Here is a 108,239-nt window from a genome sequence, read left to right on the forward strand (position 1 = left end):
CCTTTTCAGTACTAGGCATAGGTGGAATCCCTGCTTTCCAAAGTCCAGAACCAGTGACCTCCTGCCAGCCAGTCTAGCAAGGAAGCCTGAGAAGACAGGGGAGGGTGCCTGGCACTGGAGCCCAACGTGGGCTTTTGACTTGGAACTTGGGGGTTCTGTGCTATTTAGAACATGAGCTAGGCTGCAGACCTAATCTCCTTTCTTCAGCTCTCCATAGCTGAGGTGGTATGTGGGGATTATGCCCACATGTGTTGGGGGTGAGGTGGGAAAGTTTGTGTATTTATTCTTATTGTACCTTTAAAGTAAGTATTCCTTTGTAAAAGTTGTTCCCACCATTAAGTGGTTAAATGGAACTGAGGCACAGAGGAGTGAACACCATCTGTGGGGACTGAAGCAAATGGCAGAGGGATTTAGACCCTTCCCAAAACGCCTTTAGGGATATTATAGAACCCTGGGGAAAGCGGGTGAAATGTAATGCAATAGTCCTTCTGGCAATGAGTGAGAGCCAATTTAGTCACTGTTATATGTGCAACCCCTGGGCTTAGTACAGTGCCTGGCATACAGTGGGTGCATAATTAATCCTTTTTGTCTCACTGTCTTGATTATGCTTATTTGTTAGATCTCTCTCTTTCTCTCTGTCTGTCTCTTTCTCACCTTGGGGAGGTAATGGAAGTTAACCATAGTGATTCCTCCCCCAAATGTAGGCTACTGAACAGAAAAAGTTCAGAAGGAAGCCCAGACAAGCTAGATAGTTTGAAAGTGAAACCAGAATTTATTACAAGCTTTTGAAAAAAGTCATCATTGTGAAATAACGATTAAAGGGATCATTTTGCTCTGTATACAGAAATGCTCTGGGTTTAGAATTTTCAAAAAATGCAAAAAAAGGAAGGGAGAGAGAGATAGACAGAGAAAGACAGAGACAGAATGATGGGATGATGGGGGGAGGGGGAGGGGAGGGAGAGAGAGACAGAGAGAGAGAGACAGACACAGGCAGACAGAGAGAGAGAGAGAGAAGGAGGAGCCATCTCCATTGGAGGACCTCCAAAGCCATGGAGACGAGGCCTCTCTAGGGCCAGCTTCGCTCATTCCCAAGGCAACCCCCTGGCTTCCGTGTGAGGGCGGGCTCTACGTCACTTCCGGCGCGCCGGGCCTCGTTTTGAGTTGGCTGCCGCTTCCTGTGGCGGACTCCTCACTCGGACCCCCTTGGTCGCTGCTCGGGGTGAGGGGGCAGCTCGGGAGGCACCGGCGGCGGTGACAGCACAGCGAGGACCCTCCGAGGCCCGCCTCGGGTCCAAGAGAGGTGAGGGCGGAGCATGGCTGGCGTGGGGCAGGGACGGGGCGGCCCCGAGCACAGCCTGGGGGAGGCGCCTCCGTTCGGCCGGAGGGCTCTGGGTCTGGAGGCCGCCGGGCCCGAGGAAACTGAGGCCGGGGAGGGGAAGGGTCGCCCTGGGAGTTGAGCGTCAGAGCTGGGATTCGAACTCTGTCTACAGGACTCCGGGTCCTGGGTCCTTCCTTATCAGAACATCAGAGATGGGAGGGAGCCTAGAACGGGGGATGTCCGAGCTGGGAGGGACCTTGGGACCTGGAATGGGCAGCTGAGATCTAGTGAGGGCCGAAGAGTCAGCACTGCTGCCGGGGCGATCCGTCATCAGGCTGGAATAATTTCTGAAAGTAGAGACGCACCGCCCGGATGTCAGAGCTGGAAAGAAGACAGGCACTTGTACGGTGGAAAGGGCACTGGGTTTGGAGCCATTCTTATAGTTTTAGAGCTGAAAGAAACCTTAGAACACTTGTTTTTGTTGTTGAGGCCATTGGGGTCAAGTGACTTGCCCAAGGTCTCACAGCTAGTAAGTGTCTGAGGTTGGATTTGAATTCAGGTCTTCTCGAATCCAGCTGGCGCTCTGTGCACTGTGGCGCCCCCTAGCTGCCCTAGAACACTCTTTTTAAAACACATCCAGCGCTCTTACTTTACAGAGGAAGAAACTGAGACCAGAAAGGTTAAGTTACCTATGCACAGTCATATATTTGGTAAATGTCAGAGTGGGAAGACTCCCAGCTTTATTTAGATCCTCTGTTATACATACATGAAAATGGGGGTAATAGCAGAATTTTCTAAACTGCTTAGTAGTGTTTCGTTAGGGGCTTTCTTTGAATTGCATGGACTTAAAAGCTGGAATGAGCTACCCCAAGCCAAACAAATGAAAACCATTGAAGATTCCTCAAAAGTGTTCTTTTTACCTTTATTCCTCGTTGGCCTCAGGGAAGTCTCTTCCTCCTCGAAGCCTCAATGTCTTCCTTTGCAGAATAAGTGATGAACTTGTAGTGTCTTCTAAGATTTTTTTTTCACTCCTAAATTCAGTGCTTTCCCCACTACACCACACTTCCCTCTTTTAGATGTTTCTCTTACCTTCCCCAGTTCCTTCAACTGATCCTTGTTATTCATTGTGGTTTCACAAGTGCCTCCTGTTTTATTTGTTGCCAATGATAGTAGCTTTTCAAAACGGTAAGCTAACTAATGTGGCTCCAATTTATTGAGGTCCTAAAGTCGTGTAAGACTGACATATTTGATTATCTGGGTGGAAAGGCAGCATGATTGGTATCTAAAAATATTTTAAATTCTCTTGCAGGGAAAGAGAGATCAGACTTAACTTTTTTTGGTCCTTGAGGGCAGGAACTATTTCCAATGAGTGGAAGTTACTAGAAGGCAGATTTCAGCTTGACATAAGGAAGAACTTCCTACTGATTAGAACTGTTTGACAGTAGTGTTAGTTGTTATGGGCGGTCAGTAGTTTTTTTATCAGGATATTTCTTAACAGGCAGCCAGATGGTCATTTGTTGTAGACTCTGTAGACAGGATTCAAGCTTAAGGTTTGTCACAAGATCTTGCCCTTTTCATCCCTTTCCCCCTCTCTCCACCAGGGCTGCCACCATGTCGCTGTCTCATCTCTACCGAGAGGGTGAAGGAGCCATTGATGAGGAAGAAGATGAGATGGAGAACTTTGAGATCACGGACTGGGACCTCCAGAACGAATTCAATCCGAACCGTCAGCGTCATTGGCAGACCAAGGAGGAGGCCACATATGGAGTGTGGGCTGAGCGCGACCTTGAAGATGAGCGGCCCAGCTTTGGAGGCAAACGGTACTGGGATTTACCGTACAGGGATGGCTGCTTCTGGGTGCAGCCATGAGGGAATTAGATGTAGCCAAGTGTACTTCTCTTACCTCTGGGCATTCAGTTTTTCCTTCAGGAGAGAATGTGCTGCACCAATTGAGGTCAGCCTTTCAGCTCTGGGAAGGTCATCATTCTCTAATCTATAGATTATTGTCATTGGCCGGTGAGCCCTGCTGATTAGAGTGTTTTGATATTGAAGTAATGACTTGGTATGTACTCCGTCCTGCAGCCATAGATTATGAATCTATGAGTTGGTATATAGATCATTCAAACTAAAAAGGTCCTCAGGGACCCAGACTAAGTACCATCATCTCACAGATCCTGATCAGCATTCATTGATGCATTCATTTATCTTCTATTCAAGGAATTGTGCGAGGTGCTGGAGATGCCAAGAGAAGTGGCAGGGGAGAAAGGAGGAGGGGGAGGCTGTTATGCTCCCCCCACTCCCAGCCCTGGAGCCATCTCCACTGGAGGACCTCCAAAGCCATAGAGACGAGGCCTCTCTAGGGCCATTCTAGAGCCTCCTTCCACTAGGGAACATGTGTTCTATGGGGGGATGCAATGTGTACATACAGATCAGGAAGTATAATTTGAGGAAGATGAGAGGGTATTAACTAGCTTTCTCACTGATGTGTGTGGTTAGTTATAAAAGGCAAAAAGGGGAGGGTTTGGAGAATCAATTCGAGAGGGCTAAGGGTTCTCCTGGCAGTGAGTCAGAAATGATGTTTTCATACGTGAGAGGTGCCATATGCTGTGGGTATGGTGACATAGACTTTTATATTAGTTGATTGATTCACGTCCCATTCTATTGTGTCACGGGACTTTTAGTTCTTTTCATTTTTGTGGTTTTCCTAGGTTCTCTTGACCACCCAAAGCAATTGTATTTACTCAGTAAGGAACTGAGATTAAATGACACTTGCTAAAGTGTTCCTGAAATAGGCTGTTTTGAAATCACTATCATTTTTATGGCATTAATTTCTTATGCTCTTGAATTTTCATGTTATTAATTTCATGGATCTGCAGTTTTCTAGCATTTTGTTTCACCAAGTGGTTAAACACATAATATATTATTAGCATAATCATTTCCCCATATGACTTGTTAGGTGTGGTTCTGCTTTCTTTGTCGGTGGTTTTGTTCTAGAAGGTTCTTTTCATTCGGCTACTCTTGCTGCCGTGGTCGTTTAGACAGGTGCTTTTCTGGGGTTTTTTGAGTAGAACAGTAGCCAGTGGAATGACTAGGTAAAGTGGAATGTTTAGTAAAGAAGATTAAATGAACACAGATCCTTTGGATCTTTGATTCTTTTCATTAAAATTATCATTTGCGAGACTTACATTTGGATCTGGGGCAGAGACGTAGACTTTTTTGAACTAAGCTGTGCTCATTGTGCCTCAAATGTCTATTTTCCTAGACTACAGCTGTCTGAGTCACATTTGATATTCCTTGGATTTAAATTGGTTAATCATCTTTTAAAATGAATCCCTTGAAAGCTAACATGTAGCATTATGTTGGTCATTTCCTGCACAGCCTTTCCTCATCTGTGATCGCAGTGCCACCTGTCAGCTAAAGAGGCTTCTCTGAGAGCTGTCTTTACAGTCTCTTCTTTTGTGGTGTGTTTACAGCTCCCGAGACTTTTCTGCTCCTGTGAATTTCATTAGTGCTGGACTGAAGAAAGCTGCCGAGGAAGCTGATGAGGAGGATTCAGATGAGGAGGAGAAGCCTGTTAAACAGGAGGACTTTCCTAAAGATTTTGGACCAAAGAAGTTAAAAACAGTAAGGATTGCCAGAGAATTGGGAAGGTGCTCACACCCTCAGAGGGTGCAGGTTTCCAGGTTACCCATCGTCATCAAGCCTGGAGGGAAGAGAAGGTTGGGATAAAGATGCACCATGTTTTATTTCTATGTGGTCCCTTTCAGTTTGTGAGTTTTAAAGAATTCAACTACATTTCCCCCTAATTCTCCATTATAGATCGCAAATTTTTGGTTCAAGCAGAACTTTTCAGAATGTTCAGTTGTTGCTAGACCTTCCTTCATTTTTATTATGTTCTTTATTCTCTCATCAGGGAGGCAATTTTAAACCTAGCCAGAAAGGATTCGTAGGTGGAGCCAAATCTTTCACCGACTTTGGCAGCTGGGAGAGGCACACCAAAGGCATAGGACAGAAGCTTTTGCAGAAGATGGGTTATGTCCCAGGAAAAGGCCTTGGGAAGAATGCACAAGGTATGAAATAAGTCAAATGGGATGTGTTTGGAAATCAGTAGCTTTTTCCTTTCCATTTTTAATTTTTACTGGAATGTGGCATTGAAACGTGCTTGAAAATGGAGACTAGAAAGAGAACTAGGTGAATGTATTTATAGACTATATTATGATGTTGTCGATTTAGAATAAGGCCAGGAAAGAAATCTTTTGTATGAGGGAAATCCCAGGTTGCAGATTTTTAAAAAAGACACTTTGATTACTTCCAAGTATTGGTTGTATAAAAAACTAGATTGTTATTGCATTGTTGTGGTTCAGTCATTTTCCAGTTGTATCCTATTCTCTGTGACCCCATTTGGGGTTTTCGTGACAGAGATACTGGAGTGGTTTGCCATTTCCTTCTCTAACTCATTTGACAGATGAGGAAACTGAGGCAAACAGGGTGAAGTGACTTGCCTAGGGTCACACAGCTAGTAAATGTCTGGGGTCACATTTGAATTCAGACTCCAGGCCTGGTGCTCTATGCACTGCACCACCCAGCTCCCTCCATTACTGGGTACTCGTGAGTAAAACAAAGTCAATGAAAAATTTTCTTCATTGTAATTGCAATGAACTCTGGTAAACATCTTTTTTGACTGGGTCTTGATTTGTGATTTCTTCAGTGTGGGGATCTCCAAGAGGGAAATGCCCTCCACAGGTGCATATTCATGACTTACCTATATCGTACAATTGCCTCGAGCACTGAGAGGTGCAGCAGCTTGCCCACAGTCCCCCAGCCAGCATGTGTCCAAGGCAGGACAAGAACCCAGGGCTTGCAAACCCCAAGGCCAGCCTTTAGGCCACTGCTCTGAGCTGCTGGGATTATTTTACATGAACAATTAAATGGGGCATTATCAACATGAAAGTTCACTGGCTGGGCCATAGGTTTTGTTTTAATCTGGTATATATTCTGTCTGAATTATTGCAAATTCTGAATTAGGTCACATGAGGGAAGTTTTTGAATTGACTGTAACAGAAGTTGCTGTAGTAGCTAATATTTTCCCACTGTTAATTCATATAGAAATTCCTATCTTTATAGAGATTTCTTAGCAATTCAGTAGACATTCATTAAACACCTGCTCTTACCAGTGTACTGTACTGTGTGCTGGGGATACAGAGGCTAGAGACGCCAAAGCGCCTGCCCTCAGGGAGTTTACCATCTACTTAGAGGAGAAGCTTAAATACAAGTTAGGCTGTGATTGGTGAAACAGAGAGAGATGAGACCTTGGGGAGGGGAGAGAATGCTTCCAGGTGAGGGCTTTGTTATCTCATAGGGATCTTCTTACTGTGTCTGAACTTGAAAAAACTATTTTTGTCCAATGTTGCTGTGGTAAAATTGTTCTATTTTTTTTTTTTTTGGACTGGACTGTTCTATCATTGGTGTAAGAGCCCTGGGTAGGAACTTCGTCTCCAGGCAGCAAGGAGGCACAGTCAGGAAGACCTGAGTTCAAATCCTGCCTCAGACACTTAATAATGTTGTGAGCCCTGGGCAAATCACTTAACCTTTGTCTCAGCCTTACTTTCCTCAGCTATAAAATGGGGATAATCATACTTACTTCACAAGGGTGTTGTGAGGAGAAAATGGGAAAAAAACCACATGTAAAGCCTTCTGCAAACCTTGAGCACTATACAGCTGGCTATTGTTATTCTTAATGCAGGTTGGCAGCTCCTCTAAAAGTCACAGAGAGCTGCTTGGAGGCGTGAGAGGGTGAGTGAGCTGTTACTTGAACCCAGGTTTTCTGTCCCCACTGGTACATTGCTTCCTTCTTACTCTGACCCTGGGAATATAAACTACATTGAGCTGGGAGCCAGGAAACCCAGGTTCTGTTACTGACTCTGCTGTTCTCCAGCTGGACAAGGCACTTTCTCTTGCTGGGCTTCAGTTTCCTTTTTAAAATTAGATGGTGTCTGGTACCTCTTGGGCCCATGCTCCTGTGATCGGGTGGCCCATAAGGTCCCTTCCAACTCCACCATTCTGAGGAGGCTGAATCACTTCTGTTGCCCTGCCACCTTGGAGCAACTTGTTGAGTTGTGTAGATGTGGACTGCTATTGTGTTTCTCTTCCTCCTTCTCCTCCCCTTTCTCCCTCTCCCCCTCCTCCTTCCCTCCCTCCTCCTTATTTTCCTTCCTCCTCTTCTTCTTTGCTATTGGGGTTAAGTGTCAGAGGCTGGATTTGAACTCAGGTCCTCCTGACTCCAGGGCCAGGGCTCTATGCACTGAGTCTCCTAGCTGCCCCTGTTTCTTCCTTAAAGGGCTCCAGGATTTGGTATTCATCAGTAAGTAGGGCCCTCTGCCGAGCCATGTCACTAAGCTGCCATTTTGTGTGCATTTTGGCAGGTATCATTAATCCAATTGAAGCCAAACAGAGAAAAGGAAAGGGTGCTGTCGGTGCCTATGGTTCAGAACGGACCACTCAGTCAGTGCAGGATTTCCCCGTGGTTGACTCTGAAGAAGAGGCTGAGGAGGTAACTTGGGAGTGCTGGCCTGCCCTGGGGCGGGAGGTAGGTGGCTGGCCCTTCTGTGGAGCTGGCAACGGCTTGTTAGGAGCCCTGAGTATCTTTGCTTTATCTGCTGTGCCACCAGGGAAGGGAACCCTGTATTTCCCTGATTCTGTGGGGTCAGTCACTAGGGAGTAAACCCTTTGGCTCCTCCTGCTGAACAGGGAGCAAGACTTGATTGTCAACAAAATCTTGGATTGCCAGGATTTGTCTGCAAACTGTCTTTGTCTCTGTTTCCTTTCTAAAAAAGCTGTCAGCATAATATACTGTTCGTGATTCTCGTTGGATTTGATGGCATGTGATACAAGCTGCCATGTGAGGAAGATTTCTGCTACTCTGGGGCCTACGCTGCCAGCATTTCATGGTTTGTTTTTTTAGGATATAGTAGGCCAGGCAGTGTTACTAATGGAGGCTGAATCTCTTCTAGCAGACTCTGACAATAAATATCACATTATGAATCAGTCTTTTCCTTTTCCGGATTGACCTAATCACTTTTCTCAGGAGTTCCAGAAGGAGCTCAGCCAGTGGAGGAAAGATCCCAGCGGGGGCAAGAAGAAACCCAAATACTCCTATAAGACAGTTGAAGAATTGAAGGCAAAAGGCAGAGTTGGCAAGAAACTCTCTGCCCCCCAGAAGGAGCTTTCCCAGGTTAAGGTATAGTGAATTTGGAAACTTGACACCATCCTGAGATTGTTTAGAATTAACTCTGTCTCATTGTGGGGTTTAGCCTAGAGAACAGCAGATTGGGGGGAAGGGCATGAGACCTGCCTTCAAGAGTGTGCCCCTTGGAAGCAGAATGAGCCTTATTCTTCTGGCAGCACCAGGAGATTGAGTGGAGCTGTCCAGTAGTCAGGTGGGTAGGTAGGAGGGTGGGGGACCGGATTGCCCTATCCTCTGTTAGTGATGTGGTTAGGATTCCAGGTGGTCTCCAGGGACCTTTCTCACCCTGAAATTCTGTGATTCAGCGATCTATAGATTTGTGTACATAGCAGTGACAATTCACCACAGATTCCAGCTTGAAATTGGAGATTTTTATTTAACAGAGAAAACAGGTAACATGTCCTGTTTTTAAAATGGAAAACTGGCTATTTCTCTGAGGAGGAGTCTTAGATTTGGAGTGTTTGTTGCTTCTGGAGAAGGACAAGATAGTGGAAAAATTTCCTGGCATGTCCAACTCCAGGCCTGGCCCCAACAGGCTCTGTCTGCCCAGCCTTGGGGATGTCTGAGGGCCAGGGGGCTATGGCTGAGGAATCCTCCAGGACTTCACAGAGCTCATGTGGGTGTCAGCAGGACATGTATTCCCAGAGGGTCCTGCTAGTCAAGCTGTGTAGTTGAGAAGCTTTGGCCGGTGCCCGTGTTCTTGGCTGGGATCTGTGCTAGACTTCACACCAGAAGCCAGACCTCGTGTCTGGGACAGTGCCTGGTATGTCTCCAGCCCATCACCGCACAGGACACGTCCCTTCTCCACAGCTGGTGCCTCATGTGTCCATTGAGGGCTTGGCCCAGTTCCCCTCCAGTCCTAAGTCTGAGACATGATGACTCATGTTTATATAGCGTTTGTCTCACAATATACTACAGGACAGATGATCCAAATGGGGTCACTGAGGATTGGCCCCAGTCATAGGTATGAAATGACTGAGCCAGCCAGGATTGGCGCCCAGGTCTCCTGCTTTATGGTCCAAAGGTTTTGCTAGCGTACTCCCCTCTCCCAATTTGTAGCTGTATTCTCTGTGCCTCAAAAGGTGTTTGGGAGACAAGCACCTGGGGCAGCAGGGGAATGGAACCTTCATCCTACCCAGAGGGGCTTCAACACTAATCCTGTCCCTTCTTCCTGGGCCTGCCAGGTGATTGACATGACTGGCCGGGAGCAGAAGGTCTATTACAGCTACAGCCAGATCAGCCACAAGCACAACATCCCTGAGGATGGTGTCCAGCAGCAGCAGCTGCCACTGCCCGGCAAAGATGCCAAGCCACAGGCCTTCGCCCTGCCCGAGCTGGAGCACAACCTCCAGCTCCTCATCGATATCACGGAGCAGGAGATCATCCAGAACGACCGGCAGCTGCAGTACGAGAGAGACATGGTTGTCAACCTGACCCACGAGCTGGAGAAAATGTCTGAGGTGCTGTCCCATGAGGAGACGGTGATCACTAACCTCAGCAAGGTCCTGGAGATGGTGGAGGAGTGTGAGCGGAGGATGCAGGCCGACTGCAGCGATCCGCTCACACTGGATGAGTGCGCCCAGATATTTGAGACTCTCCAGGATAAGTACTATGAGGAGTACCGCATGTCTGACCGCGTGGACCTGGCCGTGGCCATCGTCTACCCGCTCATGAAGGACTACTTCAAGGACTGGGATCCCCTGAAGGTCAGTGCTGCCCGAGGTGGAGGGTTTGGAGGCTTCAGCAGCTTTGGGGGGGCCCTCGCTGGGGAAGAGGTTTGATTTGATCCAGAAGGGGTTGTGGGGGAGCAGATGTCCTGAGTTCTCAGAAGTGACCGTGTGTGTTTTTGTGTTCAGGACTGCACCTACGGCACTGGCATCATCTCCAAGTGGAAGAGCCTTCTGGAGAATGATCAGATCCTGTCCCATGGGGGCCAAGACCTCGCAGCAGATGCTTTCCACAGGTGTTGCCGCCATGCGCTGCTTCCCTGGAGCCTCCTGGGAGTGCTCGGGATGCTGAGCTCTGCATCCCAGTCCTGCTGTCCTGTGACAGGGCACTGGCTTCCTTTGCCACTGTGCTTTTAGAGATCAGAATTGGGCTGGGCATGGTGGTCTTGTTGCTTCCCAGAATGCTTGTATCATAGAAAGGAGCCTCCGCTTGTAGCCAGAAGACTGTCTGTAGTCCTGGCTCTGCCAAACCCTGGAGAAGCTGCCTGCATTTACTGCCTTCACCTTCTCCCCTCATCCACACTCCGCAGCCCTTAGCTACTTTGCTTTGGATGCCATCACTCACCTGAAAGTGCTCTCCAGAGTTACCAGTGATGTCCTGATGGCCAGACCTGTCTGTTTTGTCTCTTGCTCATCCTTTTCGCCTGTGTTGATCACTCTTTGTTCCTGGATCCTCTCTCCTCTCTGGGCCTCTGCTGGTTTGCCTCCTTCCTGTCCTCTGATGGCCCTTTCTCATCCTGCTTCGCTGGGTCACCATCTGTCTCACGCTCCCCAACTCCAGCTGTTCCCTGAGGATCGGTCCCACTACACTGGGGCTTCTTGCCGTCCAGTGTCCCGTGACCCCTTTCGCCATCTGGTAAAACCCATGTCCTATTCCTAAGTCAACACAAGAAGTATTCTCAGGATATTTTTTGAATTTCTTAAAACCACCAAATAAAATACATCGGATTGAGAAGGAAAACAATTATAATCAAATGGTATCACCCCCTTTTTTAAAAAAATCCACAGCCCCTTAAAACTGTCCATGGACCCAGGTTAAGAATCCTCGATCTGTACTCTCCCAAGAACCTCATCATCTGTCATGGGATTAACTGTTATCCCTAGTCTCCCCCAGAACTTCAGTCCCATGTCACCATTGGCTCATTTTACATTCTAAACTGGAATTTGCTGTGTCCAGAACTCAACCCATTATCTTTCCATTTAATCCAGGAGTGGGGAACCTGTAGCCTCGAGGCCACATGTAGCCCTCTAGGTCCTCAAGTGTGGCCCTTTACTGACTCCAAACTTCACAGAACAGGTCCCAAAGGGATTTCAGTCAGAGGGCTGCACTTGAGGACCTAGAGGGCCACGTGTGGCCTTGAGGCCTCACGTTCCCCACCCTGATCTCAACCTTCCTCTCTTTCAGACTTCCCTGTCTCTGTTGAAGGGCATACCATTCTTCTAGACCCCTTGGTTCTTAGCCTCAGCCTTATCCTGGACTTCTCACTCTTATCACCCCGCACCTTTGCCAAATCTCGCTGTTTCTACGTCTCTTACCTCGTGTTCCCCTTCATTCCCTGAACTCTTGCTTTAGTTCACATAGTCCTTATCACCTACTGCAGTGGCCTCTCGTTGATCTCCCTGCTGTCAAGTTTCTCCCTGTGCTGGTCCACCTATACGTGGCTGCCAATGTAATCTTCCCTAAATGCAGACCTGGCCATGTGAGCCCCCCTCATTCACCTCCAGTGGCTTCCTGTTGTCTCTAAATCAATTCAGAAGGAGCTCCTCTGTTTAGCTTCCAAAGCCCTGCCCAACCTGGCCCCAGGCTCGCTTTCCAGCCTCATTGGGTGTGACTCCACTGGCCTCCTGCCAAGCAGCCTTCTCTGTGTTCTTCACAAGTGACCCTCCACCTCCTGTCTCTTGTTCTGGCCATCCCCTGTGCCTGCAGTGCCCTTCCCCTCTCTTCCAGTAAATGGAGCTTGAGTCCATCTGCATAAATCCTCTTCTGATTCCCCCAAAGGCTAGTGCCCTCTCTCCCATATCACCTTGCATTAAAGTACTTTATATCCTTTGTATTTATTAACTTTATATTTATACTGTGTATCATCTTGTGGGTGCTTGACTTCCCTTTAGAAGGTCAGATGCTGGTGAGCAGGGACTATTCCATTCTTTGTATTTGCCTTCCTGGCCCAGTGCCTAGCACTTAGTGCCAGGAGTAGAATGAGCATAAATCTATTGCCCTCCCAGTGCCCCATTTCATGAACTACCATATGCGTGTGCTTTGTGGGTATGAGCTGTTGATATTCCCCAAAGATGAAAGGTTGCTGCTATTAATGGCCATCTGTTTTCAGAGAGGTGGCCATGGGCTTTATTCTAATTCCATGTAATTTACTCCCCCTTCTGACTCTAGGCTCATCTGGGAAATGTGGATGCCTTTTGTTCGAAATATTGTAACTCAGTGGCAGCCCAGGAACTGTGACCCGATGGTGGACTTTCTGGATAGCTGGGTCCATATTATTCCCGTGTGGATCCTGGATAACATACTGGACCAGCTCATCTTCCCCAAACTGCAGAAGGAGGTACAGTGATGGGCCATCTGCAGGGGCTTTCAGGAGAGGCTTGTGGCTCCTCTCCCAGCAGCACTGAGAACAAGCCGAACGTGGCTGGGGATCTCTCATGCAGGATCATTCGCCTCCTCACTGCTCACTGCCCCTACCTATTGCATGCCCTTAATATTGCTTGTTTAGCTTGTTAGGATAACCTCCTAATTGGCTTCCCCTCAGGCACTCCCCCTTTTCACTCATCTCACACACCCCACAAGATTCAGCTTTCTAAAGCACAGTGATTCTGTCACTATTCATGGAGAGATTTTCTGTTATTTCCACACTCCCCAACAATCACAGTTCAGACCTCAGCCCTGCATTCCAGGCCTTCCTAGCCTGCCTCCAGCCCCTGGGCCAACCTTCTGAGTGACCTTCTGCCCCTGTCCTACACTCTTGTACCCCCTTATTGTCTCCTTGTGCTGGTCCCAGGCCTCAAATGCCCTTTCCTCATCTCCCTCCCTCTTCCCGAGCAGGCCATGGTGACCTTTCCCTCCTCTGGACTCTTAGAGTGTGCCTGGTTAGCACTTCTCTTGTGATCTGAGAGCTCCCTGAGACCACAGCTTACCTTATGTGCCCCTTCTAGGTCAGATTGCTCCAGGGGGCTGAGGAGGCTGGGCAGGCAATAGGGGCCGTGGTCTCATTATCTAGAACCAAGAAGAGGCAACAGAGGCTGTGTCTTATTCATCTTTGTCTCCTCTGGCACTTGGGGCAGGGCCTCATCCTTGGCTGGAATGAGGTGGGGCATGGAAGGGCTTGTCGAAATGCCCACACTTGCCCTTTCATTATGATCTGTCCTGTAGAATTGGCAGTGTGCTTTTTGCTATGATTGTGAGGATTACTGAGAGTACAGGGTGGAACTTTAGGCAGAGACCTTCTTAGATGGAGGTTCAAGGTGGCTCCCAGATTGCCCTCAGTCTCCCATGTGACAAGAGTGCCTGGCCTTTCCTTCCTGAGGTGAAGGAGAAATGGCTCTAAAATACAGGGGCAGTTAACCCCTCCAGTTTATCTGTTTTGTCTCACCGCTTTTCTAGGTTGAAAACTGGAACCCTCTGACAGACACAGTTCCCATCCACTCGTGGATACATCCCTGGCTTCCACTCATGCAGTCACGCCTGGAGCCTTTGTATTCCCCAATCCGGAACAAGTTATCCAGTGCTCTGCAGAAATGGCATCCCAGTGATTCCTCGGCCAAGCTTATCCTGCAGCCCTGGAAGGATGTGTTTACCCCTGGCTCCTGGGAGGCTTTCATGGTCAAAAATATCGTGCCCAAATTAGGTGAGGTGATCTGAAGGATGGCGCCTGGGTTGGACAGCCTCTGTTCAGGTGCTCTGGAGGGCCAACCTGAAGTCTCCCGACCCACATTTCTGCTGCTTATGATAGAATCGATATCCTTGTCATCTATTATAATTGTTTTAAGGGCATTGTATTGATGTCTTTTGTTTTGACACAAAAGACACTTCCCAGCATTTCCCTGTATATTTAGTAACTGTCACTCAGCTGGCCTTTAGTAAACACCTACTGTGTGCCAGACCCAGGCCTTGGTACACTCCCCAAATTAGTTGATCAGTTGCTAGACAGGAGTTTGGGTCCTTTGGTATTTATAACCAATGACTGTTATTGATGGTTGTCTTGGGCCTGAGATTGGCTGCCTCAGCATGCTGATGTTTATGTTGTAATCACTGTGTATGTTGGTTTGGGGGTCTGGTTTCTTCCTTGTCACTGTACAAGTCTTACTAGGTTTCTCTGTTTTTTTAATATTCTTTATTCTCCCTTATGGAATAGTTATAATCAAATGTTACATTCATATGCTTGTTTAGCCATTCCCCCAAAATTGGGCATATGTTTTGTTTGCAGCTTTTTGTATAACAGAATCTTATCATCTCCCCCCAAGATCAGAGGCAGCTAGGAGGCCCAGGAGATACGGAGCTGGGCCTGGAATCAGGAAGACCTGAATTCAAATTCTGCCACTGATACTCACTAGCTGTGTGACATTGGGCAAGTCATTTAACCTGTTTGCCTCAGTTTCCTCAATTGTAAAATAGAGATTATAGTAGCACCTCCCCCCCAGGGCTGTGAGGATCAAATGAGATATTTACGGAGTGCTTAGCACAGGGCTTGGTACACAGTAAGCATTATATAAGTGCCAGCTATTGTAATTATTTTCATCGGATGTTGTCTTATTCATAGGACTGTAGATTTAGAACCAGAAGGGAATTTAATGCTTCGTCTAATTTAACAACCTCATTTTATAACTCAGGAAACTCAGGCTCCTAATGCTCAAGTGACTTGTTAAAGGTCACAGAGCTTCAGTAGTAGAGAAGGGACCTGACCCCAGGTGGACTCCACAGCTAGGGCTTCTTCCACAGTGATGAGACTGCCCATAAATCAGTCACAAAGGTCTGCTTCTAACTGGGAGTACGGAAGCTTCCTGAGGGGCACGTCATGCCTTTCCCTGCCCAATGAAAAAATGATCTCTGTTAAGTATGGAAGGCAGCAGTATCTGAAATCAGAGCCGAAGGCCCCGCCCCAAATTGCAGCTCACTCCAACAAGCATTTATGAACCACCTAGTCTGTGCTGCAATCATAATGGCACCTGCTTTGCCTTTTTCACAAATTCTCTTTGAACCTTCTTAGGGTGGGACCCCCATCACAGTTCTTAAACTTTGTGGCTTTTCCCAGCTTACTTTTAAAAAATCTTGAAATAGGTTATTCCTAGATTGAAAAAAAATTGGTTTAAACTCTGATGCATCTAGAGCTTACAGCTGATCTTTAAAGCAGACTTCTAACAGAAGTGGACTTTGGAAGCCTTTTAAAATCCTAATTCGTTTTCTTGGAGAGCCCCACAGCTAAGGTCAGATTGGAGCCTTCATTAATGTCATCCCACCATTTTTCTTTGCTCTCTCTTCCAGGGATGTGTCTTAACGAATTAATCATTAACCCTCACCAGCAGCACATGGATGCTTTTTATTGGGTGATTGACTGGGAAGGGATGATCTCTGTCTCCAGTCTAGTAGGACTCCTTGAGAAACATTTCTTTCCTAAATGGCTTCAGGTATGTTTATAGCACACTAAAGACCTAATTTTCTGCAAAAAGAGAGTATCAGAAAAGGGTGTTAAGAGCCTGATCACAGGACTGGGAATCAAGTGTCTTGGAGTCAGTAAATGCCAAATGACATTTTAATTGAAAAATTAAAAATACCCTAGAGGCTGGGGACCAGAATAGATGCAACCCTTAACTGTGCAAAATGAAATTCAGTTAGTGACACGTAGTAGATGTTGAAGTCACTCAGTTGATGTTTGGTTGTACAGCAGTAATTGGAGATGAAATGTACTGTCTCAAAGTTCTGCCTGTGTCTGTGGCCATCCTGGTGATATTTTTGGTTTCTTGCTAGGTTCTCTGCTCCTGGCTCAGTAATAGTCCAAATTATGAGGAGATCACCAAATGGTACCTGGGCTGGAAGTCCATGTTCTCAGACCAGGTTTTGGCGCATCCATCCATCAAGGACAAATTCAATGAAGCACTGGACATCATGAACAGGGCTGTGTCTTCCAATGTTGGTGAGTGGATCAGCCCCCTCTTCTCCAAGGCTGGGGAGGAGGAGAGTTAAGGAACACTTCTAGCATGGTGTGAAGGTCCCCAGGCTGAAACCGCCTTGTTCTTCAGTGCCTCCACAGGGGAAGTATGGCAGAGACCAGCCGGGGGGCTCTTCTTTCACTGCCCCCCCAGACAGGGACCTTCCCTGCTTGATGGCTTGTGATAGGCCTATGCTCTGCTGTCCTGGCTCCCACCTTGGGCCAGGTTGGATGTGTGGTTCAGAATCTTGTCTCTTGTCACTGGCTGTGTGACCTTGGAGATGATAATACATGTATGGTGTGGTGAGGATCAGAGCTGATAAGAAATGGCTGTCACTGAGACAGTGCTTGGATTGCAAAACACTTACAGACATCATCTCACAACCACCCTGGGAAGGAAGTGCTTCTATTATCTCCATTTTACAGGTCAGGAAACTGAGGCAGGGAGCAGCTGAGGCGTTTGCTTCCTGCTCCCACAGCTCGTGCTCGAGGCTGGATTCAGCCTGGCATGCTTGCTAGTGTGCCACCTTACTTTGTAAACCTTTAGAAAGTGCTGCTTAAAGCAGGTGTCTGTTATGGGTGGGTCCTGGTTGGAGCTGCCTGCAGAGATCTCTGAAGTGAAGGATTCTAAGTCGGAATGCCCACTGAGGCTTTTACCCACCTGCTGCTTTTAAAATATATATATTGAGATAGATAGATATACACACGCATACACATATATGCATATATATTTGTATTGACATATTTGATTGAACCAGATTCCTTGCTCTGTTATTAAATAGCTTAATATTAAAGCTATTTTTGTGCCACATAAAGCCCCCTAAAGCTAATACTGTGGTTGAACAAAACCACACAGATTTACCTTCTTTGTAATATTAGTAAATGGCATTTAGCATGTTGAATTGCAAAGTGCAGTGCTGAAGAGTCACAGTGAAACCTGCAGTCCTTGTTTTATAGCTGAAGAAATGGGCTCTGGGGGACTTGCTTTGGTCACCCAGCCAAGGAAGGTCAGAGGTAGCATTTGAACGTGGGTCTTTTCCACTTTGTAGTGCTGCCTGATAGTGCTAACAGTTTCATTTCCGATTAGGCCACTCAGGATGTACACTCGGTCATCAGCAGTTAAGTGCTGACTCTCGGCTTGGCCTTCCTAATGCAATTGTCCCATAGGCATGTGGACTTTGTTTTGAATTGGGCATGAACCTGCCAGGCTATTTGTTTAGATTTCTTCCAAAGGTACAGGGCTGCATTTTATTTTAGGACTTTGGTTTGGAGCTGAACTATGAACAGCTGACAGATGGGGTTTATTAGGTTGTTACCCCAGGCTTTGGTTAAAACATCACTTTCTGTGTTTGCTCCTCCTCTGAAGCACTCCCTTGTCTCATATCTACTTTTTCTGTGCTGTGCATCCACAGGGGCCTACATGCAGCCTGGGGCTCGGGAAAACATTGCCTATCTGACTCACACAGAGCGGAGGAAGGACTTCCAGTATGAGGCCATGCAGGAGCGCCGAGAGGCAGAAAACATGGCCCAGAGAGGCATAGGGGTGGCAGCCAGCGCAGTGCCCATGAACTTCAAAGACCTCATTCAAACAAAGGCTGAGGAACATAACATTGTGTTCATGCCTGTTATTGGAAAAAGGCACGAAGGGAAACAATTATACACTTTTGGGCGGATTGTAGTCTACATTGACCGGGGTGTTGTGTTTGTGCAAGGGGAGAAGACTTGGGTGCCGACTTCCCTCCAGAGTCTGATTGATATGGCGAAATAGGGTGTGGCTCCTAAGCAGGATAGTTGTAAAAAGGACGTATTAAAGACTTTTAAAAACGAACTTGTTGGGATCCTACTGAATCCACAGTAGGCCGGGAGACTCTGATCACATCCACACCAGGTCTTAGGGGAACAGATGTCTCCTTCCTTTTCTATAATTCTTTTTATCTAGTTAAGTGATCAGGAGAATTGGCTAAGCTTCCTGATCTAAACCAGAACCCATCTGAGGGTGGGCATGGCCTGAGGGTCTCATCATCACCAGACTACAGCCCAGATGAATCCAGCCTCCTGCCCTCCTCCTAAGAGTTTGCCTACCCAGAATCTTCCCCATCCATGGTGTGGGGGAAAATAAAATCTCGCCTCTTCTACCCACCTACCTACAACACTTCCGCCATGGAATTTAATCACAGGCCTTCCTTCCCAATTGTCAGTTGTCCTCACAGACCAACAGCTACTTTCTATCATGAAGACATCGCAGTTAAAGGAAATGCTAAGCATTTATTGCCAAGAGCAGTTTATAAAAAATCAAAAATACCTTCCCAATTGGGAAGACTTGGTATGTCATATGGTTCCTCTTTCTAAATTCTCCCAGCCTGGGTCCATCTAGGGAAGAGAAACAAGGAATTCTTTGAAATTATCCAAGACGTCAGCTGCTTTTTAGCTTTCCGGTGACACAGATGTTCTGCTGTAGTCTGCCCAGTTTGGCCTTGGTTGTGGAGAATGTGGCCCCTGGAGCTTGTGGATGCTGCTTGGGGAACTGAGAGGTTATGACTTGGCCAGCATCTCTCAGTGTGAGTCCGACGCCAGCCTTGAGCCCAGGTCTTCATGGCTCTTTGCTTCTGTCCGCTGTGCAATAATGGTGAATTAATGTTGTCCAAGGAAGGGCTGAGGCAACTTCCTTTGGTTCCTGATGATTTCCAACTCCTCACCCTCTGGATAGTCTGGCTCTTCTTGGAATGTCCAGATTTCACTGGGGAGCTCTTTCAGTTTTTGTAAAGGAAACCAATGGATGGAGGTATCGTTAAATATGTCCATGTAGTGCAATGTCTGAGGAAATTCAATTTCTTCTGTTCCTTTTAAAATCTAGAAAGAATCCAAAGGTAAAATCCAATTAGCCCCTCAAACTTTATTCCCTTTCTTCTGGGCGAATGCTAGATTTAGTCTGTTAGTGTTAATCATTTATTCTAACTTAAACAAGGGACATTGCCTTCCCATTTAAAAAAAAAAAAAGCTTTGGTACTCCTGCCCAGAGTCCAAAGAACAGTAGAAATGTTTGACCATAATTTTAATGAGTGGAGTAAAAATTAGAAACAATTTGACAGATATTAAGAAGCAATCTAAGAGTTGTCTCAGTGGATTGAAATAGACCTATTATTGTAATCAAACTTAATGAATCACTTCCTAAGAAAATATCTATATATTCACTTAATTCTTGTTTCAATTATAGGCTAATATATTTTCTCTTACACAATTTGAATTTAATTTTCTTTTTAACACTGAGGAAGAGTTACAAAGATTACATTGCTCCCCCAGCCTCACCACATAGCATACGTACCTTTGCCACATAGGAATAATCTTTCTGCAGAATCCTTATTAATAACCTAGAAATAAAACCATGATTAGGAAGTAAGACACAATAAAAGGATGAGAAGTATCTAAACTGAAGGCAGAACTTTCTAAAACGACTAGAAGGGAACACCTTCAAACCTGTCTGAGAGGGAGGGAGGCCAGAAGATCTCAAAGCCAACAGAATCTCAGACCTGAAGGGATACCAGAAGCCAAGTGGGCCAACCTAGACCTGAGAGGATTCCTTCTACAACATCCCCAAATAGTGGCTGTTCCTCCAGCCCCTACCTGAAGACTTCTAGGGAGGTAGGGGAAGCTCACCACCTTCCTAGGCAGCCCAGTCTACTCTGGGACGTCTCTTTATTGGTTTTCCTTTTGTTGAGCCTCAATTTGCCTCTTTGCAGCTTCCACCCTTCCTGTTCTAATGCTTCAGGATTTTATGGCATAGCAAGAAGTCATCATGAGCCAATGCTGAACCCCAGGTGGATAATTGTACCCGGAAGGTAGTGATCCAATGTATGTGGCTGTAACCTCAGAGTCTGACCGCAACTGTTTTTTTTTTTGTTTTTTGTTTTTTTTTTTTTTACAAATTTTACAAATTAACTAAGCAGAAGCACTCATTGTAACAAGGGTCATTTTACTTGGTGTGGATTCTCTAATTTCCTCATGTTTTATCTCATCTTAAGGAAACCTCTGGGGCCCGTTTTCTAGGTTTCCCTTTTTAACGCAAATTCTAGAAGAGAAGTAACAGAAAGCCAGGGGTAGGAAGGTGGAAATGCTTTAAATCAATCCAGGGTGATCTGAAAATGTTCAAAGTAAACTTTACCTTAAACCTTACATGCATTATTTCAGGCACTTACTTTTCTTCAATTCCTTTGAAACTATTTCCAATGATCATCATCTTGGAAAGGGCGTCGACTGACCAGTTACTCCATAACAGATTGTTATACAGAGCTGTTCCACAGTGGATCATGTAAAAGATGGTAGCTTCACCATAAATACTTCGTTTTCCTTCCTATGAACAAATTTGGCAATGATATAACTGGCAGAATACAGATTGCTAGGCTCCAGAGAAACCATTCCAATCAAATTCAACAAAAGGAACTCGACCTGAGCCCATCACTAATGTCATTAGTTCAGTGGGGTCAAACTCAAATCGAAACTCAGGTGCCTAATCCCCTGGTGGGGGCACTGGGAAGTCAGCCACATGCTTAACACCTTTGCATGAAAACATACAAAGTGCCTCAAAGACAGAAGTATCTCCACCCTCCACAGGTCCTCTGAATTCTCTTGGTGGTACAGTGGGAACCTTGAGTTTGTGAAGACCGTGCTCACCAGCAGAACCTGACATCCTACCAGTCCAATGGGACTGTGAAAGACTCTATCTGGGAGTGAGCCTGAGTGTGCAGAGCTCCATCAGAGTGTCTGAAAGTCATCCTTTCAGAGTTTAGAATATCTACGCTAAGCTTCCCCTGGCGCATTCTGACTCTTAAAATCTTACCTCATTCTCACTGAGAACAGTCAGACCGAGGGTGTTAAGAACGGAAATTTCAAGTTCATTAAAGAGAGGATCAAATATATAGCAGTGATTTCTAGGAATCTGCACAAGAAAGAAAAATGTGATGCTTCAGAGCCAGCCAGACCATTCCATTTTGATTGTCTTTGCCAGTATCCCTTACTGTCCTTACCTGTAACTTTTCCAGAAAGAGAAGTAAAAATGCTAGTTGGTTGCAGGCTATGACACACGAAGCAAACTTCCCGATTCCATAGCAAACACATTTAAGACGGCTCGTCGTCTTCACCGAGTCTTCCCTAAAGTTGGAATTCGGTGCTTCGGCTGGGTGCTGTGATGGTTCAAGGTGGAGATGTTGGAGGGCTTCAGAAATGGGGGCCATGACTCCCTGTAGTTGATCCAGAGGTTTAGCAAGACACTTCTGGATGATTTCTGAATGTCAAGAGACAAAATTGCAACAGAAGAGGTTGTCTGATATCATAAGTCAAATTATCAAGGGTTTGAAAGGAAGAAAGGTATTAAAACTGATTTCTGCTGAAAAAGTTTTCCTGGATAACCATCACAAAGTCCATCCCCCCCAAGCTCACAGATCGTATAAGCAACTAACGAGCTGTTACAGTGAATGAGTATGGCTCTGTACTGAAATAGGCAAACACCCTGTCCTCCTTCTGTTGGGGATCTTCTGAAAGAATGCAATTCAGTTAAAGCAACATTTAGTGCCTACACTTTGTGTAAGGATACCGTGATGAGAAGAGAGACATGAAAATACCAATACTTGTGCCTAACTATTCTACGTGAGTTTTATGTCAGTGTTCTTTAGCCTGGGAAACAGATGGATCACTTCTGTAAGTGGAGTGGGTAGTCAGCTCTGAGGGAGCCACTCTTCAGGGCAGGCAGCAGGAGTGTGGAAGAGGCTGGGAACAGGATCTTTGAAAACAGTCCACCCCTGAAGAAAAAGGTGCCCCCAGGTCTCCAAAATGAACTTCCAACCACATCTCTTGATTTATGGAAAAGGAACAAATGTGAAGCTTGTCATTCTCTTATTTTTACTTTTAACAAATGATTGTGCTTTTTTTCTACATTAAATATTTTGTGAATTTGCGTGTCATCTCTGTTCACTGGCCATGCCCATCTTCTGGGGACTGTTAGAGCTTTAGTACAATGTGACACTGCAGGATGCACTCATTTTCACTTCAGAGGCTCTGAGGAGTCCATGATTTATTGTGTGGACACTCCCTCTATTGGTGCAGATCTCGGCTTCTGTGCTAAGTGCACTGTTGCCCCTGGAGTCAGAACACCTAGCTTCAAAGCACACCTCTGACCCCTGCCGCCTTTCCCTGCCAGAGAGAGGAAGAACAGAGTCTTCCTCTGTTCAATATGGGAGCTGGACTGGATGGCTTCTCAGGTTTCTTCCAGCTCTAGATCCTATCATCTGCCATGCTTTCTTCTGTGATTCTTGCCCATAGTTTTCTTTTTAAAAATTTTAATTGTTTTATTTTGAGATTTTCTCCCTTCTCTTCCCTCTCCCCTCGCCTACCCCCTGAGAAGGCAAGAACAACAAAACCCATTACAAATAGGTATATAGATGCTAAACAAATTGTTGTATTACCCATATTTTTTATAGAGCAAGAAAAAGAGAAGAAAATATGTTTCAAGTCTGTTAGCTCACTATGTGGAAGTAGCTAGCATGTTTCATCATGAGTACTTTGGAACTGTGGTTGGTCACTGCATTCATAAGAGTTAGTAGCTCTTTTCATAACTATCTTTACAACATTGTTATTGTAGAAACTGCTCTGATTCTGTATCAGTTCATACAAGTCTTCCCAGGCTCCTCTGAAACCATCCCCTTCATCATTTCTTATGGTACAATAGTACACCACCCCCTTTACATACCATACCATAACTTGTTCAGCCACTCCCCTACTGATGGGCATCCTCTCAGTTTCCAATCTTTTGTTACCACGGAAAGAGCTGTTATAAATATTTTTGTACACATGGACCCTTTTCCTCTTTTCTTTGATCTCACTGAGGCATAGGATCTATCACTGAGTCAAGGGGAATATACAGTTTAATAGTTTTCTGCTGCCTCCATCTTTCTATACATCTTCCATCGAGGAGTCACCTTTCTCCTATTCTTTCATATTTCTTGAATACAATGCAGGCCACCCATCTATTATCCTTTGACCTCATGACGTGGCTATCTCCTGTCCCTCTCTGATCACACGTTTCTTGTGCGTACGTAATTGCTAGACGTATAACACAATCTACACCCACCCACCATGTATCTTTTTGGTGCAGCTTGTATTCTTCCAAGAGAATGTTCTTAACACCAATTTAGCACCATTGGGGGAATGGTATTAAAAAAAAAAAAGGATGTATAAGGATGTATAATTTCCTGATTGTTGATCTGGCTAGATCTATTCAATTATGAACTATGCTGCACCGATCCAAGACGTATGCACCAATGGACAAAATCATTTGGCTGGCCAAGGCATCTGAGAAATAAATGATTTCCTACACTTTCTTTTTCCATTGTGGATAGCTAGGCTGACCTTTGAGTGACCATGGCTCATTTTTATCTGTACTAAGTTCATCAAATACGTTATTTTTTTAACGATAAGGGGACAAAGAGAAGCCTTAGTAAATAAGTTTCATCAGGGCCCACTGGTGCCTTGGCACGCTTTTCTTCCGTATTCAGGGATGAATGGCATATTACTCACCCTCCGTCAAATGCCAGAGATCAGAGATTAGCAGGTCCTCCCTGTTAAAGATAAATACAGAGTCATTATCATTCCTTCCTTTTCAGCACTGCTTGAATCCCTCATCTTATTTGGCCAAAGACCAGACAAATGCCAGCAGGCATTTAACTAAGGCTTGTCGAATGGAGCTGGAAATGGAGCTTTGTGTTTCCTTTCCACCAGACCCAGGGCTGTTTCTTATGACCAAAGTCCCCCCACCTGGAAGGTCCCCCTGAGCCCCCGTGGTTTCCCCTCTTCATTCAGCAGAACCCTAGGATAGGGGAGGGACTTGTTTAGGGTCCTGGCCCCCGTTTGTGTCTGGACCACGGTCTGGGTTCCCTTCCAGTTTTGGGGGGGTGGGTAGTGGTCAGGGCTCTCTGCACCAGGACGGGCCGGCTTCCTGCCATGCCCGCGCTTTGGGGCGGCCTATGTCAATCATGCGCCCCGTGCAACGTCCCAGGGAAGGGAAGCTCGAGTTCAGAGCCCGGGGAAGACCCCAGAGCAGAGGGGCACGTGGCCTCAGGTCCGTGTGGATGGACAGTCAGCGCTGGGAAGGCCCTCCGAGCCGACTCCTTAACCAGGAAGATTGACTTGGAATTTTAAAAGCACCGACTTCATTGGCTGTATTTGACATAATGGGCTTCCTTTGCTGCCCACGTGCTTTATTTTATGCGCTGACACGGGGATCTATGGCACAGAAGAGGTAGGGCTGGGAGGGGCTTCACAGCGACCAACTCGAGAGGCGGTGAGAGGAATTAGCACTGATGAAGCGCCTACTATGTGCCAGGAACTGTGCACTTTACAAATATCATCTATCTGAGCCTCACAGCAACCCTGGGAGGTAAACACGGTTATTATTCCCATTTTAGAGAGGGGGAAACTGAGGCAAAGAAGTGTGCCCCACGCTGATGTCTGAGGCCGCATTGGAACTCAGGCCCGGGCTCTCACGCAGCGTTAGGGAGGGCTGGGGGCTTAAGGGTCATCCCTCATTTCCCATTTGGGAAAACCGAAGCCCCAGAGAAGGCAGGTTGGGCAGGCGCGGGCTCCGGGTTCAAATCCTGCCTGTGCACCTGCTTGGGGTGGGGGTGGGGGGCCCTTCGGACGCGTCCCTGCCCCGGGTCCCCAGGACCTCGCTTTACGGTTCCTTTCGCGCTCACCGGGCCTCGCAGACACGCCTCCGCACGGCGCCGCCGTCCCCGCCCACTTCCGGGGCCTCGGGGACCGCGCCCTCCCGGGCCGGCCTCGGGCGCCTCCCGCGCCGCTTCGGTACGACCCTCCACTCGCCCGCTGCGGCCGCCGCCATGGCGCCGACACTAACGTCATCACCACGCGCTGACGCCGGCCCCCTCGCCCGGCGCTCCCGGCGTCCCCCGCGACCGAGCTGGGGCGGGGCCAGGGAGGGGGAGGTGAGGGGGCGGGGCGGGCCCTGCACGTGACCAGGAGGGCTGCCGCTCGCGCCGCGCTCAGGTAGTCTGGGAGGGTTCGGGAGGAGGGAGGATGGTGGGCTGGGGAGGAGGACCCCCCCTCCCGTTCCTCCCCCCCGCCACTGGCCCTCGGGCGCAAACCCCTCGGCCTCATGGGGTCGGAGGTAGGGGCCGCGGGCAGCGGCTGAAGTCCCGACCCCCTCCCTTGGGCTGACTGCGCACGCGCAGACCCGGGAGGCCGCGAGCCAGGAGGGAACCCGGAGCCGGCGCGGCTGCTCCAGTGACCACTGGGGGAAACTGAGGCCCAAAGGCGTCCAGCGGCCTGCGAATGAGCGACGGGGCCGGGGTTTGGGTGCCCAAAGGGGAAGGAGCCTCAGTGCACTTTAGTCAGCCAGCGTTTATTAAGCTCCTGCCAGGTACCTGGCGCTGTGCTAAGTCCTGGGGATACAGATGCATGTTAAGTGCTAAGAGCTGGGGCAAAAAACCCAGCGAGCATTTATTAAGCTTCTACTAGGTACCAGGCACCGTGCCAATCGCTGGAAATACAAATCAGTGAGCCTTGAGTGCCTACTGCGTTCTAAGCTCTGGGGCTCCAACGGCAGAGCACTTGGAAGAGAAGAGGCTGGAGGGGAATCTTAGAACACTGGCGCCTTAGCACCTAGCATGATCTTAGATTGGAACCTTAGTACACAGAACGTCAGGCTTGTAGGAACGGACAACACTTAGGACCTAGACCAATTCCTTTTTTACAGAGGAGGAAAGTGAGGCCGGGAGGTCATGCACCACGTCAGTGTCAGCTGAGATTTGGGACCCGGGCCTCCTGACTTCCAGCCTGCGGCTCTCCCTTCCACACCCCTTCTCTTCTCCCCCGGTCTTCTCCGGGTTCATTTCCATTCAGTAAGCCTTATCTAGTCATTATGCCCAGGGCCAGATGGACACAGAGGTGAAAAGGACTGTATAGACTCTAGTTGTCTCCCCTTCATCAGAATTGCTTGTCATCCCAGGGGCTGAGCCTTCTCTGCACACTTTGACCTGCTTTGACCTCTGGGAGAAGGGCTGCACTCATTCCCCATTGTAGGCTCTGTGTTCTTAGAGGGCAGATGCTCTAGGTGGACATTGGGGTGGGGCCTTATGTCCACCAGGTACATAATATTTAGTAGCTGAGTATTCAAAAGCCCAACTGGCAAGTTCTGGTTTTGTTGTTTCAGAACCTGCCCACCTCTGGGGAATTCACATCCTTTTACTTTATTTCAGTTTCAGGCTGCCAAGGGCGTAGTTCCTTAATTTCTGTTTTGTTAGTGCCACGCATGGCTACCTGAATGTTCCCAGAGAGATTTGCCACCCCCATTACTGGATAGTAACTCCAGTGAGAAGAGACAAGGAGGAGGAGAGAAAACCTGGATTCAGATTTTGCTCCCTGGCTTATCTACTGTGTGACTTTTGAGGCCTCTACACCTTAGTTTTCTCATGGATAAAGTGGGGATAGTTCTCTTACAAGGCTGTTGTAGGGCAAATGCGATAAAGAATCACATAAGTCTGGGATAATAGTACCCATTTATGTGATACTTGATGGTTTCGGGACTTTCTGCGATGATCTGTCACTCATTGACATTTCTTTTCTTAATTGTAGTATTTAAACCTCAAAGAAAACTCTTTGGAAATATTTGCATCTGCTGATGCCTGTGAGGTCACATGATGGGAGCATGGATTTTGAAATAATTTATTCATTATGTTCATCCTAGGGTTAAAATGCTAGTTGGAACTGGAAGCACCAGGCTGCAAATAGAAGTATACGGACACCTTTGAACTGGAGGAGAGGGGGTGACTGCACCCCTCCAACAGGATGTGGCTGGGGAAAAGTGCCTTGGAGATTTCGTAGCATAGTCGGTGAAGGAATGCTTCAGGGCAGGGGCCTGTAGGGGCTGTCTGGTCTGCTTGGATTTCTTGGTAGAAGCTTTGTTTCGTTGAACATCTCATTTCTGTGATAAGGAAATTTAAAGCTGTTACCTCCTCTGCTTAAGACGTTCTAGAGACCCCTAGGCCTGTGAAGAAGAAAGCATCCGGCGCACCTTTCCTCAAGCTCAGCATGACTATTGTGAACAGCTAAAAGAAAGGCTGCCAAGCCTCTTCCCATTGGATTGGTGAAGTCAAGGGAGGGAAAGCCTGCCATTGCTACTGGAAAGGGAGATGGCTGAACAGGTTTTAGTGGAGATGAAAACTCATATGAGGACTATGAGGCAGATTTAAGGCAAGCCAAAGTAAATGGCCACCTCTGCCTTAGCAGGAGCCAAGGCAGTCTCTTGGTGAGTAGCCCATCAGCCCTATGACTTATGTGAAGTCTGCTGTGGAACAGCTCTGCTGCATATTTATTGATTTTATGTTATTATTATTTTGCTTATTTATTTTTAAAAATGCATTTTATGAAGGTGCTGATTCAGTATAGAGCTTCAGTCCAACAGATGTATTAAACCTTGCATGTACTAGGTACTTTGCGGTTTCCCAAGTGTTTCCATGAAGTCACAGAATCTCAGTGTTGGAGGGACCCAGGGAGGTCATCTAGTCTGAGCCATCTGTGAACAGCATCACTGACATGTGCTCGTTCACTGCTTGAACACATCCAGAAAGGGAACCCCACTTGGGATGGCTCTGATCATCAGGAAGTCTTTCCCTAGGTCAAGCCTCAACCTCCCTCTGCCCTTAGCCCTTGGTTCTGCCCTTGGGGGTCCAGTCAGAACAGAGCCCACCCCTTTTCCAGCTGCTGGGCTGTTGGGTATTTGAAGATAGCTATAGCATCCCTTTTAAGTCATACCCCTTGCCATTCTCACTGCCCTCCAGATTATTGGCCTCCTTCCTAAACTGTGGTATCCAGCACCAAACCCAGGCCTCTAGAGACATCACCACCTTCTTCCTGGCCTCTCTGTGTTGATGTACCACAAGGGCCCGTTGTGTTTGGCTGAAGCCTACTGTTGATGTGGATTGAACCTTCAGCCTGGTCAGATCTTTTATTAGATGAGCTGCTGTCTAGCCCTGCCCTCCTGGCTGATACTTGGGAGGTTTTCCCATCTCTTATGTCATTTGTTCCTCATGATAATCCTGTCAGGTCATATTGTGGCTGTTTAATCAGTGAGGGGATGGTCTTGGGTGAAATGTCATGCCCAGAGTCACATTCCTTATGAGTGGCAGCATTAAACGCCAATCCAGGCCTTGTGAGTCCAGTTCCAGCCAGGCCTCTTAACCCTTGCATACTTCGGACTCTCTGTGAGCCCCTTCCCAAACAAGCGAATGCTTTTTAGAGCTGTCAACGTGGAAGATGTCACTGCACTCAGTCTTTTGGTGACAGTGTCACCATTAGTAGATTGCCTTAAGGACCAATCGGAGGCCTTACCTCATTCAGCCTCACAAGGCTTTTGTGGGGCTTGGATAGAATCATTCTTTTGGAAGTGTTCTGGCACAGTATAAATGTCAGCCTTTGTTATTTATAATTAAGTAATTTCCATCATTGTAGACAGATGTTTGGGGTGTGCTGAATTTTCCTATTCATGGAGGTCTGGCCAGGATGCCTCTTAATGAATCTTAACAAAGTTCCCTGATTCATTCCAAGATGTTTTAACTTAAAACAATCCAATTCAGTAATCAAGGTTGATTCATCAAACATTTAAATGCCTTCTTGGAGGCAGAAAGACTCACGTTCGAAACCTGCCTCAGATACTTAACTAACATGTAACTGTGGGCAAGTCACATGCCGTCTGCCTCAGTTTCCTCATCTGCAAAGTGGACTTATACCAGCACCTAGGTCCCAGGGTTGTTGTGAAGGTCAAATGAGCTAATATTTGTAAAGTGGTTTGCAAACTTTAAGGTTTGCTCCAGAAATGTTAGCTGCTATTATCATTACTACTACTACCGGCAAGGAACTGCACTCAAGTCTGGGAATAGAAGGATGAAAAGTGATACAGGCCCTGTCCTCAGGTAGCTTATAGTCTGTGGGGGAAGAGGTGGAGATAGACATTTGCCCATGTTATCCTCATAACAACACTGAGGAGTATTGCTATTCCCAGTTAGGAAAGGATGAAAAACAAAGCTCAGGGAATTTTCCTGTTAGGCAGACTTTGAGCGGGACAAGAAAATGAGGCAGAATGGGGATCGAGAGGGCCCTGGGCTAGGCCAGGGCCCCACGCTGACCAGCTCCTGAGGCTCACCAAGGAGCCTCCCAGCCACCTCTGTGACATTGGCCATGCCACGAGGCCCATCTGGTCCTCAGTTCTCTGAACAGTAGAGGTCAGAGCTTTTGGTAAAATGCAGAGCATTAAGAAGGGGAGGTCTGTGCCCCCCAGGCTTCTGGCTGTGGCAGCAGCCCCGAGGACCCCTGGGTACCCAAGATGAAGGATCCTTAACAGCTGCTCCCATGCCCAGAGCATTTGAAGGTGTAAAGAGCGCTTTCCTCTAAGCAGTCCTCAGGTAGGCAGTGCTGGGTGTTATCTTTATTTTTAATAAGGAGGGTTCTGACACTCAGAGAGCTTGAAGTGACTTTCTTGCAGTTATGCACCAAGTCATCTTCAGAAGGGGAATTTTAAAGAAGTCTGGCCTTGTAGTGAGATAATCTGGGTTCACATCCTGCCTCTTGTCACTTCTTCCATGTGTAACCCTCAGCACTGTGGGCCCCAGCCTCCACATCTGTAAAAGGAGGACTCTGAAGGCCCTTCCAGCTGCAGGTCCATGAGCCTGGGATCCCAGGGCTCTTCCAACTCCCTTTGATGCCCTTTGTACTTTCCCAACTTCCACTGTGCCGACATCGTCGGCTGCCCCCAACTTCCTCTTAATGGGACAGGAACTTAGTTATCAAAAGAAAGCGGTGAATGGTGTGGTTGAAAAGTGAAGGCTCATTGTTTCAAACACAACTTGTCATCGTGGGCGCCTCATTCCTCCTTTCTCTTATCCTCATTCTTTTCTGGACGGATGGTCTCGAATGCATAGAGACGATTTCTGGGTCTACGCTCCTGCCCTTGGGCGGTGGTCCTATCTGTTTGTAGTTCAGAGAGTCCAGAAGGATTGGCTGACATTGAATCATGAGCCTTTCAGGGACTAGATGGAGTTGGGAAGCTTGGTTAAAAATGGTGGCATCACAGGATGCTAAGAAACGTGCTGTCACCCTGCCTCTCTGTCTCCCCAGGTGGAATTATTTTTTTCTTTACGATGGCTCAAAGGTAAAGGAAGAAGGAGACCCAACAAGAGCCGGCATTTGCTATTTCTATCCTTCTCAGGTAAGCCGTGTGGTATTTTGCTCAGGAGTCCAGCACCTACTGCTCCTACGTGGAAGTTTTTAAAAATTGGGGCCCTCAGCTACGTGTGATCTGGGAACAAGGTTTTGTTTTATTTGGAACATGCATGGGTGTGTGCCTCCCCTGTGCCTGGTACCGTGCTATGTCCTGGGGAGGACACACAGTTCAGATGAAACCAACCCCTGTCCACATAAAGCTTACAGCTTATCCCCAGTTCTTTGTCATCAGATCACTGGTTCAGGTCTTGAAATCTCTGGATTATTTTGTTCTTCTGCATCACTGCTTCCCCCTATTACCTGAGCCTCCCCTTAGCAAAGTAGATATTGATGTCTGCCAGTGTGATGACTGTGACTTGGACAAAGGCCTCATCTTTGTCCTGGAAGTAAACCCCTCAATTTGTGCCACTCTGGCCTCTCGGTCCCTAGATGAGATTGCTTTAGCCGTGAAAGGCAAGGGCATTTGTGCGTGTGCCCATGCTCAGTGCCAGGCACACATTTGGTGCTGTATAAATACTTCATCCTTTTCCCCTTCCTTGGCACGAAATGATTTGTTCCAGCATCCACTCCCCCAGTCAATGTTCTCTTATCGTTCCACCATCTACATAGCGAGTGTCCCTTCTGTGTCCAGACAAGAGATGAAGGATTTCAGTTTCTTCTTTGGCATCCACTCCTTTCCCACAGACTGCGCTTGATCAGCAGGAGTTCCTCTGTGGACAGATTGCTGGAGTTGTCCGCTGTATTTCTGAAATTTCCGGGTCTCCTCCCAGTCTTGTTCGTCTAAGGAAATTAAAATTTGCCATAAAGGTTGATGGAGATTACCTTTGGGTAAGTTACAGATCTACACTGATTATGGGAGATATGAATAGGCAGTGGATTTCATTGGGGTAGGGAGCTTCCAGTGAGGAAAGTCCCTCTGCCGGTGCAGGTCAGCACCCGTCCTGAATGTGGAGTCTTTGGGAGATGCCCACAGTCCTCAGAGCTGAAGTGACTCGCTGAGTGCCCCATAGCCAGGCGTTGTCAGAGGCAGGACATGGATTCTGGTTCTCAGATGAGAGCTATTTAAAAACGATGTTTGTGGTTTGGTTTAGTGATGGGAATGGTGTAACCACATTTAGACAGTGTCACTTTTTTAGTCAGAAAGCCCAGGGTGTCATTCACTGCTGGTGAAGACAGTCACCCTCCGGCCTTCTCTGCAGCTTCTTTCTAACCAGAGAGCATTGGGGCTCATTTTCCTAGTGTCTGGGAACTCCATTTACTCTGATTTACAACTTGAGTTCCACCTTCATGGTTACCTTGTTTCGTCAGGAAGATGGGCTGGGAGACCTAGAAACCGTAATGCATTTAGGGGCATAACGCTTTGAGTTTTAGGGAACACAAGAAGATTGAAGCCATTTTCTTCTCCAATAAGCAGTCTGTGTGCATGCCTTCTGTAGCCAGTCTAATATGTATTCTAGAATCAAAGACTTTTCAAGCTGAAGGGAACCTTGGACAGCAGCTAGTTCAGTTGCCTCATGGCAAGGACGAAGATACTGAGGGGCCCTGAGGCCAAACAGCTGGGCCCAGTCACTCAGCCATCTGTTCTCATGTGTCTGTCATTTCAAAGGCAGCCTCTGTGTTAGAGCAGCGTGGCTCCTTGAAATTATTTCTGTAGAAGTGGGACAGGGCAGTTATTCAGTTCAACAAGTATTTATTGAATAGCTACCATGGAACCAGCATCAAGAGGCCTCATCTGTATGAAGCCCATGATCTAGTTGGGGACATGAGAAATTCATGCATGGAAAAATTAGAAATATTCTAGATAACTGTTATAATAAAGGGTTAAATAGAATATAATTGGGAGTCAAGCTGTAAGTCATCCAGTAAACATTTATTAAGCACCTACTGTGTGCCAGACACCATGCTAAGCCCAGGGATACAAAGAAAGGGAAAAACAGTCCCTGCCCTGACGGAGTGCAGTCTAATGGGATGTATGGTATCAGTTAGTGTGATGGGCTGTCAGCAAAGACAGAGAAGTGTGGGTGGAAGTGAAAGAGAGGCATTTGAACCTGGCCCTGGGGGATGAGGATTTGAACTGGGAGAGAAGAGGGCCAGGAAAGCCTATTGAGTGGGAGGTCAGCAGGAACTGATGAGGAGGGATGCTGAGGATGCCAGGCTGGAGTGGAAGCGTGTGCTGGGGAGTCTGGATGGCCAGTGAGACCAGACCCCAGAGACTTTTAATGCCCCAGTGGGGGGGGTGCTGCAACCTTAGGTATAGCTTTGTGGGGTCCCTCTGTGTCCAAAGGTCCTGGGCTGCACAGTAGAGCTCCCCGATGTCAGATGCAAGGAATTCCTGGATCAGCTGATTGGATTCTTTCGTTTTTATAATGGACCCGTTTCTCTGGCTTACAAGGTATGTAGATGCAGATTAGTCGGCCCCACTTCATCTACAGGGCCCCTTTTGGAAGGCGGAATGCCTCATAATGCTGAGGGCTGCTCTTTGATCACGTTTATAGGACTGTCCTCTTTCTCCTGGAGCTGTTAGCACCTGCCATGCTGCTGAGTAACTGCATCCTCCCATGTCCGTTGTCTCCCCCATCCCCTCATCCTGAGGGTTAGACAGCAGGTGTTCACATTTCAGCTCCTGGCTCCCTAGCCTATGCCACTGGAGGTAGCAGCTAGCTTCAGGGCTGTGGAGGGGAGTGTCCCCATTCTGCTTCTCCAGAGTCCCCTGCCTAGAGAGAGCGTACCACAGAGGACCCTTCCCTGCCTCCCCAGAGAGCAGTGTTGGCTTTGAATGACTCGGCCAGAGGGGCTTTCCTCAGGTCTGCAGGTGTCATGGATTTATCTGCGGTCATTCCTGTTTTAGACTCATCCTCAGGAAGAGCTGAACAGAGAGTGGGACAGTTTCGTCGACTATCTTCTGAAAAACACCAGTGAGCTGCACAAAATATTCAATTCCCTTTGGAATTTGGATAAAACTAAGGTAACCCGACCATGAGAATAATTGCTTCTCCAGCTTATTTTAAAAATGGAATGTCTGTGTCCATATATGTGTACATATACATGTATACATGCCCCCACATGTATGTGGTGTTCCACTAGGCACCATAGAGAAGCAACATGGCAAACTGGATGGCGTCCTGGTCTCTGAAGCAGGAAGGTCTGAGTTCGAATCTGTCCTTGACACCTGATCTCTGTGATTCGAGCCTCGGCAGCTCCCTCAGACTCTGCTTTCACAGGATTCTGGGTTTGGAAGTGGAAGGGACTTTAGAGACCATTCTGTCCAGCTCTTCTCTGTTTAGTAATAATACTGGCGAGCATTTATATGGTGCTGTAAGGTGGTCAGAGCATTTCACAGCTGTTACCTCGTCGGATCCTCATGACAGCTCTGCTGTTGGCATGCCCATTTTACAGATGAGGAAACTGAGGCAGGCTCATCCAGGGTCACACACAGGCTGGGTTTTATACCGTGCTACCCCCATATTCAGTGCCTTGACTCTACATCACATGGCCTGGTTTCAAATCTTGCCTCTGACAGTGACTACCTGTGTGTTGTTGGACTCTCAGTTTCCTTATCAGTAAAATAAGGGGGTTGTACAAGAGAGTCCCTGATATCTCTTCTAGTTACAGATTTGTAATTGATATGATATGATATTACATGACATGATATGACATGGCGTGATATGATATGACATGATAGGATATGATATGAAATAATCCTAATGACATGTGAGATGCAATAAGATGGTGGGAAGAGAGGTCTCATGAAACGTCAGGATCCCCTGCCAGCATTATCCACTTTTGTACTGCTTAGAGCTGACGATAAGTGTTTGGCCGTAGTCAGGAAGAGAGAAGGCAAGACTGCAGGGTGAGGTTGGGGAGAGAGGCTGCAAAGCCCCTGCTTTTGATTAGGAGATAGTCTCTGCCATGGGAGTGGGTGAGATGTGGGCTGGGCAGGCAGCTGGCCTGGACTCCCACACTCTCTGCTTCTCATCATCCTTGATGGTGGTGAACGTTATGTCCTTTGGAAAGGCACCCAAGGGAAACAAAGGGGTTTATTTTCCATTGAAAACTGAAGTTCCTGAAGGTTGCCAGAGGAGAGGATTGATGTCTCTGTGGCTCTGATATTGGCTTCCATGCTTCTCCAGGTTGAGGTGCCCACCCATGGCCTCCAACACTTAGTTCTGAGCCTGGCATGTAGGCGCTGAACAAACACTTCCTGATTGGTTTCATTTCAGTCGATTTCCAGCTCTGAGGGTGGGTTTGCACAGTGCCCACCTCACAGACCCACCTGCTTTTTTTAAACAAAATGTCCCCATGGGCTTGGGAGATGCTTCAGTCTGTAGCTGAGCAAAAAAGGAACCATATGGGGACCAAACCCAAGGTTTTAGTTTCATTTATATGTTGCTGACAGATTAATGACGTTTCTAGGACACTTACGAAAAAGGAAGGTGGCCAGCAGGCATCTTGTCAGGTGTTACAGGAGGGTTCTGATGGCTGTAGCATCCTCATCTAAGGGCAGGCAGGGTCATTCCTGGCCGGGTGGGGGCCTGGGGCTTTCTCTTCCTGTGTTTTTGCCTGGAGTCTTAAGGGGAAGAACTTAGGAAAGCCAGGCAGTGAGTGAGTGCAGCTGGAGGGAGGGAGGGAGGTGGTGGAGCAGGGTGGTGCTAATTGTACAGGAGGCCTTAGGCCCTTTTTATTCCCAGTGTTAGCATCAGAAACCACTTCCTGCCACTCCTGCTGAAGGGCAGCTCTGGCCCCCCTCCAGATGCCCTTGTTTACTCTGTGCTGGGGACAGTGTGGAGGGCCATGTCCTGTCATTCCTTCCACCTCCCAAGCTTGTTCTTGCTGCTGGGTTTTGTGACATCAGCCCTTTTGAGGATGGAAAGATAGGCCAAGCCAGGGTGTTGACTTGATCTCACCATGGAGCACGCTCAGCTTTTCTAGAGTTAGGCTTAGGACTTGTCCATGCCTTGCCAAAAACTCCCTGCCCTCCTTCACCCAGTCCTTGTTAAGCTGTTGTCTGCCTTCTCTTTTTTTCGACAGGTGGAGCCCCTCCTCTTACTAAAAGCTGCTCTCATTCTGCAAACCTGCCAGCGATATCCTCACATTCTGGCTGGCTGCATCCTCTATCAGGGACTGTGAGTAACTTAGCGCCCCATCTTGTTTATTGCAGGGGTCATGCTTCAGAGCTCAGCCTGGCACTGACCCCTTTGTTCATAGCCCCTTCCTGGCTGTGCTCTTGTTGTGAGAGTGAGCCAAGACTGGTACTCTGGGTGCTGGCGTGTGTTGCAAACAGAAGATGCCCTAGGTTTGATTTGGGGGCTATGTGGATCCTGTTCAGTAAAGCCAGAAGGGATTAGGGGAAGGGAGGGCTGGGATTTTTCATTGTTCAGTGGAGAGAGATGAATTTATTTTTAATGATAATTTTTTTTGACCAGTAAAAAAAAAAATTTTCCCTCCTATTCCAACTCCCTCCCTCTCTCCTCCCCCAATTGAGACTGAAAGAAAAACAAAATCTCTGTTGCAAACATGTAATATCAAGCCCAACAAATGTCTGCATTGGCCATGTGTATCAGCAAGGCAAAATCACAATATAGACAATAATTTTGAATATGCCTATGTGGTACTGTATCGCAAAATATGAGACTCTCTGTATAGAAGGCAGAAGCAAACCATTTATTCAGACATTAGAGAACCAGGTCCCCAAACCAATAAGTCCAACCCATCCAAGCAGCAAACAGATTCCAGAATCAGTAAGTCCACTTTATCATAACAGCAAAGAATCTAAAATACTATGTCACAGCAGGGAGCCAAGCCATCGCATAACCTTCTGCCCCCTGCTGGGGCCTGGCCACCAACAATCACTCACAGCACAGCACACATGTGCTCTCTCTCTCAGCTCTAACTACTTTCCCAGAATTTCTTATGACATACTTTCCTTTTCCTCTCAGCAAGCTCCTGCCACCATATGTGAGGCTTCCTGTGATGTAAGCAGGTCACATGGCCTGTTAATGGGAGGGAAAGACCTTTAAATCTAAATTGTTATTGCATCACGTCCAAAAAATGTCTTAGTCTGTCCTTTAAATGCTTCATCTCTTTATCTGGAGGCAAGCAGCATGTTTCATCATTAGTCCTCTGAAATAGTTGGTGGTTGCTACACTGATTAGAGTTCCTAATTCTTTCAGAGTTTGGTTGTCTTTTCCATATTGTGGTCATTGTATAAATTGTCCTCCTCGTTCTTCTCACTTCACTCTGCATTAGTTCATATAAATCTTCACAGACTACTCTGAAACTATCCCCTTAACATCATGTCTTACAGCACAATAGTATCCCATAACATTAATGTACTATAGCTTGTTCAGCCTTCCACAATTTTTAGGCATCCCCCTAGACTCTTATTTATGGAAGTCTTATTTCATTAAAGGTCCTTTTTTTTCCACCCTTGTGGCATCAGGCTCAGTTTTGTTAGGTGAATTATTCTTGGCTGTAAGCCTATACAAACTCTTTGCCTTCTGGAATATCGTATTTCAAACTCTTTGCTTCTTTATAGTGTTAGCAGCTTCTTGGTCCTTTAATTCTTTCTTTCTGGCTGTTTGACATATTTTTTCTTTAACCTGAAAGCTTTGGATTTGGGCTATAATGTTCCTGTGAATTTTCATTTTGGGGCTTCTTCCAGAAGGTGACCAGTGGATTCTTTCTGTTTCCACTTTGCCCTCCGGTTCTATGAGACCTGGGCAGTTTTCTTTAAAGATTTCTCGAAACAAGATGTCCAGGCTCTTTGGCCATGGCATTTAGGTGGTCCAGTGATTCTTAAATATTCTCCTCAGTCTATTTCCAGATCAGTCATTTTTGCCATGAGATACCTTACATTCAATTCTATTTTATTAATCTTTTGACTCGGTTTTTATCTTCTTATGGCCATAGGAAGTCATTGACTTTCGTTTGGTCCATTCTAATTTTCAGGGAGTTTGTTGCCAGAGTAAGGTTTTGTACCTTTCGCGCCATACTGTAAATTCCCTTTCCAACTCTTTCTTCCATGACTGTAATGTGTTTTCCAAATGTTTCCTCTAGTGGTCTCATGTCATTGATTAAAATATTTTAAATGCTTGCTTCATCTTTTCTAGGAATTCTAGTTGAATTTATGCCCAAACTGTGTTTTTCTTTGAGGCTTTGCTTTTGACATTTTGGAGTTATTCTTTCCTTCTGCGTTTGTGTCCCCAGGGTCTCTGTCACCATAATATCTTTGAATGGCTGGAGTCTCTTTTTGTTTTCTTATTCTTCCAAGCTACTTCCTATTTTTAGATTTGTTGTTAGGACTGGGCTTTGCCATGCTTCTGGAAGAAAGGTCTAGGCTGGTTCTATTGCTGCTTTCTTGGGAGTATTGAGTCTCCTGTTATTCAGGATCTCAAGGGCAGCTGGAGATCTGTGAGCTTTCGGTGTTCCCAGAGTGGTCTGATTGCTACCCCCCTGGTCTGAGCTCTAAGGGTTCCAGACCTGGATTTGGATCTGAACCACAGTAGACCACTGCTAGACTCAGCCCACCAACTGGGAAGTGCTGCTGATTCAGAGTAATAGCACTATAGGCTCTCCTTGGGACTAGAATTCTGGCCCTGGGTATTCCTCTGCAATCTTCAGGTTTGACTAAAGCTAGAACTGAAACCCTACTCTGTCTCTGGGGTCAAAGACACATCATGGTTGTGTGCTTCTGAATTTGGCTTCTACATAGCCTCGGGTTTACTGCTATTCCTTAGCTAGAACACCCACTTTGGACCCAGGTCCCCTCCTCAGTCTGTTCTGGACCTCTCATCTGGAATTGGGCAGTACGCAACAAAGCCATCAATTGGCACCCATTCCTACACTCTGCATGGGATACCTAGCATGGGTATGGGGCCTCTTCTTGCTTAGCACAGACTGTCCCTGGTTGCTAGATTGCTCTGCATGGCGGGCTCCTGGCTAGACCCCTACCCCAGTGTCAACACACCTCCCTCTTGATGCTGATCTGGGTTAGACAGGTGATTCACTGTCATTTTATCTTGGATTTTCCCATCTGGATTCTGTCTTCTGGATCTCTTTGGAAGAGTTTTAGTGGGGAGAGGAAACTTACTGAACTGCTTCCTCCTGCGTTGCCATCTTGGTTCCTGAGATAGATGAGTTTAAGAGGCCATTTTGTTACCAGGTGCAACTCAGCCCTAACTCCAAATGTTCATTTCAGAGCTTCTTCTGTCCTCCACTTTACTCTAGAAATTAAGGATTTAGTATTTGGACATGGTGCTGGGTGCTAGCACTACAAAGCCACTGTCCTCTCAAGGAGTGTACGTTCTCCTGGAGGGTAAAACATGTGCACAGCCAAGGAAATACAAGGTCATTTGAAAGAAAGAAACAGTACAGGCCCCAGGGTAATCAGAAAGGCTTCCTGTAGAAGCCACCCTAGGCATTGCATTGGAGCCCTGAAGGGAATGAAGAACTAAAAGAAGTAGAACTGAGAAGAGGTGTATGTTCTAGGTTCAGTTCTAGGTACAGCTTGTGTAAAAGCAGGGGCATGGTAGGGGTGTGTTTCAACAATCCAGCTAGCAGCTGTTGTGGGGGTGAAAGACCAACACAAGCCCAGCAACAAGAATGCTACCAGCATGCTGCAAAAGCACAGGTTCTTTTGATCTGCTTTAGTAAGGAAAGCAATGTTAAGGGGTTGACAAGCTTATTTTAATTCAGCATATAAATATTATTCACTTAGTTCAGGGGCAAAAACCAGCACCTTGAACTTCAGAGCGAAGTACAAACATTGACAGACAGACCTTGTCTGATTCAAATCCCAATACATAGTTACCAGAGTTTAACAAAGTCTCAGCATCTGGGTTACAAGCTGGAGGGCTCTTAGCTACAGCTGCCCAGAGTCTCTGTATCAGCACCACCGCGAGTGAGAGCCCTGCGCGAATGGCTCTGTCTTCTCTTCTTAAAGCATTTCAGACGTCATCAAACGTCATCTGAATGACCAGAACTTAGGCTCCTATGAGGGTGATGCCAGGTTTGGGGACCAGCTGCTAGGACAGTTTCACTGGACAAGGGAAGTGGTAGGAAATAACCCTGTGTATCAGTAAGGCAAGATTCATGACCTCGAAGATGACCATGAACATGCCTGTATTTTTTGGAATCGCAAAATATAAGAGATTCTCTAGGTGGAAGGCAGGGGAATTATAACATTTATTTAGACACCAGAGGATTAAATCCCAAAACCAGTAACTCCAACCCAACATAGCAACAGTTGTATCCCAAAGCCAGTAAGTCCACCTCAATGTAACAACAAAGAAATTATAACACAGTATTACAACAAAGAACCAAGTCATCTTGTAACCTTCCTCTCTGCTGGGTCCTTCTTGTAAACACTCACGAATCCTGGCTACTGTCTGCTTGCTTGTGTTCTCTTCTCTCTTAGTTCTCTGGTCTCCACAGGTCTCTGGTCTCCACTCTCTGCTCTGCGCTCTGTCTCATCTCTCTGTAGCATTTTCTTGTCTCTCTGTAGCTCTCTGAGTTCTGTACCTCACTGGTCTGCAGATTCTAGGCTCTGTTGTCTTGGAGTTCTTACTTCTTTTCCTTGGGCTGAATTCTGACCTTAATGGCTACCTTTTGGTTATATGCACTCTTCTTAGGGCCCCAGGGCCTCATGCCTAGTCAGCGAAAGGGTGTAGGCCTGGGGCTTAGCACTTAGTAAGTAAAGGGTGTAGGCCTGCCTCTAATCAAGCCTCCCTTAACTAGCCCCACCTGAGGCCTATTGAATGGGCAGGAAGGATCTTTAATCACTGATTGGCATCATGCCCTGGAAGGGGAGGTGGTGGGATAGAATTGACAAGATTTGGCTACTGATTTAATTAAGGGAGAGATGGGGCTAGGGAGATGGAAGGGAGAACAAAAGTGATTAGGAGATGGTAGTTCCCTCAATAGAAATTGAGACTACCAGAGGAAGGCTAGGCATGGGGGTGGGGAGCAGGTGGAAAGGATGAGGAGTTCCGTGTTGCTCATGTTGAATTTGAGATGCTGATGGGCTCCATGAGGAAAAGGGGGTGGTAAAGGACCAGAATTCTGCAGAGAGGAGAGATTAGGGTGAGACAGATGGATTGCTTTCTTGATTTGGGAGTCATTTGCATAGAAAACCCATTAGAGCACCTGAAATCACCGAGGGAGAGAGACTAGAGAGAGAAAAGGACCCAGAGCAGAGTCTTGGGAGAAACACACTCCATGGCATGGGATGGATGATTGTTTAGGAAAGGAGAAGGAGAAATCAGGTGGGAGGAGAACTAGGTCAGAAGCCAGAGGCCAGATGGTTGACAGCATCGGAACCTGCTGTAGAATGAAAAGTGTTGGATTTAGTAGTTAACAGATTATCGGTAACCTCAGAGGGAATCATTTCTGTTGTTGAGTGTTGGGGTCAGAAGCCAAATTGCAACAGGTTGAAGAATGTGTGAATGAGAAAGTGGAGGTAATTGGTCCAGGGCTGCTTTGTGACCCCTTCAGCACTTCTTAAACTGTGGGTTGTGACCCCAGCCCTGGTAGACAATATTTTCAATGCATTGGTCTATGAAGGGGAAAAGACATGGACTGATCTCACAGACGGGTGACAGTGATGAGTTCTTAAAGGATCAGGGCCACCTCAGTGTGCTTGGAGACAGCAGGGAAGCAGCCAGTCGAAATGGAGAGAAGGAAGATGAGAGAGAAGTGATGATCAAAGAGCCATCTTTGTAGAATGCAAGCATTACCAGGAGGGTATGGAACAAGGGCCCAGGAGAAGTCGCAGCCTGGTCAGGAAGAAGGGCACTTTCTTTGTCAGAGACCTGAAGTGAAGGAGGGGAGAAAGGGGAATGGTGGAGGAAGAGTGTGAATTGTAGAACTGGGATGAAGACGGGGCATGAAATGGTGGCTTTGGTTTTCTCCTTAAGTAAGATGTGAGGTCCTCTCCTCAAAGTAGGGGAGAGGGTGGTGTGAGAAGTTTGAGGAGAACAGAAAATGGAGCAGTAATTGCAGGTAACATGATAGCCAGGAAAGAAATAACAGGGTGGCTGTGCAGCCAGGCGGGTCACGTTCAAACTGGAGAATGTAAATTCGTCATAGTTGTATGACTCTCCCTAGTCTTTGTCCATCATCTCACCCACTGCTTACTTCATGAGCTCAAGATGAGGTAGATGTGGGTAGGCAGCAGTTCATCTGGAAGATCTGAGGGTTTTAGTGGACAGCCAGCTCACTATGAGACATTGGTGACCTGGCAGCTGAAGGAATGATGCTCTTTTAGGATGTCTGTAGGGAGGCAGGATCCAGGCTAAGGACGTAACAAGGCTGCTCTATTCTGCCTTGGTCCACCCACATCTGAGCAGCATGTTTTGGGAAAGACACTGACTGACAAGCTGTACAGTATCTGGAAGAAGGTACCAGAATGAAGAAGAGACCAGCGATCACAACATAGGAGGATCACTTCTAGGAACAGCTGTTTATCCTTGAGATGGGTGTGATTGTTGTCTTCAAGTATTTGATATGGAGCCACCCTATAGAAGAGGGGGGAGCCTCGTTCTATTTGGTCTCAAGGGCATGATCGGGAGTATGAAGGTCAGAGAGGCAGCCTGAGGCTCCTTGAAAAGAAAAACTTCCTAACAGCTTGAGCTCTCTCAAGGAGTTAGTTCAGACCTGCACAACGTACAGCCCATGAGCAGTAAGTCATGCAAGCCTGTTTTACATGTACATTTTTTGTGAAATGCTTTTGTGGGCCGAATGGCTTGAGTTAGTTCCTGTGACGGGATGATAAGGGCTAAGAGTAGGTTGAGCATGTGGGGAAGTGGGAAGATTGGAAGGATAGAAAATTGTGATTCAGAAGTAGAGTTCCAAAGTTGTGGACTTCAGAGGCGGCATATTTCTGAGAGATTCTGCGTTGCTGTCAGTATGTGTGCAGAGTGGGGTGGAGAAGGAAAGTAACTGAATTTACAAAGGTTGAGGAACTGAGGGCTCAGGTTGTTAGTGGGATGGACAGGGGCAGAGTAGCAAATATTAAACTTTCAGAAAAAGGCAGGAAAATCATATAGAGGTTGGTAGTTGAGAGTAACAAGAATAGGGAGAGGGTGACCAAAAGAGATTCAGTGGACCTTGCCAGGGGAAAGATCACTGAGGGCTGTGGGAAGAGGCTCTGGAAGTAGCAAATAGAGGGGAAGAAATGCAAGCAGTGTCAGATTTTCTATCCTTGGGCTTAAGGATCCCTGCAGATGGTGGCTGTAGCCATGAAATTAAAAGACTTGCTGCTTGGAAGGAAAGCTGTGGCAAATCTGGACAGCAGACTAAAAAGCAGAGCCATCACCTTGCCAACAAAGGTCTGTGTAGTCAAAGCTATGGTTTTCAATGTATGGCTGTGAGGGTCAGACTATAAGGAAAGCTGAACACCACAGAATCAATACTTTTGAATTGTGGTGCTGGAGAAGACTGGAGAGTCCTTTGGGCAGCAGAGAAGTCAAATCAGTCATTACTTAAAGAAATTATTTCAGGCTATGTACTGGAAGGTCAGATGCTGAAGTACTTTGGCCACATGATGGGAAGATGAGACTCATCAGAAAACACCTGACATCGGGAAAGATTAAAGGCAAAAGGAGAAGGGGACGACAGAGGATAAGATGGAGGGATAGTGTCATGGAAGCAATGAACATGAACTTGGACAGACTTCCAGAGATAGGGGAGGATAGAAAGGCCTGAAGTGCTCACAGAGCTGGTCACACCTGAACAACTGAACAGATTATAGGCAAATTTGGAGAGAAGAGTGAAAGGATACCAAAAAGCAGAGTAGAATGACTGATGTGATGGGTGAACTGGGTGGGAGTGGAATTGGGGCAGCCTGGGAGTGTTTGGTAGGATAGCAGAATTTGGAGGATGAGTGTTCATTTGGGAGGAGGTAGTAGAAGTATGCCTTTTGTGCTTTAGGCAGTGAGCCTGGGGGCTTGGGATGGCCATGATAAGTCCCTTTGGCCTTACTAAACTTACCAACTTCATCCTCCCCATAGTTGGAGAAAGGATTTTGGAGTGTACCATCTTGGAGACAGGGCTGTGCCTGAAGCCTCCGGGTTTCTAAGTACTTCAGTAGCTGGGGAGTTCTGCTGTCCATTCTTGACATTGTCCTGGTTGGGAGGGATTGTAAGTAACCCTGCCACAGCCCTGGTAGTTACTCATTATTGTCTCTGTGTGTTGCACCTCTTAGGATTGTTAGTACCCAGCTGCCACCTTCCCTCACTGCCAAGGTCCTTCTCCATCAAGCATCATCTCCTAACAAGGTACGGTAAGGCATGGTGTTCGGGCTGCCTGGGCCTTCTCTTTTCACCTTGAACTTGGCAGTTGCTAGAGTGATTAATGTTAAATGATATTTTCACCCACCTGCCATAGTTGGGGAATCGGCTTCATCCACTTGAGTTGGAGGGGAATCTAAAGGTTACTCCTTGTGACATTTCACACAGTACAGGCACCCACTCCTGCCCCATTCCCACACTCTGTCCACCTTGTGTTTCTCAGGATTAAAATCACTAGGGCAGCTAAAAGGCCATCATACTAACTCACAGTTCTGTAGGACTGGAAAGTTTATAAAATGTGCCAATAACCCGGCACCCTCATTTTACAGATGAAACATCTGAGGCTCCATTTTGCCTGAGGGTAGGCACCCAAGTGGTAATTGTTAGAGCTGGAATTTGAGCCGAATTGTATCGTCTCTCGAGTTGAATGATTTTTCCATGTCACCAAACCGGTGGCCTCGGCTAGTTAGTTCTTCACATCAAACAGGACTTAGGAGTTTGATTTCCCATGAGGATTGTTGTTTGTCCTTCATTCTCGAAGAGGACCACAACATCAGGGAGGTGAAGTCATGACTTACAAGTGAATTGGCTTTAAGGAGGGAGGGCTGTACAAAGTCCCCAGCCTCACTCTCTCCTCTGGAGCCATCTGGGCCCAGTGGCCAAACCTAGGTCAGGATGACTGGAGGTGGCCCTCTCCTGTGAGGGTGCACTTCTATAAAGGAAGAGTTAATCTTTAATAGAAGAGCTGCAGTTAGGAGGAAGACATGGATTGCTTGCACACTGTTTTGGTGTTTGGGTTGTTTGTAGTAGGAGAGGGTGGAGAGAGCTGAAGGGCAAATTCTGAAGATGAGCTCAGTTTATCTGTATTTCTTTTTCCTCTTGTTATAACTTACATCATGAAAATTAGCATGTAGGTAACAACAGGATGTATAATAGCCACTCAATGATGGCAGCGTGGCTATGCCATGTGTGGTGTGCGAATGGGGTGGAAGGTTGTGGCATCATAACTGGGAAACCCAGAGGAGTCTGGGTGAGAGGAGAAAGCAAAATCAGAGTCTGGCTGACCACCCTGCCTGTAACTTGTAAGAAATAACACAATTTGAAACACACACACACACACACATGTGCAAGAAGTACCCAGAAAGGGATGTGGAAGCAAGTAGGATGTTTTTATTAACTACCTTGTTAGAGTTAAGTACAGAAAGGTAAATAGTGGGGTTTGTGAAAAGAATCTGCATGTGAGAGAGACTTGCTCTTCACAAATGCAGTGCAAGGCAGTGTGACATGGTGGGCCAAGTGCCAGCCTGCTCTCGGGACACCTGATTGTCCGCCATTGGCTTGGCTGACATGTGGCCTTGGTTGGGTCTCTGTGGGCCTTGATTTTCCTACCTGCACAATGACAGGAGTAGGCTGAATGATTTCCAAGGTTCCTTTTAGCTCTGACATACTTTGGGTGTTTTTGTCCCAGTAAAGGGCATTTACTAGAGAGAACTGTTGTTAGGCTAGATCATCGGTTGCTCGGATGGGGAGGCTCTGCAAGCCTGGCTCCCTATGAGTCCTTCTTTGCTGTAATGCTTACCTGTGCCAGGCCTGGGGCCTGGGTCCAAGAGCAGAGTTTCTAGGTGAGGGGTTTTCATGGCGTAACGGAGAACATGGACTTCTGATAGCAGCCTGCAGAGTCTGGAGATCAGACACCCCAGTTCTTTGGGGCAGGACTTAGCTGTCCAAGAAGGCTGATGGTGGGTGCTGCTCCCTGGCCTGTGGTGGCTCTCCTTGCCCAGCACCTGCCATGCTGCTGGCTGAGCAGCTTGGCCAGGCTTCTGTCCCATCTGCTTTGCTCTTGGTTTCAACGAAGGATGGACTCTTTGTGCACAGTTGAATTTTGCGAGCAGATGGTGCAGTGAATTCCTGACGGTTAGGTCAGGCCCCAGCTTAGAGGGAAAGAGGAATGGCACCGAGAGCCAGCCGATATGTGTTTCTTTTCAGAGTCTATCTGCAGGAGGGGCTGCCCTTCAGGAATGCGGTAAGTGCTTTGATCCATTTCAGCATCTTGAAAATGGCAGGTTCTTCTGCTAGCCCCAAGAATCCTGTTCGGCTTTAAAGGCTGAGCTCCGTAAATGATTCTCTCTGCGTTCCCATATGCCCACTTCATCTGGTCACAAGGTGGGGAAGCAGATGAAGGAAGGCCTCCTAAAGAAAAGCTTTTCTCTAAATCCTGGTTTCGAAGCTCCATTTTCAAGCCAGGACTTTTAAATCTGTGTCTCATCCTCCTTAACTCAGTTGTTATGAAAGTGTCCAGGCAGCTTCCAGAGGGGTTCTGCTCCCATACTTTGGGGTGTGCCTGAGGGCAAGGGCCAGGCATGCTACTGGGAGGGGGCTGTCTGTCTCCAAGCTTGGGTTTCTAAGCCAGCTTAGGAACTAGAAGTGGTACAGCTTCCCCCCACACCTTTCCTTCAGTGAAGGGAGACTCCCACCTACCCATAACTTGTCTTTGATCAGCTGTCTCCTCCCAAGATGCTGCTTGTTGATTCCCTCCCTGCTCTTCTGCTTCCTGCTCCTGGACGTTACTGGACACAGTGCTTCTGGGGCTGTTGGCCTGTACTGTACATCATGGGCTGGGAGTTCATTCCAAGTTTGGCTCTTAGGGGTTTATTGTGTGGGTAGAATACAGAATACAGGTGTAGTAACTCTTTACTTTGCAATTCTAGGATCTGCACTGCCAGCAAATGTCCACATCACCCCAGTTTTCCTAACAGAAGATGAAGCTGTTAGCCTTCGTGATTTCCCAATAGAATGGATGGCCAGGTGAGAAGTTCAGAACAGTCTAGAAAATCTCCCCCTATTCTGATAAAGGTTCAGCCCCACGGGGGCTGCCTGGCCTCCCAGGTGGGGTGAGTGTTGGGTTGTGTAGCCAGATGTGCAGTGCTGACCTTCAAAGCCCTTCTGTTAATTTTTGATACTGTAGACAGAGGCCGTCCTGTAGTCACCACGATAAAGTAACAAAGCTCCTGTTTGCACGGTGGTTTTGAGGCTGGCCCAGTGCTTGCCTCAGTAGCCCTGTGAAGGTGAGGAAGGCGAGTGTTCATATTGTGCTCATTCTACAGGTGGGGATGACAAGGCAGAGGAACACTTGAGGCTTTAGCTCTTAAATCCCCTCATACTGCTTTCACTTTTCTTCTTTAAGTAGGTCTTCGTTAGAAGAGTAACCATATCCCTTCCTGTGGCGCCCCTCCTCACAGTGGGGCACTGTCCTGTTTTCACTCACATGGGTCAAATATCCTTGCTTCTCCATGTTTCCATTGCCTGTGGGCATCTGCCCAGGGCCTTAGTGCCTGGCCACCTTTTCATTAGTGACTTAGGACGATAATGACTTAGCTTTCTTAACTAGTGGCCTCTTCTCTGAAACTGGTAGATATCTGGTAATGTCCCTGACATTGGTCTGTTTGCCAGGTCTCCCACATCTTCGGCCAAATGCAAAGAGAAATATGAGCCACCTGCTGCAAGGTGCTGTAGCTCCCTGGGATCTGAAGACGTCTACCCTGTGAATGAGGATTACCTGGCCTGTAAACTGGCAGCAGCCCTGGGGAGTGACTCAGTTTGTCCAAATGGCCCCATAGAAGCATGTGAAGAGGCAGGACATTTGCTTGTCCATAGCTCAGAGAGTGTCAGACCACCAAGATTACAAAGCCCTGCTAAAAGCCCAGGACCGGGACTCAGCGCTAGGCCTGGCGAGGAGCCCACTCTGAGCTCCTCCTCTACACTCCCCATTCTGGGAGGTAATGAAACAGAGACATCTTCAACGCATTTCGACTTCCCACCTGTTTGTGCCTCTAATGGTGGGAATCCATGCCAGGAGAATGCTGGTAGTCTGGACTCAGCCCCAGCAGAACCCTGGTCCTTAGCTGGATCCCCCGGCAGTCTCACATGCTGTCCTCCTGAGGGGCTCCCACAAACCCCTGTGGAAGGACTCTGTGGAGCAGGTCACTTCCCCGACGGGCCAAGCGGACCATTGTCGTCGTCTCTCTCGGGCTCTGAGCACATAAGCCAGATCGTCTCCACCGAAGCACAGGGTTCTGGCCAGTCTTTGGTCGGGGGCGCCCCACATAAGTCAGCCCGTGGTCTGGAAGGCCATGCTGTCTCACTGGGGTCTGCAGATAGAACCAGCTTGAGCTTCCCTGGGACAGACTGTCAGTCCGTGCTCGTGAAGATGCACCTCTACACGCACAGTGTGAAGGGGCTGGTTCTGTCCCTGCTGGCTGAAGAGCCGCTGCTCCAAAATGGGGCAGTCATCGAGGACGTGGTGAGTGGGAGGAAGGGGAGAGGCATCAGCATTTATAGAGTGCCTACTGCATGCAAAGCCCTGTGCTAATCACGCCACAGATATTATCTGTTGGATGCTCACAGCATTGTGAGGTAGGTGCCATTACTGCTGCCATTTTACAGATGAGGGAACTGAGGCAAATAAAAGGTAAGCGACTTGGCCGGGATCAAATGCTAATAAACGTCTGAGGCTGGACTTGAACTCAGGTCTACATGCTACAGGCTCAAGGATCCCAGGTATCGCTGTTTCTCTTCAGGGGTTAGTCGTGGGAATCAGTGTTAGCCCAGGATCTTTGAAAGTTTCTCTTCCCGTGTTCTCATGTTACAGGAAGAAGGGATGGGTCCAAAGACTTGACCTGCCAAGCTGGGGGTCTGAAGATTCTCCTTCTAGGGTACCACCCCACCCGTGGCGCCTCATCTCCCCGGGGGCTGAGGGGCCTGCCCACGGCTGCTGCTGCCAGGCCCTGTGGGTGGTAGGAAGGCCCCTTTGCTTCTCAGGCAGCTTTAGGTCATCAGTCATTGGCTCCTCTAAAATGTTTGCCATGTGGAGCTGGCACCTCCCTTCCACTGCCCCAGCACTGGGTCTTGGCAGGTCCAGCAGCCTCTGACCTTGTAAATTGTGGGACAAGTGGTGATGATCTGCCCGTCTTGGTCTCGGCCTGGCCAGGCTGGTCACCGTTTGGCATTAACACTTCCTCCCCTCAGAAAGGGTTGTACAGCTCAGGTGATGCATTGACCGATGAGGCTCCTGCATCCTTGAGGCCTCTGGGGGGTAGGACTGTGTGGAAGATGTCAGTTGCCATGGTAACAGCCTCCTTTAACTGGTAGAGAGTGTGGTGGCATCAAGGAACTGCAAGTTGATATCACTGCAGGGTGAGTGGTGTCCTGGGGCCTGCCTTGTTTTTGTTCTTGAATCTATATTATTCTAAGCCTTGCTCATTAGCATGCAAAGCTTGTGACCCTCTGGAAACGGGCAAGTCGCCTTGTTGCATAAATGGGGGGAGGCTGCCGGGGCCCTTCTCTGCACAAACCGTGGAAGAGAGTTGGTTTCTTCCCTCCTGATGCTCTGCTCGCCTCCAGGCGCAAGCTAACACAGATGGAACTGACTCCTTTTCTCCTCGCTAGTTCCCTCTTTGTGGGTAGGAGTGACTCTGTGCGTGGATAACCCACTGAAGTCCAGACTACAGTTCTGTGAATCTTAGGGAAGAGCATTTGGCTTTTGGACTTGTGTGCCACTCGCTCGGGGACATCAGAAGTGTCTCTTAGGGCCTAATGTGTGGTTGGAACATGGACGATCTGCCCACAAAACATGGAATGGCAGTCATTCCTCTGGTTAGAGAGAACAGCTTCATGGAGCAGATTAAAGCCCTAGAATGATATAAATTAAATCCCTGAGGGTGATATCAATGTCAATGGAAGTTAAAGAAAGATAGCATAATTCTGTTTTGGATCTGAATTTTTAAGATCTGTCTGTGCCTTGTCATGGCAACCAGGGCCATAACTGCTATCAGAAAAAACTAAGACCTAGCATGTAAAGGGACACCCAGTTCTGGCTGCCACCTGGGGCAAGGGCCTTGTATTATTATGGTGTCGGATATTCCTTGGAATGTAGGAATTTGGTGACATGGGCTTGTAACCCTGGGCTGCTCAGTTGCTAAGAATGGTGGAGAACAGCCACCTTGATCAGCCCCCTGGTTGGGGAGGTGGTCACAGCCAGTGAGCTCAGTAGACTCTGAGCCTGTAATGGGAGGGTTCCTTTGATGCCTCCTGGGTTGGAGACCTGCATCTAAAGTGCTCCCCCACACTTGGTTGGGAGACCCCATTCTTAGGCAGAATGTTAAACAAGAAGTGGAGATGAGACTGGTCGTTCCCACCTGGAGAGTTTCTCACTAATTATTTTGCCTGCTACCGCGGAGCTCTGTTCGCAGTTAGCTGTTGAGGCTTTACGTGGCTTTGCACTCTCCTCTTTTGAGTGTGAAAATCTAACAAATGCTGGACGTGTCCAGGGGGTGGTTCAGAGAAAAGGATGCAATGCAGCAAGGATGGCACCAGGGGGCAGCATGGAGCTGCCCTGCCTGACTACAGCATAGGCCCCAAGCTCTTGGGGAAATCCTTCTTTTGACCCGCCGGATCAAGAATTTAAATGTGAGGTCCGAGTGTTTGAGGAAATGGAGCCTTTCTTGAAATTGGTATCTGTGGTTTTAAATGAGCGTGTATATAGTTCATACATGGTATGGGAAGGAGGCTGGATTTGGAACCCAGAGCCCTGCGTTCTGATGGTGCCATTCTGCTCCTCACGGGCTCCTGGGCAGATCACTGAGTCTCTTGGAGCCTCAGTTTCTTCATCTGTAAAACGGGGATAAAAATACTGCTTTTGCTGCCCCCAGTGGTGTAATGCAGCTGTTTTGTACATCTTAAAGCCCTCCCACGTAGAGGCATGCAGATGTTCTTCTGTGCTCTTCCATGTAGGAGCTGTCCTGAGACTCAGGAGGAGATTCTGTTACCATGTGGTTAAGAAGCTCCCAGTAAGGCGTTCACTGTGGGTTTAGTTTCTAATAGCAAGAACATGTCTCAAAATTGGTTCAAACAGCAGGCTATTTATTGGTCCCTCTTGGTGTTTAGGGCTGCAGTGTAGAAACTGTCTTCTTACGAGGTGGGCCTTGTCACTTAACCAGGGTTTATAGATGGAGTTTAGCATTTGATGCATTAATAAAAAAGCTTTGCACAAAAAAAGACTGTTGATAGCAAATCCTGAGCTGTTGATCTCCATGAGAGATGTTACCAGAGGGAAAAAATGGTGACCCCAAGACACTAAGAAAAATAAGCCTGAAGAATCTTCATATCTACTTCCATAATCGTTCTGCCCAAGTCACTGCACACTCTGCATTTAATTCTCTTACACAGCTGTTGGTAAAACAGTCAGGTGAACAATCAAGCTGCATAATCTCTGCACGCCCATTAGAGGCACACATATCATGCCGTTCATTCTCATTTCACCGACTCTACGGGAAGTGACTGTTTGCACAACCACACTGGCCATGCTACTGTGCCCAGCATTCATAGGGGCTCATTTGCTGAAGGAGCCACTTGGAGCATCTGTTTTCAGATAGAACTCACCCAAAGCTGCTGATGCCATCCTGTACACATCTGTCATGCTTGCTGTCAAACACTTAGGCCTAGTATTTATTCCAACACTCGTGGTCAAGGTTGTTAGAAGTCCACATTAGAATTCCTGCATTGTTAAGGAGCTATTAAGAGACTCCTTATGTAAACATCTGTAGGTAGTAATTGGCTCAGAAGGGGGGCTTTCAAGCTCACTCTACTTCTGAAAACCTCTTTGGAGTTATGTCTTAGCTCCCACGGAGAGATTCAGATATTTGCAGGCTGTGAACCAAATCAGTACTGTGTAAAAACAAAAAAAAACAAAACTTTTAAGTGACTATGCTCAGAATGAGGTTAACCACCCCATTCAAGCGATTCTTTCCATTGGCTTATCCCAGTATCACAGTAGCCTGGCATCATTGAATGGTCTGGAGGTTCATCTGAAGGAGACGCTGCCCGAGGAGGAGCCCGCCACAGCACGAGCTACATACAACTTTCTGCACTATGACAGTGTTCAGAATGTGCTCACTGGTAAGGCACTCTACTGGGTCATCCAGGGCCAGGGCCTGGGGGAGGCCAGAGCTATGGAGGTCATGTCTCTGGCAGCCTTTCCTCACCCTTGATGTGCTTGAAATGTGAATGAAGACTCACTTGGAGCCTGGCAACCACTGAGTTTGAGAAAGCTTCCCTTGTTGGTCTCATGGGGGTTGCCTTCTCAATAGCCAGAGATCACAGATATTTTGAAATGAGAGGGTGATCACAGATATTTTGAAATGAGAGAGTGATAGTTGAAAGTTCACTCTCCCTTTCCCTTTCCCTTTCAGGAAAGCAGACGAGTCTGGGACTGGGCTGTCACTTAGGAGTTGTCAGTCAGTTTACTTGATCTCTGACTTTGATTAAGGCATGTAGATCTCTTCCCCAAAGAGTCGCTTTTGTGCCATAGTCTCTCCCAGGAGTAGAGAATTGGAGGAGGATGGGGGGGAGAGATGGTTTTGATATTTACAGATTCTCTTTTAATTCTCAAAAGCCAACCTGCCACAAGCACCCACTTCCCAGGACCGACACCTTCTCCGAGCGGTCCGTCTGATTCATTCGGACTTCATCCAGATGCCAACTTTGTATGAGATGACTGTCAGGTAAGATTTCTGCCAAGGAGATGCGCTCTGCTCAGTTATTCATTCCCATCCCTTCTTACCATGAACCGTTCCCCCTCCACCCCGCCCCCAACCCTGTCCTCCTGAACTGTTAGTGCTCTCTCCTTTTCAAAAGTCAAGGTAACATGTTTTTGATGGTTGTATTCCTCCAGGAGAATGTTAACTCCCAGAGAGCAGGATTGCCTTATTGTTCAGTCTTTTCAGTCGTGTCCAAGCCTTTGTGACCCCATTTGGGGTTTTCTTGGCAAACATACTGGAGTAATTTGCCATTTCCTTCTCCAGCTCATTTAACAGATGAAGAAACTGAGGCAAACAGGGTGAAGTGACTTACCCAGGGTCACCCAGCTAGTGTCTGAGGCCAGATTTGAACTCAGGTCTTCCTGAATCGAGGCCCGGAGCTCTGTGCACTATGGTGCCACCAGCTGCCCGGACTATCTTATACATATTCTTTATTTCTATCTTCCAGGGCCTAGTGCAGTACCTTGTGTATAGTAGTTGTTGAATAAGCACTTGTTGGATGGCATGTTAGGGAAGGAAGGAAGGAGAGAGAAAGAAAAAGAAAAGAAAGGGAAAAGAAAGAGGAAGGGAGGAGAGAGGGAAGAAGGGAGGAAGAAAGAGGAAGGGAGAAAGGAAGAAAGAAAAAGAAAAGGAAAAGAGGAAGGAGGGAGGAAGGAAGGAGAGAGAAAGAAAAGGAAGGAAAAGAGAGAAAGAAAAGGAAGGAAAAAAGAGAAAGAAAAGGAAAAGTAAGAGGAAGGGAAGGAGGAGGGGAGAGAGCCATGGCCTCCTGGCCTCTCATTCCATGTCTCCGAGGTTCATTTCCTCACCTTCATGGTGATGATCCCAGCCTTCCCCCCTGCCTCCCCCCCCCCCCCCCCGCCATGTTCGAGTGTGCCATGAACTCTTAACCTTCTAGTCTCCTCTTTGCATCGTTCAGATGAAGAAACTGAGATCCAGAGGAGCAGGTGTTTTTGTGTTCCGTGGTGAGGGCACTGTCAGTGCTGTTTATTAAAAAGGAATGAGAACCGTTTAGTCCATTTTAATGCTTCCCCTCCCCCCAGGCCTCCCTCTGCTCCCTTTGCAGTGAAGTACTGTGTTACCTCGTTAGAAACAGGGCCTTTCTCTGTTGGAGCCACTGGAGCAGCTGCAGATCAGTGGAGAGAAAAGTCAAGCTCTCACAATGAGTGTCTAGGCCCGTGCCAGGGTATTTGCCGCCTCCCAGGACCAGACGGTTTATCCAGTATTTAAATAGAACTTACCATAATAAATGTGTCTTCTTGGGCCCTTATTCAAGGTTCCCCAAAGCTGGCAACAGAAATTGTTTTGCTGGGTCAGAATCTGGTTGTGTGTGTGTGTGTGTGTGCGCGTGTGCGTGTGTGTGCACTGCGTGTGTGTGCTTGGGTATATGGGTCTATCACATGTATGCATGTGTGTGTATATGCACCTTGGCAGGTTGGACATAGAAATGAAGCAATGGCACCTTATATGCTAAACCCAGAAGGTCATTATTTGCCTCTCTGGGCTCTTCACTGTTTGAGCTCCCTGGGGTAGAACATTGAGTGAAGAGGCTAGCAGCCTCTGGTATTTGGCATCCAAGGTGATGCTGGGTAGCACTTACACTGTTAATCCAATTAACAGCCCAGGAAAGTGTAGACACCTCCCCCAGAGCTCTGGTGGGAGCCACAGCTGCACCCTCTGCAGGAGCTGCACCTCCAGGCTGGAGGGGAGAGGAGCGACCAGCGGCTTTGTGGGTCAGGGTTTGGCAGGAGGGAGGTACAGGGGGCGTCCCTTCTTTTCAGGAGTCCTACCCTGGAAGGCTGCTCCCCTAGGCTGAGCTGGCTTGTCACAGTGCCTTCATTGCTTCAGCTCTTTGGGCATGGAAAGAACAGCAGCTCAGGAGTAAGACCAGGAAGGGAGCCCTCATTGACGTTGGGAAGCTGGGGCCTAGAAATAAGGCCTTTCATCTGACTGTTTCCTTACCCCCAAACACTACTTACTTACAAGGTTGGCAGAAGGAAAGCTCATGATGGCCTGGAGAGCACTCCCTAATTGAATGTGGGCTGCTGTCCCAGGAGGCAGCATGGTGGGCTGGGCAGTGCATCGAGTTTGGAGCGAGACCTGGCTTGGAATGTGCCCCTAGATGCTTGTTGTCTGCATGACCTTGGGCCAGTCATTCATGGTGTGGAGCCTCAGCTTTCTCATCAGTCCCATGAGGATGATGCTGGTGGTAATCTGGCTTAGGACTATTGTATGAAAATACGTGACAAACCTCAAACTGCCCTGTACATGTGAGTTATCATTTGAAACCCACAGGTTCTTTCATACCTCCATAGGCCCCATGCCCTCCCACCCTCCCCAGACCCTCCTGGGTCAGTAGAGAGTCCCCAGCCACTCTCCTTTTCTTCTGTAGGTGTTAGTGAGCAGCTTATTGAGAGGGCTAGCCATCTGTCCCTAGGCCACCTTGACAGTACCCAAGGCAGCAGGGCTTTCCCTGGCACCCAGACCTTAAATAACCGTCATCATTTCTGAACATAGTACACCCCCTGCAGTAGAACATAAGGTTCCTGAGGAAAGGGGCTCTTTTATTTTGTCCTTCTGTCTTCATCACCTCACAGTGCCTTGTGCAGAGTAGGCCTACAACAAACTTGCTAAATTCCTGAAAGCCCAAATCATGGCAGTCTGTATGTTACTGTAGGAGAGGCAGCCTGCTGTGGTATCTGGGCTTGGGTTTCAAGCTTAGCCCTGTGCCTTATCAGACTTTTAAATGACTTCTTTCTGGGACTGTGTCCAGCAAGGAGGGGGTGGGCTAGAGGCCCTGGGGCCCCCTCAGCCCTATAGTTCTGCAGTTTGTCTGTCTGTGAACACTCACTTGTTTGTTGCTCTGTTGTGATCACCAGGGATTTTCACATGTGACTAGGCAAGTCATTTCCCCCTCACTGGGCCCATTCCCCCTCTGTAAAATAGGAGCCGTGGTCTAGATGACCCCCAAGTTCTCTTCTAGCCCTGAGACTTACCCTCCAATCTAACAGTGACCATCGCTCAAATTCTCTGTAGTGACTGGGGATTTCCACTTTGAGGCAGGGACGTGTTGTGACTGTCCTTGTCTCTCTTTCTCCACTAGGAATGCCTCCACAGCAGTGTACGCCTGTTGCAACCCTGTCCAAGAAACCTATTTCCAGCAGACAGCCTCCTCCGCTCGGAGCTCTGGTTTCCCCAGCCCCCAGGATGGCGCCTTCACCCTTCCAGGAAAGGCCAAGCAGAAGCTGCTGAAGCATGGGGTGAACTTACTTTGAGTGGGATGGATGTGGGGCCTTCCAGGGCCAGAGAGGCCAAGCTCCAGGCATCTTCTCTAAAGCCCTGCCCTACCCTGTCCTTAGGAAATATGCAGGTGTTTAGGGTTCTGGGGAGATGTGAGAGATAAGCCTTTCTTTTTGTTGAGCACATTTTTTAGGGGGCTGGGGTGGTGGTGGGAACATTCCCTTGAGACCAGCAGGTCCAGAGCACTGGAAGGCGCTTCCCTGTATTTGTCAGGGTAGAGTCAGTCACCAAAGAGTTACAGGAAGAGGCTGCCTGTTCTGCCAGGCTCGGAAGATACTGTTTGCCATTTGCTGCTACTGTCCTCTGTCTGGTTTTAATTATTCTCTTGCGGGTGTATTTTACCCTCCTCTTTGTGCCCTACTATCAGTGAAAGCTTCATATCACTTATTGGGTGTGATGATTTATTTTTAACAGTTGGGCTAATACGTATACCTCCAGATAGGGTGATCACTTTAGAGTTGTCTCCTTAGGACACTACACACTCGTTCCAGAGAAGTTGCTGTTGCTTAGGATATTTTGGGGACTTCTCTATGGGATAGCTTTCAGAGCCTGCAGCATATTCTTTTGAGGTTCCTCAGTAGGGGCAAGTTCTTGTATTACAAGGACACAAATTTGATTTGGAGCTGCTGCTGAAGAGTAAGGTGGGCGATCAAGCTGGGTAGTGCCGACTCTGGTAGAAAACAGCCATGAAACAGGACCATGAAGTTACAGATCCTGCTGGTTTTCTCAGGTGCCTATGTTACAAACAGGTTCTGAAAGCTCCCCATCCCCCAAAGCCCCAAACATTTGGCACAAGGCAGTATTATTAAGTGTGGAGCCTCACCTTCATGAAGGGGCCAGGTGTCTCATCAGAGGAACAAAACAGCTACCAAAGACAAAGCTCCATCTCTTCCAGCAATATTTGGAATTCCTCCTTGTTAATTGAGGCGTGAAGGATTGTGAGGCCATGAAGCCATGCCTTAACTTTGAGGAGGTCATGTGTGTTCTTATTTATAAACAAATTTCTGCACCTATTCTCAGTAGGCAGTTTAAAATGTTACTACATCCCTGACCCTAAACACGAACTCTCTAATTAACAGTTTATGAATCGACTTGTGTCAGTAAACGTGTCTTGTGGACACTTTTTCTTCCTCTTTGTATGAATTGTTTTACTGTTCAAATAATGTGTCCCTCAAAAATAGCAGAGTCCTGGCTAAGAATCATATCAACATTGTGCCCTCCAACTTCCTGTGACTGGGAGACCATCTCCCAGAAGGAAGTCGGGCTGCTATGTCCTTCAGCACAACCCCATGAGGGAGGTAGTGATAACACTGTCCCCATTTGACTGGTGGGGAAACCAAGGTTCAGAAAAGTGAAATGACTTCCTTGTCCATGGTCACAGAGCTACTAAGTATTGGAGCCAGCACTTTAACCCAGGGGGCCTGGAAAAACATTTCTTACCAAGAAAAGAATGCTTTTTGAAGATTGCTCTTGGTGGTTAAATGTGCCCCATGCAAGAATCTAACAAAGTGCCAACATGCTCAGTCTTGGGTTTTTCCATGTTAAGACTCCAGTGCACCTTTTGGAGCTGGGCCCCTCAGCTCTGTGCCTCATGGCTTGTTGGTGTCTGAAAACCACATCAAAAACAGTGCCCACTGCACTAGGTGGTGACTTAGTGTGCTGGCAGGAGCCCGACTTGGGGAAAGCATCCATCCCTCATCTGGTCTTGTGAACCCTGCCCTCCAGTACTTGGCCAGGGTGCATTTGCTCCCGTAGAAACCTTAAATGCAAACTGCTTTGATGCCTGAGAAACATCTGACAAGGGAGCCAGCAGTTTGGCCTTGCACACTTGCCCCCTAACTGAATCCTACTAATCAGATACAAAACTGGGAATGAGGCCACAACTGACTGACCTCATAGAACGTCTGAGGTGATTGAGAATATGGCCCGCAACATGGCAGATGAGGAGGTTTCCAGTCTCTGCTTGGGGACCTATGTGGAGGGGGGGAAACTCCCTCCCTGGGCAGATCATTGTCACTTTGGGACATTCTGATTATCAGGAGGCATTTCCTCATATCCACCCTGCATCTGTCCCTTTGTCCCTTCCACCCCCTGCACTTGGTTATGACTTCCAACATGGCAGCATCTACCTCACAGCATAGCTAGGTGCTGGTTCAACAAATAATCTGGGTATCAGTTAAGGGGAGAGCAAAGGGCCCTGATCCGTGGTGCCTTCTAGTTCCTAAGAATAGGATTTTAAGTCACAGCAGGTCATTCTATCCAATTTTTGCATATGAGAAGCTCTTGGGGAAGCTGAAAGACCCTTTTCTGTCTTTGACAGAACTTCTGATCAGCCTGTCCCAGGGGACTAAAGCCTGAGTCCATCAGAAATCAAAGGAATTTCCCTCACTGTGGCTTTCTGCCTCTGAGGTTGGATGTATGTCAAGATCTTGGGAGGAAGGGAAGAGAGGCCCCAGCTGTAGGGAGCAGTGAGGGGTCTGAGAGTGAGAGAAGGAAAGGCAGTGACTTCTGTGGTTTGAGGCACAAGGCTCGGCTCCCATCAATGATCTCCCACCCAGTCAGCCCTGCTTTACTGAGGGGTCGTGCTCTGAATGACGTCCAAAAGGGAAGACTGTGTTGGCCCTGGGCCCAGCTGTGCATCAGTGACTAGGATGTGGACATGAGCTAATGCGTTCCAGGACGGTGGTTTTAAGATGTGAGGATTATTCAAGTATCTAGAGAAGTAAAGTGGAAAGGGGGTGGGTAAAAGATTAGGATCAGCGATCTGGGTGTACTTATTAATGGAGCATAAAGTAAATAATCCTTTTGTCTGATGCCTTCTGCCAACGATGCTCCAATCTGCTCGACTATTCTACTACCATCTGTCATAGAAGGGAATTTATAGCCATACTTTGTCCAGCTCCCAGTTGTACACCAGGGAGCAAGTGTTCGTGGAGAAAGCTGCCTCTCTGGGGAGACAGTGCTTCAGTGGGAGTCCTATTTTATTCTCAAAGGATGAGCTTGGCCCCAAACTCAGGTGACTCTGTGAGCAGGGGTTTCCAGCCTCTACTTAAAACTGCTCATGGATTCCAAAGCTTTAGCCTCTAGACCTGCATCGGCTGCTTGAGGACTCACTGTTGTGACCTTGGCCAGTCTGGGCTTGCTCCGAGGTCCAATGCCAGGGGTACCTTCATCTAGGCTGGGCTGCTTGGTTTGCTTCCTTCTTATCTCTAGCAGCAACATGAAAATGACTTTAGCAATTGCTTTGTTGGCATCACAAACCTTTGAATGGTGAGAAACCTCACAGCCCTCAGACTGGTGCTTTTATTCCTTTTCTGTATGCCGATAGTAAATTAATTCACACTAAATCTAAATTGCTGGTGAAGTGTCTTAGGGCAAACACAGGTCCTGGTCTTCTGCAGACCCTTCACTATTTCCTTTTTTTAAGAATAAAAAGGCAAGAGTGAAAAACCAAAACATTGCTGCTGCTTGATGCTTCCTCTCTCCTCGCCCCCTTACATGGGGCAGTGAGAGAAGGAGGCAAGGGTTAAGTACCTCCCACAATGAAGCCCACCATCTCTGTCAGTGAGCTTGGTCTCATTTGGAAGCCTGCGTTTCCATTGCCGCTGCTAGCTGAGCCTCTCTGTGCAACCAATTTAAAGCACTGGCCACTGTTAGGGGTTCTGAAATGATTCATCATCCGATGGGCTTTTCCCTGCCTTTCTTTTAAAATCAAGTTTGCCTCTTTGTTTAAAAAGAGAAATTTTAGTGGCATACATTTCTCTGACCAAGAGCACCACGTTCTCCGAGTCCAAGGACTGCATGATTAAGCCAGAAACCCCTTCGAACAAAACCACTTCATTCTGTCTCAGCAAAGTCCTTTATTAATCTCCTGTTACATATCCACTCCACATGACTTCAGGTAACCAGGTACCTATGAATACTGTTGGCTTTGTGTACTCATCTCAGAGTAGTCAATATGTGTAGAAATCATGCACCTCTGTTGTTCTTAGGTGTAAAAATACTTAAGGTGTATTTGAAATTTCTGCCTTTTCCCATCATCTATTAATTGAAAAAAGCATAGAAATTTTTTTTTCTATTTAAACACTTTCTTTGCACATTGGCTAGTGATTAATGCAAGGGTCTTTAAGAGTCTGTTCACAGTTCTATGTGTGTTCTTTCCAGCAGCTTTCTGCTCACAATGTTCCCACTGGAACCTGGACCCTGGCATGCGTTTTCTAGTGGATAATGTGCCTTATTATAATATACTGGACTTTAGCTCCTTCCAGGCCTACTCCGACTAAGGTATGCTCTTTAATAAAGGCATTTAGTGCGGCTGGTGACCAAGGCTTCCCTCAACAGGCCAACAGGAGACTGTTCCCTCACCACTGAGCCACTAGATGAAATAACCCTGTCCTACCAGACAAGCCTCTGGCTCTTTCATCCAGACCCAGGACTGAACATCCTTCAGTGAAGGCTGGAAGTTCTGTGAAGAGGCCATGAGTGCTTTGGGGATCAGTCTACACCATGTCAAAATCGGCAATGACAACTCTGAGCAGCCCAGCCTGGGTCTGGGCTGTTCACAGAGGCCACGCCATATCCAGAGAGCAAACATTTACACAACAGACAAGGAATGAGAATCATAGGCAACAGAGCCCCAAAGCAGCACAGAGACTCTGGTCAAATGTCAGATTCCAGTTTTGCTGTAGAAGGACTTTCCTAGAATTTTGGTGACCAAGTGATTCCTTTTCCTCATAGAGCCTTTCAGCTAACCTCTTGTCTACCTTTATCACGAGTTGGCTGAAGAGAACTCACTCTGGGAATACTTCGTGCCCGATTTGGCAGTGGGGCTTCTGTAGGCAGTGAGGTAAGAGAATCATGCCCTCTGGGCCTGGGCCTCAAGAAGCCAGGAGAGGGCCCAAAGGGACCAACTTTAGCTCTGTAGGAAAGTAATGTTTAAAAAGTCTCCAAGTCTACCAGTCTAAATGCCCTTTGCCATCACCAGCCAAACAGCAGTTTAGGAGTGGTGCACAGGAGTGCCTTTTCCCCAGGTCCTGAAGCTGCCGATGCACTGTGCTCAGCAGCCTCTGAACCCTGGAAATGAAGTCAGAATGGGGCTGGGGCTGGAGGCTGTATCCCTCTGGCCCCTGGGCAGGCAGAGGGTCCACTGTTGTCACGATCAGAACAGCAGCAGGTGCTGAGCTGAGCTTGGCAGCCCTCTGGTTTTGTTTCTCGTCCTGTTTTTTTGTTTTTTTAAAATGACCACAAGAATTTTCACATGGTGACATTCAACAAACAACCTTGTGGTTAACTCTGAATCTTAACACTGCTAAACACAGGAGCAACATAACACAACAGGGGGACTGCACCTGGAGCCACGGAGTGAAAATAATGCACGGTTGTATCCAAAAGAAACCCCTGAAGCAGATGATTGGAAAAAAAAAAACAAATCTAAGAAAATACAAGCTGGAAACTTCCATTTACAATAACCAAAGAAGAGAGAAATCCGACATGGCATCAGTCCCAAAGGAAAGCTTTCTACTGAAGCAGGTTTGTGTCCGTGGTAATGCCACCTCAGCCAGGGGCACACTGGGCTGGAGCCCTTCCCAGGCTAGGCCTCTGGCCTTCTGACCCATGCCAGCACAGACATGGACTCATCGTCCTGGAGCAAAGATAAAATCAAGGGCTTGGCGTTCAGCTGCTGCCACATTTGGGTGCCACAGATCGACCATGAAAACCACTCGTGGCCCTTCTTCTGCTGAACCTGAGAAAAAAATAGGATGTAAGAGAAGTGTGGAACATTGCAGATATCACTGGTCAAATCATATTCTTCCATCTGTATTGTGCTGTTCCTTGGCTTGTCTCTAGGCAGCAGATGTTTTAGTCTTGTCTCTCAACACTGCTTAAAGGGTTTCCATTATAGACACTAACTCTAAAGCTCCCCTGCCAAGACATACTGCAAATAAAGTCAGGACATAGAAGGACTTCAAAGACAGGCCTGTTTATAGACCAGGAGAGAGATAGATTGTGTGGTTTTGCTTTGTTCTTGAAGAAGACCATGACATCAGGAAGGTGATCCAAGAGAACTGGAGTTGAGGGAGGGCTGTGCAAAGTCACTAGCCTCACTTTCTCCTTCAGAGCCATTTGGGTCCAGTGGCCAGATATAGATCATCAGGACAACTGGAGATGGCCCCTTGTATGTGTATATACATATACATATATACATGTGCACACATATTTATATATATCTGAGTCTGTTTACACATATGACTGAAAAAAATCACTTCTAAATCAGTTATCACATTCACAGAACACTATCCCCAAGAGGAAAATGCTCTTTAATCATTTCGAGTTTCCCAAAGCAACCTGAATCCAAGCCTTGGTGGGAGGCATGGAGCCCTAGAAAGTATAGAGTGGAGCCAGAAAAGGTTTCACTTCTGAGAACCATAAACTCACCAGACTTTTAGAGCTGGAACACGGAGAAGGTAAAATTAAATCTGCTGTTTCTAAATCCCAGTTGTGTGGAGGTAGCCAAATCTTCCTGATCTATTGGGTAATCTATAGGGGGAGAGTGTTTGGTGGCAGGGAAGATACTTGCCTTCGTGGAATGCGGTATGAAGAAAAGAGTCATCAAACAGGAGACAACGGCCCTCTGCCCAGCACTGGGGCTCTCCTCCCACCACCAGCTCACAGCCACTGGGCGTCTTCAGACCTGCACATTCAAAACAGAAGAGAAAACATGAGCGCACCTGACTCGGGAACAGCCAGAGATCAGAGGGCACTCTGCTTCAGCAAATAAAGTGTTTAAAAAAGCACACCTAACCTCTCGTTATCATTCAGTCTCTCTACTACCCAGAAGGCACAAGTGTGGGAATGAAAATGGCAGATTTCAGATGGCAACACTTGCTGTGACAAAAACCCATTCTTCCCCACTAGACTGTAAGCTCATGGAGGGCAGACGCTGGGTCACGTTCAGCCCTGTACCTCCCAGCCCCAAAGTGCTCAGTGTTTGTTAAACCAAGTGCCTCCGATGGGGAATTCTGTTTATCATCTTCCAGGTGTTGGCACTGTCTAGTTGGCATCTCAAGAGGAGATGAACCCTGATGGTATATACATCACTTCCATAGGGGCTTAACGTGACTTTCTCGACCTGAAGAGTTTCCTCCGTCACCTACTTGGGGAGACCTTGAAGGAAAGCCTAAAACTGTGGTCTTTCATAGGAGTGACAAATCAGGATGGTTGAAGGTCTGAGAGATACATAAAAGAAAACCAGATTAATAATTCACACCCAAAGAAATCAAACATAAGTGGTGATGAACAAGGCCAGGACGCCTACTGAAACACCAGGAGGGAGACGATGAAATGAGGTCATGGAATTTACCTTTTTCTAGTATTTCTCGTCTGAGTTTGAAGGAATCCTAGTAGCACTGTAACTCAGACGAAAGGGACTTTGACTGTAGGCAGCTAGGTGGCACAATGGATAGAATGCCAGCTGTGGAATCAGGAGGACCTGAGTTCAAATCTGGCCTCAGACACGTCCTAGCTGTGTGACCCTGGGCAAGTCACTTCACTCTGCCTCAGTTTCCTCCTTTGTAAAATAAACTGGAGAAGGAAATGGCAAACCACTCCAGTACCTTTGCCAAGAAAACCCCAAATAGGGTCACAAAGAGTCAGACATAACTAATCGATAGGAAAAACAAAAGCTTTAGAATGTTTGAACTAGAAAGGAAATCTGAGGTTGTATAATCCACCATTTCCCCACTCAAACTATGCTGCAGACCAGGAAAATACTCAATTTCCCTTCCTCAGGCTACTCCAGCCTTCACGGCCTCAGCTTGTTGACTTTTTGTGGCTCAGGAGACAGGGACCTGGGGAAAAGAAAGACAGGGGTATGGGAAGGCCAGGGTTTAAGGTGAGGACAGTTTTTAAGTTGACAGGTTGTTACGATTTTTGGTAATAAAGACTTTGCAAACCAGTAAAAAATCTGCCTTGAGCTGGTACCTGGTAAACATTGATGGAGTCCAACCCCTTGTCTCTTTGTCATTTATCAATGAAACCTTTACAGCTCAGCCTTTTAATATTAATTATGAGTAAAGAGGCTAGCCCTTTCTGGAAGGATTTACCCAGAAGGAAATCTTTCTTTGGATGCACACAAGATCATACAGAAGGGAGCCATAGACAAGGATTTGGCATACTGCAGCTCTATTTCTGGCTTCACTGACTCACTATGGCAACTATGACTGACTAAGTTCTTTCAATTCCTTTCAGTGATTTCATTTTCCCAATAATGATAAGAGCCCCCATTTATATGGCACGCTGTACTGTACAAAGTACCGTACTCAGAACAGCTTGGCAAGGCAGGCCGTATAGACATCGCTCCCTCAGAAGCAAAGGAGCTTTTCTGCCATCACGTAGTCAGTGGATGATAGAGCCAAGATGAAGGCTGAAGTCCTTCCAACTCCAAGCCCAGGACTCTTTCTATCACAGCTTCTCCTGAACAAAAGCTGATGGAACAGATAATGCTTCCTTGCTTTCAGCCTCATTCCGTTGATAACACACACTCTGGCACAAAAATGGATGGAGCCCAGCAAGTTCATACATAGTGATTATTCCAATTAAAGCTAATCTTATTTGCGAAGATAATGCATTTCTCAATAGTAGGTGATGCATTTCATCAAAGGAGCAGATACTGCCCACTGATGATGATGGTGATCATAAGCCACATGGGGAAAGGGGAATGTCAGTGGGTGTGGAAGCAGGAAACTGATATGGGTGATACTGGAACAGTCCCTGCCCTTTCTGAGCCTCCAGTATCCTTCTCAACAGATAACAGGGTTGGGCTTAGTGATCTTGAAAGGTTCTTCCATTCTATGGGTCTAAGATAACCCAGCCCACTACTTCCTGTCCAAACAGAAGGGGACTCCTCAGGTCTCATGGACAATCACTAGTTCTAGGAGTCTGCTAGGCCTGTTACACTGGACAGAATTCCAGGAATATGGCGGGGTCAGGGGGAGTCTTCTAGACAGTAACTGTCCTGCTCTCCCACTGGAGTGGAAAGGGAGGGTGCTCCTCTTGTTCACGGCCTCTAAATGACTCATCACCACTCACCACATTACAGCAGAAAACCATTCCTGGCTTTGCATCTCCAGCTTGATGTTTCTTTTCTATACTTGATTTCTTAGCTGTGTACCACTAATTTCTGTTGCCAATGAGATTAGCTTCTGGCAGAAATGATCCTTGCCCCACATCTCACTCCATGCTTGGGTAATATCTGTGTGCTAGCATTAGGTGTCCTGGAAGCTGGGGAACGACTCCAGGCTGCCAAAGAAGGTTTTTCTCTCAGGGCCTTTGTGGTTTAGGAGTGTGCTGTTTTGTCTGAAATACTCTTTCGAAAGAAAGAACGGGGCTTTCTCCACCAACAGTGGATGAGGATACAATCAGGAGGGACAGATAAAACTATGTGTATACTGGCTATTGGTCCTTCATTAGTCTGGGGAACTACAGGTCTCCCTTAGGACCCAGGGTGGGCTATTCTCTTGATAAGATCATACAAAGAGAAAATGATCTTTAGTTGTGTTTAACTTAAACCTGCTAAACAAAATTGGGTATTATGTTGTTAGCTGAAGCCAGCTGATAATGTCCTCCAGCTTTTGCTAAGGCTTAGCCATTCAGAAGTGTATCCTGCTTCACTGACATCTGGCTCTTTGGGCTCAAAGGCTGTCTGGAAGGACCTGACTCACTTTGGTGGTTTGCAGCAATGCAGTTGGCACATCTAGGGGAGTGGCTCAGTTAGGAATGCTAGGTAATATATGGGCCATAGGCCTGTGATCTCAGCCGCCATCATCTCTTCTGGAGTCTGGGACAGGAAGGGTCCACACCCAGAGTGAGATAATACAGGTAAGGCCTTAGCTTTGGGCAGAGCCCTTTAAGGGGGACACAAGTCCACTAGCCCTGCTGTCAAAATCCTGCCCCCTTTCTAATTCCAGGGGGTTTACATGTGACAAAGTGTGGCAAAAGTGCAGATGAAGCAGGTGCCTTTGTGGCTCACCCTGACCCTGTGAGTTTCTGAGCTGGGGTCTGTCTCAAGAGATTCCTGTCAAGAGAGGCACATGACAGCAGGCATGCTCTCTAGGATGCAACACCCACTCGGTTCCTGAGACAGCCTAAAGCAAGAAAGGGAAAATTAATCCAAGGGATGAATTCCTGAAGAAAGCTTGGGCTTAGCTGGCTACAGAGGAGACTGGATTTGTGGAAAGACCACTGAATTCAGAATCAATGGACCTAGATTTGACCTTGCCTTCACTGCCTACTACCTGTGGGATCCTGGGAAAGCCACAGAACTTCTCAGATCTTTCTTTCCTCAGCTATAAAATGAGTCTTGGGCTAAATGATTCCTGAGGTCCCTGCCAGTTTTAAAGCCTTTTGATTCTGAAAGTGGCACCAAGCTCCTTACATAGCAGAAACCCAGTGGCCGATCCATGGGTGACTTGAAATGGGCCTAATGTCTAACTTAGTTTTCTAGCAGCAAGACCTCCCTCATCTCTAAAAAAGGTGATTGTCTAATGGGCCTGAATATGTTAATATGTGCTTTGGTGTTTTACACACACACACACACACACACACACACACACACACACACACACAAATAGATCTGTTATTTTATATGTGTGTTTAGACCTCCCTCCACTGGAACAAATTGCAATCCTGCACCTTAATGGGTCTTCATGAATTATTTTAATTGAGAAAAATCCTCACATTGTGGCCAGCCTTCTGGTAATAAGCCTCTCCTTGCTTATTTAGGCTGGTCTGATGACAAGATAAGACAGTCACCACAGAGTTGCTAGTTACAAACCTTTATGGTGGAGTGGGACCCTCCAGACCCTGGGCCCTATCATTGGAATACCTGTGGTATAGACTAACCTCCATGTCACAGGCATCCATATAGCACTTTAACTGAGGACAGACATAACCTACACACAACCCCTTTGACCTTCTATTGAGTCTCCCTGCCTCAAGCTTCTCCCAACTCCAATCCGCTTTCCCAATGCCACCAGATGGACTTTCTTCAAACGCTGCTTTCATCATAACTGGCAATCAAAGCCCTCTGCCATATAGTGCCAACCTACTGGCCTAGACTTAACTCAGTATTCCTTTCAGATATTTTGTTTCAGCCAAACTGAACTGCTCTCTCCCTGCCTTTCTCATCCTGCCTAATCTCATGTTTGTGCTTTTGTATCCCTCCTACCTGGAATGGATGTACTCTCTGGCTCTTGAAATCTGGCCTTTCCTTCAAGGCCTCACTAAGGTGCCGCCTTCCCTCTAGAGCCTTCCCTGGCTCCCTGTCCTCTGCCCCCCAGCCCCTTGCAGATGATCTTTCTTTCCTCAGGTCCAACATTCAGCCTATATCTCTCCTTTGCACTTAATATACTTGTATCAAAGTGATTTGTATTCTTGCCCTTCCCCCAATGAAGCAGGAATACTTTTTTGTATTGTCAGTACTGTGCAAACCCAGGGTCTTGTACATAGATGCTCAATGTTTACTAGATTTAATTGAATTATGTCACACCCCTCTTCAAAAATAATGCTTCCCCATTGACTGTGGTCCAGAGTCCTTAGCCTGGCATTCAAGGCCCCTCAAACGTTTTCGCTAACCTTATCATACTATTACTCCCCCATTCAAAGCCTCTACTTACCTTGCCTTCAATGGACCTTCAGCATTCCCACCTCATGCCTTTCTCTCCTACCTGGAAAGACCTAATTGCCCCTTCCCCCTACTTGCTACTAGTCTGTATCCTACTGAATTTTCAGGCTCTAACACAAGCCCTGCTTTTTGTCCATGAAGCCATCCCTGACCAGTCCAGCCCTCACATAATACTTATGGTCTGATCAACTCACTCATTTGGAACAGCAGAGACAACCTTTTAAAATTCCATAAGGTTTCACTTTCCATGAGGCTCGTTCCCTCTGTCTAGACTATAAGCTTTCTGAGACCACAGATCTGTCCACATCTTCCTTGGCTTCCCCTTCCTCCTCTGTACTGTACAGTAATCTGTACTGTACTCAAGATGGTACCCTGCATACACTTAGAAGCCATGTAATAGATACTCCGTATTTCACTGATGTGAGGCAATGAGGTGGTGCCATAGTACATAGAGCACCAGGCCCGGAGTCCTGAAGACTCATCTTCCTGAGTTCAAATCTGGCCTCAGACACTTGCTATGTGACCCTGGGTTAAGTCCCTTCACCCTGTTTGCCTCAGTTTCCTCATCTGTAAAATGAGATGGAGAAGGAAATGGCAAACTGCTCCAGTATCTCTGCCAAGAAAACCCCAAATGGGGTCAGACACGACGAAAAAGGATTTAACAACAACAATAAATTTGACTGATGTCTTCTCTTGGGTCTCTCTCAGTTAATTCTCAAGAGTTCCTCTTAGTTGTTCATTTTCCCTCACTCCTTCCTGAAGCCAATAAACTAGAAACCCTCACTCCTTCCTAAAGCCAATAAATTAGAAACTATCGGCTCCTCATAGAAGCTTCCCATTGCTGAGGCTTCCTTAGTGTGTACCCCTTTCCAGGAATGTTAATAAGCCACATTGTCAACAGACAGTAAACTCCTTCTCACCCAGCTGGTTGGGGAATGGGGTGTTCTGATAAATGACTATTTCTGGTTATTCTCAGTTACCACACTTGGAATAGCAATTTTCAGAAAATAAGAATGAGATATGCTTGACATGCTGTCTTCCCCATTAAACTGTAAGCTCCTTGAGGGCAGGGACTGACTTTTGCCTCTTTTTGTACCCTCAGCTGCTTAGCACAGGGCCTGGCACACAACAGGTACTTAATAAATGTTTCCAGATAGACTGATTGTTAAAGCCATAGTCCTGATTCAGTACATCATGAGAGGTGATTTCATCAGCATGTGCATGCACCCCTCCCACGGATGCAGACGCAGACCTTGCCATACGTTAGAGTAGGGGCCACATGTGGCCTTCTGGGTCCTCAAGTGCAGCCCTTTGACTGAATCCAGACTTCACAGAACAAATCCCCTTAATAAAAAGATTTGTTCTAAAAACTTGCACTCAGTCAAAAGGCTGCACCCAAGGACCTAGAAGGCCACATGTGGCCTCCAGGACATAGGTTCCCCACCCCTACCTTAGAATCTCCAAGAACGGCTGTGGCCCAAAGAACCAGTGGTCCACTCACTCACAATTAGTTTCTCCCCCCTTAGCTAGGCTGATTCTTGGACAACACAGAGACAGTATTTCACCAGGACCCTAAGCTATGCTGGACATAATCAGATCTTTCCTTAATAAGTGAGAATGCACTTGAGGCTTTTCAGGGCCTCTGAGTTCTCACAAATACCAATTATCCGTGTCCAGCATGGAGTAATGGATAGGCTTGGGTTCAAATCCTCCCTTGGGCATGAGCCACACAATTGGCCGTGTTAGCTCACTTTTTTCAACCTCAGTTTGTGGCAATAACGTGGCAATGATGTACCTACTTCCTAGAGCTGCTGAGGATTTAATGGGATACTATGGGTAAAGTACCTTTCAAATTCTAAACACTTATGTTGTTCTTCCTACTAGTACTAGAGCCCAGCAGAGGCATGGCTAAGAGGCCTCCATCCACACTACATCTCTGGTGAATCCCCCAAAGATGATTTGACATTCCTGTTCTCAGCTTGCTTCCTTGTCATCTGCTCTTCCTCAGAGCAGCACAGGACAGAATGGAAATTAGAAGAAGCACATGTCTGGTGACTTGAGCTTTCTAATTTGGATTTCTGATCAACACAAGTTGACTGTACTTACAAACGTGCGTCCCTCCTATCCCAACAACTTACGTACCTAAGTGGCATCGAATGCGAATATTGGTAGGTCCATAGTGCTCTGTGATAACCGTGCCAGGGCTCAGTACTGAGATACACGCATTCCCAAAGACATTGTTACCAATGCAGGTGCGAAGGCTTCCAAGCAATCGGTACGTCCGTGGGCATTTTCTGCAGTTCCTGGGAACACATACCCCCTGGTTCACCAGATAAAAGGTGAACCACTCCCCACTAGGGGTGCTATTCATTTTCCATCCTTGGGGAAGGCTGCAATTGGAGAAAGCTTTGTACAGAGTCTCAAATTCACACAGTATGGTCTGGAAGTTGCGTTCCAACAGTTCCACATCATGTTTCTGTGCGTCTCGGGAGAAATAAGGAGTGGTGGGTAAGTCTGGTAAGAAAAAGACTTCTGGCTTCTGGATGGATGGCCGGCTGTTCAGGTAGCGTCCTTGCTCCCGGATTCCTTTGTGGATCCTGCCCATGCCAGACCAGGAATAGCGTTTTGCATATTCTTGCAAGTTGTGATAGAGTTTCTGGTTAAGTCCATCGTTGTGGGTACAACGCACACACTCAGGTGAGTGGCAGTACACATATCCGTTCTGCAGCCCATTGACATCGGCGCTCTGCATGAGGGAGTTCACAGTGACGTAGGGCCGAGGTTGTTCCCGGCCTACGTGGTAACAGTACCATACAAACAAGACCAGCAGGCAGGCCACAGTAGTCAGAGCTGTAGTGTCACAGTCCCGCACCGACTGGATGCCGGTAGCGATACAGTCCCGGAGTCCATCCAGGGACCAGCTCCAATCCAGCAGCCACGCCACAGACATTTTTGTGCAGCTGTTGTTAAATGTACGTAGGATGGTCAGGCGATTTGTCCTTGGATGTCCCAAGGGAACCCACACCATGCAGGTCAGTACGGATGAAGAGGGGTGGCTTAGGATGGGGAAGGCATGACTGCAGCTGCTGCCTGGATGCTGGTATGGGCTTCATGAACGAACCTTGTCATTGGTGACCACATCTTCATTTCTGGCAAAAGTCATTGCCAAGTGGGTGGGAAGGAGTTGGTCTATGCCAGGCAAATAGGTTCCAGGTCTCCTTAGCTGGGACAAATCATTTTGAAATATCCTTGAAGCCGTCCAAGTCTGGAAAAAATGAAGACCCAGAAGTATGATGGGTTTCTCATGAATGTCTGAAAACATAAACTCCTCAATTAGATTTGATATCGCTTGGAAGGCCTGATTTCTATTTCATAAATGCTTAGTCTATATTAAGTATGGTGTGACAGAATGTACTTGTTACATACTTTATGAGACAGGCCTGGATTCCAAAGCTTCTCAAACAAAAGGCAGAAGGGGCTGTTTAAGGGGAGCCCGAGTCTTGCTTTCTAAGATTAATTATAGGATCGCTGAGCTGGAAGGGACCTCAGAGGCCGTCTGCTCCAAACCAGAAAAAGAAACTGAGAACAAGACAAGTGAGGAGACTCACCTAAAGTTGGCCAGCCACCAAGTGGGAGAGTGGGGACTGGCTTAGCACGGGAAGGTTTGAAAGTCACTTTATCTACACTGTCACATCTGAGCCTCACGAGAACCTGGTGGTGTGGAAGGGTCACTATTATTCCCATTTTTATTATACCCACAATGCTCTGTCTGATATAGGCCATGATCATGCTTCTTTGGAATCTCTAAGTCCTTGATTTGAAATACACACACTCACACCCATATGTAGACATACATACATATCAATATGTATGCATATGTATATGCATATACACACATACATGGGCACGTGTATATGTGTATACACACAGACATACACATGCATGGACACATATACATACATTACATATACCCATGCGTATGTATATACACATGCATGCATATACACACACATATATGTGCATGTATGTATCTATATATCTCCCAGCATTCCCTCACCTTCAGGGGTTGTGAAGATGAGAAAAACATACAGGATGAAACCTAAGGTCTCTGTGAACCAGGCCAGCAGACCTGTCCCTTGCCAGGAATCCTTTCCTTTTCACAACTCAAATTAAATCTACAGAGACAAGCGGTGTTGTCGTCTCCCCCTCCCTTTAGGGCTGCTGGTAGCAGTGTGTAGTGTGCACGCGCGGGCACACACACACATACTCTCTCTCTCTCTCTCTCTCTCTCTCTCTCTCTCTCAATAAATGGGAAGTAAGCATCAGAACACAATTTCTATTGCCGAATAAGTCTATAAAGTCCTTGCCCTACTCCCCAGGGCTCTCCTCCTGAACCCCAAGGGGCCTACCCGGCTGGCTAGATCCCGATGACATGAAGATGTGAGTAACAAACTTGGAGACAAAACAAATCCTGTCAGAGGGAGCCATCCTTGGTCCCAGAAAGCTGCCTGTGTAAACAAGAGACTTCTCAAAACTGAGCCGAAGTTTGTTTATTTTAGAACCAAAGCAAATGGGGCTTTCTCTTGGAATGTAAGTTCTTTGAGGGTATGGACTTTTGTGCCTATAAGTACAGGTCCTGGCACACAGTCGGTGCTTAATAAATACTTGATTAGAGACTTGCTGAGACCACCAGCCGGCACTGAATGAACCCCCACTGATCTACTAATGGGTTAGTCTCCAAATGTGCATTTTGTTTTCAGCTTTACAGAGAACAAAGTGGAAAAAGTTCCTTGATCACATTCTGGTCTCTTCCACGTTTGGGATGGATAAACAATGAGCTAAACACAAGGTCATCAGCCAGTCAAAAATATTTATTAAGCACCATGATATTTTTATTTCTAGGAGCTGTAAAATTGGGGAGATTGGAAGAGAGCAGAAGCTGTCATGGCACTGGACCAAAGATCTGGAGCTGGAGGGGCCTTGGAGATCTTCCTGTCCAACCCTTTCATCCGACATATCTGATATGGGAAATTTGAGTAAAGAAAACATAGGAAAGTAAATCTGGGATTTCTGAGTATTGAGGACACAAAGAAAATACCTTCTTCCCCTAAAAACCAATGAGCAAAGAGTTTCATTCCAGGGAATCCTTTTATGCTTTAATAGGTTCATCCTGAGATTATTGAAAAGGAAAGGGGGAGGGCAGGTATGTTATGTAATTATTGGGTGGAAATAAAGGTTTTTGGGGCCTCTGGCATCCTCCCCACAACCCTCCTTCCCTCAGCCCTCCCCCCACTCCACAGTTGCAGTTTGTTTCCCCTTTTGGGCAAGGAAGACAAAGGTGAGGCCTTTTAAATTCATGAATTCCTTTCATGGAAGGAAGGATTCCTGGAACCTGTGTGTGGTCTACCTGAGTGGTAATAAGACACTTTTATCAAGCAGGGATCATCTGGCCAAACCATAATGACCTGCTTCAATTTGGATTTTCAGTCTCTATTGTGGGGAAAGGGAAGCAATCCTCTGAAAGACTATTATTTGGGGAAAAAATAATTTAACAGCCAGGGATCTATTAAGTAGAAATCCAAATTAGGCTCTCTAGTCATAAATATTTCCCAGCTGGGTGATGCAGTGGATAGAGCACCGGGCCTGGAGTCAGGAAGACCTGAGTTGAAATTTGGTGACCCTGGGCAAGTCAATTCACCCTGTTTGTCTCAGTTTCCTCATCTGTCAAATAAGCTGGAGAAGGAAATGACAATCCACTCTAGTATCTTTACCAAGAAAACCCCCAATGGGGTCATGGGGAGTCAGACACAACTGAACAGATCACAAATGTTTCAGTCAAACATGATACAGAAACACATCAGCAGAGATGTTGATCTGAGTTCTACATATTAACAGGAGAACTGAAGGGTTGCACCTACAGATGCGGCCCATTTCTCCCCCTAAAAAGCAGTATCTTAGATATAGAGAGAAAGGCTGAAATGATAGATGTCTGGAGGAAACAAAAGGCCAAGATCTCCAATCCTCTGCCCATAAGAGCATAAACAGTCAGAGTGAAATGAGGACTTTTCGTAGCCGTGTCAGTTGTTCTGGGTGACTGGCCAACTTATGCCGTCAATAGCTGACCTTCCGATAGGACTCTCAGCACATAAATTATCTTGTCTGATCATTACAGCAACCCTGCTGAGAAGAAGTGCTGTTATTATTCTCATCCTGCAGGGGAGGAAACTGAGGCCCAGAGAAGGTCAACAGCTTTGCCTGGGAACAATGTCTGATGCAAGATCTGAGCACGAGTCTTAAGCCTTGAAGTCGGTGAGACTAAGTCCAGGGCTCTTGACACCACGCCCTGCTGCTTCTTAAATCACTGTGCCCATGATCAACAGCTAGGGCCATCAGTCTTTAATAACCCACAAGGCAGAAGAAGCAACCACACAAGTGACTCTAAGAGTGGAAAGTAGGTGAAGAATTGCCAGAATCCATCCTTCCTTTGGAAGGAAACAAGCACTGATTACACATCTCCATGCTCTGTGCCAGTCATGATGCTACACATTTTTACAAATATGTATTTCATTATCTAGACCGGTCTCCTCATTGGATTGATGGGGAAACTGAGGCCTGGGTATCTGTCATTTTCCTGGGAGCATATCCCATCGGTGATAGTGCCAGAGCTAGAAGCCAAGCTTTGTTGAGTGTTTACAACATGCTGGACTTGTGTTAACTCTAAGAATAAAATTAATAACAAGCAAAAAACAAAAACAAAGCACAAATATGTATTTCATTTGATCCTTACAACAGTCCTGGGAGGTAAGCACTGTTACCATCTCCATTTTATAGATGGAGAAACTGAGGGCTGGGAAGGTTATGATTTTCCCAGGACCACATAGCTACAGGAGTCCTGGAGTCCAGATTCAAAGTGGATTAGATAATTTGCCCGAGGTCACTCGGCTTATAATAAATGGCAAGACCCACACTCAAACCCAAGCTTCCTCTACAGCTCCAGTATGATCAAGTCTGAGCCTGGTCTGGCTAGTCTAGACTGGAAAAAAAAAGTCCAACATCATTGGCCCAGGCCTGCAGAGAAGCTGCAGCTTGACCCAATCTCGTGGCTGCCTCTCCTGGAGCCTTTGGAAAATCTTTGTATCTCTTTGAGTGCTACAGTGTTTTGGGCATGATGACAACACCAACTCACATTCACACAGCATTTCACAGTTTACAAAGCACTTGGTTCTCGGCAACCTGTGAGGCAGAGTGTCAAGATCATTAACCTGCTTTGACAGATGAAGAAAAGGAGCCTCAGGAAAGTTAAGAGACTTGACCACGGTGTCCCAGCTAGTATGTGACAGGGCTGGCTTTCTGATGTCAAATCACCATGTCTCTGTGCTTAATAAATGTTTGTAGCATGTATGAATGCCCGGTAACTGCTGAGGCTAACTGGTACCTTGCAGCTGAGACAAGGCTACTACCCAGGGTGGCAGTCCTGGAGCCTTTCAACCTTCGATCACCCTGTCTGCAACTATCACCCCTTCCCTTCAAATATAGACTTGGATAGCTTTCAATGCAACGGGTGGTCTTCCCTGAAAACTAGCAGGATTTACTCCAGAAGCATGGATTAGGTACCTCCTATGGGTCAGGCCTTGGGGATATACACCCACTCTTTGAGCACCTACTATGTGCAGAGCCTGGCACCAAAATAAGTGGAAGCGTTTGTCACTCAAACAGGATGCAATCTAATAGATATACTGTGTCTACCAGAAACTCTTCCATGACCTGTCTGGGGGGGGGGCGGTAAACTGTAGAATCTGGAGAAAAAGGGCCTTTAAAAGAACATCCAGTTATGGAAGCACAGAATTTCAGGGCTGGAAGGAGTCTCAGTGGCCTTCCAGTCCAAATCACACCTGAACAGAAACCTTCTCCAAAGAGGTAGGCAATTAGCCTCCACTTGAAGCTAGCCAATGAAGGAGAACTCCCTATCTCTCAATGCAGCCTATTACACTTTGGGATAACTCGAATGGTTAGGAAGTTGGCCCTTCATCCAGCTTAAATCTGCCTCTTGGAACTTCCGATCCCTCCCTGAGGTTCTGGCATCTAGGACCAAACAACAAATGTAAGCTTATTTGCATGACAGCCCTGAGTCTTCTCCAGGCAAGGCAACCCCAGTTCCTCCAAATGATCCCAGAAGGATACGAACCCAAGGCCATTCACCATGCTGGTTGCCTTCCTTTGGATACTCGGGAGCTTTTCAATGCCCTTCCTAAAAAGTGATGCCCAGAATGGAGCATACTGCTCCTTGTGTTTCTAGACCAGGACAGAGTAGGGGGGGACTATTACATACAGATGAAGACTGCACTGGCCTTTTTTTGGCCACCACATCACACCATTGACTCAAGTTAAGCTTTCAGGCCATTAGAATCTCCAGATTTCTTTCTTTCATTTTTTAATTAATACAAGCTGCCACCTAACCATGCCTGTGTCGCCCTTCTTGTACTTGTGACATCCATTCTTTGGACCCAAGTGCAAGAATGGACATTTATCCTCACTAAATTTCACTCTATTCCATTCGGCCCAATGTGGTCTGTCATGCTATACTCCATTCCCCCATTTTTACAGATGGGAAAAAGGCCCAGAGAGGGTCACAGAGACAGTAAGAGAAGTCAGGATCTGACACCAAGCCTTTGACTCCCTTCTGAAATCTTTTCCAGCTTTACTTCTCCGATTCAATGACCCCCAAATCTAGGTGCTATTCCGTAGGCTCGGGGAGGTGGGGGCTTTAAGGGCCAGTCTAATTTCTCATCTCATTATAAAGCCTACCCTTAGGGAGCTCTAATCAAAAGGGGACAGTCTAGGCGGGGGCAATCAGGGCTGGGGCAGGTCAGGAGAGGCCCTTCCAGAGAAAAGCGACTTTCCCCTCCCCCATTCCTAGCATTTGGAGGCAGAGAGAGATAGAGAAGAGAGAGTAGGTGGGAGGAGAGGAGGCGGGGAAAGGGGGGAGATAGGGAAGGGGGAGAAATGGAACCAGGAAAGAGTGGAAGGGGGAAGGGAGGAGAGAGGGAAAGGGAGAAGTGAGAAGGGACAAGGAAGGAAGAGAGGAAGAGGAAGAGGGAATGAAGAGTCAAAAGAGCGGGGAGAAAGGAGAGGAGAGGGATAGTTGGGAGGGGGAGGAAGAAGATGGGGAGGGGGGGAAAGAGGATGATGGGAAGGGGGAGGGAGATGGGGAAAAGGGACAGTGATGGGGTGGAAGGATGGAGAGGGATGGAGAGAAGGAGGAGGGATGGGGAGGCAGAATGGAGAGGGAGATGAGCAGAGGGCGGTGGGAGCCGCCGACCCTTCGGGCCGGGCTGGAGGCAGGGGGCTCCTCCTCCTCCTCCCCCCTCCCCAGCCTTCCTCCTCCTCCTCCTCCTTCTCCATCCCTGGGCGCTCCTCGCTCCCTTACCTGGCTCCGGCCGCACCCCGGGCCGGGGGCTGAGTCCGCCCTCGGCCCGCCCGGCCGCCCCCTCCTCCTCCTCCTCCTTCCCCCCTCCGCCGCTGAACCGGGATGCCTCCTCTTCCTCCACCGCCGCCGCCGCCTCCCCGGCCCCGACCCGGTTGCTGCCGCTGCGCTCGCTCCGCGGAGCCGGGCGGGGGAGGGACCACAACTCCCACAATGCGCCGCGCCGGTCCCGGGCCACGATTGGAGAGGCGGTGACGGGGGGCGGGGACGAGGAGGGAGGTGAGGGGAGGGGGCGCGCACTGCTAGGCGCGGGAGCGCGCAGGGTGCCTGGGCAGGGGAGGAGGAGAAGGCAGCCGAGGCTCCGCGGAGGCGCAGAGCGGGCGGGCCGGACCAGTCCGTGGGGCTCGAGCGGTGGTCTCCGTGGCCTTGCCCTTGAAGGGTGGGGATCCCAGCGCCAGGACCGTCCAGTGCAACCTGCACAGCAGCAGACCCAGCAGCCTCTGCTTGGATACCTCGAGTGACGGGAAGCTCATGACCTCTTTCGACAGCCCATCCCACTTAGGGCAGAAGGGAGGAAGGATCTGAAGACCTTTTCCCTGACCTTTGCAGCTTCTGCCCATTGCCCTGGGTCCGAAAGAACCAGTCCAACCTTCTTCCATGCCCCGCCCCCCCCCCCCCCCCCCCCCGCCTCAGTGCTTTAAGGTTTTCAAAGCCCTTTACCAATAAAACCTCATTGGGTCCTCATCACAAACCCCGCGAAGTAGGTGCAATTATTACTCCTATTTTACAACGGAGGAAACTGAGGCAGACAGGCGAAGTAATTTGCCCAGAGTCACCCAGCTAGTAAGTGTCTGCGGGAAGATTTGAACTCTGGACTTCCTTATTCCAGGTCCAGCAAAATTATAAAGAAAAAAAAGGGAGACGAATTTGAAAGGATTCGGAACTCTAATTATTCCAGAGGACCGAAGAGAAAGCGCTATCCACCTCCTGACAGAAGAGTGACGGACGCTGCACGCCACCCTGTTGTAGGGGTCAGTAGGGACCGCTTGGACCACAGGACTCCAATACTGTCAATGGGGTTTTCTTAGCGCAGATACTGGAGTGGTTTACCATTTCATTCTCCAGCTGCCTCCCTAAAGAATCCTAAATAGGAGACCTGACATCTGGTCCAATATATGAACGGGGATGTGAGATTCAGCGAATTGCCTCCTTTCGAGCTTGGAGGCAACTAACTGTGAATTAAGTAGGAAGGACCTCTCAGTCAGCCTCTTGTCCTGTCCTTCTCTTAGATGAATCATAGACCATTCCTTAGAGCATCAGAGCAGTACGGGACCTCAGAGATTATTGAGTCCATCCTTTCATTGGTCGGATGAGCAAACAGACCAGGAGAGGAAAGAAGTCTCAGGAATAGGGGATGGGGGCATAGCGTCACTGTCTTCATGCATCTGAAGGTCTGCCTTATGGGAGAGGAAGTATACTTGTTTGGCTTGGGAGCCAGCGATGAGTGGAAGTCACAGAGAGGCAGATTTAGGTTGGACCAGCTTTCTTGAAATGAGAGCGGTCCAGAAAAGGAATGGGCTATCTGAGTGATAGGATCTTGAATTTAGAGACGGACCCTAGAGGTCATCCCTGGATTTCTCCTCTATGACCCCCCCCAACTGACTTGACCTTGATATTGACTCTTCGAGGGTGCCCTTTTCTATCTCCCCCTCCCACTCCCATTTCTAGAACCCTGACCTACTATCAAAACAACCCTGCCATTGTTCCTGGACGGTGACGGTGTGTCTCCCTGGCCAACCATTAGAATGTAGTCTCTTTGATGGCAGACACTATCTTTGCTTTTTAGTATTTGAATCTTCTGTACCTACTTGGCACGTAGTTGACAATTAATACATTTTTTATTCATTCATTTATTCACCCCATCATTTTACACTTGAGGAAATCAAAGTCTAATGAGGTTGGTCTTGCCCAAAGTAACAGAGTTAGTAAGTGACAGAGACAGGATTTGAGCACAGGTTTTTCAATTCCAAATTCAAAGTTCTTTCTAAAGCAACCCTGATTCCTGCTCCCTGCAGATCTCCAGATGGAGGCTGGATGAGTTTCCTTGTGTGCTACACAGAGGATTCTCATACTGACTGGGGTTGGACTATATGACCTCTGCTGTCCTTTCCAACTCTTGACATTCTGTGAAATAGCTGACTAATCCTAGATTATATGGGTAGCTAGGGGGAGAACTCAGTCTCCTTAATGCTAATCTATCTGCTGCGTGACCTAGGCTTTTCTTTGGAAGTTCCACATCCCAGAACTCTGTCCATTTTTGGTCTTTGTATTCCCAGTGCTTAGCACAGTGCCTGACATGCAGCAAGTGCTTAATAAATGCTTATTGACTGCTTCAATGTCACCTCTCAATGCTAATGCTATTGCCTCAGTTTCCTCCTCTACTAAAAGGTATGTGGGGATAGGGGAAGCAATGTTCATACTTTGTTCCAGCTCACGAACCACAGATAAAAACCCACTGTGGATTTGTCCAAACGGGCACAGTCAGTGATTGCAATTTCATGTAGAATTGGAACCCTCTCTTGACAAAGACTTTACCTAACAGCCAGGGTAAATTCCCCATTCTGGGACTGAGAAACAAAGGGACAGCTGAGGGAGGACTCACTGCTTTAACAGATGAGAATGAGACTTGTCTGCTATCATGGAAGCTTTGATGCTCTAAGGGGACCCCTCCTCCAAAGTACCTCCTAATAAGTAAACCTAAAAAGTACCTCCTAGAGTTGCCACACTCTATCATTTAATAATATCCCAAGTTTAAGACCATCTAGTGCCACCACATCATTTGCAGGGGAGGAAACAGGCTCTGACAGGTTATGGAACCTACCCAAGGTCACACAAAAAGTTAATGCAGAACTGCATTCCTCTTCCCACACCTCCCCCAGCTCCCCTATAACTTTTTTTAGCCTCTGTGTGTTTTTAAAACAATCATTTGTTTTCTCTCCCTCCCTCTTCCCCTATTCCCATTTGGACAACAGAAATCCTTTCCTAAATAAACCTTCCTAACAAATATTCATAGTCCAACAAAACAAATCCTCACATTGGCCATGTCCCAAAATATGTGTCTCATTCTGCATCTTAAGTTCATCAGTCTTTTGGCAGGAGGTGGCTGGTGTGCTTTATCTTTGGTCCCCTGGAATAATGGTTTGTCATGCCATTGATCAGAGTTTCAAAGCCTTTCAAAATTGATTTTTCTTCATAATATTGCCGTCATTGAATAAATTGTCCTCCTAATCTTACTTCACTCTGCATCAGTTCAGAGAGGTCTTTCCAGTTTCCTCTGAAATTGTTTCTTATGATATAATAGTATTCTATTGCATCCATATACTGCAATTTGTTTAGCCATTCCTCAATAATTATTTGCTATTATGAAAACAGATTCTATCAAAATTTGTGTATGTATTGGTCCTTTTCTTTCTTTGATCTCTTTGCGATATTTAATGCCCAGTAGTGGCATCACTGGATCAAAGCCACAGTTTACTGGCCTTTGGGGCACAGTTCCTAATTGCTTTCCAGAATGGTTGCACCAATTCTCAGCTCCGCCAACAGTGCATTAGTGTCTTTCCTCACAGCTCTACCATTTGTTATTTTCCTCTTTTGCTGTCTCTCTGGCTTCTCTGTCTTTCTTCAAGTCCCAGCTAAAATCCTACCTTCTACAAGAAGCTTTTCCCAATTCCCCTTAGTGGGGGCGGGTGCCTTCATTCTGTTGATTACCCCCAGTTTATCCTTTACATAACTTGTTTCTACTTAGTCACTGGCTTGTTGTCTTTCTGTTAGACTATGAGCTCCTTGAAAATAGGGACTTGTTTTGTTTCATTTTGTATTTTTGTTTTCATTTTCTTTGCATCCCCTTTCATTAGTACAGTGTCTGGCACATAGTAGGTCCCTAATAAATGCTTATTGACTGACATGGAACCTCAGGTTGATTTAATTTGTATATCTCTGTTAGTGAATTGGGACTTTTTAAAAAAATATTCTTGTTAGCTTTGATTTCTTCCCTTGAAAGCTGCCTTTTTATATCTTTTGACCATTTATCAATCAGCAATTAGCTCTTATTTTTATAAATTCAGATCAGTTTTCTTATATATCATGGATATGAGATCTTTATCAGAATATTTGACTGCAAAGATTGTTTTCCCCCAATTGCCTGTTTCCTTTCCAATTTTAATTGTATTGGTTTTATTTGTGTAAAAACTTTAAAATTTTATGTAATAAAAACCTCCCGTTTTATCTTATGTGAACTTCTCTATCAGTTGTTTGGTCATGAACTTTTCTGCTATCCTCAGGTTAGCAAGATAATTTCTCCTTGTTCTTGTCATTTGTTTATGAGGTCACCTTTCATGTCTAAGTCACACACCCATTTGGATTTGATTTTAGTATATGGTATGAGATTGTGGTTTATACATATTTTCTGCCAGGCTGCTTTCCAGTTTCTCTAGTAGTTTTGTCAAATTATGAGTCCTACTGACTTACCCCAATAACTGGGTTGACCTCTACAAATTTAAAATATTTACTGAAAAATCAGTCAGCCTTTTGCAAAATTTAATTCACATTCTGCTCCTGAGTCCAGCATATCTTTTTTTAGACTATACTTGCATTCTGTCTGGTCATTCTTGGTGACAAGAAGGCAGTTCCAGGACTGGGCTTTTTGCTTCTCTTGGGAGTAATTTCTTGGATCATAGTATCATCAGGCTAGAGCTAAAAGGGACCTCAGGGGCTATCTGTTCCAAAGCCAGTATTTTGCAGATGAGAAAACAGACCCAAGGTTATAACTTGCCCACAATTATACAAGTAAATGTCAGAGACAGGATGTCAAAGATGCTTGACAACTGATCCAGGAAGAATGCCCCCCTCCCTTCCAGACCTCTCCCCCAATAGAGATGTATAGAAAAGCTTCTCCTACCTCTTTTGGAAGCATGCTGCTTGGAGGCTTTACCAACTCTCTTTGGCACATGTAGCAAGGGGAATATAAGTATTTCTCTCCTCTTTCATTCCTCCACACTACTGATGTCAGCTAAAATCTGAGTGCACATGGAATAACAATATATGCTTGCCTAGGAGATCTCAAGGCTGGACCTCAGCTTCCTTCCTACCTCTTCTGTTTCTAGCCTTAGAGGTGACCTACGAATTTAAGGAGTCTGGAGTTCCTAAGTCAGTGCAGGCTGCCCAGTGGGAGGTATTTCCTGCTTACTCTACTTCTTTGAGCAAGAGACAACCAAGGCCAGGAGATTACTCAGCTGAAAGAACTAGAAGAACCCAAGCAGTGCCTTGGATGTTCAGTAGATACAGACCTTGAAGGTTTCTTGGACAGTGCAGTCCTGAGGTGAAGGCTCAACATCTGTGGGCAGTCCCACAAAATTGTCTTTACCTCCTGGAAGAGTGTAATTGGTGATGGGATAATGCTTTATGTTTTTAACAAGTCTTTGGTGTTTTAAGAATTGTTTTTTCAGCAGAAGGAGTAAACAGCTCCCACTTACCTGATACCTACTCTGTACCATGAGTAATGTTAGTCCTTTTGAGGGGAGCCCTAGACATGAGCCATATCTAAGCTTTGCAGTAGAGATTTTCCTTGGAATGCCAGGGTGAGAGTGTAATGAACTTGAGAGCTCTGAGAAAAACCTGAAACCCCCAGGAGGTGGGGACCACCAGGCTGCCTAAGGAGGGGATAACTATCCCAGGTAGGAAAAAAGGAGCAGGTTAAAACTTCCATGCCAATTGGTAATGAGGTCAGCCATGAGTGGCCATAGTACTTCCAGCCTAGGCAAGATAGGGAGACCAAGTCTCAGAAACCAAATCAAACCCTCATTTTGGGATCAGGCTCCCTCAGGATGGAACCTGGTTCATGTGAGTCCACACCAGGACCTCATCCCAGCCATGGGAGACAATAGGATTTGTCAGGTGGATGGTTCAGACTTGAATCATACAACTGAGACCAATTTCCCTCAAGGGAGAGAGAAAAGAGCCACTTGAAATCTACCTCATGTGCCCCTGGAAAACATTCTTTATACCCCATGGGAGAGAAGTACTCTTTAACTCTTCTCTGTATACCTAGAAGAGATTCTCTTTGACTTGCCAAGTGAGGGGGGCAAATCTCGCTGAAGATTAGAGCCCCTGGAAATCAGGAGCTCTTAGGAGTTCTACAGTTAATGTCCAGTGTTGATCGTCCTTAAGCAGATCAGGAGCTCCCTCTGCTGGGCAGAGTGGGGCAGGATCATATAGTACAGCAGCTCTTGATATGTCAGCCTCTGGGCCTACCTCTGTTTGGGTGGAAGGGAAATGCTGCATATGACTTCTTTTCTTGTTTTTTTTTTTTTTTGATGTTTCCTTTTCCCAATTAACAAGCTTTTATTCTCTCTCCTCATAGCTTTCCCACCCCCCCACCATTGTAAGAAAAAGAGAGAAAACAAAACCTTTACAATAAACAAAAAAAATTAATCACTTAACCTTTATCTGCCTCAGTTATCTCATTTGTGAAATGGGGATAATAATAGCACCTACCTCCCAGGGTTGTTGTGAGGGTCCAATGTGATATCTATAAAATTCATTTAACACTGAGCCTGACACACAGTAAGCATTTAATACTTGTTTCTGTTCTCTCTTCCTTCTCCTTTCCCTCCTTCCCTTCCTTCCTTCCTTCCTTCCCTCCTCCTTCCTCCTTCCCTCCCTCTTCCTTCCTTCCTCCTTCCTCCTTCCCTCCCTCTTCCTTCCTTCCTCCTTCCTCCTTCCTTCTTCCCTCCCTCTTCCTTCCTTCCTCCTTCCCTCACTCTTCTTTCCTTCCTCCTTCCTTCTTCCTTCCTTCCTTCCTTCTTTCCTTCTTTCCTCCCTTTCTTCCTCCCTCCCTTCTTCTTCCTTCCCTTCTTCCATTCTCCATCCCTCCTTCGCTCCCTCTTCCTTCCTCCTTCCTTCTTCCTTCTTTCCTTCCTCCTTCCTTCCTTCCTTCCTTCTTTCCTTCTTTCCTCCCTTTCTTCCTCCCTCCCTTCTTCTTCCTTCCCTTTTTCCATTCTCCATCCTTCCTTCCCTCCCTCTTCCTTCCTTCCTTCCTTCCTTCCTTCCTTCCTTCCTTCCTTCCTTCCTTCCTTCCTTCCTTCCTTCCTTCCTCCCTCTCTCCCTCCCTTCCTTGTCCTGTGAACTAATGTGGCCAAAGGCATAAAACAACACTCCCACAAAATTGGTGGCTTCCCATGGGCATCCATGCTTATACCTCCTTCTTAGGATTCCTTAGCTTTCCTCAAGGGAAGTACTACCTCCTATGGGAAGGTTTTCCTTATTAAACCAGTCAGCAAAGCTGTCTTGTTTTCAAATCAATCCATAAGCATTTATTAAGCACCAGCTCTGTGCCAGGCACTGGGAACACAAATGCAAGGGTGAAACAGAATCAGCTCTCAGGGAGCTCAGCCCTAAGCACATGTGCACTGGGTATTCTCTTTCCTTTTTTATCTTCCTGGGCTGGAGCTGCTCTCCATGATAGATTCAGAGCTGGAAGGGTCCCCAGTGCCCATTTAGTCCAACTCCTTCATTTTACCAATGAGAAAAATGAGCCATGGAGAGCAAAAGTCACTTAGGGAGTCTGGGGCAGAGCACGGATTCAAACCCAGCTTCTCTGGCTTGTGAGCCAATGTACATTCCCCTACCCCCTGCTACATATCTTGTGCTGACGTGTTCATACAGTGGGTACTGAACAGCTGTTGTCTGCCAACAGGTTCACTTCATTCTCAAATGTCAATGTCTATACTGATACACATTTACATGCTGTATCCCTATCATCCCTCCAATGGAATGTAAGCTTTTGGAGGGCAGGAATGGTTTTTCATTTTATCTTCGTATCCTCAGAGTATGGCACATAGAAGGTGCTTCTTAAATGTTCACTGGACCCAAACATTTATGTAGCTTCAAAACAGGGTTGAATCCTATTCCAGTGACCAGAAAGATCCAGACAGGGGAGGCTGAAAGGAATCTGGTATTGACATTGGGCTAATGTGGGGCCAGGGTAATGAGCGGTAGAACCAGAATGAGAGCTTGGACTGACACGATTCCCACTTATACCGCATTGGCTCTTAGAAATCCCATAGCTTCTTCACCATTCCTATCTTAAGTACTTTAGGTAGCCTGAGCTGAGTGTGTGGAGCATTTGGTCAGACATCAAAGATGCCGAGGTCATCCGTTACATCCCAGGCCATCACCAGCCACCTTGACTTTTGTCTTGCCACTGAACTTTGATGACTCTGGAGGCAAGACTGAGGCTGACTTTAATCCAATTCATGCACACATCACCCCCTGATGTTATCTGTCTTCTTCAAAAATGAAGGATGAACAAGTTAAGATCATTATTTTGTGTGTATTTGTGTATTGTTTTTGCCCAGAACTGTTTAGACCCTGATGCTTTTATCAGAGAAAGCACATATTGATTGAATCAATGTCTGAGGTATGAATTAGGTGTGAGCAAATCCTGATCATTTCCCTGGATGTGACAGGAAATCAGTTTGGGTTCGTTTTGGGACTTGGTTGTACCCTGTGGGGCTTATGGATAATCAGTCAATTTGGAATCAAGATGCCTTCAGTCAAGCCCTTGAGGAGGAATCAGTGGGGAATGTGGGTGGTGGGAGGAGGGAAGAGTACTTCAGTCTTAGCCTTGACCTGCGTCTCTTCCTTCTCCTATTTCTCCTCCTCCCTCCCAACTTCGTCTCATGACCAAAGAGATTTACACATCCTCATCGTCATTCTTTCAATGTCCGCAGGACAGCAAGGGCTGATGGTAATGCCTATATTGGGAGCCAAGGATGAACTGGATGGATATGCTAAGGAAAGGCAAATTCAGAACTACAAGGCACCCAGTAGAAAACTACATCATCCCTAGGGGATATATCCTGAGGACTCTAACAAAAAGACTTCCAGGAATTATGAATTACCATTTTGGCACACGTGCCATTTAAGCTTGAACTCACTTTCCTCTGGACTATGTAGGTACTTGTGGGAGAGTGTGTCACAGACTTTTTGGGGTAGGGATGTTTGGTACCAACTATACCATCCTAGCCAATATTTATTTTTTGTAAGCTAATTGACTCACTCTATCAGAAGTGTGAATGAAGTCTGGCTAACTAATTGACAATAGCCAATAATCTTAGGAGAAGCACACCAGTGGGGGATGGGGAACTATAGTACTAGAAGAACTACTTCCAATTCTTTGGAGATACCTCTAGAGCTCTGAAGGGTGAAATATTAGTTGATCCCCAGAGCCCCAGCCTTCTGGTGCCAGTGTGGGTTGGGAAGTAAGTCCAGAGTCTGTGCTACACCAGTCGGATTGATTCTTCTCTTTTGAGTTGCCCACAAGGGGGACATACCCAGCAGCAATTGAAACTCCCCATGGGAGAAGTTCCTGATCTCCTGTTACAAGCATATGCAACTCCTGTAACACACCTACTGCCACCAGAGATGAGTCACTGAGTTAGGGTGTGGGTGGGGGAAGGCGGGGAATGCTGCTGCCTCTGCAGCCCATCACCCCAGACCAGAAAGCCTCCCACTTCACTCCCCTCCTTCTACAGCTGCCACCAGAGCAGTATCTGGGCCACCCCAAGGAAAATGCTTGCAGCCCTCTCACTGACAACAGTCTCTGGCCAGCTGCCTCTGTGCATTGCAGGAAGCCAGAGTTTCCTGGATCACCTGGAAGAACCTCCCTGAATAAGCATTTGTCTATTTCCTCTGGGGCTCATTATTACTAACATTCGTAGAGGTACCAAGGTCAATACTGCCCAGCCAGATCTGTTAGTCCCAGGGACCATTGTGATAAGCTTAGGCACATTGCAGTAACTTACCATGGATTGCTTGCCTACATAGAGTGAGTTTCCCTTTGGATTTATTGTGAGTTAATCTGGTTCTCATATATCCAGGCAGGGGTGGTGAGTGAGATTGAGATGACGTATATCATGTTTCAGGTTTTTTGAAAAATTCGTTTTGCAAGATTTCAACTGTGCCAATATCGCAACATTTCATCCTTATTCCCTCCCCATCCCCCCTCCTCCCAGAGCCAGTCTAGGCTGAGAATTCCTCAGAGTCCTGTCAAGGCTATCCAGTGGTACAGAAGTTCATGGTTCAGTCTTTGGAAAATGGCTGCCTGGCAGATGACATAAGTGCCCTAACTAAAGATGAAACACTGTTCTGCTCTGAGACTCACTGAGCTGTGGGCTGACTGACCAGTCATGATAACCACATTGGAGAAGGGTCACTTGGACACACTCAATTGGAATCTCATTCAGCCTCCTTATTCTACAGTGGAGAAAAGGGCAGGGTCCAAAGGAGGGGAGGGACTAGCTCAGGGTCCCATAGTTAAACTAGAGACAGATCTAGGATTGAGATCCAGGGCTCAACCCCAGGCTGGTGTTCTTTCCACTATTTCATATACCCTTGAAGCATTAGAAACCTTCTTCTTCTTCTTCTTCTTCTTCTTCTTCTTCTTCTTCTTCTTCTTCTTCTTCTTCTTCTTCTTCTTCTTCTTCTTCTTCTTCTTCTTCTACTTCTTCTTCTCCTCCTCCTTCTCCTCCTCCCCCTCCTCCTCCTCCTCTTTCTCCTCCTCCTCCTCCTCCTCCTTCTTTTTGGATAAACTATCAGACAAGATATGATATTCAGCCCTCTTAACTCTACTCTGTGTCGGTATGGAGCCAGAGAGCCTGACTCCAAATTCCAAGTTTGTCCCTTTGTCCTCACAAAGATTTAGAGCTGGGAAGAGATACTACTACTATTACTACTGCTACTACTACTACTACTACTACTACCACCACCACCACCACCACCACCACTACTACTAGTACCAATAAGCATTTATATAGCATAAAACAATTTACAAATATTACTTAATGTTTATCCTGGAAGGTAGCTGTTATCTAGGCCATCCAGTCAAATAACTTCATTTTATAAATAAGGAAACCGAGACATTCATTTCTCTAATGAATGATGTGGCTTGCCCAAACACTGTAAGGATCATCTAAGATCATTAACCTTCACCTTCCACAGATGATGCACAGAATCATGCAATTTTCAGAGTTGGAAAGGATCTCAACAGCCATCTAGTCTCAGGAAGGCTCATTATAATGTACTCAACAAGTGGATATCCAACCTTGCCTCTTTTTTGAGGCAATTGGGGTTAAGTGACTTGCACAGGGTCACACAGCTAGTCAATGTCTGAGTCTGGATTTGAACTCAGGTCCTTCTGATTCTAGAACTGGTGCCCTGTGCACTGTGCCACCAAGCTGCTCCCATCCAACCTTTTCTTAAAAACTTCCAAAGAGGAGAAACCTGCTGCTTCCCAGGAGAGACCATTAACCTGTGGGAAATTTTTCCTGACACTGGACCCAGATTTATCCCTTTATAATTTTCTCTTATTCCTCCTTTTACCTCCCTCCTCCCTCTTCCTTTTCCTTGTCCTGTCCTCCCTTTACCCCAATGTCATATTTCAGTCTGGGGAAGAATAAGCCTGTTCCATGAGAGTCCAGTCATATACAGTATGGAGCAGTGGGAAAAACAGGTGTCAGAGGCTCTGGGTTCTAAATCTGTCTGCCATGCACTCTCTACCTGTGTAACCTAGGGCAAGTCACTGAAACCTCAATCTCCCCAGCTAAAAATGGGGGGGGGGCTTGGACAAAGTGATCTCTCTGAGGACTCTCCCAGTTCTAAATCTCTAGATTCATGTTGGACAAGATAAGACAAGACTTTTGCCAAGCTAGCAAAATCAGGAACAGAATCTTCTGCTCCACCGAATCTCTTTATGCTTAAGTGCAGTCTCAAATAGACAGATGACTCTTACCTTGTGAATTTGGTTGCCATGTTGTCTCTGCTCTTGGCATCAATAGTAAGACAAAGCGTGGAAGAGTGAAAGGAAGAGACAGCTCCAATCAGAGCAGCTTCATGCTCTGGATATTCATTGCAATTGGTAAATTAAGCAGGATAGAAAGAAACAGGATCGTATGCTGAGAAGTGCTAGGCCAGGAGCCCCAAGACATGAGTCTGATGCACAGCTTTGTCACTGGCTTGTTGGTTGACCCTGGACCAGTCCTTTCCCTCTCCTTGTGGCTCCATTTTCTCAATTGGAAAATAAGGAGGTGGGTTTCTTCCAGCTCTAGCATCCTATAAATTTGTGACTGATTGTTGACCTTCCAGGTCTAAATTCTATCATTTTAGACACTTCCAAGAACATCATATATTAGATTTTTTTTCAGGAACAAGTGATTTTGAGGTTTTGTATTTTTCCCATCAATAGGAGAAAAAAAATCCATCAAGGAAGTGCTCAAATTTCTATAATAGTTAGAACAAAAGTAAGCCAAATGACAAAAGCAAAGGACAGCAATGACAAGCTTATAATGTGGCATGAATGAAAAATGATAAAAATACATATTCCCTTTGAATTATTTTTTAAACCTGTGTATAAAAATAATTCAAGTCTCCCTTCCTTCACAGTCTTCCATCTCACCTTCTGCCATATGAATCTGACAGCTGTTAGCTAAAGCTGTTATCTTTCATTTCACATTACTGCCTTGGAAAGTGTTCCCGCCTTCCCCTTCTCCCCCATGAAATGCATGTCTTACAAGTTGAGCTTATCTTTTTTAGAACTGTGTGTAGGAGGTAAATTGGTATGCAAGAGATTTTGGGTTCATTTAGCAAGCTTATTAACAATCATATTGCTGTTGTTATATCATGATTTAAAATCTTTGAGGCCCCAACCCAATCGTGCTGTCTGGGAACAATGGCCTCTCTGAAGTCAGAAGCCCAGAAACATGTGAATCTGTCCTGCCCGGTGTCTCCTATGGACTAATTTTCAAAAAAAAAAATAGGGGATCAGCAAGAAATTGGAATCTAAGAATCCTCCTTTCTTTATTTCTCTCTTCCCTTGCCTTCCCTTGCCTTCCCTTGCCTTCCCTTGCCTTCCCTTCCCTTCCCTTGCCTTCCCTTCCCTTCCCTTCCCTTCCCTTGCCTTCCCTTGCCTTCCCTTGCCTTCCCTTGCCTTCCCTTGCCTTCCCTTGCCTTCCCTTGCCTCCTTCCCTTCCCTTCCCTTCCCTTCCCTTCCCTTCCCTTCCCTTCCCTTCCTTCCCTTCCCTTCCCTTCCCTTCCCTTCCCTTCCCTTCCCTTCCCTTCCCTTCCCTTCCTTCCCTTCCCTTCCCTTCTTTTCCCTTCCCTTCCCTTCCCCTCTTTCCTACAATCCTATTTTAGGGGTTGCCCTGCTTTTTTTTTTTTACCGAGATACTAGGTCTTAGCCTCTTGAGGTCAGGGACTTTCTTAATTATTATTTTTGAAAATCTCCAGCAGTGACTCATACATAATAGGTGCATAAAAATGTGTTGAAGGAAAGACCAATGTACACTTTTCAATTTCTTTGCATCCCCCAAAGCATGGTGCCCCAACCCCAGCAGTACATTATATATTATACTTATTATTAACAGGATACAGTTAATATAGCCTGATCATCTTGTAAAATATTTCACAGGCAGTTTTGGACATCTTGAGTTGAATCTCTAAGCAGTTCTTTCAGGAAAATAAAAAGGAGCTTGTACTTTGCATTGCCATAGAAACTAGAAATGCTTTGGAAAGTCAGTAACAGGTGCAATGTAAAGCAGCTACTCCTGGCAGTTGGTGTCAGCATCCCTTTTAAAACTAATGTCAAGGGCACCCGCTTCAGAGTCCCTTTTAGACAAGGCCATTCTTCCTCTGGGAAGCAGAAGAAGTGGCAAGAGGTGGATGCCACCCTACTTCAGGATCAAGCTGCAAAATGGTGTCACCTGCATGCCAAGACTCTGCCAACTCTCACTGTTCCAGCTAGAGGAGAGCAAATGTCATGGTTTCCACATACCCACATGGTGGTTTGCCCACCTGCTTTTGCAAGGAAGGCTCTGCTGTGATGAGACTGGCTGTTGACAGGTTATCTGATGTTGGCTGGGCTGTTCTTCTCTTACAGGATGTTCTTAGAACCCTGCCTACTCTTGTCAGTGGACTTTTCCCAGCCTTCCCTGGCTTTCTTCAAAGCTCAGCTCAAGTGCCTTGCTGCTGTTTGTCCTTCATTCTCAAAGAGGACCATGACATCAGGGAGGTGATGCCATGACATGCAAGTGAATTGGATTTAAGTGAGGGAGGGCTATGCAAAGTCATGGAGCCATCTGAGTCCAGGATGACTCCCTTCCTTCTTTTCTTCCTTCCTTCCTTCCTTCCTTCCTTCCTTCCTTCCTTCCTTCCTTCCTGTTGTTTGTCCTTCACTCTCAACGAGGACCATGGCATCAGGAAAGTGATGTCCTGACTTTCTAGTGAAGTGGATTTAGGTGAGGCAGGGCTGTGAAAGGGCACCAGGCTCACTTTCTCCTCTAGAGCTCAAGTGCCACCTTCTGCAATGTCTTTCCCAGTCTTTAATTTTACTGCCTTCCTTCTGAGACTATCCTTAATTTATCCTGTCTATATCTTGTTTGTACATAGTTCTTTATCTCCCTCATTAGACCATAAGCTTCTGTTTTTGCCTTTCTTTGTATCCCTAATACTTAATATGGTATCTAGCACATAGTAGGTGTTTAATATATGCTAGTTAACTAAGTTCAGGGGTAATGAAAACTGGACTCTGGAGCCAGAGGCCCATTGTCTCCACAGTGGAAAAAAATATTCCACAGTTATCTGTTATTTTATTGTTTTCTGAGCACTTATAGGAAACATAATAGGAAAAAAATTATAGAAATACTATAGAAAAAACCCTTATATTTATTAGAGGCAGTGTACCCTAGTGGAAAGAGAAGTTAGCCTTGGAATGTGCAAGCTGTGGGTTCAAAACCTGCCTCTGACATATACTAGCTATATTAAACTGGGCAAGTAACCTCTCTGGTGCTTGGGAAAATCTTCAAGATGCTATGAGTTGTTGAATTGCTAATTTGTATAAGTAGATGGAGTTTCTCTCCAAGGAATTGGGTATTCTCATGAAATCACAAATCAGGGTCAGCCCTTCCACCCCACTCTCAAACATTTGCATATTGCTTTAAAGTTAGTAAAGCTTTTTCCTTTATATACATCGAGTCATTGGAGCCCCTCAATAGCTCTGTGAGGTGCATGATAGATATAATGAGTCCCCATTTTATGCATGAGGAGACTGAGCCTTAGTGAAATGACATGTGCCAATGATACATTGAGTCAGCAGCCAAGGCAAATTTAGAGACATCTCCACCCCAAACGTTCCAATGGACTATTTGTGCCTGACCTGTGGGAGAGCCTTCTGAGCTTTTACCGAGCTAATCAGTAACATTCAGACACAGAGTACCATGACCCCAACATGGTGATGTCATTTTGGCCTCTTTGAGAGTGAAGGGTAACAACCAATCAATTAACCAACCAACCAACCAACCAGCCAGGGCACCATGTACAACGACTCATCCCTTTCTCATGAAAGCCTATTGGGGATCTATTTTACAGATGAAGAAACTGAGGCACAGAGAAATTCAAGTGACTCGGTTAAGGTCACACGGACACCAGGTGAGGAAGCCAAGGCTCAAATCCAGGTTTTACTGTCCTATACAAGACTTTTTCTACTACAATCTGCAGCTTCTCCAGGAAAAAGAAAATGTAATAGCAGGTAGCATTCATAGAGCCTGGACAGGAAGTGATATAATTATGCCCATTTTATGGGTGAGGAAACAGAGGCTTAGAGAGTTAAATGATACAGTCAAACAGGCATACAACTGATCAGTAGAGGAGCCAAGTCTTCCAGGTCTGCCAAGTAACTCCATGTTGTAGTTTCTACAGGATTTGGTGTTGATCAGTTGGCCTTCCTACATGAGCCCTGTTCCAATCCCCTGAGTCATTAGTGTCCCCCCCCCCCACCCAATCCCATTTAACCACATGTATTTTGTATTTACATAGTGTTTCCACCAATAGAATTGAGGCCCTTGAAGGTCGGGACTATTTCATTTTTGGTTTTATCTTTGTCCCTGGTACCTATCATAGGGCCCAGCACATAGTAGGTATTTACTAAATGCTTGCTGGTTGCTTACTTTCTTGATTCCTATATTTAGGGTTCATCCTGGTATGTTGTTTGTGTGTAGGTGAAAGAGAAAGAGATAGAGATATACAGAGACACAAAAAAGAGACATAGAGGGAGAAGAAAGAGAAAGAGAAAAGAGAGATACCAATAGGAAGCAAGGGGCAGGGAGAGAGAGAGAGAGAGAAAGAGAGAGAAGAAACTACTTTGGTGAACACCTGCTGATATTTAGGAAACATTCATGATTGGTTCCTCCATTCTCTGCCATCTGTAAGCCTCTTATTCACATGACTCACAAATGATGAGTCACTGTCAGTGGGAGACATTAGTGACCTTCCTCCTCTTTGGCTTCCTAATGAAGTGTGTGACATGTGAAAAAAGATAGTCCCCTGTGAACATGCAGCAAAGTGTCCTGTTATTCTCAAGGATGTAAGAGGAGGAACTGTTGATTTTGCCCTGACTGGGGTTTTGGAAGCCACTTGGCCCTGTTTCCTGACATGGTTTCAACCCAGAATTATGCTGGCTAATGGCTTGTTTGTTTGCTTGTTTTGGCTTGTGGCCTCTGTTTCCTCACCGGATCAGGGAGAGGGCTGGATGAGGATAAGCACTGGAACAGAGAAGGATTTTCTATTTAGAATGGATGCTAGAACTCAAAGGGGCCAAAGCCCACTGAATGCTAGAGCTTGGAGAACCCTTAGGACAGGAGAAGTCCAAGCTGGGAAGGGCCTTACAATATAGAATGCTGAAACTCAAAGAGACCTTAAAGAAAGCATGGCAGATGTGGAAGACAGTTAAGAGAACAGCTAATCCAACTCTCTTCTTTTATAAGTAAGGTAACCAAGGCTTAGTCAAGATATGTAAAGTGCTCAATCCAGCAAGGTGCTGGAGTCGGCTTGAACCAGCTCACAAGAGCAGATGGTTAAATCTTTAGTGTCAGTATTTCCGCATAGGAAGTGGGCAAACCCTACAAATCAGGGTTTGAGACATTATTTTGTTCATTTCTAGACTTAGTGAAGCAATAGAGAAAATGGTGAGAATGCAGATTAAACTTTAAAGTATGTAGCTCCTGCAGAGGGCCAGTTGTTAAACACTCATCAGCATCCTCCTGATCTGAGGTCACACAGGTCTCCTGAATATACAGCGTGTTATTGTTATTCACTCATGTCCAACTCTTCGTGACCCCGTTCGGGGTTTTCTTGGCAAAGATAGTGGAGGGGTTTGCCATTTCCTTCTCCAGTTCCTTTTACAGATGAGGAAACTGAGGCTAAGAGGGCTAAATGACACACATCTAGTAAGTGTCTGAGGTCAGATTTGAACTCAGGAAGACGACTCTTCCTGATTCCAGGCCCTGTTCTCTGTGCACGATGGCACTCTCTATCAGCCCTGCTTATACTCTCTTAACTTTCCAACGTTGCTTCTGCCTTAAACGATTTCCCTTTAGGGTCCTTTTCAGCTCTAAGATTCCACGACATCTTGATCACCTGGTATCGTGTTGTACTTTATACCTTGAAATTATTTATACCTGAAATTATTTCCTAATGAAATAAAACACAGGGCCTGGAATATGGCACTTAATAAATTGGTTAAATTAATGAGCATTATTAAGTATCACTATATTTAATATTATCATTTATTGGCTCTCTCCACTGAATGAATGATTAAATGCCTTAGTCCCATTTCACAAAGGGAGGTAGAGTTCAGCCCGTGCACACTCAATGAGGCAGTGTTAAATTGTGGAAAGAGCAATGGGTTTGCATGCTGAGGATCTGAATTTAGATCCTACTTCTGGTACTTTCTGCCTGCATGATCTTGATCGTGTCCTGCGGCTGCTCGGTGCCTTAGTTCCCTCCTGCCCCATGAAATGAGGTTGCAGTAAAACATCTCTTAGATTCATTTGACCCCTAATTTCTATTATGCTAAAAGGAGTATTAGGTTGCTTCCACTTGAAGGCTGTGTACCATCATGTTAAATTCCTGACAGCAGCAGACTGTGCGGATGTGGATGTCCACACTCTTTGATCCTCCTCATCAGGTCAATAAGCATTTATTAAATGCCTACTATGTGCCAGACAGCTAGATAGTATGGTGGATAGAGCGCTGGACCTGAAGTCAGGAAGATCTGAATTCAAATATGGCCTCAGACACTATTAGCTGTCTGACCCTGGGTGAGTCACTTAACTTTTATTTGCCTCAGTTTCTCATCTATAAAGTGTCAACACACTGAAGAAGGAAATGGCAAATCACTCTAGTATCTTTGCCAAGAAAAACCCATGGACGAAAGTCCATGAAGTCACTTAGAGTTAGACACGATTGAGCAAAAATATGTGCCAGGCATTGTGCTAAATACTGGGGATACAAAGAAAAACAAAAAAAGAAAGAAAGAAAAAAGAAAAAAAAGGAACTCACAGTCTAATGGGGAAGATAACATGTAAACAGCTAGGCACAAATAAGATAGAAATAGGATCACTTGGAGATAATCATGAAGCCCTAATGGCTTCTTGAAGAAGATGGATTTTTAGCTGAGACTTGAAGAAAGCCAGGAAGTGTGACCAATAACAGGCACGTATGAGGTAATTGTCTGAGATAATTGCTGCCATCAGGCATCTTAGGTCAGTTTTCACCTATGTAGACTTTTTATTCATTAATTTTTCAGTCACGTCTGACTCTTCATGCCACCATTTGGAGTTTTCTTGGCAAAGATACTGGAGTGGTTTGCCATTTCCTTCTCCAGCTCATTTGGCAGATAAGGAAACTGAGGCAAACGAGGTTAAGTGACTTACCCAAGGTCATATAAGTAGTAAGTATCTGAGGCCAGATTTGAGCTCAGGTCCTCCTGACTCCAAGCCTGGTGCTCTGTTCACTGTGCCACCTAGCTGCCTACTTTGTAGACCTGCTTGGCACCTAATGGAATTCATCCTAGAATTCTGACTTTATTAAAACCCAGTTAAACAATTATAAATTAAGAAGTAAATCTGTTTCCACATAAGGCTCTGCAAACTCTCCCAATAGCTGAAAATATTTTCTTCAGCCTAACCTGAGCCTCCTTATAGAGAAAACCTCTGTTGGTTTAGTGAGCTTACCTATGAGCACTTTCCAGCTAGTACATATTGTTGCTGTTCTGACATTTCAGTCATATCTAACTCTCTGTGTCCCTATTTGGGGTTTCTTGTCAAAGATACTGGAGTGGTGTGCTATTTACTTCTCCAGCTCATTTTACATATGAGGAAGCTGAGGCAAACAGGGTTAAGTGACTTGCCCAGGGTCACACAGCTAGCAAGTGTCTGGGATCAGATTTGAACTCAGGAAGATGAGTCTTCCTGACTCTAGGACAAGCATTCTATGCACTATGGTGCTACCTAGCTGCCCCTAGATATAGAAATAAAAAGTTACAGCAGCTTGCTGGATTACAAACTGTTACTAAACATGATGGAGTTAGTGTTGCATATATTTGGTAGCAAATGTTATCTAAATGAAAGTAACGTAGGAATCACATTGCTACTGAAGACTCACCCTGTGACTGTCATGGATATTGGTCTTTATAGTGGTGTGGAACAGGCTGGCAGAGAAATGGAAGCTTATAAAAGTCCAATGGATCGTGTCCCCCATCTGGAAGCACCTGATGAAGAGGGCCTTGGTAGCATTCATGCTCCCTATACTCCACATTCTTCTGAAATACAACCATCTGTGATTACTCTCTTGTAATACTTGATAGCTTTCAATAAACCAAGACAGAATATTCATGATCATATATTGGCTCTTGCTTTCACCTTTAAGTGGCATAGGGATGATATTTACTGCATAACTATTCATTTAGAAAGCATTTGCTGCTAAATATTGGGGTTATATAGGATAACCCAGTCCCTTCTCTAACCCTGAGGTCCCTTTCATCTCTGAGATTCTCTGATTCTCCAATTTGTGGCCAACTATGGCTCTCCAGGCCAGTGGTATAAAACTCAAACAGAAATAGGGGTAGGATGGAGGCACTAATCTGTACAAAATGATCCCTGCAGGTTGCACATTTACCTAGTTTTAAAATGTATCACTATCTACATTTTATCACATGTTTATTTATTTGCTATTTCTTAATTACATTTTTGGGGGGGGGGGAAGCAGGGCAATTGGGGTTAAGTGACTTGCCCAAGGTCACACAGCTAGTAAGTGTGTCAAGTGTCTGAGGCCACGTTTGTTTGAATTCAGATCCTTCTGACTGCTCGCTGCGCCACCTAGCTGCACCCCCCATCCAATTACATTTTAATCTGGTTCAGGTGCATTCTGGGGAGAGCAGCCCAGGCCCTGTTTCACACCTCTGTTTCAGGGTCTCTTTTATACTTAAGGCCAGCAAGTTTTGTTGAAAAATATTTGCTCATCTGCAGTTATCACTGCTGCATGATTTCACATTCGAAAATGTCCTAGTCATCTGTCTCAATTCAGTCAAAGGCGTTTAAACATGATTGCAGCTGTGGGTGGAATATTCCTGAGCAATTTATTCTGGTCCGAGTTATCATCCCAGATGTTTTTCTAGCACATCGACAAGGTTTCCCTCCCAGGGGCTGGAAAGCAGAGTGCCAGAAATAAGAAGATAAATATAAATAAAATATAACAATAAAAATAACATAAGTTCATCTAATGATTTAAGGTCCACCAAGTGTTTTCCTCCCAACAATCCTTTGAAGGAGGTAATACTGCACAAGGATCATCTCCCTCGTTTTACAGATGACAAAAATGAGGTTTCTTGAGCTGAGGGTCTCATTTATGGTTATACAATGAATGTCAGAGACGGAATTTGAATTCAGGCATAGTATTGTAACTATAGAGCCAGAAGGATCTTTAGCAATATCTAGTCCAACCTCCTTGTTCTATAGATGAAGAAACTGAGGTCCAAAAGCTGAAACGTCACACAGGTAGTGAGGTCAAGAAGTGAGCTATGAATGTAGGCCTTTCTGACTCTGGGTTAGCATTCTACCCACTGCACTACACTGCCTAGCAGAGATCTACAGAAGCCACATTAGAGCATTCTATCTACAAGGCTACAGTACTCCTTCATCCCAAGGGGTCCTTTTTTTGAGAGTTGAGGAATACGAACATAAATGTGTTGGCTAATGATAGTAAACTGTGAAAATTTCAGTGTGAGCATTTACACCTCAAAAATCAGCAAACACTACAAATCAGAGCTTGATATTAGTTTGTTGATTGTCACTGTAGACTTAAGAAATTCATGGAAAAATGATAATGGTACAGATTAACCTTAAAAGTGTGTTATGTATACTTTTTGGAGAGCTGATTGTTAAATATTTACAAGCACACCACTGAATGTGAGGGAGACATGTCCCAGACATTTCCCTCTATACACAGTCATAATGAGTCTGCTGAAGTCTAGAAAGAAGCTTAGAGGATGGTGGGCTTCAGGGTTTGCTCCACCTTCTGTAAGTGACCCAGGCATTGGAGGATTGCATCCCAGCTGTCTTGGAGTGAGCGCTACTGACTTCTCAGTTTCAGATCACTTATTGCCTGACAAGGGATTAATATAAAACCATCTGGCAGGATAAGGCTGAGAGCCTTGTCCAGGATTTCTGGCCCCACACATCTGTGGCCTGAATTGAGAGGCTCTCAGAGTACAAACAAACTGTAAATCAACATGGCCCTTCTTGGGTGCTTGCCTCTGGGGAAAGTGGCTAGTTAGAAAAATAGAGCTGGGCAACTTCCCACCTTCAGAGTGGGGCTGGGCCTTTTGGGTGTTACTTTCAAAGCGTGAAACTGAGAATTAAATGTGTCTGTCCTTTCTTTTGACTCACCTGGACCCCTGCAAAGGAAGTCCAACAGCATCTCTGCTAATAAAACCTTTCTGGTTATCATCAGAGTCTGAATCCATCTCGGCAGAATTCAGAGCTCTGAGGTCTAATGAGGCAACCAGCAGTGTGAGCTCCACGACAGTCTGATTGTGCAGAGATGCTTGGGGTGGGGAGAGGGTATGTCGGAGGATGGTGAGGAGAGGTATGGTATGGGGGGGGGCGGGAAGAGAAGGGTTGTGAGAGAGGAAGAGGAAAGGGGGGCAAGGAGGGGAGAAAGAGAAAGAGACAGGAAAGACACACACAGCAGGAGAGCCCCCTCCCTCCTCTGAGAGGCAGAGAAAGAGAATACAGAAAGAAGAGAAGGAGGATCATGGTAGGGGAGGGGACAGATTGAAAAAGGAGACCAAGAGAGAAAATGAAAGTCACAGAGGCTATGGTGCATGTGTGTGTGTGTGTGTGTGTGTGTGTGTGTGTGTGTGGGTGTGGGTGTGGGTGTGTGGGTGTGTTGAGAGAGAGAGAGAGAGAGAGAGAGAGAAGAATGCAGAATGAGAAGAAATCTGGCTTTGCCTGCAGTGCACTGCATCTCTGCCACGGTAGGCTGACCAGCAGCTTCCCTTTCTAGTAAGACTCTTACTCCTCCTACAGGATCAGCCCTTAGCAGCAGCCCCATGAACCTGGAAGACCTAATACTCTGCCTCAATACCTTCCTTGAGTCACAAGATGAAGTTTTCCTTTCATATCTCATTAAGACAGATCATTCTGGAGCTAGAAGTGCTCTTGAGGTCTATCTAATCTAACCCTCCCCTACTGCCCAGTTCCTCCAAAATACAGCCTGAATAACTGGGGAAATCCACTTTCTCCTTCATTAGAGAAAATTCTGAAAATAAGATAGAAATAGATTGTTTTTGGAACTAGGGGGATAATGAAAAGCCTGGAAACAGTAGCTTATGGCTGTGATCCTTTTATTGGGAGAAGGAAATGGAAAATTGCAAGTGGTAGGTTCAGAATCTGCTTCCATTTGGAAATAGCAAGGTTTCTTGTATATTCTCTTGTTCATAGTTTCTAGAGATGACAGAGAGGATGGGGATGATTGAAAGACCAATAAGATATAACCTCTCACCTCATGGAGCCTCTAGACAAATGGTGGTAGGGGGTGGGAATCAAAATCAGTGTCTGAATATGAACTAGAATTCTCAGATTTTAGTTATTCAAAACACCTGAAACACTCTCAACTATTAGCAGAAAGGTTCAAGGTATTCTATTGGTCCATATCTACTTCAAACCATACAGTTTGTGACCCGCCCCCCCAAATTTATACTGATTAGCTAGGGGACACTATTAGGAAAACACTAAAGTGTTGAATTAAATAGAATGAAACAATCATTAAAAAGTAGCAACAGAACAACTTCCCTCCCCATAAATCCAGGGCATATTCTTCCACAAATATGTACATTGTCAGTAGGCAGAGTGCACATTGATAGAGATCATGCATGAAAGGCATAGACATCAGGACAACATGTGGCTGGAACATCTGTAAAGGGACACACTTCGTGGTCATCTCTTTGGTGAACTTCCATCATGATGTAGTTTACGTCAAGACTCTTTCAGGTATCACTTTTTCTGTGAAGCCTTTCCTGTTAGTGCGATCTGCTTCCTCAAATTTGACTGTGTTTATTTGTCAACCTAAATGTTATATTTCCTCCCACCTCCAAGAAAATGTAAGCTCCTCAGAGGCAGGGATTTTTTTCCTTTTCATTTGGTCTTTATATATTCCAGGTCCTAGCTCAGTGACTTCTATGGAGTAAGTACTTAGAAAGGGCTGTTGAACTGAATGAAATTTAATAGATAGGATTCTTACTAAATTGTCAGCTGGCACCAAATTGTGAGGGATGAATAACAGATTCAAGACTCAAAATAAAATTGGCTGGAAAAAACATTGGACTGAATTGAGCCAGATAAAATCTAATAAGGAATAAGTATAAAGTTTGACGTTTGGGTTCAGAAAGTCAACTTCTCATGTATTAGATGGTGGAGACAGGGCTTAGAAAACAGTTCCTCTTTCAAAGATCATGGAGTTTAGTAAATTATTTTAGTGAATTTGATTTGAACCAGGAGTATAACACAGCATCCCAAAATTAATGTGATTTTAGGCTACATCAACAGAAGCGTGATGTACAGAAAGATGGAGGTGCTGGTCTCAGCCACTTAATTAGGCCACATGTAGAGTATTGTGTCCAGTGATGGAAATCATGTTTTAGTGCTCATTATCTGGAGAGAATTCAGAGAATAGAAAGGAGCTTGAAGTCAAGCTGTATACTGATGAGAGGAGAAACTGGGCATGTTTAGCTTGGAGGTGACTTTGATCAGTGGTATGAAGGTGTGGTTGGATGATCGCTTCGAGCATCTGAAGGACTGTCATGTGAAAGATGGAATAGATTTGCATTTGGTCCCAGGGGAGAGAACTTATGAAGAGGTAGATTTAGACTTAAAGTCAAGAGAAACTTCTGAACAATCAGGGCTGTCCAAAAGTATGATGGGCTGACTTGGGAGGCAGTTAGGTCACCCTCATTGGAGGTTTCCAGCGGAGACTAGATGACTACTTTGGGGAGATGTTTAGAGGGCAGTCTTGTTCATGTCTTGGTTGGACCCAAGGTTCATTCCTGTCTCTGAGATTCTGTTATTCCATGTTATACCCAATTATCCTAGCCACAACATGCTGTTGCCTCTATTGTTCAGTCATTCAGTTGTGTCTGATGCTATGGACCAAAGCACACCAGGCTCTTCTATTCTCCCCTATCTCTCAAAGTCTGTCCAAGCTTGCTATCTATCCATCTCATCCTCTGTCATCCCCTTCTCCCTTTGCCTTCAGCCTTTCCCAACATCAAGATCTTTTCCAACGAGTCTTGTCTCCTTATTATGTTGCCAAAGTATTTAAACTTCAGCTTCAGTATCTGACCTTGCAGTGAATACCCTGTGGTACATTAAAAGATTTTGACAAATTCAAGATAGTCTAGGTAAGGAAATCATATGTTCTTTTTAGATTTCAAAAGGGATGGAAAGAAGCTGAGCTGTCCCTGGCTGATATCTGGTGGTTTGAGGGAACACAGAACTCACTTGACTGGAGTTGCCATTTAACTATTAAAAGGAATTCTTGGTGTGGTTAATATTCTTCAGCCAGCAATATAAATCACAGCTGATCTTTATCAGACATAACTCTTTCCCTTAACCTAGGGCAAATGAGAATTTAATGCTGGGGAAGGAAGGGGGAAGGAAGGGGGAAGAAAATCACTCATTTTCTTCATTTTCTTTGCCTGGGGGTAATAGCTTCTTAAAAGTTGTGTGAACTAGCACATGACAGCATTGTAGATTTAAAGGTGGAAGGGACTTTAGAGATCATCCAACTTAACCCAATTTGTGACTTGCCCAATGTCATACTGACAGTAAGTAGCAAAGCCAGGATTCAAAAACAATTCTTCCTACTCACAATTCAATGATCTTTCCACTAAATCAAACTATCTTCCTTAGAATTTTTTTTTGGCCAGAGCAACTCAGTAAGATTATCTCCTAAGGTGTGACAGGTTTGTAATCTATGGGGAGAGAAAAAGGGAGGAATTGCCTCTAGGTACATAAAAAGAGATCCTTGAAAGCTCAAAGTCAGAGAATTTCATCGAGGTATACCACTCCTTGTGTGGACAATTCCAGTAGTTGAATTGTTTACAAAGGTGCAATATAGCAGGGGGCTTTGGTACAGAACTGAAGGCTATGTTCAGTGAATTCTCATCACACCCAGGACAAAATACAAACTCCTTAGCTTGGCAATTAAGGACCTCCGTATTCTGGCTCCCACCTGCCATTTCTGCTTTAGTTTGTAGAGCTTCCTTTCATAAACTCCATATTTCAGCCAAACTAGACTTTGGATCGTTCCCCAAGCTCCATGCTCCATCCAAAAGGGTCCTCTCCTACTTCTATGCATCCTCATAACCCATTCCTTATGTCTGGAATACTACCTGGAATACTTCCTCATCTCTGCCTTTCAGAATCCTTATTTTCCTCTAAGGCTTAGCTGGGGTGCTACCTACTTTGTGAACTGTGCCCCCATCATTCTCAGCTATTAATACGCTCCCCATTCTCAGGGTGTCTTATGCCACACTTCATTCCCTATATATCATTTCCCTCAGGTCAGATAGAAGTTCCTTGAAGGCAACATGATGTGGTGTTAGCTTTGATGTCAGAAGCCCTGGGTTTCAGCCTCAGCTCCAGTGCTCACTAGCTCCTAAACTATAAAGGAGAGTTCTTATCTCATTCTTCTCATCATCTTCAATGGAGCTCGGACAGCCATGGTCTTGGGACAAGTCACTCATTCTTTAATAATTAATATTGAGATCTTAGAGGCCACCAGCTTCAATCATCTCATTTTTATAGATGAGGCCCAGAAAGACTAAGTAATTTGACTATAGTCACACAGCTAGTAAGGAGCAGAAGTGGGATTTGGAATGGGGCCCTCAGATTCTATACCCACTGACACATGCTTCCACTAGCTCTATGAAGTGCTAACTGTTGATTTCTAAAATAGTTCTGTAGGCTTTTAATCTGTCATTGTTAGTAGTATTATAATTTTTCAGTCGTTTTAGTCATGTCTGACTCTCTGTGACCCCATTTGGGATTTTCTGGGCAGAGATACTAGAATGGTTTGCCATTTCCTCCTCCAGCTCATTTTATAGATGAGGAAACTGAGGCAAGCAGGGTGAAGTGACTTGCCCAGGGTCACACAGCTAGTAAGTGTCTGAGCCTGAATTTGAACTCAGGTCTTCCTGACTCCAGGTCCAGTGCTCCATCTACTGTGTTATCTAGTTATTACTATTGTCGCTGTCACTGCCATCTAGCAGGATACAGAGCTAGAGTATTTGGGCCACCACCATCCTTGGTTCCTCTGCCGGATCCTAGATTTTTCACATGTAAGTCGTCTTCAGTGGGGAAAGAAGCTTTACTGTGAGACAGCTGGGAGCATGGTGGCTGAGCATTTTCTCCTGGTCTCACTCCTTGGAGGATCAGGGAGAAGGGTAGAGGGAGGTGCTCTCCCCATTTCCATCTCAGGGTGAGTCATAAGGGGAGCTTTGAGCCTACTTGGCACTCCTTGTGAATTAGTCTCCAGGCCCCGAATCTTACCACAGAGAAGGAGGCTGTTACAGGAGCCAGAGGGACATAGAGCTAGAGCATACTGAAATTGGGAGGGACTTAAAAAGCCATCTAATTATTACCATTGTATTATTACTAATTATCATTAAATATTTATAAGTATAAAATCAACTTAATAGCTATTATTAGTGATAATAATAAAATCATAGCCACAGTTAGGATTTACATAGCACTTTCAAATTTGTAAAGTGCTTAAAATATTATCTCATTTTATCCTCACAACCATCCTGGGAAGCAGGTGCTATTATTATCCCATTTTACAGCTGAGGAAGCTGGCAAACAGAAGTTGTGACTTGCCCAAGTTACTACAGTGTTTGAGACTGGATTTTAACTCAGGACTTCATCATTCCAGGCCCAGTGGTCTATCTCTTCTGTCACCTAGCCCTGCCCAATGGAGGGATCTCTGATATAGCATGTAGAAGTGTTTTTTGTTTGTTTTGTTTTTTTTGTCCAGCACTTCACATCAGCATCTGCTGTTGAAAGAGCTGTTAATTCAATGGATGCAGACACTTCGTTCAATGACTCAGATGGTATTTGAGAGATGCTGTGCCCTAAAAAACCTATTTCGCTGCGGCCAACTTTGTGATCAATCGCTCTAAGCTTAGCTAAGCAGGCCTCAGGCAACAGACACACAGAAAGAAACAAGGATGTTTGTTCTGGCAAAATGAAGGTTGGAGGGTTGGGGGAAGGGCTGGTGCATGATGGCTGTCTTCAAGTTTCTGAAGGTCTGTTATATGGAAAGGAGAGAAGACTTGCTCTGTTAGCCTCTAGATGGAACTCAGAGTAATGGGTTGGCCAATTTAAGCTTGATGTTAGGGAAAACCTCCTCCCAATGAGGCTGGTCAAAAGTGGAATTGGCAGCTGGGAGAGATAATGGTTTTCTCCTCCTTGGAGGTCTTCAAACTTAAGCCAGACATCTCCTTGTCAGGGATGTTATAGTGGGGGACTCTTTTGGGGGGATATGGGTTATTCTAAATGGCTGCTAAGATCCCTTAAGGCTCCAAATTTCTGGGATTCTGTTCATCACCAGCCCATTTGTGAGCCCTGACACAATTGCTGTATGAGGACCATGAGGACTCAAGGTCACTTCCACAACATGGTGACACCCAGGATGAGGGTTTGATTGGAGGCACAATAAAAGATACTCTAGATAATTTCCCCCAAATTGGCCTTTAGATGTATCATGGTGTTCCTGGTTCATTGATGGGGATTGTTATACATTGAGCAACATACTGTCCAACTCTCTTCTTTATCCCAACTATACCAGAACATTCTGTATTTGAAATATTCAATTATAGCAACATTAGAGCAGCAATTTTATTAAACTCATGCAATTTGGTTCTTTTTTTCTCATTATAGACTGTGAGAGCTGGGAAGACCTTAGAAAAGCTAGTCTAGCCCCCTCTCATTTTACAGGTGAGGGGATGGGGGAGGAGAAGTGACCCAACTAAGGTAACCTGAGAAGTTAATGTAGATCTGGCCTTCATACATAAATCTTTCCACACTCCTAGTTCAAAGCTCTTTCCACTATCCCACACCATTCTTTCACTGGTCTTTGGGGGCCATCAGGGATGATTATTTCATTTATCAAATAACCACAGAAATGCAAATAGGTGACAGAAAAAAGGATGTGATTATTTTGCACCAAATGTCCTGGAAATCCTACAACTGGACAGTGAAGATAAATGACCACACTTCAGATGTGATGAAAAATGAGAGATTTATTGCACTCAGGGGTTCAGTACCATGGAGAGCGCCAGGGAATGAGCTCTACTCTAATTTTCAGGGATGGGAACCAAGGCTGGAAAAGCTTTGCTGCAGACAGTCAGTTCATCTTGATTGAGATTAAAGATTCAAGTTGCATGACAATTTAAAAAGCAAATAGGAAACCGTAGTGTACGTTCAGGAAAAAAAAAGCTGCATGAAAATAGACATTTCTGTTACTCTACAAATCGGTTCTAGTTCATGTGAAGGAGAAAACTCCTAACTTCAGGAACAAAATAGGAAGTAGTTTATATAATCAGGCTGCTGTGAAACCCCTATACTACATACAAACCACTTATAAAAAGTCACAAACTGAGTCATAAGAAAAATGGTGGCACAGGACACATTCTCCCTTCCCAAATGGAGAGATTTTTGAGCCATGATAATTTACATTGGCTATGATTTCTTCACTATTATTTCACTGGTCCTTTTTTATGACCCCCAGGCAAGAGATGTGACTTACAGGTAATGGTGAATTCATTCTTTAGCAGGTTATTTTCTGAAACTTGGAATGGGATGGAGTCCATAAAATTACCAACTTTTTCCTCCAGCTTTTCACAACACTCACACCCTTCATCTAAGTTGGGGGGAACACTTAAGGGTCCAAGTTCTGTTCTTCACTCCTATTTCTATTGGCTTCATTTTGCATCCTGAAGATTTCTTCTCCAGATGATCTTACTGGGTGGATGTTGCAAAGAGGCACATTTAGGCTCAATAGAAGGAAAATTTCATGTTGTCAAGAGAAAGGGAGGTAGGTTTCCTGGAATGTTGGGTGGAGCCCCTGTGGCAAATCCATGGGAGGACATGGAAAAGTGTCACCTAAGATGAGAAGGCATGGATGACTGTGATCTGTATCACTGGAGGGAATATCCACATTCATAAAATCACAGATTCCTTGGAGCATTTGACTAAGGAAACACTTCCCATCAAGCACAGCTCTCCAAAAGTGGCATGAGCTGTCTTACGAGGTAGTAGGTCCCCCTTCATTGGAGGTCTTCAAGCAGAGACTGTATGACTATCAGGCATGTTATGTGTGTGGTTTTGGGGGGATATTTTGAAGGTATGGGTTAAACTGGTTGCCTTCTGGGGTTGATTACAACTTTGACATTCTGTGATTCTGTGACCTCTTCCTGATCAGACATCGAGGTTTTAAGCTGTGACAATGTGACCATGCAGAATTCAGTCAGTCAACAAGATTGGAAGCCAGGACCTCATTATCTCAAGGAGCGAATAGCTTTCTTTAAAAGGTGATATTGATTGTTGTTTGGCATGGGGAAATTACCAACTGTAGCCTGAGCATTGCTCAAGCGACATGTATTGGAACTAGACTAGTGAAGTTAAAAGCTCTTACTATTAGCATTATCTAAGAGAGCTCTGGAATCAAAGAGATCACAGTGCCATTTGAGTATTTTTGTTGTTATTTACCTTTGAGACTGCTTGGTTGATCTTGGCGGTGGTGCAATTGGCTAAGTTGGCAATGTTACTAATCTCACTGATTTGGGAAATTTGGTTAAAGTGGATTCATTTCATACTATGAGGCAGCTCAGAAGACAGTGGTTTCCTCCTCACCAGAATTCTTCAAAGAGAGCTTGGGGAGCCCCCAGTTTGTAGACTGATATTTTTGTGATGGTAAATTAGGTCATCTCTTTTCTCAATTCTTACCTGGCCATTAGTCATTGAATGGACTTTGCCTCAGACAAACTGGCCTGGGAAAGACCTTACCTTAGAAAGGCCAAGGTCAACCACTGCATCCTAATACATCATCAGTCATCTTAACTTTCATTTTGCCACTGATTTCAATGACTCTGCAGGAGACAGTGAGGCTGATGACTTTGCACAGCTCTGCCTCACTTAAATCCAATCCACTCACAAGTCATGATGTCATTGGTCCTCTTAGAGAATGAAGGATCAACAATAACAGTGTTGTACAAGAGATTCTTATTCAGGTAAAGATCGGATGAGATGGCCTCTGAAGTCTCCGCCAACTCTGACATTCTGTGATTCCATGATACCTGTTCTGTTCTGTGTCATCTCTGGGTATTGTCCAGGTGATAAAATTGCATGTTGACAGCGTAGTGTTGGACACATAGTAGGTAAACAAGAATATTTGATTGATTGACCTCTAGAAATAACTCAGGCAGGCCAAAAAAGTACAAACACTCAATGTAGTATTCCAAGGGAACCTCACAAGCCTCAGAACAAGCCTGTCTGTTCAGCTGCTACTCTGCATTTTCTGGGATATGATGAGGAGGTGACGCTGGATCATAGCAATTCTCCCAGATCCATCTTGTCCAAATTTTCACTCTCAGATGGCCCCAGAATCACATTAAGTCTTGTAGTCCAGTCCTGGTACACATCATGTCCTTGAAGGGCCAATGGATGTAAACATCAGGACCATTGAATCACAGACCAGAGAGCCTTGGGATTTGCCAGTTGGCCATAATC

At 46.1% G+C, this 108,239-nt stretch overlaps 5 protein-coding genes across 5 annotated transcripts in view; 2 read left to right on the plus strand and 3 right to left on the minus strand.

Moving 5' to 3' along the window:
• Positions 1–1,153: 1,153 nt before the first annotated feature.
• On the plus strand, positions 1,154–19,266 carry TFIP11 (tuftelin interacting protein 11). Its single transcript, XM_036750786.1, has 13 exons — positions 1,154–1,300; positions 2,920–3,138; positions 4,792–4,942; positions 5,232–5,388; positions 7,741–7,868; positions 8,403–8,555; positions 9,746–10,267; positions 10,418–10,524; positions 12,678–12,846; positions 13,902–14,145; positions 15,780–15,922; positions 16,263–16,428; positions 17,856–19,266. Exons 2-13 carry the CDS (start codon positions 2,930–2,932, stop codon positions 18,209–18,211), a joined length of 2,505 nt encoding a protein of 834 aa, XP_036606681.1. The 5' UTR covers positions 1,154–1,300; positions 2,920–2,929; the 3' UTR covers positions 18,212–19,266.
• On the minus strand, positions 18,689–25,330 carry SRRD (SRR1 domain containing). Its single transcript, XM_036750799.1, has 7 exons — positions 25,185–25,330; positions 24,010–24,050; positions 21,465–21,721; positions 21,278–21,376; positions 20,637–20,791; positions 19,766–19,811; positions 18,689–19,293 (listed from the first exon to the last, which is right to left on the minus strand). The coding sequence occupies exons 1-7, from the start codon at positions 25,328–25,330 to the stop codon at positions 19,075–19,077; spliced, it is 963 nt and encodes a 320-aa protein (XP_036606694.1). The 3' UTR covers positions 18,689–19,074.
• Positions 25,331–25,422: 92 nt separating this feature from the next.
• HPS4 (HPS4 biogenesis of lysosomal organelles complex 3 subunit 2) lies at positions 25,423–57,029 on the plus strand. Its single transcript, XM_036740487.1, has 14 exons — positions 25,423–25,494; positions 27,194–27,754; positions 30,619–30,709; positions 31,408–31,551; positions 33,008–33,115; positions 33,572–33,688; positions 35,752–35,846; positions 43,925–43,997; positions 45,996–46,032; positions 46,718–46,814; positions 47,460–48,309; positions 51,830–51,962; positions 52,459–52,567; positions 55,704–57,029. Exons 2-14 carry the CDS (start codon positions 27,714–27,716, stop codon positions 55,873–55,875), a joined length of 2,067 nt encoding a protein of 688 aa, XP_036596382.1. The 5' UTR covers positions 25,423–25,494; positions 27,194–27,713; the 3' UTR covers positions 55,876–57,029.
• A 4,232-nt stretch (positions 57,030–61,261) lies between these two features.
• Positions 61,262–70,803, minus strand: ASPHD2 (aspartate beta-hydroxylase domain containing 2). Its single transcript, XM_036750437.1, has 3 exons — positions 69,723–70,803; positions 62,478–62,591; positions 61,262–61,643 (listed from the first exon to the last, which is right to left on the minus strand). The coding sequence occupies exons 1-3, from the start codon at positions 70,606–70,608 to the stop codon at positions 61,534–61,536; spliced, it is 1,110 nt and encodes a 369-aa protein (XP_036606332.1). The 5' UTR covers positions 70,609–70,803; the 3' UTR covers positions 61,262–61,533.
• A 3,984-nt stretch (positions 70,804–74,787) lies between these two features.
• The window catches only part of SEZ6L (seizure related 6 homolog like), a 105,942-nt gene continuing 72,490 nt past the window's right edge, over positions 74,788–108,239 (minus strand). The window contains exons 11-12 of the mRNA XM_036760635.1: positions 77,008–77,478; positions 74,788–74,813 (exon numbers count right to left, since the gene is read on the minus strand). Coding sequence (XP_036616530.1) covers positions 74,788–74,813; positions 77,008–77,478 — 497 coding nt within the window. The remainder of the gene's footprint in view (positions 74,814–77,007; positions 77,479–108,239) is intronic.

Source organism: Trichosurus vulpecula, chromosome 1 (genome assembly GCF_011100635.1).
Source record: "Trichosurus vulpecula isolate mTriVul1 chromosome 1, mTriVul1.pri, whole genome shotgun sequence".
Classification (NCBI taxonomy): Eukaryota; Metazoa; Chordata; class Mammalia; order Diprotodontia; family Phalangeridae; genus Trichosurus; species Trichosurus vulpecula.

Bases quoted from the DNA above. Each gene is read 5' to 3' on its own strand.
- HPS4 (XM_036740487.1), top strand. From the start codon at position 27,714: ATGGCCACCTCTGCCTTAGCAGGAGCCAAGGCAGTCTCTTG. The intron at 46,033-46,717 runs GTAAGTGCTTTG...TTGCAATTCTAG, and splicing joins GGCTGCCCTTCAGGAATGCG to GATCTGCACTGCCAGCAAAT. The intron at 46,815-47,459 runs GTGAGAAGTTCA...TCTGTTTGCCAG, and splicing joins CCAATAGAATGGATGGCCAG to GTCTCCCACATCTTCGGCCA.
- TFIP11 (XM_036750786.1), top strand. From the start codon at position 2,930: ATGTCGCTGTCTCATCTCTACCGAGAGGGTGAAGGAGCCATTGATGAG. The intron at 7,869-8,402 runs GTAACTTGGGAG...CACTTTTCTCAG, and splicing joins CTGAAGAAGAGGCTGAGGAG to GAGTTCCAGAAGGAGCTCAG. The intron at 8,556-9,745 runs GTATAGTGAATT...TGGGCCTGCCAG, and splicing joins AGGAGCTTTCCCAGGTTAAG to GTGATTGACATGACTGGCCG.
- ASPHD2 (XM_036750437.1), bottom strand. From the start codon at position 70,608: ATGGTGTGGGTTCCCTTGGGACATCCAAGGACAAATCGCCTGACCATC. The intron at 62,592-69,722 runs GTACGTAAGTTG...TTGAATGTGCAG, and splicing joins TCGCATTCGATGCCACTTAG to GTCTGAAGACGCCCAGTGGC. The intron at 61,644-62,477 runs GCAAGTATCTTC...TTTTTTTCTCAG, and splicing joins TCATACCGCATTCCACGAAG to GTTCAGCAGAAGAAGGGCCA.
- SRRD (XM_036750799.1), bottom strand. From the start codon at position 25,330: ATGGCGGCGGCCGCAGCGGGCGAGTGGAGGGTCGTACCGAAGCGGCGC. The intron at 24,051-25,184 runs GTGAGCGCGAAA...TATCTTTAACAG, and splicing joins AGGCGTGTCTGCGAGGCCCG to GGAGGACCTGCTAATCTCTG. The intron at 21,377-21,464 runs GTAAGGACAGTA...TTTCTTGTGCAG, and splicing joins TCTTTCTGGAAAAGTTACAG to ATTCCTAGAAATCACTGCTA.